This window comes from Ambystoma mexicanum, unplaced genomic scaffold (assembly GCF_040938575.1).
Source record: "Ambystoma mexicanum isolate Mex_15411 unplaced genomic scaffold, UKY_AmexF1_1 Mex_scaf57, whole genome shotgun sequence".
In the NCBI taxonomy this organism is placed as follows: domain Eukaryota; kingdom Metazoa; phylum Chordata; class Amphibia; order Caudata; family Ambystomatidae; genus Ambystoma; species Ambystoma mexicanum.
The window spans coordinates 832318-976496 of NW_027182474.1; the positions used below are offsets into that span (position 1 = coordinate 832318).

At 43.9% G+C, this 144179-nt stretch overlaps 1 protein-coding gene across 1 annotated transcript; it reads left to right on the top strand.

Moving 5' to 3' along the window:
• The first annotated feature begins 3300 nt into the window (after positions 1 to 3300).
• LOC138562529 (extracellular calcium-sensing receptor-like) lies at positions 3301 to 110317 on the top strand. Its single transcript, XM_069642775.1, has 5 exons — positions 3301 to 3558; positions 43211 to 44053; positions 67836 to 68054; positions 89074 to 89194; positions 109398 to 110317. Exons 1-5 carry the CDS (start codon positions 3301 to 3303, stop codon positions 110315 to 110317), a joined length of 2361 nt encoding a protein of 786 aa, XP_069498876.1.
• Positions 110318 to 144179: the final 33862 nt, after the last annotated feature.

Here is a 144179-nt window from a genome sequence, read left to right on the forward strand (position 1 = left end):
AGGCCTTTGTTAGTCCCGTCACCTGGGGATATTTTTCTTTAAAAGAAGGGGTCTCCCATTCCCATCTGAATTTTCTCTTGAATAAACACCTGAGGAAGAATGAATTTGGATATCATTTGGGAGAGTTGACATTTCCAAAGCCCTGATCCATTGAGGTGAGGAAGGAGCAGTCCAAGGCAGAGGCAATATCTGTCTCCCAGTTATATAAAACTGAATTATAAGCAAAGAGAATGTGTACGCCCAGTCTGAATATATCGCAGTTGAACTTGAACTTCGGCCGATCCACTTGGATAACAGATTGAAGCCTGGTTTGATGCTGTTGAACCATCAAAGACCAGCATAAAGCTACTTTTGAACCATACCTGCCCCTCTGGTTAATATCTGGCCCCTAGAGACAGGTTAGGTCACTTATGTACCGTTTTCACCTTAAGAAATATCCTTTTTAAAGAACACTGCGATTGTTGAATTGCCTTTTATCCCTGTCTTCCTACCCAGAGTGCTGCATCCTTCTATCTATTGCGTATTCTGCATTCTTTCCTCAGGTGTTGATTTGTATAGTTTTTTTTTCTATTCAGTTATTATTGCAGATGGTGTTTTTAATTAATGAATATCTATTTTTTTTAGAGCCTTGATTGGACAAGCCTTTATTTTGGACTGTTATACCTTGCTGTTTGGGCTGTGTTAGGCAGAAACCTGTGCAGTTCCCTCTGGGACCACTGCAAAAGATTTAAGACTACAGGTGTTTGGTAGTAAACCCACTTGGTAGCAGTCTGTACCACACATATTCACTTGGTAGCTGTGGCTGAGCAGTCAGACTTCCCTCAAGAAGAGTTAGGCAGTATACAGAGTATTCACAATAGGTCAAAAGAACACAATAGAACAAGTAAACCTTGACCAGGGCTTGGTGTAAAAGAGATATAATTATTTATTTAAAACCACATCTAGAAAAACACACAGGCGCTAATAATAAGCAATTCAAAAACACGGTCACTAAAAGATACACACTCCCTTAGAAGAATATTAGACAAGTCTTAAGTAAAGCCCCACTTATTTTCAGACAGCGGTGAGCACTTAACGTAGATGGCACTCTAATAATTTGTTTTTAAAAGGGAGAGAAAAACAGAATAAATTGAAACAGATCCCAACACTTTTTCACGAACACAACAAGAGAGGAAGGCAAAGTAACACCGTGAGTTTAGAGTCAGCAGGCCGGATCCACTTTAAGAGGATCAAAACGAAATGTGTCCAAGGTCACACGGTTGCAGTGCACAAGAGTCTTGCAACGGTTCAAAAAGGAGTTGGACCAAAGAAAGGGACCAGATAGAGGGTCAAGGCGGCCAGCCCAGTCCAGAAGGTTAAGGGGTTATTATTACCTTGTAGCAATCTTTAGAAAGGGAGGCCTGGCAGACACGGTACGTTAAAGTGGTGAGAATACTCCAGCGGGGGCAGTTGTTCCTGGCAGCGGATGCAAGTTGGTGCTTCATCCGGGGGAAGAGAAGCTCTCGTCGGGGAGGAAGACAGGAGTCCGTTGCACTGCCAGGGAAGAAACCAGACGCGGAATTTCTCAGGTAAAAGGAGCAGTCCTGTAATTCGCGGTCCATGGTAAGTGGCTATCCGGTTGCCGGGGTGCTTGGCATGGGCAATTCGACCACAAGCCGGTCTGGGGTGCGAAGAGAAGAAGGTAAACTGGTTGTGCCCACCAGTCAGGGGAAGAAGCCTCTCCAGCCGGGAGATCTTCTCTGTCGTCGGGAAGTGGTGAGTAGGTTCCGCAGGGCTCCACCGGTGGTGTCGTCGTGGTAGGTCGGCTCAGCTTCTCCCTCGTCGGATTCTCAGGTCCTGTGGCGACTTCTGAAGTTCCAGTCCCCAAAGCCCTGCTTTTATGCAGCATACCCCCATTCACTCAGCCTAGCTGTCTACCAAAACATGCTAAGTGATGAGCCGGCCGGCTCGCCACTTGGGCCAATCACACAAGAGTGCGACTTAAGTTACCAAGGTAACTCAGTCCAGGGTGCCTAAACCCCCTCCTACACCTCCTGTGGTACCCAGACAGAGTGGCACCACTTTTGGAGGTTTCTGTGGAGAAGCCCGCCAAAAAGTGGAACAAAGGGCTCGACTTGGGTTGGAGTCACAGAAGAGAACACAAACGCCATTTTAGAATCGAGTCCTGGCAAAAAATACCAACCGGCGAATTAATATTAAATAAATAAACCAGCGGTATGTTCGAGGCTATGAGAATTAAATAATTAAAGTTGGTAGCCTCGACCAATGGGAAAATCCCATAGGGATATATTCGCGGTCGAATATAAAAAGTAGTATCCACTGCCACCAGCCAAAACTCGATCAGGGGGGACGGAGACGTGCCCCCTCGACTAACAGACCCCGGGGCAATCGAATTGCCCCGACCAGTACGTCCACAATATGATGGTTTGTACCGGTTTCTGTTAATAATTTGGGACTAGTAAAGCAAATGGTGACTTTACATGCCCTGGGAGACAGTAGTCAGTCCCAGGGTATGGAGTCTATGGTGGGGTGTCACTATGACACCCCTGTGTCATTGCACGGAGGGTGCTGTGTAACACACATAGTAAAAACACTTGAGACCCTATGGAGTAAAGGACCCCATAGCCCATAAAACACATTACCAGTCAAAGGAATACCATAAATCATGTCCAAGAGTGGGAGAAAAAGAGTCTCACTCTTGGCAGGAGGAAAAAAACAAACTCCAGAAATCCAGAAAAGCTGCTGGGGGACTCACTAGGTTAGGAAATTCAGCCTAAAGAGAGAATTCTCCCTAACAGGCTGCTACATGGTCACATTTACACCCCTCTTAAGAGTATCGCCCTCCCTCATCCCACTTTACCACGAAAGGTGAAGGAGGTGTAGCTCTTGTCTGTATCTGTTTTTAATTTATTATCGGGATCAATGCTTTTTTTGTAAAAGCATAAGGGTTGAGTTGGCAGTTTAGCCACTGCTTATCCTAATACTTCTGCAAAGGAGAAGTTATTTATTGACTGTAGACAGATTCAGGAACCTAATGATGTGCTATTCTGTGTTAATATATGCTTGTGTGGACTTCATAGTCAGAGCATTGCTTGTATGGAAGATGTCTTGAGTGTGGTGTTTTAAAAACTTTTGGTATTCATGAATTTGTTCACATGTTTTTTTTTAATAGCAAAAGCAAGAGGTATAATATATGTATTAATTTAAACTATTTACTTCAGAGTTGCCTTCTAAAGTTACCTTGTAATGTTTTCCTTACACTGCAGGTTCCATATTCGATATTACCGGGACGTATTAGCAATGGTCTTTGCAATTAATGAAATCAACCAAAATCCAGAGCTGCTGCCAAACATCAGCCTTGGTTTCTGGATCCTGGATTCCTGCATGTCACAGAGCAGGTCTCTTCGAGGGGTCATCAGTCTTCTCTCTGGGATGCAACGTCCAGTGCCTGGATACAGCTGCCAGCCTCAGTCGATGCCAGCAGGTGTCATTGGGGAACTCATGTCATCAATATCTCTCCCTATGGCCAGGATCCTGGGCCTGTACCATTTCCCACAGGTAAACCAACAGATATATGTGCATCGTATGGAAGAATGGATAAAGTGACTGAAGGATGGAAACACGTTTGTGCAATTGAGAGCAACTGAACATTTTTAGGATGGACTCCAATGATTGTTAAGTGTAAGAAACATGCAGCACAAAGCAAGTGTGGCACAAAGATTGAGGTTGCTAAGAACCCAAGCCGTAATGTCTTGCATTGCTTCCCAAGTGCCAGCCACCTGAAGGGGCGTGCCGCAGGTTACATCTGGTTTTGTGCATACCTGTACACCTGAAGTGGCAGCAAAGGCTGTGCTTCCAGCAGCGGCTCCAACCCTCAGCATTCCCCCTGCCATCAGTTCTGCCACAATGGGGATAGTGGAGGGACCCCTTCATTTGTGAAGGAACTCCTTTTATTTTACATGGCAGCCATGTTTTTTTTATTTTCTTTCAATGACACAATTTGTTCATGGACTGAAAAGCATTCCTTCGTTAAAGCAAGCATTGGCAAAGACAGATAGGCATTTGCCAGGCACTGGCATCATATGCCCAGGTACTGACACAATTTTCCACTTGTTGTCCTCTTATGGCCAGGGATTACCATTTTATCAGTGCTGGCAAAATCCTATCTCAAGAGGTAGAAGAGGAAGTCAGACATGCACACAACAGAGGTACTCATTGAGGAGACCCTAGTCCTCAACTTGTCCACCAGAAACGTCAGCGTAAGAGAAAATTCAATCCTTCAAAAGGGTCACAACTATTTTCTAACATACAACTCTAATATCTTTGACACAGAAGTGGGAATCTTTAAGTTTACATGGAAACTCAAACCTTGATGAAGGATGGATGGTTCACAGACAACAGATGGTTGCCCCTGCCTAGAACGTAAGCCCAGGACTGATTGTATGTCCCCACTCCCTCATGGGACGATCGATGTCTACCACAAAGCTGTCCTTCACGACCTTCAGTAACTGAAATTTAAAACACCAAGGTTCAGTAATTTAAGCAAGAGTGATCTCAGAATTATCAGCACACTGTATGAAGATGCTCTATCACCATAAGACCCGCAGACAAAGGAGGGGAGCTTGTCATCCTGAACACAGATGACTATGAACAAGAGTGCAGCAACCAAATGAATGACTGAAACAGCTACGCAGTTCTTGACCACAACCCTACAAGGACTATCATGGATAATGTAAACAACCTTCTTGATCAGGCCGAAGGGTTTTACTTGATTTTTCAACAAAAAAAAAATCCTTTCTGTTCAACATATACCCGAAGTTTTGCCACTTCTATTTGTTGCCCAGAGTACATAAACCCCTCATTAAACCACCAGGTAGGCCCATCATATTGGCCACTGGTGGCCTTTTTCAACCCCTAGACACAGATGTGGACACCATTCTACAACCGCTCATCCAAAAATATGAGACACACATTAAGGACACTACTCACTTTCTGAACATTCTCAGCCGACTGAACTTCAATGTAGGAGACACTTTGGTATCAATAGACGTTAAGAGTTTATAAACATCAATACCCCATGACCTAGGGCAAGCACACGTCTAATGGATACTCCTCAGAGAAGAAGATGTAGGAGCCTCTAAGGAATTTATCATCTGTCTGCTAGATTTCATAGCCCAGAATTCATAATTCAGATAGAGGAAAACAGTTTACTTACAGACAAGTGGCACAGCCATGGGTGCCATAATAGCTATCCATACGCAAATGAGTTCATGTTGAAATTTGAAAACAACTATGTCAAACACCCGACTTGGCATAATTATATCACCAACTGGGGTCGCTCCATTGACAGCATCTTCAGGGCTTGGAAGGCGAACAAAGACAAAGTTACTGATTTCTTGCAATACTTTAATATGATTGATACAAGGGTTCAGTTCACCCATGTAATCGGACAACCCAGTCTGCAGGTCCCCGATGTACTGGCACAGACTCCAACCCTTTCCACCACGCTTTACAACAAACCCACACATCAGAACAACCTTCTACACAGGTTACCATCCAACATCTATATTGAATGGACTACCCTACAGCCAGCTTCTGAGGATCAAAAGAATTATCAATAATGATGAGAAGCATAAAACAGAGCTGGACCGGGTCTTCCACAAGTTCGCAAAGAGGGGCTATCATCAAGACAGATTACTCTCAGTGAAATCTAAGGCAGAGGTGCAAGACCGATCCTCCCTATTGTTAGCAGGGAGGAAACCAATACTTCAAGATGAAACACCACTAGTATATGTCAATAAATACAGCACACAGTTAGCACAGATCAATAAGATCATTCGCTAACACTGGCCTTTACTCACATGTGACACCAAACTTCAGTCATTATTCAATGAGAAACCGATCTTCTCCCATGGAAGAAGCAACAATTGGAGAGACCAAGTGAAGACGACACTAAAAACACCCTCTGAGCCCTCACTGAAACACAAGGGTACTTTCCCTTGCCTAAACTGCAATAGCTGTAACAGCATTACAAAGGCAGACCATGTAATGCATCCCAGATCAGATGAAAGGCTACCTCATTTTTCCACATGCAATTAAAAGAACATAATATATTCCATCAAATGTCCCTGTGGTCTCCTATATGTATGCCAGACATCCAGGAAAGCTTGCATAATGGAACCAACATAAATCTAATATCTGGACACACAACTGCAATTGATCAGTTGCCGGACATTTTGCAGAACAGGGGCACCAGTTGTCACAGATAAGGTTCCAAATTGCACACTCGATGATCAGGTAATTTCAACAGAAAAAAAAGTGATGATGAACTTCCGACTATGATTAATTTCAATAAGGCTTCCACCTTCTTCGCTGGGGATTAAAACCAGGGTGATCTCATGGCCTAAGTAGTTCACTCAGGTCTTACACCACTGTGCCTTCTGAAAGGACAGTTTTGCTCCGGCTTTCTGCAACTGGGTTAGAACATAGCAGATTTCTGCTCCATGTTCCTCCACAGTTGAGCTGTTAATCTAAACATCATCCACATAGGCCAGGTTTCCCCTTTTTCCCCAATGGGGCATGGCCTTATGTAGGAAGATGTTGAACTCATTTCCGGAGTTTATGTCTACAAAGGGAGTTTGGGTCCATGTTTACTGCTGCCCCCCAAAGGTAAAGGCAAGCTTGTAATGGTCTTCTCTACTGACGGGTACGGTCCAGTAACTTTTGGTCAGGTCAATGGCGGTGCACACCTTTGACCCTTGGATCTGGGCAAGTCCCTGATCGATGTAAGGAAGGGGCCACCTTGACATGTGGACCCATTTGTTCAACTCCCTCAGGACTGCACAAAGTCTCCATTGGCTGTTTGATTTGAGTATCCCCAGTACTGGGTTGTTCAAGGTACTGTGGATAGGATAAATTATCCCACGGGATTCTAAGTTCTTAATAATCTCTGTGAGTGACTCCATGGACACAACAGGTAACCGGTACAGTTTCACAAATACTGGAGCCATCTCAGTGTCCGTGGGAATGGTGGTTGAATGAATGGATGTGCGTCCACAACCATATGAGTCCCCTGAAAAGATATCTTGGAATTCCAGGAAGACCTGTTTTAGCTTTTTTCTTTGCTTTTTGGTCTCACAGGCATCAGCAAGTTTGTTCCTTCCCTCAACCATCTGCTTGAAACCTGGGAAGACATCAGGGTTGGCAATTTCAGCGTGATCCTCCTCAAGTTGGTTGGAGGGATCTTTTTTTATGGTTTTGACCTGGACAGGGGATTTGAGGTAGTGGTCCTTGACTCTGAACACTACCTTCTCCCTCCGGTATCATACCAAAATGTCACTGACACAATTCTTTAGAGCCATACAGAAAGTGTGACTTATTCCGGCCATCGGAATTCATTCATACATTTTGTTTTCTTGTGCCTCTTTGCAGTACACTATCGTAGTTCACTTTTTTGATAATGGGTGTCATGGAAATGCCCCTTCATTTCTTTCATGCGCTGCAGTTCAGTGAACGAATGCGCTGTGTCTTGATAATTTCATGCATTTAAGGAGACACAGGGTGGTTCGGCAATGACCATTCCTTTTTTTGACTGCCAGCGGGTGTCTCATTTACCGAAAGGAAATGTCAGCGGTGTCTGTGCTTTCACTTTCCATCTTCTTGCTATGCGGCATCACATCACAGAATTTTAAAGACAGGGCCTCATTAGGACCCAGGCGGTAAGGGGTTTACGGCGGCGTAAACAGCGCCGACCCTTACCGCCTGATTCTGAGGTCCCTTAGCGCCATGGAGGATTTAACACCTGCTTTTAGCAGGTGTTAAAATCCATGGCGCTAAGGGACCTTGTTGTTAATTACGCCACCATAATTTACGGTGGCGTAATTAACGCCTTCCCCACTCCCATTATGCCCTATGGGGCAAAAATGGGAATGGGGAAGGGTAAATGGGGATTGGGGACTTACTGCCCCGCCAACCTTGGAATGGGGCGGTAAGTCCGCCAACCACCATGGCGTAAACGTAGTTTACGCCATGGTGGTAAAGGTACGACCCAGGCGGTAACTTACCGCCTGGGTCGTAATGAGGCCCTTGTGATTACATCTCTAACTACATAATGATTCTTCAAATGCAGAAAGTATTGCGATTCAAGTTTGGACATGCAATATTTTATTTCTTAAAAATAATGGATCATTTACTTAGATTTTTTAGGTTCAGTATTCGTCTCCAAATGATTACTCCCGTGGTCGGTACATCTAGGAACAATTGGATTTTATAAATGCGTGCAGGCGCATTAAACTAAAAATTAATTATCAGGCAAATGAAGTGCAGTGCAACTTAGCGTGCCATTTGACCGAGAATTATACACACAGCTTTCAACCGGCAACAAAGCGTCTCCGCTCACCCATAACACACAATGTAAACTTAACTTCAATGTGGCTAAATATATGGATAGAATACAATTAGTATTTCAATTAAGGATCTTTTTATTAACATTTTGTGGATGCGTCATATTTTTACTTTGTGATCACTGCATCGCTGTGAATGCAGTCAGCATTTTTTAAGTCAGCATTTTTGGTAACGCAGTGAGTACATAGATCCCTCCCTCCTAATGTGACTGGTCACTTCTTCCACATCGTAGGGACAGGCAAAGTACACCAGGAAATTCCCCCCATGCCTAGTAAAATTATTTTCTGGAGAAATAATATTGCTGATGTCGAAACAGTTGTTTGGGATTGGTCCCATTATTTGATTAGCTAAATCAGTAGAATAATGTTGGTCATCAACCACCATTCCAATAAAGGAGTCTGCTCTGTGAGAAACTAGAAGCTGTCTCACCTACTAGCCCCCATGGATCTCTCTCTTTCAGGTGGCCAGGGCATGGACATCGCCATTGGATCCAGACCCTGGGGGTGGGTGAGAAACCAGCTGTCTCACCCACTAGTCCCTGGGGATATGTCATCTATGTAGCCTGGGCACGGCCATCACATTTGGATCTAGTTCCTGGGGGTGGACCAGTGCAGGAGGATCACTGGGTGAGGGGTTTTCGGGGAGTGGGACACCTGATGGCAAGACGCGGTATCCCCTTCTCTGTAACACCTTTACCCCATCCTACCCGGTAGGATATTTAGGAACTCTGCCCCCCCTTACCTACACAAACACTTTCACATGGACAGCCCGCTATGAGAGAAAAAAGGCTCACACCCGGACATGGACAGCACGCTATGGGAGAAATCAGACTCACAACCGACCATTGTACCTGAAATGTTCCACTACTATGGTCAGGCAAGATCAGGCAATTAATGATAACCACTCACACCTGACTTCCATTAAGCTTCCCCACACGAATAAAAGGTGAGCTTGAGAGCACACTTTGAGCGAGGCAAAGCACAAGAAGGAACAGTGTTTTTGAGATGGCAGCTGCAATGGGAGAAAGGCGGCAAACCAAGAGGTGCACCAGGAGGGAGATACCCCTGACCTTTCCAGAAGGACATTGCTACTTTCCAAAGCCCTTTGAATTGCAAGGCGCAAGGCCAGGAAACAAGACTGAAGAATCATGCATTGTGTGTCAGAGATACTCAGAGCCCTCCTACATGGCTGATATAGTCGGGGAGTAGTAGCAGTCACTTTGGTACCATCCTTGACTCCAAGATTAAAGCAGCGCTATTAAGATTAACTATGCCAGTGAGTTGGGGAGACCGGTGCAAGACCGGTCTGTGTTGAAATCAAGGTTGCAAGCTGCAACATTGTATAAAGAGCATAAGAAGAAAGATTTGTAAAGCGTGTGATGAAAGAAGCGAGGGAAGCTGAATTTCTGATGGCTGTTTGAACTAAGAGAAGAAAGATACAACACCTGAGACAGAGTGGTCCGGCACCACAATTGTGCTGAATCGAAGGTCTCTGTAAGGTGTTCAGCTAAAAGTGATAAAAAGTAAAAGATGATATTGAGAAGAATGAGAAATTAAGTGAATTAAAGTGGTCCTGCAACAGTTTAAGCAAAATCCATCGCACAATCGAAAGTCTTCGCTTTTGACACGGTCCAAACACGAATGAGGGAGACCAATTGAGAATATTGTGTTAAGGGTTCCAAGCCCAAATGAGGGAGATCCGTGGTCCGAGCCCGATTGCGGGAGACCAATGGTGAATATTGTGCTAAAGAGGGTCTGAACCTGAAGGAGAGAGAACCATGGTGAATAATGAACCAGAGAACTTGTAAATGTGAAAAACCCGGGAAGATGGGATCTTTAGTGCTTGTGTGTTACGTCAGTTCCTCTGCAATAAAGATACTTTGAATGGTAAAGAGACTTTGAATGGTAAAGAGACTTTGGCTTAGAAGGCCCTGTTACATATGCTTTCAACTGTATCCTCGTGGCAGAGGAGCCAGAGTTTGTGAAAAGCTCGAACGTACCACCTTGTCCCATGCTGAAAACTTGGGGTAGGGAAGCCAACTGCTCAACTATCTTGACATAGACTTCCTTGAACACTTTTATTTTGCATACATTGTTATCCCACATCATTTGTATTTAGAAGTAAGAATTGGCAATAGGATTATTAGTATTGGCCCTTTTATTTTTACAGAGACTCCACTAGGACTGCGTTATTTATTATTTGATGGTTGTAGCTTGCTCCCATCCTTAGATTTAGGGTTAGATAGGCGTTCAACCAACCCCTTGAAGTTCAATAAAAAGCATTGAACTGTGATCACTTTTGTCTGTCTTCCTTGTGTGATAGCATGCCTTCCTTACTGGTGGACCAATGCGGGAGGATCGCCTGGGTGAGGGGTCTTCGGGAAGTGGGAGTGAGGCAACCGATAATTAGAAGCAGTATTCCCTCTTTCCCGTACCTATGCCCCATCCTATTGCATAAGATTCTCCAATGTCACAACTCCCACCTCTTTCTGCAGAAACACTGGGCCAAGGAAGAGGGCGACTGAGAGTAAAGAGGCTAAATCTTTCGTATGTCTTTAGACATGTCCCGATAATCGGCTCAGGTAAAGTCAGGCACTGGACTTTAATCATATACATCTGGTACCCATTAGCTCTCCCCACACGGAAATAAAGTGGAACATAGAGACACACTCTGAGCAAGGTGGAACACGAGAAGGAGCAGATCTTTGGGCAAAGGCGAATCCCCTGGAGCAGAACGACTGATCGAGGGACGAGAGAAAAGGGTAGGGAAACCCAGAAGATCCCTGCAGGAGGTTGTTGCCTCCAAAGAGCCGTGAAATATATGCAGTTAAAGCCAAATCCCAGACCAGAAGACTGCATTGTGATTCACGGATGCCAGCGACACTCCCAGGTGAAAGACAGAGTTGGGGAGGCGAGGACAAGCCTGTGGTATTAACCTTGACTTGTGAATTAAAGCTGCAAAGACAAGAAACAAAGGCATACAGCCCGTGAGTCAGCAAACGATATGAAAGGCTGATGTGTGTGTGTGTTACGGAAAGATTGAAGTTGAAACAGTATATCTCACAATTGAAGGCGGCGCGCATGCTGATGAGACGCAAAAGAAGACAGACCTGTGGTGAACTTTAAATTACCGATAACTGTGAAGCCAGTGATACAAAGTAGTGGAATGGTCGGCGACAGGATAAAGCCACTCTAAAGTCTCTGCAAAATATGTGATATATTGTTATAAAGCATCAAAGTGAAAAAACTCTGAAATGCGCAATGGTCAAGATTAACCCTGGGGCAGAAGGGAAATTTAAAAGGTGATTACTTTAAGATAAAGATGTCTATGAACATTTGTGCTTATGATGCTGAACTACCAAGACCAAGAGACACTGGGGCAAATACCACAAGAGTGTAAGCTGAAGTGAAAGTCGAAGTGGTCCTGTGGAGGTTTATGAAAAAGCCTTGCACATTCGAAAGTCTTCGACATCAGTGAAAGGTCTGAACCCAACTGAGGGAGACCTGGAACATGAAATAAGTTAGGGGAAGGGAACCCCTAACAAATGTGAATAAAGCTTGGGGAAGGGAACCCCTGCAAGTGCTGTGATTGCGAGGTTCGAGCCCGGCTGAGGGAGATCTGCGTTGAATCAGGTACTTGTTGATTGAGAGGTCTGAGCTCGGCTGACAGAAACCTATGTGAACTGTTAAAGCTTTGAGAGGTTTGAGACCAATGGAGGGAGACCCACATGAACCGTTTGTTGAACTGTGAAATAACTTTTTTTTGTGAATTAGAATAAGTGACATTAATGTGGAAGTCCAAGCAGGTCTCGACCCACGTTTTGAACTGCCTTGTTTTTGAGAACCTGAGCCAGAGTGTGTCATCCTGTTTACAGGGGCTGCCTAACTATGCGCTGTCCAACGTGGGGAGGCGAGTTTACTCAGCCATCTTGATCCTATATGTTTCCTTTGCATACATATTCCCCATTACAAACTTTTTGTATAAGAGATAGGGCAGGCATTAGGTTTTGTTAGTATAGAACACTTTTATTTTGACAAAGACGGAATTTGATCTTGTCAAAATTTGGCAAATGGTGTGAGGGCTATTTGGTCCCATCCTGAGTTTAGTTGGCCAAAGGTCTTTATGGACAGGAGGGTGGCTTGGGATAAGTCTCCACCAGAGCTGATATTTCATACTGACCCTGCACCTTGATGGTGCATAAAATCAGCCTTCTTTCTCTTCCAAGGTGCAAAGAAAATGTGAGTTATTTTTACAGCCCAGTGGTAATTTTCTTAATATTGAACACTGTGCGATCTTGGGCAATTTTCAGTGTTGGGGTTTGGAAAAAAAAACTTTCCAACTCGCAATGGGAGTTGTTGGGGAATCCTCCACCCTGTTACCTGGAAACAGTTCTCAGAACCTGTTTGGAGAAAGGGCACAACCTCCATTTCAATTCTGTCTGGCTCACGTGTGGTCGAATAGTTTCTGGTTCTGAGTTGGTCTCCATACTTACGCTGTCCCACTCATGGTTTTTTGGTACCCATTGTTTTTGGGAGGGATCCCACGTTTTTGAAAGAGAAGGTCTGCTTACCTGAATCCTCCAGGGCTTCTTCTCTTTCAAATGGGATGATACAGAGTTCCTCCACAAAGTGGGTTCTTCTTTGGCCTCTCCTACTTACACTTTTCTCTTTTGGTTCTAACATTTTGGGGGTAGAAGAGGCTCTTTCAGGCTGAGTGGTTTTTAGGGGTTCTGGTTGGGTGAGAAAGTAAGCTTCCTCTAGTGCTTGGCATCTCCCCTCCACCCAGGCCCCATCCTCAGGTACCTGTCGTTCGTCGGAGGTTTCCTCTCATCATTTCCCCCTTGGGGCATCAGACCTGGGTGTTGGGGAATTCTGGGAATCAGGGTAAGGTTAAAAGTCAGACTGAGCCCTCAGAATGTGCCCCAGATCATCGGTCAGTCGCTGGACCTGTCACTCTAGTTGCAAAACCTTGTCTGGCTGGTAGGCAGGTCTCAAATCATACCTCTGCTGCTCCTGGAAAGGGTAACTGTCCTTTCCCCCAGAGTAGCTTTTGTACTAGACATTTTCTCCATAATTTTCCACCCTTCCCCCGGGTTCTATTGTCTTGGAACCAGGGGGAGAAAGGAGGATTGTTTTGGAAGTTCTGGTTTGGGGGAAATCAGGGGCAAAAGTACAGATTGGGAAGTTTGGAGGGAACTTTCCCGGGGCAGTACTTAACTGATTAGTTCTTCCCCCTTGGGCCGGGGGAGTGTATAGATACTCCAGGATTGGTTAAATACCTTTGTACCTAGGATTATATAGGTTACAGGATCAGAGGGATCATTGTTCTGGGACTCTGCCTGACTACAATTTGATTGGGCCAGCTGGGGGGGCGGTGTGCCTTTTGTCTTCCATGTTGCTTGTTGGCAGAAGGGTTAGTTTTAGGCCCTCTCATATCCAGAAACAATGAGGGGTATTTTTTACCTCCACCACTTTCACATCAACAATCAGTATTCTTTCTCTCAGCAGGCTTTTGGACCTCGTAGATCCTGGTGGCCCATTCAATTACCCAATCCAGGGTCCTATGCTTGTGAAAATCACCCCACCAACTGATTCATTATGTCTTTGGGGAGCACAAGAAAATATGGAGTTATGAACATCAAGCTATTGGTGTTCACCCACTGGGAAGGACTGGCCTTCTGGATCAGTCGGGCTAAACATGGGTAAGACCACCTGCCTCGTGTTCCCCTGCCCTTTGTCAGTGGCCTGCATGAGGCCAGTTCCCATTTGTACCACGGAGGTTGTAAATGATGTGCCCGAGGCTCCTGATGGGATTGGAATCTCCCCTTAATCAATGGGTCTTGTCCCATATGCTGATTGGTTAGGGTGCTTCAGAGCCTGTCTGTAATTCTCAATTTCGTCTGTGAGACTCTCACCCCTGCTTCTCTCTGTCCATATTTCCTGTTGGTATTCAGAGAGTTTGCTTTTTAATTCTGGCACTAAGGCCTGATAAATCCCATGCAGCCTGCTCTGAACTACCAACCAATCTTTTGCTTGCTGTACCTCACGCTGAAGTGATTCATTCTCCCTCTGTGAGCCTTGTATGTTGTGTACATATTCAAGGTGCTTTTCCCTCAGGAGACTAATCTCTTTCTCTTGCCCATCCCTAAAATTCACTGCCTCTGATAGTTCAGCTCCTATTTGTCTCACACAACTTTCTTGCTCATTCCTTTCTTCTCTAATTTCGGTCAGTTCCTGAGGACCTGACTGTTCCTTTTCTACCTCCATTTCCAACTGATTTATACTCTGTAATAGGATGCTGTTATCCCAATTCAAGAGGTCTTTTTCCTGAATCAGCTGTGATCTCTGTTGTTTCAGAGTACTTGTACCATGGTGCATTGCATCAAACTCCTTTGGTGAGCCCTTTTCTTTAATGGTAAACTGACTATTTTCCCTTTCTAAAGTCCTGATTTGGTGCTTTGGGGCCACAATGTCATCTAGCAACCCTCAATTATGACCAATTTGGTCATTCAATTGGCCTTGAAGGCAGATCACGGTATCTGCACCCTCAGTGCATGAATTATGCAGTGCAGCAAACTCTATCCCTCTACCTGCACTGGCTTGCTGTTGTGTTTCAGCTGATTTCTGAGTTTTTGAACAAGATCTAGGGCTTGAGACAGGTTTCCAGCCTGATTCATCCTACTAGTCTTGCTAGTTTCCCAATCCTCATCCGCTAAAAGCAAATGAAAATATAACTCAGCACTTAACTGAGCAATTTGTATTTGTTCTTCACAAGCATTTGTATTCATTTAAAAAGCCTTTCTGCAATATTCCACCTGCAAGCCAAATATCGTTGCTTACTGAGGTAACCTCCCGCACAATTTTGGTTTGCCAGTTTCCAGCCTCGCCCTCAACCCATTCTCCACCCTTGCATCTTTCTTGACTGCATTCAGTGCGCTCACTGCAGACAGCAGGACTAACGCCACTTCTCACAAATCATTTTCGTACATCAATGGCAGATATTTGGAACAGCTGCCTTTTTCAACCACTTCGGGAACCAGATACCCGTACAAAACTCACACAAGAAGTAATTATCTCCCTTTCATGGCCATTTTTGCTTTTTGGCAACCCACATGCCAGTTGTTATCCACGCAAGAGTGGACCACCAGACTTACCATAGCACAGGATAGTCTACGATAGGATTTGGATTTACCATCTACCACACGTCCGAGTTATATTTCTCTCAGGTTTTGCTTATGCAACATTGTAGTGACAAATTTAGTGATTTGAAGTTGGTGAACACACAAACGTGATGGTGTGAGTTTAAGGAGAGGGAATCTCTGTCAGAGAGTGTTGCTTGGCTAACTGTGAGAGACGCACTCAAGTGACTCTTGATTTCTTGAGGACAGTTTGAGAGAGATACATGCATGCTGGATTTCAATGGGTGGCAGAACAGAGATTTGAGGAGGTAGGTGAGCCAGTCAATGGATATCTCTGGAAGTGAGTGGAAGAGACATTTTCGAATGGGTGACACCTGGCCAGAGAAACAGGAGGAGCAAGGAATCCCATGGGGCAGAGTGTAGGTGAATCACACTCACCTGGTTTTGTTGAGAAGTTCAGCTTCCATTGAGTGGGATCTTGACACACAAGTCAATGCCTTTTGAAGGGAGAGGGCGAGACACATGCATCTGTGACACAGGGGCAGAGGAGCAGGAATTGCTGGGAATCTCTGGGCACAGATTGCAAGAGAGTCATTCTTACAGCATGTTGGTAGGAGGAAGTTTCAGAGATTTGGGGAGGTGGGTGCTGACCCAGTAAATGTCAGTCTCTTGAAGTGAGTTGATGAGACGTGTGCCGGTGAGTGATACCTGCGTAGAAGAGCAGGAGAATCAGGAAATCCCTGAGGGCTGCTTTTCTGGGACTCACACAGGCATGGTGTTTGTGCATGGAAGTAGCAGAGATTCAGGGAGTTGGGTGATACACTAGCCAGTGTGTAAACAACACATTGGGCAATATGTCATCACAATAACAATGAGCCAGAGACAGGAGCGATGTGCTGCTCAGGGTATTTCCACATCTGCAGCAGTACATTCTTAGTGCACTGTGAAAGGCAGAATTCAATATGATAAGTTGAATGTACCATGCAACTCACACTTCCTCCCACCATCAGAAGGCGCACAGGAGTGTATTATGTACATGTAAATGCACAGGTATTGCACCACAACGATGGACATCCTTGAGAGTGACAGAGGAGGTTGCACGTACAATTCTCTGGCTACTCACCAATGACTGCTGACGCTTTACCTCTCAATGCCTCAAGCTGTTTTTCCTTGTAAATACAAATATAACCTCAAATTGTAACTGATACCCTGTATGGAAATGTAAGATATTTATGTAACTGTCACACAAGAAATGTAAGATATTTATGTAACTGTAACCTAAGAATTCACAAGCGCCCAGTTGCCTAACGGCACAGTGCGCTCTACAAATAAATAAACAATACAATACAATACAATTCACACACTATGGTTGAGTCGTACATCAGGTGTTTAAGGCAAGTCTATAATTTCACACTTTACCACATTCTTCCTGGGTACTTTTTATACAGCAAGGTGCAATTGTTTGTGAATGTTTGATTTTTCAAAGATAAAGAGTATACACTATTTTGCAAACCAAATTTGTAACGTAGACAAATTATATTATACAAACACATGAAAATATTTTCCAAAACAATCAGTACAGAAACATGTTATGCAAAAGGATACTAATTGTAGCTTTATTTGCTTCATCATGAAGTTTACAAATAGCAAAATACTAACTGATGTGAGCTGGAAAGATCACATCTGGGTTTTATTGCGGTTTTCCACAGATTTAAACACACTAAACAAATGAAACTGTGTGATAAGCTCACCTGCTTATAGTTATCTTATGTGACAGACTTGCAGGTGATATGAAGCAGAATGTTTTGAACTCTCAGAAATTAGTGCATTGTTTTTGTCAAATTAGGAGACCTGAAAATTAGCTTTCCAGAGACTGTGACATTTAGTCTTCTCTTTCCTGTCTGGGACACCTTCCACTCAAATAAACAATGCCACCAACATATAATAAGGCAAACCATTTCACCCAACATAGAACAGTACTATGCGTTGATATAAGATGATCAATCCAAGATCGCAGTGTCATCCACTAGCAAAGTCATGATATGAGCTTTGACTCTCTGGGTCCACTGTCTTGAATTTTGCTACTTAATCACCTCTCCTGAATAGCACATTATGCTCTTCATTAGAGACAGCTACTCAGTTTGTACACCCCTCAAAAGAAAGAACTGAGCACATGACCTGCAAATTAATGGTGTCATGTTAAAGCTTAGAACAAGTACTTTCTTAGGCAGGTATGCTGTTTCTTAACACAGCAGGTGTCACTATCACCAAAGTTTATATACTTAATAATAATAATTTAGCATTTACATAGTGCTACAAACCCTCAGGTATCTGAGCGCTGTTGATTATTACCCACAGTGTGTGGTGCTCATTTATCGACCTCAGAAGGATGAATGGCTGAGTTTGGCCCTGCCAGGATTCGAACCTATGTCAGCAGGCTCTGCACAGATGTCAAAGCAAGTGCTCTACTCGCTGTGCTACCGGACCAGCTGCAGAACTAGCTCAAACTCTCTCCTCAGTAGACAAAACCTGATAACTCTTTTGTGCTCACATACTACCATCTACTAGAAGAAATCTCTTCATGTGTTGACATTGACAACAAATGGCTTCCGCATGTATAACATGCAAGGTTGTCACTGTCATTCTGCCATCATTAGTCGTGAAAAAAGGTGGCATGCCTAATTGAAATCACTTCATGCAATCTCCACCCTCGAATCAGGTCTCTGATTCTCTCCTACATAGTTATTAACAAAATATGTCACATATGTGTATGTCAGGCATGGATTTGAAAGCAATAACCAACCTGGCCTATTTCAGGCTTATGCCTCTCCCTCAACTGCAACTTATTTCATGTTTCAATCTCCCCCTCGTGTGAATCTTTTATCAATTCTCCTCCTTACTCTTAACTGAATCTAAATGAAGTCATATTGTATTTCTCTTCCTCTCCATTGATTGCTTATCTAACCATAGCAACCTCCCACCTCTGCCAAAAAGTTGAGCTGGCCTGAACCTCAAAGGAATTTAGTCCACCAGTAAATCAGGAGAGCCAACAAAATGTGTGTCTTTTTTGTCCAAAGTACCGGCAGAAAAACAGTAAATAATCCTGACTCCAGCCAAGAAAATAAAATATCAATTTACATTAATCAAAGATCCTGTTAAAAAACGATAATATTTTTTGCCAAAAAGATTGTCCTATTTATTGTCAACAATCCAGCATGCAATGATTGAAATACAGAAATGTTTTGGTGAATTTGATATGATACTATATTTTCAAATATAACCAACTATTATTCGAATGGAACACTGACAACAAGACATCTATTCCAAGAGATAGGTCATGTCTCAAATCAAGTGTTGAATCATGAAACAGACAGGTTTTGAAAAACAGTTTGATGAGAAGTCAGACAGATAATGTTTGAAGAGAATAGCAAAGGGTCAAATCTCTGTGTATTATTGCTAGCCCTAATGACCCATATTCCCTCAATCCCATGGTGATCATGGTCTGTCAACTTTTCTGCAGGGAAAGATTGTAACCAATAGATTATTCAGACACATATGAAAGACAGGATGCTGATCCTTCATTTAAAATCAGAGCTCTGATTACATTCATTCCGGCAGTGGGATTGAGCGATGACAACACAACAGAGACCATGGTAGCATTTCTTTCAGTAACCAATCCAGCAATTTCTGTATTATATATGTTACCAGAGATACACACAAATTTGATGGACCCTTCTAGATGACCAATCGTCTCACAATGGAACAGCATGACTGAACCCATTTCAAAGTACATTCATTTTTCTTAGCAAACATTTGTACTGAATAACCATTGCATAATGACTCAACTAGAAAGCCTAACTTTTAATCAAAGACTGTATTACCTGTTACACTACATGTGACAAAGCTTACATGTGCATATTGCTCTCAAAGAAGACATGTCAGCAGTGTGAAACATCTTAGAATGTTCCCTCATCAGTGATGGTCATGGCTGGCAGTGTTGGACTTAGTTCCCAATAACGCAACCTCTTCGGATTTCATAAACATTGTATCTTCAGAAAACAGGTGTCTAAACGAGGACACCTATTTTCCCCAGCAGAGCTAAAAATGTATTCGAATTGCAGCTGCAATGTCTGGTTTATAAGCAAGCACTATAGGAAATGGACATGGGACATTGTTGCTGTACAACATTGATATTGTCTTATTTCGCAAATAACAGAGACAACATTTGGGGAATTTCAAATGTATTCATCCATTCATGTTAAAGTATTTATTGTGTCAGCCTGGATCCACATTGCAAATGACTATAAAATGGATCTTTCTCGTTATTACTCAAAATCCATGCCTCGTTCTCTGTTGTTGAGATTAGAATGCATAACATCTAGTGATGGCACATTCTGTCTGTGGTCATATTGCCACCGGGTACCACTCCCTGGCACTTCCTCTTCTCCCAACCCCCGCACCTTGCAGTATCACGCTTGAACGATCTGAAGGACACAATGCCTAGTGAGATTGTTTGTTTTGTCTTCCCTCTGTCTTTGCTCCCTTGACTTGTCGCACCTAGAAGCTCTTGGGTACAGGCGCGTTAAAAAATGACATATCATATCATATCATAAGATGCTCAATCCAAATTGCTAAGATATCAGAGTCAAAGTCTTTACAGCACAATGTTGAAATCACAAAATGAGAACCATCTATTTAAGCAATAAACCCAGAGCAGAGGGGGCATTACCACTTCAGGAAATGCCCCGGGCCCATAGTTACTTAACCAAGCCCCCCCCCCTGTAAGGGGCTTATTGCTACTAGTACCCCAGCCCATTAGACTGGGGTACTAAAACATGTATTTTCTGTTTGGGCATTTCAGAACAGAAAATAAAAAGTTACAACAAAAATGGATGCCGGGGAAGAGAAAACAATGTCTGTTTTCTCATCCCATGGCGGCCATTGAAAACAAAAAAAAAAAGTAAACAAACACAGTGGCTATTGTGTAAAGAGACAAGGGACTGCGTGTGGTCCTTTCTCCCTTTCCATAGCAACCATTCAAACAAAAGGAAAAAATGTAAACAAAGAAATTGCCAATATGGAAATGTAGTCCCTTTTCCATGGTGGCATGTCACAGATCAGGAGCAGATGCACTGGAGACAGAAGTGTTTTTAGAGCATCCACTCTCGAAGAGGAGAAAACAAAACAGGTACGTGGAGGGAAGGGAAATCTTCCAGGGGAAGAATGGCAGCCTCCAACTGTGAAGCGACTCTGATCGGGGGATTACAGTCTGGCAATTCCCCTATCCAGAGTCTGGCCATTGGCTGAGAGGTTGCCATGCCCCCCAGCCACTCCACCCCTCCCGACCCCTAACCAGGTACTAATTTGTTTTCAAACATTCTGTTCCATCAGTAAAAACATTAAAGCAACTCATGAGAACATTTTTGCTAATATTACAGTTTGATAATGAAAAGGCAGGCATAACAAAATCCATACTAATGTTGCACAGACACGACTATGAATTCTGGTGGAAATCTTTGTGGATGCTGCCATTTTAAATGTCAACAATTGCCATGTATATCTGCCAACCCTGAAAAAGCTACATGTCCATGACTACATTGTTCCATCTGTAATATCATTAAAGGAACATGCAAAACTCTAGAAATAGTTGCACATTCCAAATTGCAAAACATGATGGTTATGCAGCAAAACATATGCTTTGAAATGTCTTGGATATTTAGGAAAGACAAGTCTGACCAAAGAACAAATGATGTTTTTTGTTTTTTTTTTTAAATGTTTTGTTAGGTTTTACAAACTTTTCATTTCTGTATTACACTACTAAAAGTAGAAAGAGAGCATCAGTAACAATCAATATTTGCTATTCATTCATTCATTTCGAATTTTCCTTAGTGATTTCCAACCAAAATTTAATTATTGTCAGAATTAGGCGTTTATCTTGTCCTCTTAGCAAATTGTCCCATCTTTCTTGAGTTGTTAATTGCTTATGCGATATCCCGAAATAATCTCTGTGCAAAGATCTTTGATCTTTCAGTGCCGGGCAGATCATAATCAAATGGAATAGAGTTTCCTTGCAGTTAGTGTCCTTACAAAAGCGGCAATCAGGAGTTATTTTATTTGATTTGTCCATCATCGACTGATATTCTCGAGTTGGTAAGATGTTAAACCTGAAACGGTGAAACAGAGCACGAATGTTACAATCCGGGAAGAGATTTAAATATGCAGGCAATTCATGAAGACCTCTTGTTTCTGTTTGACATTTTAAATATCTTTTGTATTTATTTTGATCAGCTATGGTTTGGATCCAATCATTGGTCTGTATTTTACGCTTTGCGTATTGTGGTCTGTTGATCAACATTTCCTCAGAGATATCTTCGGCTTGCATATTCATTTTGATATCAGAAGCCCATTTGGTCAGTGCTGTAATGTGTAGTGGTGATTTTTTTTCTCTCAGGATTTCCAGTGATGGAATCTTGTCTTTGGAAATTATTTTCCTGAGGAGGTCCATTTGTTTCCACAAAACTATTGATTTGATGGATTGAATAGCTAGTTCATAACGGATTCTTGCCATCGGGAAAGACTTTGGGAGAGATAGAGTTTTCCTCCAAAACAATGCTTCATACTTGGGCCAGTGTATAGTTTCTTGGTTGATCAGAGACTCGGTTGCATACGTCAGGATCGGAATTACTTTTTGTTTATACAAGGCTATTGTAGGTTTTATAGAATATGTTCCGTATTTTCTATGAAAGAAACAGCCTTGTCTGGCCAGGGATCTGGTTTTTCCCTCGATATGATTTTTCCACTCTTGTTCGTGTGCGGAAGAATTAATCATTGCACCCAAATATTTCATTTACGTGGTTGTAGCGATTTCGTTTCTTTCTAGATATATTTTTAGATTAGGTTGGGATTTATTGTTTTTTCGTGAGGCGAGTTTTATTGTCTTGGTTTTATTGCTGTTAATTACCAGGTCATTTTCAAGCATGAATTTTTGAGCTTTATCAAGAGATTTTTGTAGACCTGATACAGTTTGGTCCAAAATAATAATATCATCGGCATATATTAGTGTCTGGATACACTCGTTGTTCATTTTTGGAGGATTTGCCGCAGAATTTGGGATTTTTTGACTAAATTCATGGGTGTACATATTATAATGGCTGGCTGCCAATGGGCATCCTTGTTTCAAACCATTGGAAGTGTGAATGGGAGGGGTTACCATTCCGTCGTTGGTTAGCCGGACTTTGACAGAAGTATTTGAGTAGAGCTGCTTGATCGGATTCAAAATAGAAGCTGGACATCCCCAGGCAGTAAGCTTGGACCAAAGCTTTGGTCTGTTCACTGAATCAAAATCCATCTTTAAATCTATAAAGATGGCATATACTTGATGTTTCTTGGTTATTGCCTCGTGTTTGATCAAGTTCAATAACAGGAGATTGATGTTTGTTCCGATTTTCTTGACAAAACCAGTTTGCCTTTTTTCTTGCTTTGCATTCACCTCAGCCCAGTTGTTGAGTTTTCTTTACAAAATATCCCGCAAATAATTTCCCCAAGGGATCCAGCAGGCTTATGGGTCTGTAGTTTGAAGTGCTTTTGCGATCGCCAGCTTTGAAGATAGGGATTAAAACAGCCAATGTCCAACTACGAGGGATCTGTTTCGTTTTTTCGATGAGTTGAAGAAGAAGAATGAAGAAGGCTGCCCATTCGTTTGGACTGCTTTGAGCACAGCATTTGATAATCCATCGGGTCCCGGAGCTCGAGAGGGGTTCAGAGCCATGATGGTATTTCTTACGTCTTCTACGTCCCAATTGAGATTCCAAGAACTCTCATTTTGTATTGAGTCGGTCAATGTGTCATTAGGATTGGGGTTATGGAGTGGTGTAAAGTGCTTAGTCCATTCCTGAGCTTCTACTTCTTGGATCATGGTAGTTGCTTTGGAGGAATCGTTCAGCAACGACCATAACTGCTAGGATTGCTTCGGCATCATTCTGTTGCATTTGGGCCTTGATTGCTTTAATTGCATTTGAATATTTTTGCTTTTCTTTTTTTATTTCTATTTCAGTTTCAAAATCAGGTTTTTCCGTTTTTTTTAGCAGCCTAATTTTGCTTTTGAAGAGCTTTTTTCTTCAATGCGATTTCTGATTTAAATTGATGCCTATGTGAATTTTTAAATTTTTTTTTCTTGTACCTTGGTTGATAATATTTCTCGAGAATCCAACTGTTGTTCAGTTTTGTTTGATCCTGGAGCAGGGACTCTTTAAATGTTATTAATATGCCAGGTATTTGATGAGTTTTGATAAGGTTATTTGTGGGTATTTTGTTCTTACTGTGTTCCATGTGATTCCTATTTGGTGGTGATCACTGGTGGACTGAGGAACATTAGCAGTAGACGTGATTAGGTTTCTTATCCCTTCCGATGTAAATATGTAGTCGATGATAGATGTCGTATTTTCTCGTGACCATGTCGGCAGAGGCACTCCTTTGTTGTTCACAGTGGGTTCAATTAATGAGATATTACGGATGGATAGTTCTTTAACCCATTTTTTGGCTCTGACTGCTAATGCGTTTGACTCCAATTTTTGACCTTCTTTATCGAATAAATGGATGTTGAAATCCCCTGTTATTATAAATTCTGCTCCATGGTTAGAGGAGGCAATATTATCAATTTCGTCATATATGGAATCAAGGAACTTGTCATTCATCGCAGTCGGGTTCCAATATATATTGAAGATGGTAACACAGATGTTTTTTGTGCACTGATCTAAATCTTTGTTAGGAGTCGGTATGAGAATGGTCATGAATTGTACCCAAGGGTGAATGTTCTTCTTTGATATAATTATCCATGAAGGAGTAATTTTTATGAGGATCAACATGCCTGATGCCGGTCGGACTTGTTGTGAAGTAATTGCGGGATTTATTAGGGTTATAAAACCTTCACAGACTACCTCTTCTATTAACCAAGTTTCCTGTAGGCATATTATATCAATTTCAGTAAGCTCAATTGAGCCTTCAGTGAGAAGGTGTTTATGGCCTCTAGTATTCCAGGAGCATAAAGAGACTGAGCTCACCTGGGTTGGAGTTCCTGTTGGTTGTTATAGGTAGGTTTTCTTGTTCTGGGGCCTTTGTTCATGCCTCATATTGTATCTTGACTTGGTGTCAGAATTCCAATCTTGGTCACGCCATATCCCTCGTTTCTTCACAGCCTCATTTGTGTATGTCAAAGAGTTTTCACCACAATTATGTCTTGACATAAAGGGCAAGTCGTTACGATTTTTCTGTGCATTTTGTGCCTCTTTATGTGTATTCGTTTTGTTGTAGTAATAAGAATCGATCATCGCAAGTTTATTGCTACATTTATTCTGAGCCATTAAACTTGACACAATAATTTCTTCAGCTTCAAACCCTAGAATTTCCAATTGCTGCTTAGTGGACAATACGCGGTACATTAGTTCTTCGCAATAAAAATCAATCTGTACTGCTTCCATTCGTTCTTTGTTAGGGAAGAGAATCACATCAACGTCGCGAGAGTTGATGTCAGCTAATTGTGGGTAGCCTGTAGTAGTCGTAGAACATTTGCTCTATTTAGTGTTACAGGCTCGTCGATATTTGTCGAAATGGGGGCTAGAGATATTCTGAAAGCGTAAGATCTTTTTGTCGGGTTAAGAAAAGTTGGTCTGACTAATGGTGGATCTGGTTGGGGGTAAGGTCACATTATAGCTTGTTTTCTTTTTCGTTTCTGCATGAGGCCATGATTCGTCGTTTGACACCTCTGAGTATTCCAAAGAAATGTTTGTTGAGTCCCGAGTGGAGGAGCTCATATCTGAGTGATCGAGAGATGATTCTTTACATTCATCGAGGACAAGTAATGCATCGTCTTATGGATCCAAGGAGATGGAGTTCTCCTGATTTGAGTCCTTATGATTTGAATCCTCCTCAGTACCACTGTCACTGTCTGGGGATGGTGAGGTCACTTTAATAGAGGTGTCTTGATTGATTACCGCCAACAATGCATCTAATGGTTCAGACTGTGGCTGGTCTTCACGTTTACTTGGCGTGTTCACTCTAATATCAGTTGGAGTAGTGGTGACAGCAGCTACCGGGTTTGTGGGCTTTGCCGTTGTTTTTAGTGCATTCTTGATTGTGTTCTCTTGCAAAGATTTTTGCACGGATTGCATTTTCCTTAAGAATGCCCGTGAGCCTGTCTGGGTTTTTTTTGGGTTCTTTTTTGTATTTGATTTGGGGTGAGGTTCTTTTCCCACTAGGCCTCGTTTTGTCAGATCAAAGATATCAAACGGGGTGTATATTGCCGGTTCAGCATTAGAGATAGGCATTGTTTGAATAGTTTCTAAAGTTCCACTGTTGAATGGTTGTATTTCATATTGGGTCCACTGATCTATTTTGAGGACATCGGTTTGGACAGGACTAGTTACAGTTTGGGTTTGTTTTGTTGTCCAGATAGATTGGGGCAGCACCTGCGACTGCTTTTTGATTTTTTCGTCCAGCATTTCTTTAGTAATAAAAGATACAGTCTCCATCAAGTTTTGTTTGTCAGCATGATCGATTCTCGCAACTTCAGCCAGACGGCTTTGCCACGATCTCGATGCCTCTGCCTCATAATTTAGTTGTTCCTGAATGGTTCCAATAAAGCTTTCTAGGTGAGATTGCTTTGTCATGATCATGACTAGTAAAGTAGCTTGGTCTTTAGTCGAGTCCACCATTGCTTCTTGCAATTTTAGAAAAGAGATCATAGCTACAGATAGTACAGCTACTAGCGAGTTTTGAAGATCTAACATCGTGGTTGGAAGTCTTTCCGGTCGCTCCTGGGCATTGTTGGATACTTCAGAGATCTCATCTGAAGAAAGGAATCATTCTCCATTAATTCTTGGGTGGACTTTGAGGAATTTCTTGTGGGTACCTGAGGTCTTTTCGGTGCAATTGGTGTTGAAGTATTGACTTTTGGAATTGGAGTATGATTCAATATTTCTCCAAAAACTTCTTCTCTTTTCTCTTGTGAATCCATAATCGCATCAATCTCGGTTGTATCGAGCGAAAGACGCGCGATGCGAACTGAAAGTGGTTTGGATTTCTCGCTATTGATCGTATCAATTGGTAAATAAGTCGATTGCCATTGTTGTTTGGCTGTTTTTGCTCGTTCCCTAAGGGTTGGTGTGTAGCAAGGATCCTCTAAAATGAGTTTACAAGCTGATTCAGCCGGTTGATGAGGATGTGCTATGGTACGGCATGATTGTTTTATAAAGAGCAAAGATGTAGGATCATGGTGGGTTTTAGGTGTTGATCTATCAGCCTTGTCTTGAATAGTCGTTTCCGTTTCTGTTTGTATAAGTTCAGTAGAACTTATAGGTAAAGGCAATTTTAAATTAGAGGTTCGAATAGTGTGAGGAGGGAGTGTATAATTTGATTGAACTGGCGGTAAAAGGGAATCAGGCTCAAGGGCCTGTATCATCTGCATTGACGACAATGCGCATACAGGAGTTTGCGAAATTGCTAATGGATTTCGGGCCTGATCTTCGGGCCGGTGTGTATCCGTCATCACATCTACTTGCGGGTTTGAGTTTAATTTCAGTATTTGCTTTCCTTTTATCAAAGTTTGAATCGGGCTTTTGTTTGCCAAAGTAACCGTTTCTTCTAATTTGCTTTGAAGGCGGGTGCGTGGTTTAGTGAGTTCCATTTAGAAGTTGATCACGCACACAACAGAGTACAATAATGGTCGACTGAGTCGTGTAAGGGATTTGCTGTTAGTGAAAATAGCACTTACCGCCACACCCAGCCGCACAGCAGAAAACAGCCGTGCCCTTTACTCCACAGCGGGCTTCACGCCACAAGGGCCGCGGCTTGCAGTTTTTATGAGGATTTCCTGGGGAAGTGGCAAGAGTGGGTCATGTCACTCCAGTCACGTGACGAGTCAGGAAGCAGTTCTGGGTACCTCGCTCGCTTCAACTGCTGACGGCTCCAGCCGTCAGACTAACGCGAATCGGAGCGGAGCACAACTTCCCAGGTCAGGTAAGCAGGCAGAGACAGCAGAGTCAGTTCTCCAGCCGCACAGCAGAAAACAGCCGCGCCCTTTACTCCACAGCGGGCTTCATGATGTAACATAAACCAAACATGAGAACAAGGAATTTGACATGATAAGAAATATACTATTCTCAAAAAGGGCATGCAATGGCTTAATTGTGTTTTCATGTTAGATATTTAATGTGCAATGTATACCAAGATGCTGAAATCAGGCTGTGGGCTGAAGTTTATTTATTCTCTGAGGTTTGGAAAGAAAACCAATACAAGTTTGCCCAATATGAAACTCCTTAGTTTGGCTTCCCAATGGTGTACATGCTCTGCTTATCAAGGAAAACCTGCAGATATTTTTAGGAAGATTGAAAATTAACTGGAACCTCCATGTTGCAGTTTCACAAAGGCCTTTTGTTCCCTCCCAACCATCTTTCTACATGAACAGGATGTCTCTAGATCCTCTGCAGTAGACCACTTAAAAAACAGAAAACCCTGCAGAAGCTTGTTTTTTTTTCCACCATGCAGCAAGGAGGCCTAACTAATTTGTTCTTATTTCTTGCATCCTCCAAGACTAATTGGTAGGGAAATGTTGTTACGTTCTGTTGAAATGCTGTACTAGGCCATCTGTCTGCTGGTGATAGACAGAGGTTCGGAGGGTATATTTAAATCAGCAAGAAGTACAGACTAAAATGGGTTCTCTGGTCAGTGAGAATTACATTCCGGAACATCACCCACATGAAATACAATAGTATATGTCTCATGATATGTTCTGTAATATCAGATGTATAGGGAAAGCCTTGGAACAAAGGTTAGCATGCTTAATAGGACCAGGATACCCTGGGTCATGACCTTCAAATGACACAGAGGACTTATTACATCCATTCCAATACTGGAGAAAGGAATGTTAGGTCTCTCCCCAAAAGTACCAATGTCAGGTTTGCATTATGAAGTGCACTAGGTTCTGGGCAACTCCCCATCATTCACTGAATAAGGGTGTTCTCTCTGGGCTTCTTCCTGCTTGGCTTTGGTTGTTGGTGGCATACAGTCACGTCTGATTAATCCTATAGTTCCTCTAGATGTCTCTTCCACAAGCTATAGGTTGAACTGGAGTGTGTCTTCAAGGTAACCTCTAGTACTTTTGTGATCTTATTAGCTAAAACAGTGCTAGCCCCTTGACCACGTCCTGATATGCCAAACCAACTTCCCCAGCCCTCATGAACCATTTCTCTTTAGATAACTCCAATCAATCTCTTTTTGCTTCAATCTAACCACCTCCACGTGACTTCGACCAACCACCTTCTTCTTTAACAAAACCTCTACCAGATGGCTTCAAAGAACCTCCATATTTACTTCTCCTCACCAATCACTTCAAACCGCTTACTTACTCTCTAACTTGCTACTAACTCCCGCTGCAAGCTCATACTCCAAACACCCCCACTGCATGACTTAGATTTTGAGTACACGTAGCCCTCTGACCCCGCCCCTTGGGATGGATCCATGTGAAGTTTTGCATCTGCCAATAAAGATGATTGATGGGATGTCGTTGCCTCTGCTAGATTTAATACTTTGGGGTAGGTACAAGCCTTCAAATTGCTGACACATGATCGTAGATTTCACTTTCATTGATTGTGAGGACACTGCTGCTCCAGGATTTAGAGTGCTGCCCCTTTCTCTAAGAGACCTGGAGTCTGTACTCATGCTGTACAGGGATGTTAACTACTGATAAGACACATTTCTGGTAATAGTAAACTTAAGAGGTTGCCCTATATACCAGGAAGGCCCAAAAAGAGCACCAGAAACTGATAAACAAGTGGGATCTGGCCTTCCCATACACATTTAGTAGCACACTTCTGATTCTAGTGGGCTTCATAAAAGAAAAGGCGAGGCATTAATCAAATTAGCCTCAAAGGAAAGAGAATGTGGAACCCTATAATAGGCCTATTATAGCCCTGTGTATTCATATTAATTAACAGTGGTGGGCCAGGAGTACCAGAGGGGCAGGAGATTGATCCCTGAAGCGATGACAATAATGCTGGAAGTTCTGCACTGCAGGATCTTGCATCAAAGCAACCGGTGAGTTTCTAGACAGACACAAACCCAGTATGCGAGTGTTTGATACTGCGCGTAATGATAATTTGTTACGCGCGGAGTGGTCGCGTCGATTGAAAGACACGTTGTCGAAGGTCTCTGAATAGAACCCTTATGAACCAACACACATTAAAGACTTGTTAACTCATGAAAGCTGAATGAATACCTTGTTACAGACTGGCTGCATGCAAATGAAAGCATGTTGCCGAAAGTTTCTGAACGATGAGAACAATTTAAAGGCACATGGGAATTACAACACTTAACGAATTGAACGAGAATATTCAAGCCATAAAGTCTACACCATTTTTCAATGCTGCATTGAATAACAAATTGAATGAAAATAACCAAGTTACTTACGTTAAAACCTTTTCATGTTATGGAGGTGCCAAACAGTAGAGAAAATTCCAATAAAAAAAACTGCACCATTTTGAATACAGTATTGAAGAAAAACTTTGACTTATCAAGAAACCAAGAGAAGGAAAGCATTCTCAATATAATGAAATAAATTGGATGATAATTCCTAAAGTGAAGGACACTTCACATTGCAAGCAAATTTCAACTATGTTATTTCTACAGAACCATTGAATATAATTATAAAGAGGCCAACACATAATGAACTACCAAGTGAATGCAAAGGCCAGCCAATCGAATGTTTATTATTCCTCAAAGAGAAGTACATTTGGGGAAATTAACTTTAAAGAGGTGAACGTAAATGATCTTTCAATTTCAAATAACACCTTTTGTGAATATAAAGATCAGCAATATCCAGATGGCCCCAGTGCGGTGCAGAACATTGAAGAAATTGGGAAAAACCCTAATTTGAATTCATCTCCAAAATTGTGTCTTGGGGAAGGAATCCCTGAGGCTGGAATTGTTTATTTGTCTTGAGGACGGTACCTCCGGATCTTTTGTGTTTTGGAACTTGGAGAAGGGAACCCCCAGTATTGCTCAAACCTATGTTATTTTGGAACGCAAGGCAATCTTAAGACTTTTTTTATAGGAACTGCTTTATACTTGGCGTAGGGAGCAGAAAGAACACTGCAAGCTGAGTCAAGCTCGGAGCTTTATACACAACACTATTTTGTTGGTTTTTACATCCCTACACACATTGTATAAGATTAGTTGTGAGGGCAAGTATAGGTTTTGGACACAGACAGTTTCCTAAATGGAACTTATTTACTTTGATTTTCCTTAGTTTTGGTTTGGTAGGGAAATCCCACCATAGTATGGGGCCAGACAGGTGTTAACATTTGTTTTGAACTTTGAATCTGTCATTTGTGTCTTACTCCAAGATGCCATCACACTTCACAGAACACTTTTTGTGATACTCGGTAAAGCACTGATGGAGTCTGCCATGCACAGCCATGCACAGCATTCATTCATGTAACAACAGACATGTGTACCACTGGTCAGAAAAATAACATATCCGTGTCACTGCACCATGGGGTTCTTTTATGGAACTGCACACTGGCTGCTCAACCATCACTACCACAAATGCCATACCTCAAATACATTCACCAGCAAATAGCTGTTTCCATGGGTACCATGAAGAGGATGCACAGCTCAGCAAACAAACTGGCAGCATCCAATGGCCAGCTTTTAACTGGGCTCTGAAAACAAGGATTGGCTTTCGGTTTTGTTGTCAGTGAGAATGGTAGCAACATTATGAATGAAATGCTGGATGCCAATTACTACTATGTGCAATGCAAACGAGGTGCACGGCTAAATGCAACCAATTTCTTGTAAATGCTCCGTTTTAGAAACGCCTTGAGCCCAGAAGTACAAAAAAGTAGCAAAAAGGCATATGTCACTAAAAGTGTGCCCATTTCAACCATTTGTCAACCCTGGGAGACGCTGAAAAGTTAGGAAACAATGAATGGCACTGCAAGCTTGGCCTCATGCAGGTGGTTTCCACCTAATGCTACAACACCTCTTTAAACTCCACAAAGCTATCAATGGGTATGTGATGCAAAAGAAAGGTGAAGCAGGGTTTGTTTGTTTATTTGTTTGTTTGTTTATTTATTTAGTATAGCGCGCAAAACCCAGAGGTAACAGGGCGCAACAGAGGTCAGGAAGATAGGATTACATAAAAACTTGGTTACAGAATAAGATAGGCATGAGAAAAAGAGCATTGCATTTACAGTTACATTGTGTGGGATGTGCATATATACATATAATTGAGCGAAAGCTTACAAATTTACATATTTAGTGCTGTGCATAGGGGCAGTTCGGTTGCATTTACATATTTACATAATTAAGGCTGTGCATGGTAGTCAGGTTATAGCATTGGCATGATCAGATTAGATGGCAGGGTTAGTCGTGAGGATCATTGGCCCGCAGCCAAGTGAGGGTGTTTCGCCTGAAGCTATAGTAGGATTGGTCTGTCCTAATGTAGAGTGGGAGGGCGTTCCAGTGTTGGGCTGCCAAGACAGGGAAGCTGCTGCCGCCGGTTTTCTTTTGTCTGAAGTTGGGTACCTGCAGGCAGTAGGAATTAATCGATCTGGTGGGGCGGGTGGACGTTTTTTTCTTTATTCTGGATGCGAGATAGGGGGGGGCTGCGTTGTTTAAACATTTGTAGGTGAGTGATGCCGTTTTGAGGGAGATGCGGTCGTGGATTTTAAGCCATTTGTTTTCTCTCCTTTTGTTGGAGATGTGTTCCTTAGAGGGTAGGTTGAGGGCTGTTCTGAGAGCGTTGTTTTGTAGTGTCTGTAGTTTGTTGGTTATGCATTTGTTGGCTCCTAGGTACATGGCGTTGCAATAGTCCAGTCTGGATAGTATTAGGGCGTTGGCTATGATGATGCAGCTAGCTTGGGTGAGGAAGGCTCTACTTGCCCTAATTAGCTTGCATGTGTAGGCGGTGGAGGATGCTAGTGAGTTAACTTGTTTTTTTAGTGACATGGTTGCATCAAGGTGAAAGCCTAGTGTTTTCACTGTTTTGGCCACTGTGATGGTGTTGCCATCAATGTTGAAGGCCTTATAGTTGGAACTGAGTTTTTTGAGATTGGTATTGGATCCGAGGAGCAGGATTTCGGTTTTCTCATCATTTAGACATAGACCGTGTGTGGCCATCCATGCCTGAAGGATGAGATATATTTTGTTTACCAAGGCCGTATCTGAAGCGTAGTTGCCTGAAAGGGGTATGAGGATCTGGGTGTCATCTGCATAATTGGTATATGAGACACCCAGTCTGTCCAACTTGTCAAATAGGGGCTTGGTAAAGATGTTGTAGAGGGTGGGAGAGACGCAGGAGCCTTGGGGCACCCCACAGGTTATTTTAATGGGGTCTGCTGAGGCTAGGGTGGAGAAGACCCTCATAGTTCGGTTGTCCAAGAATGATTGGATCCAGGCTATGGCCTCTTTCGAGAAGTGGGCTGCTGAGGCCAGGTGTTCGCACAGGACTGCGTGATCTACCAGGTCAAATGCTGCCGACAGATCGAGGAGTAGTAACATGGCAGTGTTCCCTTTGTCGTTAATCTCATTGATCTGGGTTTTAAGATCGATTAAGGCTGTCTCGGTGCCGTGCTTCGGTCTGAAGCCTGATTGGTGGGTGCCTAGTAGTTTGTGAGTTTCAAGATATTGCTGAATCTGCAGGTATGCTACTCTATCTATTATCTTTAACAGGAATGGCACCGTGGTGATGGGCCTGTAATTGGTGGGAATAGCGGGGTCTAGGGTTTGCTTCTTGAGGAGAGGCAGGACCCAAGATTCTTTGAGGTTACTTGGTATGGTGTTGGAGGAGAAGGATGCGTTGATCAGCTTGGTTATAAAGGGGGCTAGATCCCTAGCAGCATCCTTGATTATCTGGGGAGGGCAATTGTCGCCTTTGCAGTTAGATGGTTTAAGTGAGGCTATAACTTTTTCTGTTTCTGGGATAGATATTTTGGTAAATATGAAGATATTCTGGCCTGGACGGTTGGCTGTTTTGTCGTGGTTGCTGGGAGATGCTTCATTGGTGGTGAGAGAGTCTTTTTTCAGAGCGATTTTGGTTTGGAGAGTTTTGATTTTATTAGTTAGGGCGTTTTGGACGCTGTTGCACCATACTTTATCTTTAATTATATTGTCTGGTGGGGGTATAGGGGATTCTAGTTCCCTTAGTATAGCAAATAGTTCTCTGGTGTTGGAGCTCGATTTTTCGATTCTTTCATTGAATAGTTTCTTTTTGGTGAGTAGAATTTCTTTTTTGTAGTTGTTTGCACAAAGTTTGAGTTGTGATTTGTTCTCTTCTGTAGGGGAGTTGCGCCATTGGCTTTCAAGTTTTCTTTTGTGCAGTCTAAGTTCTTTCAGATGTGGGGTGAACCAGGTGTTCAGGTGGGCTTGCTGTTTGCTTTTTTGCAGTTTTAGAGGGGCAATGATGTCTAGTCCTTTTTTTATGGTATTGTTATAGTTTTCTACTAGGCGTTCTGGTTTTAGATTATCGGGGAGAGCATTGAGGGTTGGCAGTAGTAGTGGTAGGAGGTTGTCAGGGGTTATGTTTTTTTTTGCTCTAGTGGGTAGTGGTGGTGCCATGATTTTTCCTTTGTTGACTTCTTTATTGAGAGATAAGGTGAAGTCAATGAGGTGATGGTCTGTCCAGTGCTGGGGAGTGGTTTTGGTAATGACGGTGTCGCAGTTTAGAGTGGCGATCCAGTCCAAGGTCCTACCTTTATTATGGGTGGGGGTGAGCACTCTTTGGATTAGGCCGTGTTCATCTAGCATGTTGGCTATAGCTTGTGCTGATTTGTCGTCAGGGTCGTTTAGTCCTAGATTCAAGTCGCCTAGCAATAATATTTGGGTGGTGTCTTTTATGTTGTTGGCTAGGAGGCTGGATAGGTCTGCTTCGAATGAGCCAATGGGGCCGGGTGGCCTATATATTAGAAGGATGGTTAAGGTGCGACAGTTGGAGATGGGTAGTTTGGCTACTAGGAGTTCGCAGGATTTGAGAGGTGCTTGAGGCAGTGGTCTTAGCTCGAGGTTTGTTTTAGCTATGATGGCTAGGCCGCCTCCTCTGTTGTTGGGCCTGTCCATTCTGATTATTTGGTAATTTTCTGGAATGGCTATTGAGAGTGCTGGGCCTGCTGCTTCGTGCAGCCATGATTCAGTGATAGCTAGGAGGTCGAGGTTGTTTGAGGATAAGGTGTCTGCTATTTCTGTGGCGTGGGCCATTATCGATCTGGCGTTGATCAAAGCTCCGGATATAGTGGTAGTGTTGGGTGTATCCTGGATTGTTATAGGGATGAGTTTGGGTTGGGTGGAGTTGTAGCAGGGTGTGATGTGGCTCGGGTGGATTTTGGTGTGTTGCAGGGTGGGTCTCTTGTTGTGGTAGATGGGCTCGTAGAGACGGGGTAGTCTGGCTCGTAGTCTAGTGTTTCTTTCTAGGGTTGGACAGGGTGCATTTTCTGCAGGGTACATGGTTATGGTGGCAATGAAGATGGTAAGGTGTGATATATGTATGAGGAGATACAGTAGGGTGGCTGTTTGGCTCTTGCTGAGGTACATTGTACGGTTTGGCATGTGTAAATAGACAGGGGGTTTACCTGAGTTCGCAACTCAGGCTAAGAATGGCATGTGCAAATAGATGCAAGTAGGCAAGGGGTTCACCTAAGAACAGTAATCACATTTGGGCTAAAGGTGGCATGTGCAAGTAGATGCAAGTAGGCAAGTAGTTCACCTAAGAACAGTAATCACATTTAGGCTAAAAATGACATGTGCAAGTAGATGCAAGTAGGCAAGGGGTTCACCTAAGAACAGTAATCACATTTAGGCTAAAAATGGCATGTGCAAGTAGATGCAAGTAGGCAAGGGGTTCACCTAAGAACAGTAATCACATTTAGGCTAAAAATGGCATGTGCAAGTAGATGCAAGTAGGCAAGGGGTTCACCTAAGAACAGTAATCACATTTAGGCTAAAAATGGCATGTGCAAGTAGATGCAAGTAGGCAAGGGGTTCACCTAAGAACAGTAATCACATTTAGGCTAAAAATGGCATGTGCAAGTAGATGCAAGTAGGCAAGGGGTTCACCTAAATTCGGTAATCACATTTGGGCTAGAAATGGCTACAGACATATAGATAACTCTGCAAGTTGGACCAGTTAGTAGAAAAAGACTACCACATGGTCGGGGGGGCGCATGATACCAAGAAGGATCTGTGGTGTTGAGGGCATTGCTGTGTATGAGTAAACATGTATTCGTGTCTACTGTACTTGCTTCTTGAGTACTATAGAATGATAGCTGTTCAGTAAGTGAGAGAGCTCCAATCACACATTAAGAAATGCGTACAATTTGTTTAACGTTAGAAAATCTCAGAATTTCCGCAGCTGGTGATTGTTACCGCTTTTGTTGTTAGAAAATCAACAATTACAAATGTGGGTGTATCGCTTCAGTTATTTCTTATAAGAACTTAGCCGTCTTATGTAGTTAAGCATTACTCACCAAAACAGTTCAGTTAAGCTGATAGGTATCATGGTGCTGTACATGGCCAATGTACCATACATGTTTAGAATCAGTATAATGCGGCTGAGGGCGTCTCCAACTTCTGATAGTGAGAGATCCTGGAGTTGAAAGGGCAGTGATCCTGGCCCCTGGCTCCTACGGCTCCGAACAGGCACCCAACAGGCCTTAGAGTGGCCTTCGAGCTGGCCGCCGGCGTGATCCGCCTGCCGGCGGTTACAGCTGATGTAAATGAGGCTCAGCCTCGGTTTCAGGCCGCGCTGCGCCCGGCATGGGCGAGTCAGGCGCCGTGTGGGGACAGGGTCAGGCAGGCCCTGTCCTGTTCCCCGCTTGTCGCGTGGTTCCTCTGCTGGGCTGGGGGTGCTGGGGGGGCTCCTGCCCTCGCCCCACGATGAGGAAGAGTGGAGTGAGGGGGTTAGCAGGCACCCAACAGGCCTTAGAGTGGCCTTCGAGCTGGCCGCCGGCGTGATCCGCCTGCCGGCGGTTACAGCTGATGTAAATGAGGCTCAGCCTCGGTTTCAGGCCGCGCTGCGCCCGGCATGGGCGAGTCAGGCGCCGTGTGGGGACAGGGTCAGGCAGGCCCTGTCCTGTTCCCCGCTTGTCGCGTGGTTCCTCTGCTGGGCTGGGGGTGCTGGGGGGGCTCCTGCCCTCGCCCCACGATGAGGAAGAGTGGAGTGAGGGGGTTAGCAGGCACCCAACAGGCCTTAGAGTGGCCTTCGAGCTGGCCGCCGGCGTGATCCGCCTGCCGGCGGTTACAGCTGATGTAAATGAGGCTCAGCCTCGGTTTCAGGCCGCGCTGCGCCCGGCATGGGCGAGTCAGGCGCCGTGTGGGGACAGGGTCAGGCAGGCCCTGTCCTGTTCCCCGCTTGTCGCGTGGTTCCTCTGCTGGGCTGGGGGTGCTGGGGGGGCTCCTGCCCTCGCCCCACGATGAGGAAGAGTGGAGTGAGGGGGTTAGCAGGCACCCAACAGGCCTTAGAGTGGCCTTCGAGCTGGCCGCCGGCGTGATCCGCCTGCCGGCGGTTACAGCTGATGTAAATGAGGCTCAGCCTCGGTTTCAGGCCGCGCTGCGCCCGGCATGGGCGAGTCAGGCGCCGCGTGGGGACAGGGTCAGGCAGGCCCTGTCCTGTTCCCCGCTTGTCGCGTGGTTCCTCTGCTGGGCTGGGGGTGCTGGGGGGGCTCCTGCCCTCGCCCCACGATGAGGAAGAGTGGAGTGAGGGGGTTAGCAGGCACCCAACAGGCCTTAGAGTGGCCTTCGAGCTGGCCGCCGGCGTGATCCGCCTGCCGGCGGTTACAGCTGATGTAAATGAGGCTCAGCCTCGGTTTCAGGCCGCGCTGCGCCCGGCATGGGCGAGTCAGGCGCCGTGTGGGGACAGGGTCAGGCAGGCCCTGTCCTGTTCCCCGCTTGTCGCGTGGTTCCTCTGCTGGGCTGGGGGTGCTGGGGGGGCTCCTGCCCTCGCCCCACGATGAGGAAGAGTGGAGTGAGGGGGTTAGCAGGCACCCAACAGGCCTTAGAGTGGCCTTCGAGCTGGCCGCCGGCGTGATCCGCCTGCCGGCGGTTACAGCTGATGTAAATGAGGCTCAGCCTCGGTTTCAGGCCGCGCTGCGCCCGGCATGGGCGAGTCAGGCGCCGTGTGGGGACAGGGTCAGGCAGGCCCTGTCCTGTTCCCCGCTTGTCGCGTGGTTCCTCTGCTGGGCTGGGGGTGCTGGGGGGGCTCCTGCCCTCGCCCCACGATGAGGAAGAGTGGAGTGAGGGGGTTAGCAGGCACCCAACAGGCCTTAGAGTGGCCTTCGAGCTGGCCGCCGGCGTGATCCGCCTAGGGTCATCTATGGATGTGACTCTAGTCTTCTGAAATGGCTCAATGAACTTCTAGTGGCTTTTGGATATGCAATGCAGGCTGTCAGCAATTATAGCACTACCGCCAGTGACATGATCTCTCTCAATCATGCGCTCAAAGACCAGATCATGACCAAGAAAGAATAGGATTTTAAAGCTTTGTGTTGGGCAAACAGCATAACAAAACTAGTGCTTAGAAACAAATGCCAGGCTCAGCTCATCTGTGCCACCATTGTGAACCCACACTGCAGATCCTGATTGCCTGCGTTCTTGTCTCTTTTGGGGGATAATAGGGAACAATATAATATGTGGATTAGGTACAGATGACGAGAGAGAGGACTCACAACTTCTCACTTCCAAACAGAGCCATCCCAGAGGCACCCCCACTACTGCTGCCAGACTCCCAGAACAGTTGAAATCTCTAGCCACTCCAATGTCTCCTCTAGTGCCGAGAGTCAAAGTCGACCTTAGAAGCACTAGTGGATGATGGTGGCGTCGTCTGAATCACCGAGCAATGTCTCCTTCGGCATCAGTGAGCTCAGTGCCGTATCTTCAAGTCTGCCTTATCTGAGTCTCCAGGAGCAATGTCTCCTTCGGCATCAGTGAGCTCAGTGCCGTATCTTCAAGTCTGCCTTATCCGAGTCTCCAGCTGCAGGAGCAATGTCTCCTTCAGCATCAGTGAGCTCAGTGTCGTATCTTCAAGTCTGCCTTATCCGAGTCTCAAGCAGCAGGAGCAATGTCTCCTTCAGCATCATTGAGCACAGTGCCGTATCTTCAAGTCTGCCTTATCCGAGTCTCCAGGTGCAGGAGCAATGTCTCCTTCAGCATCAGTGAGCTCAGTGCCGTATCTTCAAGTCTGCCTTATCCGAGTCTACAGGTGCAGGAGCAATGTCTCCTTCGGCATCAGTGAGCTCAGTGCCGTATCTTCAAGTCTGCCTTATCCGAGTCTCCAGCGGCAGGAGCAATGTCTCCTTCAGCATCAATGAGCTCAGTGCCGTATCTTCAAGTCTGCCTTATCCGAGTCTCCAGCTGCAGGAGCAATGTCTCCTTCGGCATCAGTGAGCTCAGTGCCGTATCTTCAAGTCTGCCTTATCCGAGTCTCCAGGTGCAGGAGCAATGTCTCCTTCGGCATCAGTGAGCTCAGTGCCGTATCTTCAAGTCTGCCTTATCCGAGTCTCCAGCTGCAGGAGCAATGTCTCCTTCGGCATCAGTGAGCTCAGTGCCGTATCTTCAAGTCTGCCTTATCCGAGTCTCCAGCTGCAGGAGCAATGTCTCCTTCGGCATCAGTGAGCTCAGTGCCGTATCTTCAAGTCTGCCTTATCCGAGTCTCCAGCTGCAGGAGCAATGTCTCCTTCGGCATCAGTGAGCTCAGTGCCGTATCTTCAAGTCTGCCTTATCTGAGTCTCCAGGTGCAGGAGCAATGTCTCCTTCGGCATCAGTGAGCTCAGTGCCGTATCTTCAAGTCTGCCTTATCCGAGTCTCCAGGTGCAGGAGCAATGTCTCCTTCAGCATCAGTGAGATCAGTGTTGTATCTTCAAGTCTGCCTTATCCGAGTCTCCAGCTGCAGGAGCAATGTCTCCTTCGGCATCAGTGAGCTCAGTGCCGTATCTTCAAGTCTGCCTTATCCGAGTCTCCAGGTGCAGGAGCAATGTCTCCTTCGGCATCAGTGAGCTCAGTGCCGTATCTTCAAGTCTGCCTTATCCGAGTCTCCAGGTGCAGGAGCAATGTCTCCTTCAGCATCAATGAGCACAGTGCCGTATCTTCAAGTGTGCCTTCTACTATCAGTGTTTCAAATGTTTAGACAAAAGCACAAACTCAATTTGGAAAGGGTTAGCAAACTTTGGAATTAAAAAAACACAGAATAATTATCCATGTCAAGAAGTGAAAGAGAGAAAATACTCAAGCAGTATCTTGAAGATGTGGCCAAGACAAAGCAGGCTGGCAGTCAAATGCCTATCGTCCCCTCTGCCAGCATCATCACGGAATATGTTTTTAGTAAATCAGGAGCCATAATTGTAAGCAGAAGGAAACATATGTCAGACTTAAATGTAGGAATCCAAACAATGCTTAGGGTAAACCAGCAATTCCTCCCCCCCACACATATACTGTTTCAGATTATGAGGATTTGCTGCAAGCACATCTTGGAGACTTTGAACATGCTCCTGCTGCGGGAGATTTGGATGCAGCGATGCAGAGGACGGCATCATCATCCACTAGTGCTTCTTAGATCTACTTTAACTCTCGGCACTAGTGGGACCAGATACAGATAACATGGTAGGTGTGATGACATGACTTCTCTTCTGCAGGAATACAGTGGTGAGTAGTAGTGAAACCACTTACTCAGCCCTCGCACTTCTACAAACCAATAGTGATCCCAACCTTAAAGGGAACACAAGGATATCCTTCACCTTTTGTGGTAACTTGGACCAAGGGAAGGCTTTACTCTCAAAAGGGGTGTCAATGTGATTTAGTAGCAACCCAAAGAGCAAAGTATAACAATACAAAATAAAGGGAATGATGCCCAATCACAGTTCCATTCAAAGTATGTTTACTTTAATTGAAAACACTATCTGCAAGAAAACTAAATAAGTGCAAAACTCACCCCTGTGGAAAGAACAGACAATATGCAAAGATAGAACATGCAGCACTCTGAGCAATGAAGCAGGGAGGGGAAAGGCAATTCATAACAACAGTGATTGTAACAAGGATATGTACATGAGAGAAAAAGAGATGACTAGTGACCTCGCCAGTAACTAAAGCCCAAAAATATACCTAGGGAGCAATTACCAATCAATAGAAGAATGTTGTTAGTCTTGGAGGTTCAACACCAGCAAACCAGACTTCTAGGTGCTGTTCATGTAATCCCAAATGGTTCTAGTGCAGCGGTTGCATTGTTTTATGCAGGGAGTGGTGTTGAGCATGAGTCGAACAGGAGCTTGTTGTGGCTGAAAGAGATGTGAAGGCCACCATGGTCAGATAAATGGTTCTTCACTGGAGTCACTGGAGAGCAGGCACTGCAGATCAGGAGACTGATGCAGCAGGGCACAAGCCACTATGCTTTTTACCCACATTATTGAATTAATTCATATAAATCATAAAAGTCAGGGTTTCTACAACCTTGCCAAATGACAATCCTTCACACCTTGCCACAAGGACACCACTTGATAACTGTTGCAACAAATACAAGATGGCCGTAAGCAAAATCAAACCAGCCCACTACCTCAAAAAACTCCAATCCACCACCAATTGCACACAGAAACATTTCAGCAGAAGCATTTCAGCACTGTAAAGTCTTCTCAAAACCACCTTGCACACACTCATCCACATCAGTGGACCACTTCAACTCTAAAATGTTCAATATAAGAAATGCCATCCCTTCTACTGTCCTCCCCCAGTCCTTCCCCCAAACCTGTAGACACATGGGACACACTGCACCCCATGAGCCATGGCACACTCATTACCCTCTCTGCAAAGTCTAAAATGGATGATGCCTGCCCACTCCAAGCTACATCCAACTGCACCACCATCCCTGCTCCAAATTGACTGAACATGATCAACCCCTTCCATCCACAATTATATTCCCTCCTCAAGAAACCATCATTCGATCTCATGCTCCTTGAAAGCTACTGTCCAATCACAATCCTACAATACATCACCAGAATCATAGAATGCTTTGTCATTAGCCATCTCCAACAACACATCACCAAAAATAATGTCCACAACCCCTTCCAATCTGGCTTCCAACCCAGCCCCAGAACAAAGACCATTCATTACATCCTCGATGACCTCCACAACATCACAGCCAATGGAAATACTACCCTTCTTGTACTCCTTCAACTCTGCACACCACTCTCCTAAACAACATAACCCACCAAATGGAACTCCAATGCACTGTTCTCAACTAATTCACTTAATTTATCACTGAAAGAAAACTGCTTTGTCTCCATGTCCCCTATATATCTATGATACCAAGTATATGTTTCCCAAAGGATGCTCCCTCTCACTCCTTCTCTTCAATCTATATTTAGACCTCCCAGGACAGACCCTTAGCAATTAAAGCATCTTTTTCCACCATATGCAGACAGCACACACATTTATTTAAAAATGCCATTCCCTTCACAACTCCATATACCCTCAAACGCTGTCTCTCTACCATCACATCTGATGGCCACCCACATCCTCAATCACAACCCCTACAAAACTAAATACCTCCTTATCTGCCCCCCCAGGCACAAGCCCAACCCCACACAATGTATTAAAGGACTCACCGCAGACAAACCACATATATTCCTCTCCACAACTCTGAAATCCCTCGGTTTTAGCATCAACCATTAACATACCTACACAAACCACAATGCTGACATCATCACAATGTGCAACCTACAACTAAATCTCCTATGCAAGATAAAACGTATCTTTCCACCTCATGATTCCCACACCACAGTCCAAGCACTAGTTTTGTGCTAGTTGTACTATGGGAACGTTCTAGTCACCGGTCTCCCCTGCAAACCATACAGAATCGCGCGGCAAGACTCATTGTGCAACTATCCAAACACTCATGGATAAATCCAGCACTTTCCAAACTCAACTGGAGTCTGATACCCCAGATAATTGCTTTTAAAGGACTCTGCATTGTATACAAAGTATATCCACCTGACAGCACCATCCTACCTCCACAACAAACTCAAGACTACCACCCACACAGATACGAGACAAGGTAGTCAACATCTCCTATGCATTCCAAACTAACATGCACACAAAGAATTGAATTTGCCTAATGGGCATCGATTGCCTGTAACACCTACCACTCCACATTTGTGGAATCTGTATTCAGCATTGCAATGAATGCTGTGCATCAGTTATCTCCTTAGTAAATGTTTCTGCTTCTTGTAAAGTGGTTGGAAGGTGCGAAAGAGGGAATTTCCAATAGCCCCAAACACATCTTAATTCAAATGATATTTTGCAAAAAGAATATCTCTTCACCTTCCTTGTTGGAGGGAGTGTCCCTTTGCTAGTGGTATTTTGAGCTTGTGTTAAATGCCTCTTGAATCATCAACAATTATACAATCCTGGATACTTTAAATAATTTTACGCCAATGTTCATAATATGTGGCAGGGTTTTCTGTTGTATAGAATATTTTCTGAAGGGTCAATGATATTCAGGAACAGATTACAAATGGGTGCCATTTTACCATTTTCCTGGCTCCATATTTTTCACTGTTGTCACCTACCCCTACAACTAACATTGAGAGGTATCATAAGTCAACACTATGTGCAACTTTCTCATGATTGTTTTATTTGGTACAGGTCAGCTATGGGTCCTCACTGTCAACACTAAGCAACAAGCTCCAGTTCCCGTCCTTCCTGCGCACAGTGCCTGCCAACGTTTTGCAGATCACCGCCCTGGCCCGCTTAATGAAGCACTTTGGATGGACATGGATTGGAATAATCACTTCTGATGATGATGTGGGTGTGCAGGGTGGCCAGGACATAAAGAAGGGGGTTGACAAAAATGGTGGATGTGTGGCCTTCATGGAAAAGATCCACTTGAGCTACTCCTTCGAGAAAATCCATCGAGTTGTCCGAATGATAAGCGGGTACCGTGTGAGGGTGGTCATTATTAACAGCTCTGAAGTTCATACAAAGATGTTCATCGAGGCTCTTGCCTCAGAGAATGTGACGGATAAAGTCTTGGTCTTCTCAGAATCCTTTACATTAACCCCTGGGCTCTTCCGAAAGCAGGCCTGGAAGACCTTCAATGGCTCCATAGCACTCTCGCCGCATGCCACGGACATGCCAGGGTTTATTGAGATGCTACACCAACTCCATCCATCCCGAACGCAGGATGATATTTTCATTAAAGTCTTTTGGGAAAAGGTGTTTAACTGTAAGTGGCGTGAGCTCAATGATAGTGGAGCACCAGTAGCTGGAGACCATACAGTCAAGTCTGATTCTTGTGCAGAGAACCAGACCTTGGTTAACGTGGACACACCTTTCTTCGAGATGAATGACATGAGTTATAGTTACCACACTTACCTGGCGGTGTATGCATTTGCACACGCCTTACATACTCTGATGTCGTGCAAACTGGGGCAAGGGCCTTTCATCAATGGAAGTTGCGGAAGCATCCAAGATATCCAACCATGGCAGGCAAGTAACGTCACTCTCGATTTTCTATAAAATGTGAAGACTGGCACTCATGCCTATAAAGAATAAGTTAACTTAGAAGGGGGAGATGTTTATGCAATTTTATATCCCATTTGTCCCTCTTCAGTCCTGACAGCCCTGGCTCACGATCCACCTATTCTGTTGCTGGCCGCCCCATTAGCATGGCTCAGCACATTCAATTGCTCTCTGCTTTGCGAGTTTGTCTCTATGCCTTTTTCTATACATGTTCATGACTCTACTCGTGCTCCTGTCCATCAGTCTCAGCAATCTCGTTACGCTGCTAACCTCCTCTTTCACAGACTATCTTCCTCCCTATTTCATAGAGGCCCACACAAAATGGGCCTGTGGTTTCTACAAGAGAATTTCTCTCGCTACTTACCTGCCCACCAGCTAAGAGCTTCTTCGTTGGATCTATTGCCAGTTTCATCCTTTAAGCTGACTTGGTGAGGTGGCCAATATTTTTCCTGGTAGGTGGCTGCCCTCTGGAACTCCATATGTTGGGGATCAGACTGACGTTTCACAGTCTCCAATCCAAATTCAAAGCAAATTTTTATCTCTTTTCAGGTTAAGATTTCTAAACCCCAATCCATTCACTAGATTCTTATTGTATTAGTCCATTACATTTTTTTGTTCTTAAGGGAAAATACACATGATCTCTTTTTCAGGTAGGTGACTGATCTAGAAAATCTGATAATACCATTCCATACACACAATACCACATATTATACAACAAAAGATACTATCAAGCCATCCTCAGGAGGAAAAATGGCAGAATGAGGCAGAGTGTCTTGGTGTCTTTGTGGGTGAGCGGGCATTGAAATGTGGTCCCGGTGTAGCAACGTACTTACACAACAAGCCACCTCTGGGCCAACCCGCATTTGGCAACAGTAACCTTTGTCCCTACGGACCTCATTTGCAAAATGTGGCTGTTTTAGAGCAGATCACGGCTGATGCAACTCTGGCTAGGGGGTTGACGCTTCGGACATCTTCTGCCCAGCAATAATTACCTGGGGGATTCTCCTTGTGGTCAGCAGGATAACTGTGAGTAGCGACTAACAGCTGTTTGCTGGAACAGTTAGTATTTTCATTTGTCTCATTCAGTTTCCTTATCATTTACCTGTTTTACCTCACTCCGAACATTTAACTGTTCCATTAGCCCAATCACTGCTATAGAGTAAGTCCAGTGAACCAGACAGTTATTTCGAAATTAAGAAGTGGCAGGAGGTCGGCCACCAGGGGGCGCACGGATGACCAGCTTTCCCGTGTGAGCTCCGTTCTCACAGGTCCGTAATGTGAGCTGAGCCCCCACATTACGCCCCCCCCTGAAAGCAAAGCGAAGGATTGAGCATCTGAAGACCCCCCCACCATTCCATAAGAAAACCTGATGAAAATCGGTGAAGGAAATTGGGAGAAAACCGCGAACGAAGTTTCCAGTTGGTGAAGGGGGAAGCGAGGCTAAGGAGAGAAGCACGGCCTCCACGGTTTGGCCCTGAAGCAGCGGAGCGGGCGAATCCCTCGTGCCCAGGGTGTCCTGAAGGGGTGTGCGGCAGCCTGCCCACCCGCACCCCCCCGCGCCCTCCGAGACTTCTGAACCGTGGAGCGGAGGACTCGATAACGGACGCCTGGAGGCCCCATATGTGAGTACTCCTCCCCTCCAAGCCCAGTCGGAGATTACAGCTGGCCCTCTCAACATACGGGGTGGCTCACAAGTCCCCCGCCGTTGGCATTCGCTCCGTGCAAGACAAATCAGAGTCACGTGGTGCGGAGGACCTGGCATCTGTGATCGGGTGGGAGGAGGCTGCCTGCGACCGTGGGGTGCATGTCACTGCACACACCGCCCGACGGAGCACTGTGATGAGGAGCAGAGCCGCGAACATCTAATAAAGCCAAGCCTCCGACATGCTGCACCCCCCGCCCCTCCTGGCTAAGGCGAGACACAGGGGCCTGGCTGGGGCCTGCTCATTCGAGCGTGTGGTAGATCTCCACCCGGAGCTTCCTCAGTGAACACCTCAAGGCAGAGCAGAGCAAGCCGTATCAAGGGATTGGCACTATGCCCAGCTCATGAAGCACGGAGGAGAAGGAGAAGAGGGAAGGAGGGCAGGGAGGATGGAGAGGAGAGGGAGGAGGAACTAAGGGAAAAGAAGGACTGCTCTCCCCAGCTAGCACCTGAAAGTATTGATTATAAACACTGCATTTTGAACCACTGTCTCCCCTACCCCTGGCCAGGTAGCAGTAAAAAATACAGCAGAAACCTGAAGACCTTATCTCCACGCCTTATGGTGCACCTCACTACACAGGCCCTCAGAATCAGCAAGGCAGAGCCCCTGAGTCCCACAATCCACACGCCCCCCAAATGGAATTAAGAAAAGGGGCAACCACCATTAAGGGACGTTGATCGCAGAGCACCCACTCAGAACTGTGGCCTCCCTCCCGGGTTAAATGCAGGGAAAGTACACGGATCTATTTGGGTGCTCCCACGCCTTCCATGAGGGAACATCCCACATAGTGCACCCCTATGCACCTGAGGTGGAAAAACCTCGCACAGAAGCCATCGAACCAACAAAAGGCTGCCGAAACGGAGGGTAGGGCCCTCATAACAGGGGCGTGTGCCTCCTCAGGTGACCCAGCCTAGAATAGGAATGCTATTAAGGGGATACCCCACAACCTCCCCTTTACATCAAGGACCCTCCAGGTGGCACGAAATATGCGTCATAGGGAGAACTTGACGTGTCCATTCCCTGTGATCAAACAGACCAACTTGTGCATGAAAGTGGGCAAGAGACTTGGGAGCACATGGTGTAGCCCTAGAGTGACTCCCCTGCACCTTACTCACGCTAACCCGGAATCCGAAGATACGTGACAGGCTCCCGAATATATGCTAGCAAAAGCGAAGCTAGCCACTTACGCCTACGCTCCCACCTCCCTCACAACCGCCCCCTCCAGGATGGCTACCGAAACAGCGGCACATGGTGAGACAGCTGCCACAAAAGGGGACACAGCAGCCCTGCTAGCTGAGATAAAGTATATGGGGGCCAATATAGGTGGCAAAATTGACAAGATCTCCCAATGCATAGACAAGATGGAGGACAGGTTAGAGAGAGTTGAGAATAAGCAAGCTTCAATAGACACTTTAGAGACGAACAGGAACACAGAATCACATATCTGAAGCAGCGAGAGGAAGAATACATATTAAAAATGGATGATTTTGAAAATCGAGAGAGACGAAATAATCTGTGCTTTTTTGGAATCCCAGAACAAGAAGGGGAGACTGAGGAGAGCCTAAAAACGACACTTCATGACATCATCAAGATTCTAGCAGCCGACGATGAGATTGACAAACCAAGAACTGAGAGGATCCACAGGGCGGGAGGCACGCCGGGTGGTCCAAGATCGGTCTTAGCCCGCTTCCACAGATACCAAGACAAGGCCAAGATCATTGAGAAAGCAAGGCGTGGAGGGGTGCTCTCCCTTAATGGGGCTCAGATAACCATATATCAGGACCTATCCGCCATGACACTGGCTCTAAGGAGGATGTGTGGGCCTCTGACGAAATGGTTGAAGGAGCGTGATACCCGATACAGGTGGGGATATCCCTTCTCCCTCTCTTTCGAACACAATGGCACGAGGATTAGACTATAATCAGAGAGAGAAATAAAGGCATGCATATCCGAACTCGTTGAGACAAGTGAACGAAGGACTGATGGAGAGGCACAGAGAAGCGACGGGAGAGAATGGAAACTTCAAGGCCCTAAGAGACAGAGAGTCAAAGGATCGAGAACATTTCGTAGAGGTAACGCCTCCCCGGAGGAGGGCAGCTGAACCGGGCCAATGACAATTGACTCTTCGTTAAGTAAGCAACCATGGTGGGGGTAGTTTTTCGGCTTGGCGTAAAATCCACGCTGGACGGTTGAGAGTTGAAATTGAAGGGTGGGGATGGAGTTGGGGCTCAGAGTTATGTTGTAGTTATTGTTAGCGAAAGGACCGCGTGATAATGGTCCCTGCTGGTGGTTCGTTGCTGGTTCAGTGAGGTTAACTGGACCTGCTCGGATGCCGTAATTCGACGGAGGGAGGGGGTGAAGGAGGGAGGGAGGGCGAGGGACCGCAAGACATGGAAGAGGGAATGTTTGGGATGGATTTTTTACTTACCGCTGAGAGGGAGACAATACTGATGTTGGTTGAGGGCATGAAAAACGAGGAATGGCGTCATATCATTGCGAATACTGTACTGTCACATATAGATGGCCACCCTTGAAGTTAACATACGGGGCCCCTTGAAAGTGGGGATGCTTAATATGAAGGGGCTTAACTCACAAACCAAGAGATCACTAGTACTAAGGGAGTTTCGAAGGGCCAAGCTTGACATCCTACTCCTACAGGAAACCAAATACATGAAGGGGGAAGAGAGACCCATCCTGGGGAAACGTTTTGGCATGGAATTTTGGGGCTCTGGGGCATTGCGCAAAGGGGGGTGGGTATCCTTATCAAAAAGGGAATTGAATTTCTTGTTTCCAAAACTTGGTCGGACATGGAAGGGCGAGCCTTGCTAGTAGCTGGAACCATCGGGAAGGTTGATGTAACTATTGCCACAATCTACTCCCCGAATGTGGGACAGTTCAGATTTCTCTCTAGATCCATCCCCAAAATAATGTTAGAGGCCGCTGGCCATATTGTGCTGGGTGGGGACTTTAACCTGTGGGCAGACCACAACTTAGATTGGAAAACGGGACACCCAACCGTTGATACTGGGATGAGAGGGGATCGTGATGAATATGTGAGCATGATGCAAGTATATGCGCTGGTTGATACATGGAGGGCAATGAACCCAGATGAAAGAGGATACACGTTCTACTCTCCTCCACACAATACCTTCACACGAATAGACTATATCTACCTCTCACGGGAGCTGTACGACATCACATCACACTCTGAGATCACACCAATAACATGGTCTGATCATGACATGGTCACAACTGATATACTGTGGGAACACTTGCCTACCAGAGGTGGGAAATGGAGGTGCAATGAGGCCCTATGGAAAGACCTTGTCTTTAGAGAGGAACTCAAAACAGAGATCAGAGAATATTTCAAAGCCAACGACACCGGGGAGGTCTCCAAACAGGCAGTGTGGGAAGCGGCCAAAGCGACCTAGAGGGGGATCCTTATACGGGAGGGAGCAAGGAAGAAAAGATAAAGAACCCTTATTGAAAATAAACTTCGGAGAGAAATATGTCAACTGGATAGAGAAGCTAGGGAAGGGGACATTGTAGACCCCGATAAGATCCAAGAGGCTAGAAAGAAACAGGAAGAACTTTGTCACAGAGAACATGGCCAGATAGCACGCAGGCTGCATTTATTAAAACAAAAATTCTACGAAAAAGGAGATAAGGCTGACACACTGTTAGCGGCTAGACTTAGGATGCAAAGGGTGGAATGGAAGGTTAAAGATAGGGAAAGGTTAAAGAAGGGAAAGGATAATAGATAACACCCCCGACCAAGAGCAGAATAAACCATCTATCCCCGAACTGTTCGCTGACTTTTACGAATCCCTATACTCATCAGAAATAGACTCAAACTTGCAAGAGATAGATATTTACCTTGCTGACATCGCTCTCCATAAAGTAACAGACACAGACTCAGCCCAACTCGAGTCCCCCATAACTGAGGAGGAAATACACCAAGCGATCAAAAGGCTAACATTGGGCAAATCCCCAGGAGAAGACGGATACACAGCCGGTTTCTATAAAACCTTTAGCGCCCTCCTAGCCCCATTTCTGACCGGATTATTTAATGAGGTCCTCGACACGGGAATCGCGCCCGACTCCTTCGTTCGTGCACTCATATCGGTCATCCCCAAGGAGGGAAGGGACCCTAAATGCTGCGGGTCGTACCGCCATATATCTTTACTCAATCTTGATGCCAAACTTTACACGAGGGTACTTGCAGCCAGATTAGAGATTCACATGCCACATCTAGTCCACCCCGATCAGGTTGGATTCATAATCGGGCGACAAGGAGCAGACACCATGAGACAAACTCTCCACTTGGTTGCGGCCTCCCAAGCTATGATCGGGGAAACCGCTTTACTCTCCATTGACGCTGAAAAAGCCTTTGATAGGGTGGAATGGGAATTCCTTGCTGCAGTCCTTCGTGCCGTAGGTATAGGCCCAAGATTCAGGAGAGGGATAAAAAGCAGTTTACACAGCACCTAGAGCCTCAGTATCGGTCAACGGGGTGTACTCGAGATGGTTCAAGTTAAAACACAGCACCCGGCAAGGATGCCCCCTATCGGCTATTCTCTTCGCCCTCTCTGTAGAACCCCTGGCCCAAAAAATGAGGAACGACACCCAAGTAGAGGGACTGCGATTAGGGCAGATGGAATATAAGGTAGCACCATATGCTGACGATTTACTCCTCCATCTGACGAATTCCCACACATCCATCCCCAGGGCACTGGACCTATTGGGAGAATATGGCCACATATCAGGGTTTAAAATTAACAAATCCAAGTGAATACTCTTCCCCCTACAGGGATCGACGGAAGCGAACATTGAAAGATATTCTTCCTTGGGTCTTACGATAGAACACGAGAAATTGAAATACTTAGGGATACATGTCATAAGATCGCTATGAGATCTATATGAGGCTAACTTCCCAGCGCTTCTCCAAAAATTTCAGGCAGACCTTACCTGGCAGGACAAACTAACCATATCCTGGTTGGGACACTTAAACGCAATAAAAATGACCTGTCTCCCATGATTTTTATACCCCTTTCAAATGCTTCCCATCCAGATGACACGCCAATTCTTCGCAGAAGTCAAGAAGGCGATCCTAAAGTTCCTATGGGAGGGGAAAAAACCCAGAATTGCATACTCCAACTTGACATTACCAAAAGATAAAGGTGGGGTGGGCCTCCCGGATATCCAAAAATATTACGAAGCGGCTCAATTATGAGTCCTCACTCCCCATTGCCGTGACCAGAAAACACCCCAGTGGATCACCATAGCCAATCACTACCTATCCCTGGCCACAATCTCTGAGTGGCTATGGTCCCCAAGAAGGAGGGTATTGAAGAAATCTAAAGCACACCCGATATTCGAAACCATATGGGACATATGGCGAGAAGGCAGGGAAATGAAAATATCACTACATGGCCGTCGCCACTAAATCAACTATGGTCCCCTGGCATCAATGACCAGATTCTTAACATAGAGAGATTTCAATCCTGGTATGAAGCAGGCCTGGAAAGGGTGGGACAACTCCTGAAAAAAGACTCATTCATCACACTCCCCCAGCTGGAGGAAGCACTTGGTATAGATGTACTGTCTGCATTTCACTTCTTGCAGATCAAAGGGGTCCTGACGAGACCCGAATTGAAGGACAAGTTGAAAAGGGACGTAACCCCATTTGAGACCATATTAGACGCCAGGACTGAAACAAAGGGACTGATCTTGGTCCTATATAGAACGTTAATAGAGGCAGGAAAGGGCTCAACAGAACCCCTTAGACTAAAATGGGAGAGGGACATTGGGGAAAATATTGATCCAGAGACGTGGGATAAGATATGTCGGGCTACCCCCAAAGCTTCGATCTCATGCCAATATAAATTGCACGCAATTAAACTATTGAACAGATGGCAGTACTGTAGTATGATGAACCCAAATACTACAAGTATGACCCGCACAGGCTCTCTAAAATGTATCAATCATCCAGTCCAATGTGTTGGAGGGGTTGTGTATCCACGGCAGATTATTGGCATATGTGGTGGGGTTGCCCTCGAATCAAAGTATACTGGAATGAAGTCCTAGGGTGGATTAGGGATCTAGACAGGATCCAGAGGCCAGCAGACCCCTACCTAGTACTATTTGGTTTTGAAAAAAATGAAGATGAGTGGAGGAGGGTCAGAGATATCACTGCGCTGCTGCTACTACCAACAAGGGTTCTCTTAGCCACGAAATGGAAATCCCCTATACCCCCGACCGAAAAAGAATGGGTAAATGTGGCCTCCAATATGTGCACCATGGAAAAGATTACATCATCCATACATGGGAAATCCACACAATGCAACATCTTCTGGATGGAGTTTCTTAACAAATACATGCCGGGAATGATACACTGACATGTAGAGGCCACGCAGTCCCATAGCTCCACGCTATGAAAGAACACATGTCAACAGAACACATTACCCAAGACAAAGAAACACTGATTACCTCCCAAACAAGGTGGTCCCTGAAATGTATCTAATCTTTCAAGCAACTCAGCACACATCAGAAAACACAATCCTCAGCGGAACTCAACGAAGTCTTGTAGGGCGGGGGGAGGGAGGGGTGGGAGGGGAAGAAAGAGATAAACTGTCAACTTTCTTGGACATTCTAAACGGAAGTTAAATACGGATGCAAAGTTCACAAGAGTATTGTTGTAATGCGGAATTAGATTGTATTTGTTTTTGTTTAACGACAATACCCTTTCTTTTTCTGATGATCGTTGATGTTGGATGAAAAAGATGTAACCTGTTTAACATAATCTCTAATAAAAACAAGTTTAAAAAAAAAGAAGCGGCAGGAACGTGGTAACGGTGCCTCCTACCCACATGGGTCTCCACCAGCGCCAGATAACATCACAGAATGCGCCAAACCCCAGGTTATGCGTGAGGTTGATTTGGCACAGGCTGGGATGCTCTTAAATTGGCGGGCAAGGTCACGGTCACCAACACAGAGGGTTTAACTTCTAATCTTACTCTGGGCATCAATATGGCAAGGGTGGTGGAGTCAAAAGATGCTAACTCACAAACAAAGGGGCCCAATCTGGCCAGTCTCACATGAAACCTGGGGAGGCGGCTCTCCAAACTGAAAGAAGTGAGATCACCAACCAACCCTCTCCTGTATGAGGGGGTGTCCCAGATGGATGCTGGGTACCGTGCAGCGGGGCAAGGCAATGGGTGGTTTGTGGGGAAGAAAAGGGATATCATGATAAAAGCACCCTTTGATGACTCAATGATGCTGTATTTCTGCCTCTTTGCATGAATTTGGGGGGACACACAGAAAACTAGAAGATCAAGACACAGGAGCAATGGGACATTTATGGCCGGATTCACAGAAGCACTTTACAATGGCACAATCCCATAAGAAAAAGCTCTGTGAATCAGGCCCTTTGTAACAAACGCCCGCCACAAGGGAGCGTGGGCTGCACAGAGCAACCGCTGAGTTTTGTTCCCAACAAAAGCCTGTTGGTAGATTTTGTTTGTCCTCCAATCCCCCACAGGGATACCAAAAAACACTATGGGTTGGGGCGAATCTATCACACTCCACAACGTTGACTCTTTGGGTCCTACATCCATTGCGGCCCTTCACTTGGTAATACAGTAAATTATCAGACTATATGACAATATCAAAGACAGTGTTGGGCTAACACATAACATTTGTCTGAAGTAGGCAATAATGTCAATATTGTACTGTCTACTATTGCCAATCTTGAGAGGGATGTTAGGGGCAGGGGTGTGTGCCCTGAACTACCTAGAGCTGATAGAAGTTCAGCCAGAAATATCTGAAGTAGAGCAAACTGGGAAATATAGCCAAGGCACAGAGATTGTTTCTAGCCCACTCCAACAATGGCAGATGCAAAGAGGGAGAAAAAAAGAAGGCACGCAAGGTGAAACAACCCTAAAAGCCCCAAAATACCAAAAAGCCTTGCAGCGAATCTCAACTGGCATAACTCTTCAACAAACGTCATACACAATTTATCAATGTCTGATGAATCTATGGAATTTACTCAAATAAATGCCAAGGATACCCAAGAGGGACCTTGCAAATCAAGAAGAAAAACTAACGAGGTTGGTCAGGGGCCCTTTTTAGTCCCTCGAGCACCTCCCCTTATCGCTGCACAAACACTGTGTATAACCTCCAACAAAACTCTTCGGTCCAAAATATTGTCATTTATGATGCCCAGAGAGCCTTTCAACACAATAAGGGTTTGACCTTACACAGGGATTCCGTTGTGACCAAGGTTTGGATGACAATGAATGTGAGGATCCTGGTCAGGCTACTGGGAACTCAAAGCTCCCAATCTTCAAGGAGGCGATAAGGAGGAGTGTATCTCAAGCTATGACCCCCATCAAGTCCTCTGCAATTACTACGGTCTGCTCCGACGAAGCTTTGAAACCCCTGGATGCTTTAACCACAACTTTGGCATGGGTGGCAAACCAAGAAGTTTGAGGCGATGTTGTATTGAACAGGGGGAACATTTTGGAAACCTTTTGCACAATACCTTTGCTTCACTTATTGCACACTGATGACATTGACCTTGTGGTGTACCCAGAGGTGGGTGAGGATCAATTGGCAAGTCATTTCCACTCTATTCGTGTCACACGTTTAGTATGGGAGGACGCAGAATCCATATGTTTCATGGGTTTTGATTTGTACAAATTAAAGGGAAAGGCAGAGTCCAAAGCATTTCTGAGGGTTAGCAAGTCCGGTGGTCAAACAAAAGGTCTAAATCCAGTCAATAGTAACGTGGGAGGCATGACAGGCTTGACATAAAGCCCTTCGCTCAGGAGTGGTCATGGCTGGAAGCAGAAATCAATAAGGTTAATAGGGTGAAGCAATCTTCGATCGGTCTTTAACCTAAAGCCTGCACTCACCATCTCTTCATGGAACGTCTGTGATTTCATGAATATTGCCAAAGCAACAAAGGATCAAAATCTAAATAGAATGCATTGCCTTATGTACCAGGAAACTATGGCTTGGAACAAGACAAATATTCAGGGGTTTGTTAGCTTTTCTAAAGAAGCAAGAAAAGGTCTGAGAGGGAGCCCAAGAGGATAAGAGGATAATTGCATCGAGATTGACACAGTATCATATCATATTCTGGCTATCCAAATGACTTTACAGACATCGGGAAGGGGGTCCTTTTACTCATGAATGTGTATTGGAACCCAGTCTCTACCAGACTGAAAAGCATTCTGGAAGTAGTGGGTGCTATCATTGCCAGCTGGTTGGAGTCCGGTTTACCGCACAGTATACCTTTGGGAGGGGACTTCAACTCGGATTGTTTTTGGAGGGCCTCAATAAACATGTGGAGAGGAATCAAAGGGACAATAGACTTAATCAATACTACCCCAGGGATTTGGGGGGGGGGGTTGGCACTCTACTCGGTCCCAATGGGGTTTGTCTTTTTGTTGGCCTGAGGATCCAGTGTATAGGGGAGAGGTTTAGAGTTGCTAAAGGAATGGAAAGAGATCATGGATTGATTCTATATTCGTTTCACAGGAGCTGGAATCCAATTGCTCACCTTGAAGTGTTAGAGGCATGTGCATTAGCGACCATTCACTTTTGACCATTACCTTAAACTTTCCAATGAGTGTCTATAGCCTATATCTGCCCTCTGCCATTCTGGAGCTCGGGCGGAGGGGTCTCACTATTAAATGGAACGCTTCGAACTGCTGCTCTTTCACTAGGATTGTACAAAGGGAATTCAAAGTAGAATGGACTGATGGGGAGGGAGCCATCATTGAGCACTTGAATGAATTGATGTTTCAATGACTGAGCTTGGTAGGTGTGAGAAAAAAAAGGTTTTTCTCAGGGACTCATTTAAATATCCCAGACCAAAGGATAGCCATCGCTAAGCAAGAACAAAGATAACAGTTAAAAGAATTAAGGCAGGGCACCTGCAATACTGACCTCTGTCTGAAGGCTAGGAAAAAGATACAATCCACTTATAAGAATCACTTGAAGTCTATTAAGATAAGTAAATGCAATAATGATAATTGGGGGAAGTTAGAAACTCTCAGATCAACACATTGTGCAGAATTATGGGGCATTATTAACAAAAAGATCCCCCTGAAGAGACATGGGTTGCTTTTTTCTCTGAAATATATGCGATTCCAAGCTCAAGATGTGAAAGTAAGCACTGGGAATCTAAGATCATACCGCCATGTGCTTGGATTGAAGAGGACATAGTATGGGCCATTAATAAGGCAAAAGGCTTGAGGGCCCCTGGCTATGTCGCCAATGGTCCTTAAGATCGATCCTCAATTGTGGGCTAGAATTCTTCACTCTTTGTTCAAAACAGTCTGTGAGTTGGCACGGATGCCTAACAGTTGGTTGCTTTCGCACATTGTTTAAATCCATAAGAAAGGCGACACTGGAACTCACTGCCACTCACCATCAGATCCTTGCCGTCTCCAACTCTATTCAAACAAAAAGCTAAGCTCTGGCTATCCGCCACGTTTGACTAACTGCCTTCACAGGCCACCTAATTCTTGTCGCCTTATTATTTGACAACAACCTCCTTGCCTTTTTGCACTGCTATGTACTTTACTCCGTTGTATCATTGTAACTGTAATCATTGCCATATATCTACCTGTTGTTCCAAGATACGCGCCCGGTTGCCCTCGGGTCTGGTTCGCTATACAAATAAATAAAATACAAATACAAATACAAGACATGTCGATCCTAACAACTACAGACTGGTAGCGCTTCTAGCAAAAAAATCTTTGAGACCATCCTGTTGAGAGAGGTGTTAGGGAGAATTCTCCAGAATGGCTAGTTTCCCTTACCTACTGAGTCCCTCAGCAGCTTTGCTGGATTTCTAGGATTTTTTTTTTTCACCTGGTAAGAGTGTGAGCCTTTTTTCTCACTCTTACATGTGTTTTACTGTGTGTTGTACATTGTTGAGTTCATGGATATGGAGTCTCACCAACTCCATAGGCATCATCTTTTTACTGAGTGTCACACAGCACCTTTGGTGCAGTGACACAGGGTTGTCTTTTCAGACTTCCCACTTTAAACTCCATTTTCTGGGGCTGACTACTGTCCCCCAGAACATGTAAAGTTGCCATTGACTTTACTAGTCTTTTCTAAATTTACAGACCCAGAACAAACTATGTTCCATAGAGTACTGGAAGGGTAAATAGTTATCCCTTTGTGTCTGTTTCTCATGGAACATTATTTCTTTCCCCTTTCTCTAAGATTTGGCTGGTGGCAGCGGTATCTACCCTTTTCTTTCTACCGCTAGCTATGAAAATAGCTTCGGTATAGTTAGAGGCTATGGTGGTAGCCTCAAACTCTAAACCCGCTGGATCCCTTTTATTTTTATTCGATTCTGGCTGGGTTTATTCGCTATTTCTTTTTGTAAAGGTTTTTCATGTGTTTTACTCTGCATGCCAAACCAGGTTTGGTTCCTTTGTTTGCCGTCCTTTGGCGGGCTTCTACACAGAAGCCCTCCTTAGGCGCCTGAGTGTCTGGGTGGGCTGAATGTGAGGTAGGGGTTTTAGCCCCCGTGCACAGGGTCTCCTTGGAGACCCAAGTCGCACTCTGGTTTGATTGGCTAGGTGACTGTCCGGCCAGGACAGCCACCCTGCTGTGTGATTGACAGCCAGTCTGTGTGAATGGGGGAAAACTGCTTAAAAGCAGGTCTCTGGTCCTTGGAAGGCAGAGTCGCCACTGGATCGAGAGAACCAACGAGGAGCTGAAGTTAGAGGACTGCTGCAACTACTGAACCTCCCGGTGAAGCCCTGCTGCAGGTCTGAATTGCCTGAAACTTCGACGACAGAGGAGATCCGCAAGGAGTCTTCTCCCCTTGATCCTGGTGGGACCAACCAGCTCACAAAGCCCTTGGACCTCCTCTTCAGCCTGGTCGAATTTGCTGTGCTACAGGAAACCGGATAGCCAGTCAGAAAGAGTCCCTTTGTGCTTGTAAGGAGCGCACCTTTTATTTGACGTTTTGCTCTGCTGCTGGCTTCTTCCCTGGGCAGCGCAGGACCCTCCAGTCTTCCTCCTTCTTGTCAGTCCGACAGTCGCTTCAGGAACCGTGAGCCTGCAGGAACTGCCCGGAACTACTGCCTCAGCTACAGCATTCCTCTTCATCTAAGGTACTGTTCAAATCCGGTCGTTCGTTCTGCACGACCGCGGTGAATGTGTTTTAAATCTTTCGCCTCTGCAAAGGCTTGTCCTTCTCTACTCTGTTGAATGACTTTTCCTCCGACCAACTTCGTTATGAACTCTTGGCAAAGACTTAACTGTGAACTACATTGAACTGTGTGATCCTCTGCAAAGACTCTGAACCATTAACATTGGCCCAGATCTATTGATTTGAATCCTAATTGTAGTATGCCTTTTCTAGATTGCCCTGCCTATCACTTGTTGGTGTTGTTGATTTTTGATAACCTTGTTCTTTCCCTCCCTTTTTAAATTGCTGGAGTGCTATTTTGCTCACACTTCATTTTGAGCTTATCTTGTCCAGAATTGACTGTGTGTGGTGTAGTGTATTACGATTGTGATTTTCTACTGCTTTATAATAGTGAACAGTTTTAGAACTGATGGTGTAAATAAATGTATATTCTTTTACTCTGAAACCTTGAATCAGTGTTTGTTTGAACCATAGCAATTGCTGTCCTTTGTGTAACTTCTGATACTGCTCACTTTATTCTTGAGATAGGTCTGGCTGCTCAGCCATCGCTACCACTTTACTGTGTAGTACAGGCTTGTACCAATGGTGAAATTGTACTTACACTTGTAGTCTTAATTTTGTGTGGTGTTCCCAAAGGGTACTGCATATGACTCTGCCTAACAAGAGGTACATGGGGTAAATTAGACTTTGGGGAGGCTTGGAGTACTCTCATTGTATCAAGTACAGAACTTCGCAAATGCAACTGTTATGGCTCAGCTTAGGGCCTTGTTCAAGAGAGGGGATCAGGGCTTAGTATATATGGCCTCTCTAGACGTGAGCTTGGCTTTGACAGGGTGGATCGTAATCTTTTACGGTCAGAATTATGGAAAAAGAAAGAACCGGAGCACCTGATACGATTGTTGGCCAGTTTACATAATAAGACCACCCTAAGAGTTATACTCACGAGGGAAGGGGCCTTTTCCTTCATTGTACCCTAGTAGGAGGGATGCAGGGCAGTGCGCTTGCACCAATGCTTTCTTGCTGTCTGGCTCTCAGACATTGACATACTTTGCGAAAATGACTCCACCTTTCCAGTCGGGTTCAGACATCTTAATTTGAACTGGATGGCATTTGCTGACGACTTGGTCTTCTTTGACCGTAGTCCAGTAGGCCTGCAAAGGAAATTAGACCATTTCTGCTTGCAGCCAGTAATAATCTCTTGCTAAATAGCTCTAAATCCAAGGTGGTTAATTTTTCAAACAAACTTAAACCCAAATTATGTGTTGAATGGTGGGGGATCAAAGACTCGAAAGGGTGTTATCTACTCGCTACTTGGGTTACAATTTGTTCAACATCAGCTCCTTGGCAGAGATTGGGGTGAGTTTAAAAGCAAAGGCTAATTCATTGATATCACAACTAAAGAGGGCTTGCAGTTTGTCTCTACTTCCATCAATTAAATTCTACCTAGACAAGGTAGAGCCTATTATGTTGTATGGCTTGGACTTCACACTCTTGGATGTGGGTGGTATTCTTGATACCACTCAGGTCCTGGCATGGAAAATGTCTTTGAGTTTGCCGGCGAGTTAAGCGAATGCTATCATTCAACATGAATGTGGGCTTACTTTATTGAGAACTCAATATCTATGGCAACAATTGACTTCCTATGCAAAAATTAGCAACCCTACTCCCTCCTCCCTTTATGAGAATTTGGGGATTATTTGCTGAGGAGAATCTGTTCCTTCACTATGGCCTTTAAAAAAAGCCATAGACAGTATTGTACAGGACATACATTCCTCGACGGAACAGCTAGTAAACAGACCGGCGGCCACCAAGAAGAAATTGATTGAGCTTGAATGATGGCAGACACTTGACTTGGTGGGCTCTTACTCCTCCTATAAGGAGTATGCCTGTTTCCTGAGGAAAAAAATGTGATTTGCCAAAAGATCTGTGTTTGTTTCCTACAGCCGATGCAAGATCACCATAGATGTGATTTAAATTCAATATATTGCCTACATTAGATCGTACCAGCAAATGGGGTGGCTACTCTCGGGCGAATCCTGCTTGCCGCTTTTGCAACCAGTCATCGGCTATCTAGTCACTGATACATCTTGTTCTCTTCTCTACCTTCTACATTCTATTTTCAGACATTTTTGGGCCAGCAGAGGGAGTCTACTGCTGACCTTTTTTGGGCTTGTCTCATGTAGGGGGACAATACGTCTCTTGTTTTGGCACTTCATAACTTTTTAAAGGAACTACTAGGACTGCCTAATAGTAAGCCCTAGAGGAATAACTTAGTTTATTTTCTCTCTGTATTTTATTAACTCATTAGGAATTTCGAATATTGTTCGAAAAAAGTTTTAAAATCAATCTAATATGCTTTTCTGTTGACGATGTTGGACTGGTGATGTATTGATGGCATTTGTTTGAAATATTGTGATATAATGTGTCAAAATGTTATTCTCTATGACTTTGTGAAAGGGTTGCTTTGTATTCTAGTTAGTGAAGCCATAATACAATACAAATAAAATAAAAAATAAAAACTTCATCAAAAACCGGTTTGATCATGCCAGCAACAAATCCTCTAAAATATTCAAAAATACCAAAGAGCTAAACACTCTGACAGTCTGCAGCTCCACCACTCCTACCTCATAGAATCTTGCAGATGAACCAGTCACATTTCTTTCTTTCAAGACAAGACCAAAGACATTTCCAGGCTCGTCACATTCCAAACGCCTGAGGTCCAACCAAATGCCGGGCACTACTGTGGTCTGTAATTGCACATTCAGCACTTTTAGACCTTATCAAGACCGCTGCAAGAAAGTATGCCTTCATAGAACAGACTTACCGGTGCCTCACTAACAAAAACAAAGAAATTATATCCAATCTGCGCCGCTGCCATCACTGCACTGGTTGATAGCTCCTTGGCTCACAAGACCTCCACCATCACCGACTGCTGAAACAACCTCTAGAAAAACAGACAATCCAACAGCATTTTGCATCAAAACCAATCTAAGTTCAGAGCAGCCTGCAGCAGAGAACCACTCTGCTCGGCCCTGCTCCATATGAAAGAGGTATTCTTTTCCACCATGGATGAAAGCTCCCCATAGTTTACATTTCTATTTGACCTCTTGGAAGAATTTGACACTGCCCTTTACCAAATCTTATTGCAGGGACTCCAATATTGATGTGACATCTAAGACACAGCCTTGAGATGAATCACTTCCTTTCTCCGGGACAGACAGGCCACTGTCAGATCTGCCACTTTCCATTCTCAGCCAATCAGAAATGGGATCTCACAAAGGCATGGCCATATCCAAATGGCTGTTCAACTATTATGTGAAACCCCTTGAAGAAATCCTGGAGTCCTTTCCCACTCTTTTCAAGATGTGCACCAAAGATACTCAAATTGCCTTGAAAAGGACTAGCCCTACTGAAAATTACCAAACAATATTGTCTAGTCTTGAGTTATTTGAGGATTAGATGATTAATAACCACCACATGACCACCTCTAAAACTCATCTTCATTGGGCCAAATAGCCCTACACTTCCCTATCCATCTGGTCTACCACCTTTGGCATCCCTTACGATTCTCTTCACTAAAGGCAAAAACCTATGTTTCTTCTTTGAACTTGTGATCATTGGCAAAAGGCAAATCATGGAGCTCTCTATATCATGCCATCACCATCTCCACTGACGCAATTCTTATCACGCTACCTCCTGAGCTTTCCTTCCACCCCAAGGGGAGTGTCCAAACCCCCCTTAGCAGGGGCTGTGGCAGGATTAAAGGCAGGGAAAAGAAGAAACCAGTCACTGTGCATCAGCAACGAGAGGAGCAACAACCCCCTGCAACGAGTGCCTACTCTCATTCATCAGCGCAGGAGAGGCAACAACCCCCTGCCTACTCTCATTCATCAGCACAGGAGAGGCAACAACCCCCTGCAACGAGTGCCTACTCTCATTCATCAGCGCAGGAGAGGCAACAACCCCCTGCAACGAGTGCCTACTCTCATTCATCAGCGCAGGTGAGGCAATAACCCGCTGCAACGAGTGCCTACTCTCATTCATCAGCACAGGAGAGGCAACAACCCCCTGCAACGAGTGCCTACTCTCATTCATCAGCACAGGAGAGGCAACAACCCCCTGCAACGAGTGCCTACTCTCATTCATCAGCGCAGGAGAGGCAACAACCCCCTGCAACGAGTGCCTACTCTCATTCATCAGCACAGGAGAGGCAACAACCCCCTGCAACGAGTGCCTACTCTCATTCATCAGCGCAGGAGAGGCAACAACCCCCTGCCTACTCTCATTCATCAGCGCAGGAGAGGCAACAACCCCCTGCAACGAGTGCCTACTCTCATTCATCAGCGCAGGAGAGGCATCAACCCCCTGCAACGAGTGCCTACTCTCATTCATCAGCGCAGGAGAGGCAACGACCCCCTGCAACGAGTGCCTACTCTCATTCATCAGCGCAGGAGAGGCAACGACCCCCTGCAACGAGTGCCTACTCTCATTCATCAGCACAGGAGAGGCAACGACCCCCTGCAACGAGTGCCTACTCTCATTCATCAGCACAGGAGAGGCAACGACCCCCTGCAACGAGTGCCTACTCTCATTCATCAGCACAGGAGAGGCAATGACCCCCTGCAACGAGTGCCTACTCTCATTCATCAGCACAGGAGAGGCAACGACCCCCTGCAACGAGTGCCTACTCTCATTCATCAGCACAGGAGAGGCAACGACCCCCTGCAACGAGTGCCTACTCTCATTCATCAGCACAGGAGAGGCAACGACCCCCTGCAACGAGTGCCTACTCTCATTCATCAGCACAGGAGAGGCAACGACCCCCTGCAACGAGTGCCTACTCTCATTCATCAGCACAGGAGAGGCAACAACCCCTTGCAACGAGTGCCTACACAGGAGAGGCTTGCTAATGAGACATTATTTTTCATTGATAGTCCACTGCTCATACCTTCCAGTAAGCATTTATATTTGTGTTAAAGACATGCAGTATTTATTACATATCAATACACCACACTTCTAATAGATGCCCTATGTTCAAATACTTCAGACCAAACGCTCAGTAATGCCAACTCAATGATTGCTTCTTACACTCTCATGTATATTTAAATATTTTAATTATGAGAAATAAATAATAAATAATCTTTGCTCCTATTAGGGTCCCTACACACAACACACTTAAAATGCAAACAGTAATTAATGAATAAGCAGCAATAATTGTCATTTCTCAAGACCAAGACTAATCAACCTTCTCAGAGATATCATAGCCGCCTTAAAAACAACTACCTGCCTCACCAGGTCTTGCTCGGCAACCTCATAAAGTCTTGCTAAGCAATCTTCATAGAAGCACCTGCACTTTAAATACCTCCATACCGTTCTCAATGCGATATCAATGATGGGTATAACCCCTCATAGTCACTATCTGTAGAAGGTAGGGATATGAGGGCTGGAGAAGACTAGATTCCTTTAATGGTCTGCACAATCTAAGAAACATGCCAAAAAATATTTTAAAAAACACCTAACAAATCACCCTGGTCTTTTTTATCAAAAATCAATAAAATAGGAAGAAAAGCTTCAAAAAGAGTCAATGTCAATTGGGATAAACCATGTTTGCCAGCATCAGCTGATTAAGAATGCAATCTATTCATAGGTGCTGAGCTGTTTTGCCGTGGGTGGAAATGTAAACATATTCCCCATAAAGCTCAGTCAACAATAATAGCTCTGCTCAAAAGCCAATAGCCAGAGTGCTTTACGGACTCAAATTCCTCAAAAAAGCCAGAATTCCAATGTAATGATTTTCAAAAGGTAGTTAAGATAAATGGAGGGAATTGGCCCCCTCCCTTCTTCATAGAAGATGATGGCCCCAGTGCTTCACCCACTGGACGGTCCTTCCTGCCTTCTGTCTGCCTTCTGTCTTCATCTGTTAACTTTGCACAGCTAATCGCCTTGCGGAGTCAGCCCTTTTATACTTCGAGCTGTCAACTCCCTTATTAGCATAATATCTTGCAGAAGCAAAATTCTGTTTAGATCGTCGCCCCAAAAAGCTGTTCAGATTACTAGCCCAGTATCACTGTTCAGCATCTTTTCAGAGAAGTAAAAAGATTGTTTCTGTTAAAAGCAAGGCTGAGGCAGATTGCTGAAACCTTCCATCCTGTTATCACAGGGCAGCTGCAGGCTACTCACAAAGTGCTGTAGTTCTTTCAATTATTGCTAATTCAGTTGTATTTACCACTAGCTGAAATACCCTGCGTTGCCCAGGCTTTCTATCCCTCATAGGTACAGGTAACCCTACAAAACCTGGTGCAGATTGGTGAAATAGTGTGGAATTGTATAGGGAACATACACAAAGTCGCAAACATACAAACCCAGAGACTTTTGCTGAAATCCGGGGAAAGGGGTTTGGGTGTCCAAATAATATATGGCCAGTAAAGGCCGGAGAGTCCTAACAGGTAACTGTGCACAATTCGATGCAGATTGGTGAAACAGTGTGGAATTGTATAGGGTCCTAACAGGTGACTGTGCACAATTTGGTGCAGATTGGTGAAACAGTATGGAATTGTATAGGGTCCTAACAGGTGACTGTGCACAATTTGGTGCAGATTGGTGAAACAGTGTGGAATTGTATAGGGTCCTAACAGGTGACTGTGCACAATTTGGTGCAGATTGGTGAAACAGTGTGGAATTGTATAGGGTCCTAACAGGTGACTGTGCACAATTTGGTGCAGATTGGTGAAACAGTGTGGAATTGTATAGGGTCCTAACAGGTGACTGTGCACAATTTGATGCAGATTGGTGAAACAGTGTGGAATTGTATAGGGTCCTAACAGGTGACTGTGCACAATTTGATGCAGATTGGTGAAACAGTGTGGAATTGTATAGGGTCCTAACAGGTGACTGTGCACAATTTGATGCAGATTGGTGAAAACGTGTGGAATTGTATAGGGAACATTTGCTTTGCCACACACACACACACATTTTCACTCTTATATATATAGGTAACCGATGCACTTGGAACACTTGCCAGACAGTCTAGAATACAGTCAGTGACTTGGTTTACGTGATGTACCCTATTCAGCATAAGGTGCGTTTCACCAAAGCTCTTGTGTTAGGCAGCAACACGTTTTCCTGAAACTCCATAGGTACCTTGTCCACACTCTGTAAAATATCCAAAAAAAGACCACTTAAAATCATGCAATCAACTCTGCCCAGCAGTGAAGGCTGTGCATTGGCTCCCTATAAAGGAAAGGATCAACTTCAAGGTTCTGTGTATCATTCACAAAGCAATCAGTGGTGGCTCCCTGTACACCCAGCCCATGTTCTGAGATCCACCACAGCTAAGAAGTCTTGTAAAGAATCAGCTAATGAGAAGGGCCCCCTGGAACAGTCTACATATAAGCATAATGTTGAAGCCGGCCACATGACATTTAGACACTCACCCCTTCAAACAGGAGTAGCGGTACCTTAACAGACTACCCTGCAAGGTGAGGCCGACATTCGTTTAAGGCAATTTAACGTTCCAGTTCCATGGCGCTGCCAGATCTCACCTACACAGCTAATTCTGCATGTTATCTGTACAGTAGAAGACACAAGGAAATCAACATCTGGGCCAATGATCTCCACTAACTATTCATGACCTGTGCTTATCAGTCTTTTGCATGTGTGTATGCATGGGTCGAGCATGGAATATTTTTTACCTCGAAGCAGCAGAGCACAATACAACATATGTTATTAAGGTACACTACAAGTGTCATACTTAGGGGGAAAGACTATAGAGAGGAATGTTGAAAGTACTTAAAGAGAGAGGATACAGAGAGTTAGCAGAGTGGCAGGGGGAACAGGTTAGGGGGCAAGGCAGACACTTTCCTGAATATTCTGATTGTGGGTAAAGGGCTTTTGACAAATGCTTGAGATCACTATGCGATTTGCCTGCTTTATGCATAAGCATAACACAGGCAGACCCATAGGGATCCATTGTACATGCTCCCTGCCATGTGAGTATGGTAGGCAGCATTTACTTTTCATTGAGAGCTCCCCATGCCATGTTCGCATGGCAAGAGGCGCTCACAATTACAATGAAACCATCCCTGACATGCTGGCATGCCAGGCAGGCTTTATTTATAATTGTACACTCTGGCAGATAGGATGTACTATGGAACCCTGTGAGTCTGCCTGCTTTATGCTGGTGCATCAGTCAGGCAGATGCCGTAGTGATCTCCAGCAGTTGCACCGTCATGAATATCCATGCCGGTGTAGATGCTGGAGCACTTGTGTGGCATTCCGCCTCTCCGCTCCAGCATACACATCCTGGAAAAGCCTTACTCAATGCTTTAACTCCTTGCTTTCAAGCTACGGCTTTATTGCACATGAGCCCCTTACTATATTAAGGGGATCACAACTTCAATAAATAGGTGCCACAAAGCTAAAAGGGCAATTAAAAGCCTGTCTGGGGTAGATGTGTGGACTTAACAACTAGTATATATGCAATGGAATAGTAGGAATAACTGTTGATGCAACAGTCTTTCATCTTTTATTCTTTTGCCTTTGTGCATTTGCCTCTCTTTTGCAGTTGTGACTATGCTATGGATATCCCCCTCCCCCTCTGTGTCTTTGGAGTGTTTATCCTTCCCTATATTTGTTTATTTGTCATCTCTCACACTTTGCTCTGCCTTTTTCTCATTCTGTGCTTATTTGTGGCTTCCCCCATGCCTCTCTGCCTTTGCAGAAGGGGTTCGCTCTGCCACCATTGTGCTTTGACAGTGGCTCTCCCTGAACAGGTTCTCTCATCATACCTTCCACCCTCTAACTCCAAACCACCAAGAAGAAAGGGCTAATTATAGACCCTCCCAACCACCCCATTTCCATCTCTCATTGTTTACATTCACAGTTCATGTTTCTGACATGGTCAGTGAGTGGCTAGACAGGGGGATAGGTAGGGCTTTCAGATTGCTGAGGTGTACTTTGAAGTTGATATGATGAAACCCAGATAATGACATGGGGTCCAACCGAGGGTGTGAAAGTTATGGTTCTGGGTTCTTCTGCTCTGTGAGCCCGGGTGCCCTCCTTTTCAATTCAGTTTCTTGCTGATGATTCTATAGTTTTGGGGAACAGTGTCATCCAGCAATTACATGATGTTCTCAACTAGGCAGAACAGATGTTTGATTATCCATTGGAAATATGTGTACCTATCTAGCTGCTAAGTCGGGATTCTCCTATCGGGGGAGTGATAACGGTTTCTTGATGGGTGGAGAACCTACAAAGGTTTATGTATATGTATGTATGGAGCCATTTCCTTGAGAATACTGCCTTAACTTTGCCCTGGAGGCAGCATCTCATCTTAAACAGGGGGGGGGGGGTTGGGAAGGTGATTGGGAAATCTAGATTTAGTGCTTAAGTTATTCTGCAGTCACCTCAAACCTAGTTCTCTACTCTGTCGCTTTCTTTGAAGAAATGTTGTCATTTCGTGATGTTTACATGGTGTTTCATGATTTTGCTTCTTGTCTACCTGCTCATCTCCCTTTAGGATATTATTCTATCAGGTATTATTAACTTATGATCTCATCTTCTAAAATTCTGCTTCCTATTGCTTATAATGGTAAAGCTAGCGATCCCTGGCCACAATGCTCACACCAGTTTTAAATTATACACTGTTTCTAATTACATTGATGACATAAGGTCTAATGCTGAATCAATCACTTATGGAGTCTTTATCCTAGATGTACGCAACTGGTCTCCACAAAGCAAATGCTTTGCTCATTCCCTTTGATATGTATAGATAATCGTATTACCAATGTTTGCCAAATCATAGATTTGCACCCTTGAAACAACATGTGTTCCATAAAGTCTTGTCTGTGTATCAAATTCCCAGGTCTTCAGTTATCTGAAACATATCAACTTTAAGATAAAGAACGGAGAAAACATATTTTTCGATGCCAACGGGGATGCACCAGGTGCCTATGACATCCGCAACGCACAAATGTTCACTGATGACGAGATCCGACTTGTGAAAGTCGGCCATTTTGATCCCAGGCAAGGGGAAGATATCCACATCAACACGAGTGCCATCTTATGGAGTGGAAGCTCTCAGGTGAGAATCAGAAAGTACTTACATCTCCAAATAATCCTTCAGCCTTAAGTGACCATTTCCATAGAATGTTTTTTAGGCGGCACTGATGGCTGTGTGGTGCTTCTTGTACATACCGAGTGCCAGAATGTGGTTGGAGTTTGTATACCACCTATGGATGTCAAGCAGCCTGAAATTAAATGCTTGAATCATTAAGTGTTTGAGAAAAACATAAATGTTGGGGAATTATCACTTAAAGGTTTATACACATCTTTGTCAACATATTCTTTGAATTTTGAACATCAAAACAGAGCAGGGATTTACGGCTAATTTCCCCAACTACAATATTGATTTCTGTCGAGACACTATTGGCAGCAATATAACCTGTATGTTGCCATTCAAATGAGCGGTGAATGCAATGAGAGAGGCACAGCAGATCTACTCTGTAGCAGTGGACACATAAGCTAGACCTCATACATTTTCTATAAGGCCACAGTTATATTTTAATGATTTGTAGGACTTATCTCTATGCTCATGTATATTTGTGAGTAATACTATTTCTGAGACTTAAACAAACATTATGCTATTCAACCCCTTGTTGCTTAATTCCCTAGCTGCTGCTTACTGACAAAAGTCAACCCCCTGCACACAGAAGACTTGTGCAGTTGTTCATGGATCGTGGTGGTTCAGTTAGCATTGGCGTTACTTAATATGTGCTTGTGAGTTTAGCAGGGGATTAGCGGTATCCAATACAGCTAATATAATTTGTGGCCCAGAAGCTTTCAAGTTAACGCCCGACTCACGTAAGAGCTTTGAGCGTGGGCCGACATGAAAAATGTTTCTTGCGCTTCAACATGGAGGCCACTTGAGAGCAAACATGCTTGTCATGCTCGTAGCGGGTGAGTGGGGAAAACCAGGGAATTTCATTGGTAGTGGGTGGGAGGGGCGGGTGGAGGTTGGAGTACAGTGGGAAAAAGGGTGTCGGGCACCCCCCCTGAAAGTGACAGGGAGAGGGGGTAAGAGAGAAAGTGCAACATTGCGGTGGTGACAGCAATAGATGGTAGAATAAAAGAACAATAACTGTTTAGCTACAAGAATATTTAGAACAGTCTACATGACGTAATGTTTATTTGTGTCATCAGCACATGCAAAAATAAATTAAACAATCAAACACGTATTGCATAAGGAGACCGAATCAGTGAGACGAGAAACAAAACATAAGTGTGAACATGCGATGGGCAAGGTAGATAAGAGGAAATAGATATGAAAGTGGAAGAACAGTAACTCTGAAATAAACAATTGAACTCAGACTAATAACATATTTCACAAAATGAGAGTGAAAAGGGTTATAAACACCAGTATTATACTCTCACTAGGATGTCTGTACAGGGAAAGAGGAATAGATAACAACATCCCCAATTTTTAAAATACATCAGATAAATATATGTTTTCTAAATTCTTCCCAAACATCAAAGAGACATTGTATTCTGTACAGGTTAGTATGTATAATGTGTAGCACTCAATCAGTCATTCTAACAAGTACATTAGTCCTTGCTTAGCTGAAGATCAGGACTTCACTTTAGAAGAGCATGCCCTTTGACAAGATAATATTTGGAAGTCCTAAAAAATGAACTTGGATCATTAAAAAATACCTAGCAGAAATGACCCAGCTGTATAAGCACCCTGTGTTATCTGGAGTAGGCCAGCTGTTGATAACATGACCACCTTTGCCAATATATCTATGATCCATTGGAGCACAAGTGGCTGAGTGGACAAATAAACAAGATATAAATGAGTACATATTTTATTAATTGAACATTATTCATATGTACTGAAAACACTATTCATAACATGAGAAATCCTTCCTTTCCGTTTTTTATTGCGATTGTAACCACTCATCACAAATCTAGATTTCATACCTGTACAGCCCACTTACTCGTCCCAGTACATTATTGGATCGCAAAATTCAATATAGACCCAACACATACTTTCTCAGCACATCCTAATTACCTACACAATTTAAAATATTGCCTCTTTTAATTAGTCACTCATCTCAAACCAAATGTGCATGAGTTGATCTGTTTGAGTACTGAGATTTAACAAAAAATATTAGATATGAAGAAACTCTGTGAATTGAGAACCAGACAAAATAATGGTATTAAAGTGGACCTTGTAGAGTGTATGATGTTATGAATGAAGCAGATGATACTGAAATGAGGAAGTGTAGACTAAGCAACAATGCTATGAAATTCTCAAATCAAAATGCTCCACCGCTGCTGTGATTCAAGAACCACGTGCATGCCTATTGAAACAAAAACTGCATCTTAATCTTCCAATAACTGTATTTTGTGTTAAGGGGGAATGTAAACACTACAAAAACATAGATAATCTCAAGCTCTTTTGGGAAAAGTTCAATAACTATGGAGAAAAGAAACACACTATTCTGCTCAACTGCACGATTCAAACCACAATGTGGACAGCATTAAATACATCATTCGATTCTGAAATCGACATTCCTCAGAATATTCATATAATAAAACAACACATTCTTAAAAATAAGTATTTGTCACACCTTATCTATTCAACAAGCTATTAAAATTGACCAATTTATTTTCATATAGAGAATCACGTGTACAAAAAATCTGTAGCTGGTTTGGCCTAAGGGCACGTGTACGATATGAAATTCGAGAGCTGATTGGTTCATAGACACACAGATTCAGAATCATATTTATATATATTCAGTGAAAAAACTTAGTTAAAGGGACGTTATGGTTCAAAGTAAAACCGAAAAACCCCTGAAATTCGGCAGTTATGGCAAGATAAGCAACCATAACTCGCGCCACCGTGCACTGCTAACACTAACACCCAGGACATCAAAGATGACATCACAAATGTCATTGATGACATCACTGATGACATCACATGTGTATGTACTTTTCATGAAAACTCTGTACAAGGGATTCTTATAATGCTGACCAAAAACTGTCAAGGATCAATGGGATAAATATCATGAGCTACTTAGTGCATTAAGCAATGCATTGATATAAATAGCATTCTATTATGAAGTTCTATCCAGTATAGTAAGCTACTCATGCAGAAACATAGGCAGTGTGTGCAGCATACCTGAATTTCATAGGTTTTTAGTAGCGCAACTTAACCATAACGTCCCTTTAACAAAGTTTTTTCACTGAATTTTATAGGTTTTTAGTAGCACAACTTAACCATAATATCCCTGACTTCATATACATGTAACATAGAACATACTAACCCCCTCGTAGTGATTTTCATGTCCGCGGACTACCGCCATGTCCGCGGACATATAGAAAATCTGAGCGTGGTGAATGTAAATTTAAATAGTGTGCCCCATTTCCCCTTTGAAGTTGTTTTTTGTTTTTTTTTTACAGATGCTTGACAGACACCTGTTATTTTGTATTTTTTTTCTTGGTTTTTTTCTTACTTTACTCCTAAAATGTTCACATAGCCTTCTCCAAAGCAACCCTTACATTCAAAATAGAAAGGCATTTCCCGTAAAAGATAAAGAGATGCCATCTTCTTTAAAATTAACAGCATTACTGACATCAATATTCTCATTATTACAGAACATACCAGCTCTAAGCATGAAGGCACACATGCCTCGGTTGATGACACACCTAGCAATGTTTTGCTGAGGACAAAAAACTGAACTATTATCACATATTGCCCTAGGTAGTAATCCCGAAAAAATTACTTTCGCATTTGGAAGGATCTTCATTACGGCTTGAACCAAGCGTTCCAAATCAGCCAACAAAGTAGGGGCACTGACGTTGCCCAAATGGAAAGCGCCATAGTGCAAAACTACCACATCCGGACTGTCATCGTGGCCATATCCTCACAAACTTGTACAATTCCCTGTACATTGCAATCAGGCACAGTGCTCCACACCACCTCCACTCCTTTCACATCAAAGTTCTTTGCAACATGCCTGCATTGAGCGTACTGTTGTAAACCATGCACAAACATATCTCCAAGCACCAACACCCTGACTTTTTCTACTTCTGCCATCTTCACCACACACAGTGTCTTTCAACACAAATCCACAACCTCGACATCTGATTGGCTGATCCGTACAGTCTTCTTTCCATGTTGGATTTCCTGGAAAAACCCGGATGTAGCACGCCCTGTCCACAAACAGCCGCGGTGTCTGCGGACGGCGTCCACTTTACTCTCTGTGCCATTCCCTCATTGCATACAGCTAAACAATCACACAATACGAATTACGGCCTCAGAATACCCCTATTTTGTGAATTTTCGAACATTTCAGGACAATTATCATTTCATTATTCAACATATTAACATTACAAATATTATACTTTCATCTTGTACTCTGCACACAATGCTATGTTTCTCCATTAATAGCTCAGTATACTAGATAGAATCCCATAATACAATGCTATTTATATCAATGCATCGTTCAAAGCACTAATAACGGTATGATATTTATTGCAATATCCTTGACACTTTTTTCGCAACATTATACTAAAAATCCCTAGTACACAAATTCCATGAAAAGTACATAAACATGTGATGTCATCAGTGATTTCATCAATGACATTTGCGATGTCATCTTTGATATCCTGGGTGTTAGTCTTAGCAGTGCACGGTGGTGGCGTGAGTTATTTTTCATAGCTTACCATAACTTGCGATTTTCAGGGGTCTTTCGGCTGTACTTAGAACCATAACGTCCCTTAAACAAACTTTTTTTAATATCACGCAAACAATATACAAACATGGCGTACAAAAACCAACTTCTCACAGATGGCTTTACACAGAATGTTGCAAAGTAAGAATTTATGCTCGTTCACAGTGAAGGTCAGCTGCTTCCATTTTTTTCTCGGGCCCCGGAGAGGCTCACGAAGCGGACTATAAGGTTGTATTGTGTTTTGACCTTGACAGACAGAGATTGTGATGAAAGACTTCTCTTGAAGGAGTGTTGCTAAAATGTAAGAGAAGATAAGGATGAAATTTCTGAAACGAAACCACTTTTATATATTATATCACTATGCGAAATATTGTTCGCACACACAGAGTCGTATTTTGGGACTGCACTACTCGTAGACAATGGAAATTGCAATTGTACTGTAAATAACCCTTTAGATTATTTTATACCAAATATAATTACAATAGCGTAGCATTAAAGACCGCTCAAGTTGAACTTGTTCGTTCAAAGTGGCATAATGTTTTCTACCGTGCACTATCACTGCCAAATTGATCCCCTTTCGTTTAGAGGGCTCAGAAAAAGGCAGACGACACAGGGTGGGTTAATAGAAATAATTTAACCGGTCTGTAGGCGGTCAAGCGCTCTACTCGCTGTGCCACTTCACTGTAGCCTGTCAAGTGGCACAGCGAGTACAACGCTTGCTTTGACATCCGTGCACAGCTTGCTAACACAAGTTTGAATCCCGGCAAGGCCAAACTCAGCCTTTAATCCTTCCGTGGTCGATAAATGAGCACCACACACCGTGGGTAATAATAAGCACCGCTTAGATACCTCACGGTTCTTAGCGCTATATGAATGGGAAAATATTATTATTTTATTATTAACATACTCCGTTGCACTATCTTCGATAGCAAATAGTTTCACGCCCTAACAAATAAAATGATGATGTTTAATGAAGATCGGCTGGTGAGACTAATTTATGTTTTTTAAAACAGGTATGTCGCCCCATTTTGCCTATGTCACGATTTACAGACTCCAGCGGATGGGGTCTTCAACTGCCAGATGCAGGTCCAAATATGCAACTTCATGACCCTCACCATTTTATGGGACAATCGCCAAGGACCAATATGCCCTTACGCAGTACTAGCGGATACAAACAACATTCCAACCAATAGGGTGGTCTAATGGCTCTTTGTTGGAGCAACCTTCCGATTATCGGAGCGACCATTTACTGCTTTTATCATAAACCAACAGCCTATCTACCGCAAAGGAGCAACGCGTGGCTCAAAATAAACTTTTGCTGATCGACAGCAGAGACAATAGCAAATCGCTGAATATTCACTAAACATTTCATGTGAAATAAATGTACTTTACCAACTGTACAATCCTGCTGTTTACTTTTAAACCACAGTTTCATATTCTGAATTGTGGCGCACTGAGTTGTAAGCTGATCTAACACCCTCTGTACCGCAAAAAAACATTGCGTGCCTCAACATGAACTTTTGCGGATCGACAACAAAGACAAATGCAAATTGCTGAATATTCTCTAAACATTTGATGTCAAATAAATGTACTTTACAAAATTTACAATCTTGCTGTTTGCTTTTAAATCACTGTTTCATATTCCGAATTGTGGCGCGCTGTGTTGTGACATAATATGTGTTGTCTTCCGGGTTCTGTGTAAAGTCACTTAGGACTGGAGAGTACTGGGCGCGTTTGATGATGCACCCTGTAACGTCACGGAGAGAGGCGGGGAATATGAATGCTTTGATAATATCAGGCTTAGGGGCGGGAGATATGATTTAGTGTCACAAAAGCAAGTCAGCCATGTCAATAGCGCCAGTCATAGGATTCTCACATAATGTCGGCGCACACCAGCCGGATTTATCGTTTCTTTAGTGGACAAAAAGTCGGTTGACGCCCATAGGAAATTGTACTATTAGCGGACAAAAGGAGTGGTCTTAAAACACTTTCACCCTGACAACGAACAATACAAACAACGTTCTCAGAACACCCCCATTTTGTGTAATTGCAACCATTTCGGGACACCGCGAGTGTTCTTAGAACACATTCAACTAGACAGATTACAATACGGACAGTGTCCTGAGGACACCCCCAGTTTGTGTATTTACGAACAATTAAGTACACCGCGAGTGTTGATAGCTCATTTTTACCTTCCTTGTGAACAAAAATGACACATACTCCGTTCTCTAAACACCCCACCATTTAGTTTATTTACAAAATGTCCGAACAGTCGTGTTCTCCGCGGACAAATCGAACACAACAAAAACGTCTAGCACATAAAAAACAAAACATTGAACCTATCTCATACTCCCCCACCCTCCCCAAACACTCTTACACACCAACACACGGCACTAAATACAATTTTTTATCCACGTTTCACCGCGCTGTCCACGGTCGTCTGCGAATGCAAGATGGCGGGCGCCACAGAAAATCTGACGTGCTCCACGCCCCTCGCCGTCCAATCAGCAAACACGTTGCCTGTCCGCGGACATGACGCAAGCCGCTGGGCCAATCGGGGTGCTGTCCGCGGAGCGAACAGGGAAGTCCGTCCGCGAAGCGAACACAGATATCACTAATTTTTTTGCCTTACATTTTGGTCATTTTTAAAAAAACTACTGAACGGATTTACACCAAATTTGCAAAAGCACACTTTCGGGACCAGGCCGCCGCTCCTGCCACAAATTTGGTGTAAATCCGTCAAGCGGTTCGGGCTGTAGCCATGCGCAAAGTTTTTTCCCATTCAGTCTATGGGAAAAAACAAAAGTTTTGGGATCCCCCCTATAACTTTTCACCCCCTTGACGAATCCTCTCCAAACTTTGTAAACAAATTTAGAGTGGGCCATATACCTTTTTTGCAAAGTTTGGTGAGGATTCGTCCAGGGGGAGCGAAGTTATAAGCCACCCAAAAAGTGCTCTTCCTATGGAAACACCAACTTAACCATAACTACATGGACGCTACCGCGTCCATGTAATACTCCAGCAGACCTTACACTTGCTTTTGAGTCAAATGTGTTTTTCTTTCCTTTGATTTAAATTTTTTCGGGAGATGGAGACAAACAATCCTGAGGCCCCCTCCAGCGATGAAGAGATTGAGTTTGTCACTGTCGCTGAAGACCCAAAAGACATGTAGGAAGAAGACGTTGAATGGGTAGAGCATCCAGCACCTCTCAAGATGTACCGCTGCAGGTGTTTACACCTTCCCTTTGCTGACAGTACTTGAATGTCCCAAATGCACTCGACTTTCTGATGTTGAAAAGGGACAGCACATTTTGTGGTGAGGTGCAGAGAGAATTCTCTATGGTTCCTGCACAGAGCATGAGCCCACAGCGTTCAACAACCACCTGATTCGTTACCACTGCCAGTACTCGGGTAAAGTTTCAAGAGCATGTTTCATCAACAGGCAATCCAGCTTGGCTGCAGTGACCTTCAACCCACAGCTGGACCTGCAACACCACAGGCTAGAGGAAGCAGGACTACTACCACCAACTGCATCATCCTCTGGAGCTCTCCTGTGCACTTCATCTGCTGCGAATGATGGGGGCATCTCCTATGACGCCCCTGCATTGGAACCTCCACACCAAAACAGGTCTTGAGAAGTTGGTATTTCCATCTGCATGAAGCGCTATCTGCCCCTAGCACTGAATGCAACCAGTTTTGAGGCAATTGAGGATGCCTGGATGAAGCATGAGACTTTGTTTTACTCCCTATATAAGGTTTGTTTTTATCTAACTGTTAATTAAAAAAAACTAAAAAATATAAAATGTGTCATAAAAATAATTCTCTACTTTCCACCTATCATTCCTACATCCACTCCTTACCCCTCCCATCCCAGCCATAATCCCACAACATTTCTTGTCAGAACCACATACAAGTTTCAAAAACAATCTAAACTGTAGGAAGGTGGGGTTAACATTAAGCCCCAGGGCAACGGACTAACCGGACCGATAAATGCTCGACAGCTAAGTTAAAGGCCTAAATAAAATAAGGGTCCCTTAACTCAGGCAGTGGTACTATTAACAGCAGTTCCGGCCCACCACCACGTTGTATATCTCCAATAGTACTGTGTAGTTTCCTACGCACATTCTAATTGTGTTAAAAAAAAAATTATAGACACTTACTTGGTGGCACACCGCGTCACCATGCCCTAGTTCCTAAAATCCGTTTTCTCTGTTGATGACAATGATGTCATTAACAGGGAAACAGATTTCTGAAGGCACCGTGTCACACCACAAGATCATTTCTTTTTTAAGTTAGCACCCTTGGCACCAGCCTAGGAAACTATGCAGGTGCTAAGAGATGAAGAGGGAGTGGTGCAGCGAAGGATGTGCAGGGAAGGGGTGCTAGCCAACAGCCCTCTGGCTGCTTGTAATGATATGACATGATATGATATAGCATTTGTAAAGTGCCTATACACAAGTGTTACAAGTCTGCGAATGTAGACTTATACTGGAGATTACAGCCATGTTCCAAGCATCTTGATGGGGTAGCGCCCGTTTCCAGGGACCTAATGAAAAACATGCCTTTAACTTATAGTTTATCATTGCCCAATCCTCCTGAACTATTTTTCGTATAAATATCCAATCTTTTAATATAATAGTTATAAAACAGATCGCGATATCAATTTTTAATTTTAATTTGATAATTCACATTTTTTTACATTGTTAGTCACGTTTTAAAAATCGAGAAATCATGTGAATGAGTCCTGATCTATCTCTGTGCCTACTCCTCTTTCCCAAAATTGACAACACTTATCTACCTACTTTATACCCCTCACATCCTCCCTTGAAACACATTAAAAATTAAACATTCCTTACATTTATTTTTAAAATTCTATAAAAAATCCTGAATTCGAGAACCGCATGAAGTAAACACTGAATCGAGTTGTGTCCCTTCAGATCATGTGAAAACATCATCCAATCAAAACAAACCACTATTTTTATTTATTTATTGTCTTTATATAGTGAAAACTAGATTGAACTATATGAATGATTGAACTTATGCTTGCATTGTGTTTTCGTTTTGTATAGTGTGATTAGCTTATTTGTTGTATATTTCATCTATTTGATAATTTATGTAATGTGTTAAAAAGTTTGATCATGAACTAATATACACTGTAAAAAAAACAAATAATAAAAATAAAAATAAATAGAAATAGTGCAAACCAGACACATCCAGGTATCAGAGTGCTTTACAATTAATCTCAACAACATCATTCAACAATCAAAAAATTACAATAACAATCACCTATAAAACCCCAGACACCTCTAAATAAATCTCTTTCAAATAAAAATACAATTATAAAATGTAATTAAAGTAATTCTAATGGATTTCATTTAGAAAATATTTCAGTTAACAATTATCAGTAAAAACAAGTTAAAAGCTATTTCCCAGAACCATGTTTTAACAGTAGACGTAGAGACTGCTTCCCCTTGGGCTGGTCTTCTGCTGGTGACACAAATAATTCACTAATAATTCACTAATATTCTTGTGTTGTTAACAATAGTTGTTGTAGATAGGATTTACAACATGAACCACCATAGTATGCACAAAAATGGAAAGAACTCCAGAAGACTTGCACCAAATTAAAGGTAATTTGCAGGTTTTAATTGTAACAAATATCCAACCGCCCTTGCTGATGACATGTGTTTCGGCTGGTTAGCCTTTGTCAAATCAGAGCAAGGTAACAATCTTATGCCAAAAATGGGTACAGGTGCAATTTCGTCAAAGGAAACACAGAATATGTACATGGAAATGAAATAATATGATTCATAATGAAATATCACAGAGACAAATGCATAGTGATCAAACATTTGTGTTTTGTAGATTGTATGCATGGTCATCGGAAAACAATTTAAATCATAAACCACATAATCATGTTAGGATAGAAAATAGGGATGGGGTCGTGGGGAAGATAGTCAGGAGAGGGAAAAGAAATTTGAGAGAGAAACAGAAAAAAATCATCAGTTCTGTTGTACCCAAATTGTAACAGCGGTGTCATAAAATAGCTTGGTACTCCGATGGTAATAACCATCTCATTGTATGCTTACCATCCATAATTGGTTGCATATTAGGGCTCATTTATTCATATCATGGGTTCAGTCCCCGAGCGACTACAATTGAGAGTTGAGAGCCATAATTGTTAGGCTTCCTAATAGTTGTAAAGTGTTTAGCAACTTAAGTTTGCTAGCGTCTCTGTTGTCCTAAAGTGGTTGTCGCTATCATCTGCCCACCATTTAGTCAAATTGATTGATCAGTTAGTTGTATGTCTCATGTTCTCATATTTAGATAAAGAAAATATGTCTGCAGTGCCAGTACTAAAATTATTCTTCATTGTTATTCTTGTTATGTTCTGCTTAAAGCCTGAATTTAAATCACCAGAGAAAGCGTGCTCGTAATCCCGTGCTCATACAGGTGCTGGGAGCATAAGCCAAAATGTTCATAAGTAGAAGTACTGTGTCAGCAATAATAATGAGCGATGCTGTTTGAAAAATGAGTCTGAAAAGGCACTGAATGTGCGTTCGTAATCCCGTGCACATAAAAGTGCCGAGCGTGTGGTACAAACTAGTCTGGAATTAGTAACTGCATACGTGATATTAAAAGCATTTGCGGAACATTGCAAGTATTGGATAATCACAAGTAAGCTCTTACCGCAATAACAGGAATAATCCCTCTACCGCATTGCTCCTCTCATAGCGAGGTGCCGGCACCATGTTCGTGTCTTGTTATACACGTTGCCATGACAACCTGTCAAGTTGACAGCCATTGTCATGGCAACGTCACGCTCCCTCGGCAGCGTCTGCTGTGAATTTTCACGGAGGCTGCCATGATGGAAAGGCGCGCATCGCTCATTTTCATGCTTAGAAAAGTTATTGAGATGCTAGTGTGTTAATGTTTTGGGGTTCTGCCTGAACTTGTTAAAACACTTATTAGTGTGATACATTTCTATAATAATTATAGAAAATTATCAAAATATTGTAGCTTCATCATATCGTGCATAATATTGAGGTTAAAGTAAGTGTGTTGTCACTAGTGTAACCTATAATTGCTCATTTATGTACTGTATACAGTGTAGACAGGGTTCTATCCTTGGTTCTATCCAGTTATTATCATATCTGTACTGGAAATATGCGCATTACATTTCGAGGTATTTACGTCACTATGTGGCGGCAGATGTCTCAAAACCATGTTGGTGTAGCATATTTTTTTTTTTTTTTTAATTTGTTTATAATTCATAGAATTGATTTTTTACAAAAGGTTGAAGACAACAACAACAACAAGTGTGATGCACCTCGAGCTTTCATGTCGTTGTGTCAGATTCCGGTAAGATCAGGACTGCCCCTTTCAGTTCAGTAGAGTGTGTAAGAGATGTAAGTGTAGACTCGGATGGGCCTAGGTGTCCGGGCGGGGAACAGTTGCCGATGGAAGCTAAATCTTCTTTGTTCAACATTTTTGTAGAGGGATGGATCCTTCGGGAACTGTACTCTCACTCGTGGTTTGTGAGCTAGAACTGATCATTTCAAGGGCAGTTTCCAGGATTTTGACAGTCGCAGTTGTCCATCTGGTTTTTTCCCCCGACATTAGCCTGTTCCACCAGATAAGTTTATCTTCCTCTCCGAAAGACGAGGGTTCACAGATTAGTGTCGACAAATAGGTTGCTCGAATTTTTCTCACGTTGGGGCATTCAAGTAAGAGATGTTTGATTGATTCTGTCGTGGCAGGGTTATGGCAGAGGCGACAGATAATGTCAGGCGAACTGGATCTGATTGCTAAGATTTCTCTCGTTGGCAGGAGGTTGAAACGAGCTCTCATGAAGAGTTTTCTTAGCTGTTGGCTTGGAAACTTGGAGCAGTATGGTAAGGGTACCTTGAGTCTGTTAAAGGTGGGTGGGAGATCTTTGGTCAGTTTGTTTGATTGAGCTTTTGACAGGGTCAATATCCAATCCTGATCCTTTAACTTTCTTTTTACTCTTTCAGGATTTTGCTTAAGATCTTCCACTGAGCATGCGATATCAGCTAGCTTCCCTTTTAAATTTTCTGACCATGCATTTAGATTTGTTGTTCGCTGCTTTAAGATTTCATCAGCGACGATTTTGTACATTAATGGGCTGTCTGGTATTAAGGTGTTTCTGAAGAGGGTGAGAGCGTGTTGCGTCACCGTTGCTTCGAGCGACTGTAGGCCCAAGTCTCGTCTGATGAGGTCCATCGAGATGGAATTTGGTAGTCCTAAGACTGCTTTCCAAATCAGACTTTCTAATCTGCGCCAGATGCTGTTTGGTATGGTCAAGGATGCCCCCATACCGTATGTGAGTGTAGGCACCACTTTTCCTTTGTAGAATTCAATAGCTGGCTTAAGTGAGAATTTACCAAATCTGTTGTTAACTGTTTTCATTTGGGCTACAAGGTTGCGCGCTTTGTCCCATAAGACTTGTTGCATCGTGGCCTCCCTGGCTGAGTGGTCGATGTGTACCCCTAGGTACTTGATGCTGGTAACCACCTCGATAGGAATTGTGTCCATGGTCCAAGTGAAGTGGGGTTTGATCTTTTTTACACTTTTTCCGATTATCACGATTTCTGATTTCTCTTTGTTGATTTTCATGTTGTTCTTTCCCATGGGCAGGGCCAGGTTGGATAGTTGGCGTTGAAGTCCGATCCGGGTCTGATCTAATAAAATTAGATCGTCGGCGTACATGAGACGTGATATGTGCTCGTTACCCAGCTTCGGTGGTACCATCTTGATGCCAGCTTCTGTATCGTTCATGTCTCCTAAGAAGGCGATGAAGAGTTGAGGGGCCATCGGGCAACCTTGTTTTACCCCTCGCTCTACAGATATCTCCCTTGACAGAAGACCTTGGTTGTTTAGACGGATTCTTAATTTGGTGTTGGTGTGTAGAGCCTTCACTGGATCCAATATTTCCGGAGGGCATTGCCATTTTTCCAATTTGTCCCAGAGCTTTTGCCTGTCGACTCTGTCAAAAGCCTGGGACAGGTCCACAAAGGCCAAGAAGAGAGTTGGTGCGCCCTGTTTGACCCTAGCTTTTAAGATGTTGAGAAGAAGAATATTGACAGACGTGCCCCCCCTTTTAAAAAACCCATTTGGAAGGGGTCATACGCCGGCGATTGATTGACCCAGTTCCTAAAATGGGTCAGAAGCAAGGAGGCGAAGATTTTTCCAATTATATCAAGAAGAGCGATTGGTCGGTAATTTCCTGGATCTTCTCTGTTCCCTCGTTTAAAGATCGGGACAACCACCGCGTTGGTCCATGAGGGTGGAATGGTCCTTGTCCTGACGCATTGAGTAAAAATGGCGCTGATCAAGATTGACCATTGCTCAGGGTTTTGTTTAAGATCGATGTTAGAGAAGCCGTCAGGTCCTGGAGCTCTTGATTCTTTCAGTTTAGGAATAATCTCCTTTATGTCATCTTTAGAGGATAGGTTGATCCAGGTCTGCGATGTGCTCCTGTTTCTGTCCGGCAAGACTTGGCCTGGAGTTCCAAACAGGTTTCCAAAATGGTTGGCCCACAGGTTTTCAGAAACTGTGTTGGCCATGTGTAGGGGTGTTTTGTTTGCAGATTTTTTGATGAGAGCCCAGAAGTCCGCAGTCTTTTTTGAGCCTAGGACCCGGAGCATTTCTTCGGCGTCTCTTTGGAACATTTCGTGTCTGTGAGATCTTAGCCATGCTTTGTACACACTGATTTCCTTCCTCCATCTGTACCAAGTATTTGATGAGTTTTCATTTTTTGCTTGTCTCTTCAGCTTTCTCAGCAGTTTTTTCTTTTCTGCGACCTTTACGTCGAATACGTGGAGATTTTTTTTCTTTTGTAGGCTGGTTCCTGATTTGGACTTCCGGTATTGTAGAAGGAACGGCAAGTAGTCTGGATTTTGATTCAAGGCTTCTTTGCTCCCAAAGCGCACTGTGTATTCATCAGTGATTCTTACCAGGTTTGTCGCTGTCAGATGGACACGTGTTTGTTGATTGTTGGATGCGATTTGGTAAAAATAATCATCGTTTGCTGGGCTTTGTGTCTTCCATTTAATTTCCAGTAAGTTATGGTCACTGTATTTGGTCTGGACCACTGAATAGTCTGCAATACGATCCGCCAGACTGTGTGACACAAAGAAGTAGTCGATGTTTGCACTGGATTTACCCTGCTCCCAAGTGGGGATACCTATCTTCCAGGAATTGAGCTTTGAAACATCGGGAAAGTTTCGCGATTTCATCAGCGACAACCATGAGCGTCCTCTTTTTTCAGCTGGAGTTTTGGACGTTGAGACCTGATGTTCAAGCTTATAATTGCAGTTTGCGTTTAGGTCACCACATAATATTATGTGGGAATCTGGAGCATCTGATGTAATGTCGTCAATTGTGTTAGCAACTTGTTTACAGAAATCCTCTGTGGAAGTTTTCGCCGGGTTCCAGTAGACCGTGATAAGCACCAGGTTTTCTCTTACGGTTGAGTTTGGATGGTCACTCGCTTCTTCCCATTCGGTTTGTATAGCTAAGATGTCTCGAGGCGTATTCAGTGTTTTCTTTAAGGAGATTCCAGACCTAGCTTTTACTGCAATTAATAAGCCAGAAGACGGTCGTCCCAGGATGCCTTTTGACGCAGGGGAGAACGCTATTTTGAACCCGTCTAGCAGTGGTTTTTCCATTAGCCAGTGCTCTTGGAGGCATACCATATCGTACGCCCCCAGGTCTTGGTTATCAGGGTTTGCCAGGTGTGAATGCCCTCTAGTATTCCATGAAGCCATCGAAATCACGTTGGTCAAGTTCTTATAGTTAGAGTCGTTAGGTGAAGTTGGGGTCGGCCGATGGCTACTTTCTAGTTGCTATTTCTCGTTATGCCTTTTGAGCGTACTTTTTAGCCACGACCATGGGCCCTTTTGACGGTTGACTGAATGGGATTCACCGTCCTTCTTCTCGTAATTTGTATTCGTGGTGTTTCTTTCTTCCGGGCGTTCATTGATGGGTCGTCTAGTTTTGAAGTAACGCCGCGCGTCTGCATCGTGGCGTTCCGTTTTCGGTCTGGAACGTGACTAGCTTCTGGGACGAGTGTATGGAGCATGACTTCTCTCTCCATTAGTCCAACGACTCTGTTTCCCGTCTTTCTCTATTAGTGATTTCCTGTTGTAGCGATCAGTCCATCGGACTCCTTGAGGCCGTGTCCCATCTTGTTCGCTCAGTCTGCCAACATTTGTCTTTTCGTGCCTCGATCTGTTTACTTCTGTTAAGGTAAAACCAGCTTTCCTTAATTCCACATAGGCCGCTTCAGGCACCTCTTTTAATGAAGAGGTGAAGATGTGTATGAAGCTCTTTGCTTTCTGTTCGCGATGATATGGTTCAATTAATGGAAAGTCATCCGATTTCAGATGTTCAAGACATCTGATCTTGCACAGGATTTGAAGAACCGTTTTTCTGTTCAGAATCATAAATTTGGATTGACTTGAGGTCTGTTCTATTTTGAACACTCTGGCCTCTTTTTTGAAATTTTTTCCATTTCCTGAGCTCTCCAAATTTCGGGGAATTTGATTTGACCTGAGTTCGTCTTTTGGCGTTACTCGAGGGGTAACATCGGCGTCTCCATTGGAAAATTGCTTTCGGAGCTGAGGTGTCACCGGACCAGGACAACTTCGAACGCTTCGTGTCAGTGTCCCCCTCCGTTTGTTCCCCTCCTCTTTTTGCGTCCGTTTTTCCATCTGGCATTGCTGTCAGGGGATGCACGGGATCGCTTGCATGAGACTCACGACTCTTGTTTCCACCATCATTACCTTCCAGATCTTCGTATGTAGAAAGGTCCATTAGAGGGCTCGATCTAACGAACTCGTCTATAGTTCTAGGAGATTTTGGGGATTGTGCACGTGAGTCCAAGACCTCAATGACATCGTGGTTTGTGTTTGCCAAGCTGCGAGGTGATTTTGTTCTTTCAGCTTCTGTCGTCAGCCGTATGTTTGCTTCAGCCGGGCCTGTTTTAACAATTGATTGATTGCCAGTCGCGGTCACGTTGAAAGTCTGCAGAACCGCTTTTTTCTTTGTGGTTACCTTTCCACGTTTGTTCAGTATTTTTGCTTCTCGTACTTCGTTTGAGTTTACATAGGGGCATTTGTTGAAAATTGGTTCAAGTTCACCTGCGTCAGATATTGACATTGTTTGTGATGCTGTTTCTTTTGGTTTTTTCAACGTCTTTTCCGGCCCTTGTCTTGCTAGTTTATCCTTTACTGAGTTTAGATGGGTCCTTTCCTGTTCTTCCCATCTCTTGTTATGTCTTTCTTCGGTCGCGGTGATGTAACCTTCCAAGAAGTCAATCTTGGATTGCATTCTGCATAGAATGGCCGTGTTGTCCTTTAACGCGTTATTTAATGATTCGTACAGTTTGCAAAATGGTGCGAGGGCTATAGTTAAGGCTGACATGATCGTCGTCAGATCTTGTTTTTTTGTTGGAGATGGTCTTTGGGTGTCCATCAAAATTTCATTGTGCCTTCTGTGTTTTGCCGGAGTCTTCTGGGGATCTCGGCTGGAGCTTGGCTCAACAGGTGTGGATGTAGGGTTTCTGCTCAGTGGGTCGATTAGGCTAGGTTCCTCCTCTTCACGATCTGGCTCCTGAGTCGAAGACTTGAGCTCCGACGTGGTTCGTTCTCTGACGTGTTTAGTAATTTGACCTCTTTTTTTCTGCAATTGGATATTATTGTTTGCCCACAATTGGTCTCTCATGTTGGACGTTCGGTTTGTTTTTAACTCGTTGCCTCTTGATCTGTCCGTTTCTTTTCCTTCGGTTTGGTGAGGCTCTTCGAGTTGACTTTTGTCGGTATCAGTTGCGCTGTTTTCGTGAAGTTTCTGGTTTCTACTCATCTTATCCCGTGGGGATCGGATGAGAGGGGGTTCCTGATTTGTTTGGGACGATGAGGCTTCAGATCCAGCTGCACCCCACCTTTGAGGAGTAGAAGGGTTGTAGTGATCACCGGTAAGATCGATGGAATTTGCAGGTTCCTGTCCGTCAGTTTGATCCATTTTTGAGGAGTTAGCATCTTTGATCTTTATGTTGACGTTACGTTGAGTTTTGTTTGGATCACAGTTTATCGGGCTGAGTGTCTCGAGATCTGATTTGAACAGTTCCTTGTTTGCACTTGTTATATAATGTTCCTGGCCTGCAGAAGTTCGTCTGGATTTAAAGGCCGGCAAAGATCCTTCGATCACCTCTAGGATCTCTGCGTCCGTAATTTCGTCGTTTTGATTGTTGCTTCCTAAAGTATGTGTGGAATGCATTTGATTTAGCGTATGATAGACTCTTTTCTTGTGTCTCAAAACCTTTTTTTTTTGGTCCCATGTTAAATTTGGTAGAATCTTTTCCGGCTGCCCTTTTTTGTTTCTGTGATGGGGGACTTGCTTCCAAATTTTTGGGTTTTTCTAACCTCTGTGTCTGGATATTTTTTCTTTTTAGAGGTTTTATGTACTTTCAAAAGATGCTTCCTTGCTTGTAGACCTTTTTTAACTCTGGTGTCCCTATCTGACCTGAGGAATTCAGGTCGAGCCAGTCGCCTCTGTCATTAGTAAGATCTGTGAAAGGTTCGGCTGGCCGGGTCGGACTTTTCCCCTTGACTTTTAAGTTATCTGTGGCTGATCGCTCCACAACTCGTGTAAAGGTACTGTTTGTGTCACAACTCGGGTTAGGCTTCCCTGTAGGTAGGGCATCTATGACTGCCGTCGTATACGTTATTGAGTTATTATGGGAACAGGCAGACGTTGTGTGGTCTTATGGCTGACCATCATCTGTTCTTGTAGAAGGACCCCCTTCCGTTATAATTCAAGGGTAAAGACACGTTGCCGGCGGGGATCTCTCAATCTCTGTAGCTGACTGTTTCCGTACGGAAGGCCCACCGGTGTCAAGGCACGGGGACAGAGCAAGGTCCGTTGCGACACCCTTCGGTGTCTCTCATTGGGAAACCTCTCGCCAAGGCGGAGCTCTGACCCGGTGTTTTGTTTAGGTTCGTCCTCGGCGGCGGCGGTGTTTGTGGGACAGAGACCAGCCTCTGGGGGGGTAGGATTCGTCCCTCCACCAAGTGAGTTCCGCCCACGCTCCTCGGGCCGGCGTCTCCGCCCTTCGTTTCACCTTTTTTAAGGCTACGAGCCACCACCGGAGGAGAGAGCTTTGTCGAAGACGGGTCTCCTTGAAGAAGGCCCTTTGCTTTACTTCGCAAAGTTCTGTGTGACTCGGTGAGGATTGGGTTAACCCCCCCCCCGCCGCGTCGGCCCCTACCTCCAGGGTTTGCAGCGCCAAGTCAGGGTTGGCAAGGGAACGGGTTGGGAGAATCTTCAGCATATCAGATGACGTGTCCATTTTCATATGTTGCGGATTAAACGTTTGAGGACGATGTTTTACAGTCTTGCGCGTCAGCAGAGGACCGATTCGCCGGGACCGCAGAGGAACACCGGGGAACACGGGAAACACTCGCCACGCTCCGCTACACTCCGCTACGCTCCGCTCCGCGTAGCTGGGAGTTTTTGTAGGAGGGCTCCTCCTCTTCCTTCAAGATCCACGTTTAGCAAAACAACAGAGTCTCCACACGGGAAACACTCGCCACACTATATTTTCTATATGCCGGTTAGGAAGTTAGTTGTGCTAAGAATTGAGATGTTAATACAGTAATTCTGACCTTTATATTCCCTCCAAGTATGCCCAAGTGAATGTCCTGTATGCAAATGTGTTTGCAGTTAAGGTTGTCAAATGTAAGCACTATTTATGGTCCTGTGGTACTAAGAGTATTGGTATAAATAAGTGTATGTTGAAAATGCATGTACAATGCTCTATCATGCGGGAAGTGAACCAATGTTTGGAAAATATTTGACAAATGTGTCACATTATCGATAGCAGTTTATCAGAGGAAGGAAACCATTTCATTATCAGAATTCAAACCCATGACTGTTGTATTGAAATAACAAATAAGTCTGGATTCCTCAAGCATGCGAGCAGCTGTCACTACAGACCTATTATTGACAACATACCTTATGGAGAATATATTAGAGCCAGAATAAATTGTCAGAAACAAGGAAGATTTGAAAGTGAATGCCAACTATTAGAACAACGCTTTCACTGAGGGGGGTATTCTACTACAAGTACTAGAATAGCATATAAGAAGGCCAGCAAGATGAATAGATAACAAACATTCCTTACCAGAAACAAAGATGATCCATTGGGACCACAACAAGTATGTTTCATCACCAAATATAGTAGCAACCATTCTACTTTAAGGAAATTACTCACTAAACGCTGGCATCTATTAAGAGTGGATGATCATATCAAACAACACGTTGCGGATAAAGCAACTATCATTTTCAAACGTGCAGAAACATTGAGTTCAAAGGTCAGCCCATCACTATTACCAAACATTAATGCCACAAAAGAGAACACATGGCTTTCTACAGAACAAACAGGATTCAGAAAATGTGGTACCTGTACCATTTGCAGGTATGTACATGACAAAACTAAAGAATTTCAACACATGACTGGCAAGACTATAAAGATCAAAATAGGCATCAATTGCAGGACAAAGTTTGTCATGTATGGCATCATCTACATATGCAATAAACTGTACATTGGTAGCACCAAAAGAGATTTACGAATAATGATTCGAGAACGCCTGGCAAAAATTGGCAGCCAAGATCCACTCTTTCCACTGTCACACTACTGGCAAACAATGCACCAGATGGGGGACAAATCGAATATCAAATGCTTAGTTTTACAACACGTGAGGAGGTTAGTAAGCATGCATGATTTGATGCATGATCTTGATTTACCGGATTGTTAAAGCCTATGATAAAACAACCCAAATTCACACACCTCCAGGTTCTAGTGGTACTGGAAATGATAGCAGTAGCATAATGGGTGGAATGAAAGTCATTAAGCAAAAAACAGCCCATTCCTCCTCTATCCTGCCATATCTTTTTGGGCAGTGTTTGTTGATCTAAAGCACTTTGGAACGGAGATAGTTGCAAAATAACTTAGTGGGGAGAATGAAATCCCCAATGCCATAGTGAAGGTTCATGTGGGAAGGAGAATCAAGCAAGTCACAATCATCCTGACCCTTCTTAGACATATCTGAAAACATCTCGCATCATTTTCAAGTTATTAATGGGTTGTTCGAGACCATCAGTGTGTCCTTTTCCATGAATTGCAGGTGAGTCAAATGACCCATAGGACAAGTAAAGGCAGCACTTTACAATTATTCAAAGCATTCAGAATAGCCTCCCTTTGATGGTCAAAATGCCTCTTCTGTTCCCAGCATGTGTCTTTGAGTCTTTCAATGGTGCCCTCTTCGTCTTTCCCACCTGCAGGTCCCGCGCTCTGTCTGCAGTGACCCCTGTCCTCCTGGGTCCAGAAAGGCTGCCAGAGAGGGAGAACCTGCGTGCTGCTATGACTGCTTACCTTGCTCACAGGGGGAAATTGCAGACAATGGTAGGTTTGATAACTAAATAATATGAAAGGATCATCATACATACATTGAAAAATCATTTTTCATTTTATGACAATGCACACTTAATTATAATATGGCATCCTGGCCATGCTCTGACAGTGTGACTTACATGTATGAATACTAAAAAGGTAGCAAGCACCTCTCTCTAGAAAGAACATGGGATGAGAATCTGTTCTGTGTTTTTTTTCCCTCTTTGAGAGTCTGCAGCCATCACTTTTTGCTAACTGTAACTTTCACAAAGGAGGAATACCCATTTGCATATCAGTCCTTGTTCCGCCGACAAGGGCAGTCCAGCACTGAAATGCCAGGCAAACCACCTTTGAACTAGAGTACCAACAGCAACCCCACCCACGTCCTTCAGCCTTTTAGGACTCATCAGTGAGGTGGAGCTGTGTCTCTCTGAGCACAGTTAGCACGGGTTCCACGTCTGGGTTCCCCCAGGTAATTTAGGATGACCAATCCCAAGTTCCTTGCAAAAATACAAAAAAGGTAGCATTGCCTAGCCCCAGTATATTGTTGCAATGAATGGGTAGATTCAATTGATTTAACTCTACGTCTGTCTATTCTTGTCCGTTAAATATTTTACTTTACTGCACAGTTATCTCAATTATTTCCTGTTTCAACAGTGTCCCAGGCCTGTATATAACCAGTCATTAAAGGCAGATGGATAACAAAACCTCCCTTATCTCATTCCCATGGGAGGCAAATGGGTAGGTTCCTGCTGTGCACTTTACAATGAAGGGGGATTGGGACAGAGAGGCTAACACCAGATCAAGAGTGAACAAATGTTAGGAAGTGCTATTTGGTGATTGGACACTAATATATAAACCACCTTGCATTCAGAAACCGTGAACAGGATATATAGATTTCTTTATTGAATTGTTTTATAAACACCTTAAACGAAAAACTCTAAAACAATAGAAAAATAAGGTACATACTCATAAAACATGATCATAACACATGATCACAATAACAATTAAGACCAAGAAATAGACTCCTACCTCACAATAAATAATCCACAAGCTACAATCACTATTAACTGCTTGCACACATATCAATTCCTCTAAAAATCATCAATTAATTTCCACTACACTATATGCTTTACTGCTGCAATCAATGAAGCAGTATTATTTTCCACTAAACATCCTATGCCAACTTTCCTGCTTATGAAGCTAAACCTCATCATGAGCAAATCTGGAGAACCCTACTAGCCCGGCAGATTGGAGTACCGAGCGTTCAATATGTCCACATTACAGAATCTATAGTTATTGTCCGCACAAAGTGTTCTCAAACATAACATCTCACGTGTGTGAATCAGGTTGAATCTAAGTCTCATACCGGCTGTCTGGACATTTACTGACATAGACTGGTATAGTCCATATCTCTTATTTTCTAAACCTAATTCCTGCTATCATGCGTGCTGATCCAATGTTGATCATATCATTTATTTTGTACCCCTTCCGGTTTATTCACAAGATCCTGCAAGTGCAGTGAAAAGAAAAAGAAAAGAGGGAGGGTGGAGGTAAGTGCAATCAGGGTCCCCCATGTAAGGAAGTGCCAGCGGTGCCCAATGGGGAGGCTACAGGCAAGTGCATGTGTGGAAACTTCCAGGGTGAAGAGGAAGGTCTACCGCCCAAGAGGTAAGTGCAGAGCAGAGGAAAAACACCCCTGACAGGTGGGTATGGTCCTCGAGGATAGTGCAGGGGGGAGCTGGTGGCAATTCAGCCGAAGGCCAGGGCCTATTGGACTATTGAGGGACCAGGACGCCAATTTCAGTGACAGGGGGGTTGGTTAGCACAGGAGGGGGAGAGGGAAGGAGGATGAGAAGAGAAAGATCTTGAGAGTTGTTTGCGGTACTTGAGGTGGTCTGGTTAAAGGCGGAGAGAGGAAGGGAGACTGTTCTATAGGAGGAAGCCAGCTGAGGAAAGAGATCTGCCCTCAGCCATTTGCTTCAAGAAACGTTTCCTCAGCAGAGAGTAGGATATAGAAAATCAAAGGGGTCTGGATGAGAGTATTTAGTGAGAGAAAGCTGCAGATAGTGGGGTCTCAGGCCACAGAAAGCCTTGTGTATGAAGTAGAGGGTCTTGAATTTGATCATTGCAGCCACCAGGAACCAGTAGAGAGATTTTAGGGCTGGAGAGATATATGGTCCCAGGGCTTGAGGCCAAGGATAAGTGTTGCAGTGCTATTCTGGATAAGTTGAAAGGGCAAAGGGAGGAAAGGGGCAGGCTAAGGAAGGAAGATACTGTTGCATTAATCCAGCCTGGAGAGGACCAGAGCTCTAGAGACAGCAAGCTTCTGGAGCAAGGTGAGTGAAGGCAGAATGCCTTTGGGGAGGTGAAGCTGAAAGTGGGAACTTCTTGGTGAGGTCCAAGATGTGAGGAAAAAAGGAGAAAGAGTAGTCGAAAATGACCCCCAGGTTTTGAGCCTCCGTAGAAGGAGATGGAGGAGAACCCATAGAGAGCAGCCAGAGGGCAGGATGGAAGTGGGGGAACAGGTGTCCCGATAGGAAGAATCTCTGTCTTACTGGTGTTAAGACAGAGATCATTGGAAGAACACCAATACTGAAAAGCAGACAGGCAATCTGGAATGATGGAGGAGAAAGAGGAGGAGAAGAAGGAAGAGGGGAGCTTGAACAAGAGTTGTGGGTTCAATGTGTTAAAACCGAGGCAAAAATGGCTGTTTACACAAAAAAACGCAGCTAAAAAGGCTGTGGGTTTGCCGCCGCAATGTATGTAAAGGATGCAGGGGACACCCCCGCAACCCCCATACCCATTATACCATTTAATGGGAGCGGGGGACACCCTGCTCCCCTTAAATGATATAATAGGGTACACCTTTACCGGGTCAAACCACAGCATTGTGCCGCAAAGGTTTGTACAGGCGACATTTTTTTGCAGCAATTTTATTACTGCATACTGAGTTGTGTGTCATCCACAAAACACTGGAAATGGGGAGAGGCGGCAGAGATCAAGTTAGCGAGAGGTGCAAGGTAGATGTTGAAGAGTCAAGGCGAGAGGATAGAGCCCTGGGGAACACCACATGCAGAGAGAGTGGTGGGGGAGGAGAAAGAACCCAGGAGCACCTGGGAGGAACAGTCAGTGAGGAAGCCAATCTAGTGCCTGGTCCGAGATAGCAGGAAGCCATTTTGTGAGGATAGAGAGGTTGACCGTGTCAAAGGCAGAATAGACGTGAAGGAGAATGAGAACAGCAGGCGAGTGAGAATGTAGGTTTCTGAGCAGTTCTTCACAGGTGTTCAGTAGAGCAGATTCCGTGCCTCTGGATGCTCGAAATCCAGATTGATGGTCATGGAGAAAACCAGCAAGTTTAGTGTGATTGGTCAGTTGGTGGAAGACCAAATTCTCCAGAAGTTTCCCAAGAAAGGGAGTAGTAGAGATAGGGGAGTAGTTGGCCAGACAGGAAGGGTCGGCTGAAGGCTTTTTTAGGAGGGGGTGCAGAAGGGAATGTCTGAGAGAAGGAGGGAAAGATCCAGAGGCTAAGGAGCGGTTACAGAAGTCAGCTAAGCTGAAGTGAGAGAGGAGATTTGGTCCTTGATGGTTCTGGAAGCGCAGGGAGATACCTGATTGGATGAGACCTTCATAGTGCGGACTACCTGAAGACCTCCTCCATTTTGATAGGTGAAAAGGAGTAGAGTGAGTGGGGGTGGAAGAGAAACAAAGGGAGGCTTTACGCATTTGACAAGGGGGACCAAAGTAAACCTACAATACTGTCTGGCCATACATTGCATTTCGGTGCCAAACTGGGTACCGTTCTCATACATGTATGCATAAAGGATAGCAAGCTGAGACACATTTGTTAGGACAAATCCCAAGTATCTCAGATCTTGGACAACCTCCAGTTTGACATCTCCTATCATTCAACAGAAGCTGCCTGACTTAATTATAGGTCATTTGAAGCACATTACATTTGTCTTTGCAAAATTGATTTTGGCAATTGTGTAATCGTTGAAACAAGTAATCAGCCTCTGCCACAGAATTTGGGTGTGATCCAATAGCAAGATGTCATCGGCATAGCTTAGCTATGCTATCCGATCCCCCCCACCTCTCATTGTTGACGGCACAAAGCCACTGGATGAAATTAGGAGTGTTGGAAATCAACTGACCAATACACACACATTTAGGAAGTGTGGAGGGTATTCTTACGGGGGCCGTGCCAAATGAATTCACCTGAAAGCAATTTAGGTGGGATTTTGGCTCAGGTTTTACATACGTACTGAATGTATCCTTTGATAAACAAAAATACAAAAAAACAAATCTTAAACAAAGTAGTGAAAGAAAGAGTCTGGCAGCTTGCTAGTCCAGTTTTCAAATCAAGCACCATCCACGTTTGCATAACTTTTATTAGACTAACAGAAAGTATTATGCTAGTATGGTAGTTCCACAAGACCTATTAATCATATGGTGGTTGCATGATAAATTATCAACAAAGGATAATACACACAATCTATTTATCATGTGACCACCATATGATTACGAGGTTTCTGGAACTTTGTAAGCTTATGGAATGACCATCTTAGAATAATAATTTCATTTAGTCTAATAAAAGGTATGAATGGTTGGAGTTTGCTTAAATAAAAAAGTGATTATTAAGGTAATTTATTTATTCTTACAAAAATGCACTTATAACAAACAACAATAATTCTTGGTGAAAACATCTATTCATTGCAAACCAAAATAATTGCTTAGCAAAAATTCAAAGAGTGCCCAATATGCACTGGTTATTCAAGGAAAATTGCACTTTTGTTAAAATAACAAATTCTTTCTTATTTAAGTAAATCTACATCCATCAAAAATAGCCTCAAATTAGCTTTTGGTAAAACGCTATATTTGTTAGATTTTCAACCCGGTTTGTGATCCACTATTCAAGTAAACATTTTTTTTCAATCAATCTTAATGCTATGTGGCTGAAATAAACCTTGGTAGACATGGAGGTACCAGGAAATTCAGGGGTAAAGTTGAGCTAGTGTGAGCTGCACAAGCAAATGACCTGCATAAACCCACTTCAGGAGTAATTCAGTAGCCCATGAATTTTGCAAAGTTGAGTATTTCCTTCAGGGGAGGCAAAGGAACAGATATGGATGGCCAGAGGTATGCTAGAATGGTACCAAGGGTATCATGGAGCCGTTTTATGAAGCTCGAGTGGTTGAACGTATCGATAGTGGAGGAGAGAACGAGTAGAATGAGAACAGTGGGTGAGTTTGAGTCAAGAGATGCGAGCAATTCTTCACGCGTGTTCAGGAGAGCAGTTTCTGTGCCTCTGGATGCTCGGAATCCAGATTTATGGTCATGTAGGTAACCAGCAAGATCAGTATGCTGGGTTAGTTGGGGGAAGACCATCTTCTCCAGAGGTTTCCCAAGGAAGGGAGTGATATAGATGGGGTGGTAGTTATCCGGACACAAAGGTTGGTTGAAGGATTTTTAAGAAGGGGTTGCACAAGGGAGTGCTTAAGGGAAGAGGGGAAAGACCCGGTATAAGAGAGTGATTGCACAAATCCGTAAGTTCAGGGGCAAGAGAGCCACCATTGTCCTTAATATTTCTGCAAGAACAGGGGGAGATCTGTTTCAAAGAGACCTGCATAAAGCAGACAAGGAGAGGAGGAGGCTAGTATTGATGAGGAAAATTGAGAGGCCGGGCATTGCCGGGGGATGGGAGGAGGAGAGGGGCAAGGGGAGGAAGAAAGAGTACTCAGGGTGTCATGGGTTTTTGCAGTGAAGTGGGTGGCTAGTGCAATGTAGAGGGCCTAGGAGGGAAGAGGCAAGGTGGAAACTGCAACAGTTCCAACTGTAATGGATTTGTTAGGTTTAGCAATGGCAGCTATGGCAGTATGAGTGATGCATTTGTTGAAACTTTAGTTTGCTGTCAAAGAGAAATGAAGATTTTTTGCCTTGAGCAAAGTGGTGAGGGGATCAGGGGCAAATGGTAATGTGGAAAGTAAGAGGGGTGGAGCATTGGGAGCTTGTAGATAGATACATTTATATGGGATGTCCATATGTCATCAGAGTACCAGCCATTGTGAAATGGCTAAGAGACAAATAGATACACTGGTGAATAGTTCAAGTATAAAAGATGGTAAGAGGAGAAGATTTGGGTATGAACTTTGAAAAGGTGGTGGGAAAATCCACACGAGGGGGCTAGTTTGCTCATATAAGGTGTAAAAACAAAGTGAATTGGACCAAGTACAGATCCCTGGGAATCTCCAGAGCAATCAGGGTGGGTTATGCATTGCCTTTTCTACATTAGATGGATAAAGACAAGTCTCATTTGTAGCAAGAATCCAGTCCAGAGCAGCGTCGTGGATGCTAGTCCAAGGAGGGTGTCAAGGACACAGATGTGATCAAGAAGGATCAGAATTGATTAGACTTAAGAGTGGTGGGCAGAGCTAATTCTGTTAGAGAAGAGAGAGAGTGTCTAATGAATTCCTGTTGTGGAAAAATATTGCAAGAAGTCACAGAGTTGGGTGGTTTCCTGCTAAGTGGTGATACGTTTAAATATGGGTGGGGAGTTAGGCAGGTCAATGGTTGTCAAGGAAAAGGTGGTGAACACACATTCTCTTTAGAATGGGTAGAAAGCTCGTTATTTTGTGACAGACAGGGAAGGTTCCAGTGGCAAGAGAGTGGATGTACAGAGAAGAGAGCTAGGAAAAGGTAAGAGATTATTGGTCCTTGGTAGTCTGCAGCGAGACAAGATTAATTGGAGCACAGGATGCATTGGGAGCTGAAGGGGTGGTTGCCAGATTGGCCTGAGTAGAATACGGAATAATGTTGATGGGGCAGATGGGCCAGAGATAAGAACACATCAAGAGTGGATCGCTTATCTCTAATTTTCAAACCTTTGTAGCGGTAAGTGGTAGAGTTGTTGGCTGAGAGAGAAGGAGATGGAGTAGATATGTGATAGAGTGTACAATGCCTGCAGGGCAGACTAGAGTTTGCAGGAGTGGGAAGGACGAGAGGTCATTGCTAGTATTGTAACATACATTAGCAGTGGACAGAGTTAGAAGGTATTCATTGATGGAGGCAAAGAGAGCAGGAGAGTGGACGTTGTGCCATTTACACAGATGGCAATCATGGCTATATTAAGATGGCATAGGTGTGGGTGACCCAAGGCTGAGGTGAGGGTGAGAGGGTGTGAAAGTTGTAATCCTGAATAATCCATAGTCATGTTTCCCTAGTCGCATGAGATCTCAATCAATCATATATTTATATAGCGCAGTCTTCACCATTGGAATCAGAGTGCTAGATTACAGACGTAATGAGTTTTCAAAAGAGTTAGGCATAGAGATACGTTTTCAGTTGTTTCCTAAAAAGGTCAAAATCCTGGATCGTGCGAAGGAAAAGGGGTAGTGAGTTCCACAATTTAGGAGAAAAGACCTTCCGCCATAATATTCTAGCCGGTAAGTAGGAACTTTTAGCAGGGGTGTTGCTAGGTCTGGAAAAGACCCGGGGCTACTCTGATGTGGGAACTGTTGAGACTGGGGGCTAGCTAGCCTTTTGGCTGTAGCTCCTGAGATTCTATCCGGGGCTACAACCAAACGACCAGGGGCTATAGCCCCCTTAGCCCCCCCCTAGCAACGCCGCTGACTTTTAGAAAGCACAAAACGGCAGATCATAAGTGGCGACCAGGACAATAAGGAACTCGTTTTTCCAGCAGTGCTTACCAGCCACTGCCCTACTAAGCACGATGAATGGCTCAAAGTGCCTTCAAATGCATGCGAGCCTAGACTGGAAGCCAGTGTAGCTCACGTTGAGCTTAAGACACAGGAAAACCACAAGGAATGCTCTTAGCAAGATGCAGAATGTTGCAACACTTGCAGTGCAGCCAATTGAGTAGATACGCTGGATGAACAGTCAATCAAGGCTGATGTTAAGCCACATTGACCGAAGCATGGAAACAAACAGGGACAGTCTGAAAAAAACGGAACTACAAATAGAACTGACAAATGGGATTGGGTTTACGAGGTCTATGGGCGCTGCATCAAGAGTGCTGAGGTTTATTATCTATGAAGGTGTCTGTTGCAGAAGGTGACTCACCAGGCTACCCCTGCCTAGCACATGGATAATGGATATGAAGCGAGCGAACCATCATACATGCGCTGACATGTATCAATAAGGAGAAGGTCAGTTAAAGTGCCTGTGGAATACCATTCTGAGATGAGAGAAGTTCATTCCGAGACTCTTTGCCTAGTAGGATTGCTTGGAAAAGTTCGATAACAACCTGGCACGGATAGATGTCTATGTTCCATCGATACATCATCTTTTCTATTCAGAATCATTAGGTTGCCACCTTCTTCAGCTTCTCTTATTACAATATCAGAATCTTGAGCTAGATTATTCAGAGAGTCTCTTTCTGCTTTCGTGAGATTTGGTTTAAGGCTCTTGAAGCCTCTTTTAGAGTGCTCAATATGATTATGAATATCTGTGGTGACAGCTTTGTAAAATGTATCAATTACATTTTCTGACCCCAATGGGGGACTACATTTGGATTTAAGTTTCAATTCTTGGATGTCCAAGTTGCTTTGGTGTAAACCCAATTCTCTTCAGATTTGTTCCTTAGAACTGGTAGCCCAGCAGTACAGCGAGGCTTATTTTGGGGTCACATGAGTCATTGAGCCAGGTTTCTGTAAGACAGAAAATATCAAGGTTGTTTTCGACCATATAGACACGGAAGTCTCTGGAGAATAGCTCAGCCACAACCTACTCGCCTTGGAAGCAAGACAACACGGAGCAACACAGGTTCGATCCCCGGGTCCGCAATAACATATCATATCATGTCCGTGGCATGTTTTGGTAGCAACCGTGTCTTTAGTAAGGCCATCTTGATGGTATGGAGGGTTGTAGCAGAGCAGACAGGGGGTGGTGGCTTGTTTGTCGAACTCAGGGCACCCAAAACAGGGGCTTCCCCCTTAGCGCCATTTATTTGAATACCATCTACATTGCGTGGGTCAAACATATCTGCAGGCCAGAGGTGCATGTTACTGTTGGCCAATGCTGAGTTTCCTAGTTCGATTGAGGTCAAGAGAGGGTTTGCCTCTTGGGGCTGTCCCCTAGGGTCCAATAAGGAGAAACCTAATATTATGAGAGACAGGTCCTGTCTAGGGTGGATGGTCGAGTTATTAATGACAGTATTTTTCTCCTCAGCCGGAGTTTCCATCGTCTGTCCTCTATGGGCCAAGAAATTAACAACTGCGCGTTCCCGCAGGAGTTTCTGCGCATTACAGAGCAACATACATTCAGAAAGACATCCCATGATAGACACGGTTGCCTACCAGACAGCACTGGGTACGGTCTTTAGAGCGCTGAGGCTCCGCACACCCGGCGCTGACCGGTGAAGACCGGGCTTGGCTCACGTGCACCGGCGCTGGCGCACCTGGTGACCTGATTTGTAAGAAGCTAGGGCTTCTGGGGGATGTACCGTTTGCAGTCAGAAATATCCTCAATTTACCCGGAAAGGGATGTAGGGTCCAGTGGTTTGCTATATGTTTAATTGCTTCTATGGGTATTTCAGCCCAAAATAAACTATTTATGATGATGATAATGTGCAGTTAACAACTCCGACTGAAGATGCTGTGCACCCACTGGACTGCTTGCCCTTAACCAATATAAAAATGAACTGGAGCAAATCTAGTAAGATCATAGCCATTGTCTGCAATTTAATTATTTGTTCCATGCTACTGACAAAAGCATGATTTCGAAACTGTTAAAAAGGGGGGAATGCCCTGCCTTTAATTATTGGTGATACAATCCTACCTGCTGAACTCAATCACTTCTAAATGACAGGTAAGTTTAGACAGATACAAGACTTTAATCCATTTGAGGTATAAAAAACACCCAAACAACTTGATCCCAAGATTATTTAGAATGGGTTTTATGGTATGCATACCCCACTCAATCCAAATGAATGCAAGCAATGAAACGACACAGAGAGCAAGTGGGAAAGAGCTGTGGGTATTCGTATTAAACCATCAGCCTGACATAGCATACCCGACAACTGGAACCTGAGCCTGTGTATGTCACTTCTGGCACAGACTGCCTCTCTAAACCGATTCTGGAGTCATGAGCCTGCGTGCATTGAATGACAGTGCGCAGAGGGGGTGAGTGCGCAGAGGGGATGAGTGCGTAAACTTCAGAGAAGTGAGTAGAACGCAAGAATGCGCAAACCGGATGAATGTGCAGAACGGATGAGCGAAAACAGGATGAGTGTGTAGAACAGATGAGTATGTGGAGAGGATGAGTATGGAGAGCCATCGAGTCTGGATAGCTGATGAATGCGGAAGTGCGGAGAGTGTGATTATCGCCGGAGCGGACGATTGTACAGACCTGGTGAATGTATGGAGTGAATGAGTGTAGGAAGCGGATGAGGGTATGGACTGGACGAGTGTAGGGAGTGGACGAGTGTAGGGAGTAGATGAGTGTAGGGGGAATGGATCAGTGTATAGAGCAGATGAGTATGGAGCGGACGAGTGTATGGAGCGGATGAATGCATGGAGCGGATGAGTGTATGGAGCGGATGAGTGTATGGAGCGAATGAATGTATGGAGTCGATGGCTGTATGGAGCGGATGGATGTATGGAGCGGATGGCCGTATGGAGCGGTTGGGTGTATGCAGCGGATGGGTGTATGGTGCGGATGGGTGTATGGAACTGATGGGTGTATGGAGCAGATGGGTGTATGGAGCGGTTAGGTGTATGCAGCAGATGCGTGTATGGAGAGGTTGAGTGTATGGAGCGGTTGAGTGTATGAAGCCGATGGGTGTATGGAGCGAATAGGCATATGGAATGGATGAATATATGAAATGGATGAATATTCAGAATAAATGAAGGTATAGGACAGGTGAGTGTAGAGATGAATATATAGAACAAGATATTACTGCTGGATGCATGAAATCACGAGTGATTAAAACGGATGAGTGCAGAGAGGATGAGTGCGTGGAGCCGATTAATGCATAGAGAGGATGAATGCATAGAGAGGATGAGTACGTAGAGGGGGTGAGTGCGTAGAGGGGGTGAGTGTGTAGAGGTGGTGAGTGCGTAGAGGGGGTGAGTGCGTAAAACAGATGAATGCATAGCATGCGTGAGGGCATAAAGCAGATGAGTACCTGGAGCGAACAAGTGCCTGAAGCGATCGAGTGCCCAGAGTGAACTGACGCGTCGCGTAGAGCCAACGCTTACGTAGAATGAACAAGCACTGACACATCCAGTACTGATGAGTGCGTAGAATGGATGAGTACGTTGAGCTACTGAATGCGTAGAGCATGAAGCAGTCAGGAGTACATGCCTGGGGCAATGAAGAGTGCATGCCTGGGGCAGTCAAGAGTGCATGCGTGAGGCAGACAAGAAGGCATGCGTGGGGCGGACAAATGGACAGTCATGAGGTGGACAAGAGCGCATGCGCGGTGATGACTAGACCCCGCAGGGCGGACCAGAGTGTATTGGACCAGACTGGGGTGCATAGAATGGATCGGTGTGCACGGTACGGACGGGAACGCATAGAATTGCATGACGTATATAGTATTGTTTAGAATGCAGAGAACGTTTGAAAGCATATAACTCATCATATCACACCACCATGCTTACTCTCTCCTTTACATCACCACTCAACTAGAACACAGAGATACTATGACACCATTCGGTATAACTGTTCTCATACCAACATCCGCCACTCAATCCACATCACTCTATGTTCAAACTGCTGGTCACACACCGCCCAGTCAGGTGTTCTCCTCAGGCCTAACAGAGCCGCAGCCGTTCTGGACAAAACCTGCCTGAACTAACACATTCTCCTGATCTCTCAACCACCACACCTACCGCTAAGAAGCAGCTACTACACAGATATCGCACATGCTGCACACATACTCGGTGCTCACACGCACCTTTTGACTCTCTCTACTCTCTCTACTGATCTGAACTTCGGTTCCCAAAGGCGTTCAACCTACCAGCGCCTTCAGACCCTACCAATGGTATATAACGCACTATATAAATGCAAAATAACATAACATAACATAACAGTGCTGTCTACTAATTCTACATCCCCTTCGTCCTCAATAAAAGCTTCTCTGGCAAGAAATAGGGAACTAAATTAAAACCATTTTTCTTTACTGAAAAATATCTTACTTAGTAGAGATCTTTCAACCAATTGCTGACACCTACAGCAATGATTAGTTCCTGCAGGCTGTGGCTATGCATGTGAAGCTTTATATGTTCCTTCCCATGATATAGCAGGCACAATCTCAATTAGGGCGCCCCTAATCTTAGAACCAGAACGATGTTACCACTGAACTTATCAATAGGGATATGTTAACTCATGAAAATTTATCTATGACAATGGCACGTTTCATTGTCGATGCCTGAATGCAGCTGTACCTGAACCTCTTTTGCAAGCAGTCAATAGGCCTTTAACTGCAGCCCTGGAATTCAGCTCCAAGGGAACAGGCCACCCAACATCCTGACTGCGCATGTACACATTCATATGGCTGGCCTGGCCAATAAGCAGGAACCACCCAGCATTCTGACTGTGCATGTACACATTCCTATGGATGGCCTGGCCACTGAGCAGGAACCACCCAACATCCTGACTGCGCATGTACACATTCCTATGGCTGGCCTGGCCACTGAGCAGGAACCACCCAACATTCTGACTGCGCATGTACACATTCCTATGGATGGCCTGGCCACTGAGCAGGAACCACCCAACATTCTGAATGCGCATGTACACATTCCTATGGCTGGCCTGGCCACTGAGCAGTAATAATGATCAGTGTCCATGCTGCACTGGAATGCCAGCATTCGTGGAGCCATGTTCTGTGAGCCTGTCCCCACTGCAAAGTGTCCACTCTACTTCCTCGGTGGCCAATGTCCTGTCCAGATGTCTGGGGACTGACAAAGGTGCTACAGAAGTGGAAAATCAAGGATGGTTTGGAAAAAACTGATATGTAGAAGGGTTCCTAATGTTAAGGCAGGGAACGTTTCTATTGTTATTACTGTGCATGTAGTTTATAACAACCTTTACACAATATAAACAGAACATCACAATGCAATCATTTCATATCTGAATTTCATATAAAATCCACATACTAAGTGTGAATGTTGCTCAAAGTTCAACATGTTCAAACGGGCGCTAAAATAGTAACCAATATAGAAATAAACACACATGAAAGGTCCAATATTTCCAATTGCTGTATACATAAGCCTGTAGAGACAATAACTAAAAGGAAGAAAGAGTTGTATACATTCTCACCCAGGAAAGAATGAATAGTTAATAGGCAATGCACCAATGCAATAATCAGTGATGTCTGGTAACCATTCACTAATTGTACCCAGACATGTTCCCCTAATCGGGACCCTTCAGAATGAACGGAACACCTAAACATATTCAGTCGCACTTTCTACGTGGCCATGCAATTGATCAAAAGATGCTTCTGATCTTCCAATGCAGACTTATCGTTACAAAGCCTACAGAACCTGTTAACAGGTCTGATGCTTCTAATGTGATCCCATCTCTTGAACGTTCATAACAGGTTGAAACCGAACCACATGAAGAAATCCATGTGGACTGTTTCTGGGATTTCAGGGGAAGAGAATTCCTTGCAAGTGGAGCAAGAAAAAAGAGAAAGCAAAAGAGAGAGGAAGCACAGGCGCACTGAGGTGGCACAAGGATAGTCTAGGAGGCAGAGTGGAGATTACGAGACGGCTTGTCGAGTTGGATAGAAGAGGATAGATACAGTGATGCCTTACTGTGGATAGAGTTGTGAACCAGGAGAAGGCATTTAAATCTGGCCCTGTTTTGAATCGTCAGCCATACAGCCTAGTGACAGTACAAAGGAATAGGTGTGAAGTGAGGGAGTTCAAAGAGAACTCTGGTAGAAAACGTAATGATCTTGTTGAGAGGAGAGAACACATAGTTGGGGAGACCAAAGACAATACTGGCACAGTAGTCCAGTAAGAGAAGACAAGAGTGGTTAAGAGATGCTTGAAACGAATGAGGTGCCTGATTTTCCTAATATTAATGAGGTTGAGGTGAGCCGCCATTGCCGTTTTGGAGATGCAAGTAGGGAAGTTGTCAGAAGGGTCATAGATGACACAGAGGTGTCTAGCTTGAAGAAGAGTAGGGGAGATGATGTCAGATGGGAACTGGATAGGCAGGGGAAGACATGAGAGACACTATTTGGCAGGGAAGAACAACACCTCTATTTTGGTACACTTTAACATTAGAGAGTCCAAAGCGATCCAACATTTAATGGCAGATGACGGTGGGAAACTTGGATGGAGAGATTAGAGAAGAGTTCAGGAGAAGAGAAGATGATTTGAGAGTCATCTGCAAAGAGCTGGCCGAGAACCCAAAGGACAAAATTAGTGCTGCAAGAGCACAGGTGTAAATGGGTCTTTTTTTATTTTTATTAGCTGAAAAGTGTGTAATGACTTTGAATCTGTTTGTATTACTTAATTGTGTGTTCATCTTGGTAACATTTATTTTATAACTGTATAACAATAAAAAGAGGTTGGATGATGTAGCAGGGCTTGTGGGGGTCAGTGGCTTTCTCTCATGTAAATCAGGACATAAGAGTAACATGGTTAAAGGACTTACTTGTAACTTACCGTGAGGTGTTTGTGTATCATCTTCATTATACAATGGTGTGATCAGATAAGGATGGTGTGACAGTAGTATTAGTGGCTGAAAGAGAAGTGCGGATGAATCTGAGATCCTAAGAGTAACCCCCAGTGTGAGCATGTAGGTTATGGTCAGAGGTGAGAGCGTGGTCACTTAAAGAAGAAGAAAGTTCAGATTTCAGAGAAGTGGTTGGAAAAGGAAGGTTAAAGTCACCTAAGAGAATTAGGTGATGTTTAGTGGAAAGAGAATCAACAGCTGTCCGAGTTCATCCAAGTATGTTCCAGTGGGATGTAAGAGGATTCAATTCAACACTACAGCTAAGTCAATGGCTAGTGTGGGATACTGAATGGAAACCCTTTTTGATATATCTTTATGTCCAGTTCATGAGTTCTGGATGACTACCCCTATATAACACCCCTCTCTTGGAATCCCCCTGGCCCCACTGAGCCAAGAAGTAGTTCTGTTTTGCAAGTTTAAAAGGGTTATTTGAGAATTTAAACAATATATATATCACACTTCATAATAAATTCATATCTGATAGTACACTTAAACATATGATGTTGATCAACAATGGGTAATCTGGCACTAGCACACTTCTTTACAATCAATGAGGAGTTAGTATAGGATGGATCAAGTAGCAAAAATACTTTTATGATTTCAGATGGATGCAATGTTGAATGAAAATGCAGCACAGAACTAACTAATATGGTTTCACAAGATATCATATGTTCACTTTTCCCCTGGTGGCGATTCACCCCCCTCCCCTATGCAATGTAAGACATGGAAGTAGATGGAAAGAGGAGCACACAGTTCTCAGGAATGCAATCAAATACAATACGAAATTCAGTTGCCCCCCCAGCAAGCTTAGAGGAAACAGGTAGGAGTTTGAAACACAGGCCCAAAATGCTTTTAAAAGGTGATGGCAATGAAATGAGAAATATGCTGAAAATGGTTTTAATTCCCTTTAGGAGGTTCAGGGGGAGTGGTAGCTACTTGGGATGAGTTCAGGCTCACTTTAGCAATGATTCAGGGATGGTTCTTAAGATACAAACGAATTTTAGCAGTTCAGGCAAAAGCAGCTATCTTTTTACAAGTAAAGAAATCGGGCCAAATCGCAAATCGCGGCAAAATTTGCGAATGCGTGAATCATGAATCTACGAGGCAGTTCTGGTTAGATTAAAATAGATTGAATTATATTATTTTACACTAAGAGCTTATTCCTGTCACAATCTGATCTAAGTACTCACAAAATGTTTTGGAAGATTTGGACCTCATCACGGATCTTTCAGGTTAGCGGCAATGGTCTCGCCCCGGACGGTCTCTGCGCACAGCACTTCACAATCTGGTCTCTGGTTCCGGGTACACGGTCTGGTCTGCTGGCTCCTGGATCTTTTGCTCTGCTTTCTGGATGTCTCTACTACCGGGTACAGCACTGCTTTCTGGCAAAAGTTCTGCTGAGAGGAGTTCTCAGTTGGTGGGTTCAGGCCCTTGCTTTAAGTTCTAAAGTATAAGTTCTAGATTCTAGAGTATGTAGCTGGAATCAGTCTGGATGTGGTGTGGTCCGGCAAAGCGTGTTGCAGCAACTGGATCTGAATGTCTCTACCTGTCCCAGCAGTCTCTTTTTATGTGTTTTGAAAATGGGTGTGTGTCTGGGCCTAGCTAAGCCTGCCCCTCTCTACTTATCATTGGCCCAATTCTCCCCTCTCCCATGATTGGGGGAAGGAAATGTGAGTCAGAGTGATGCTGTAGGTTTTATGGGTCAGAGGATCCTCCCCTGGTCAGTTTGCCCACAAATCTATATTTTATTCAAATACATATTGCACAGATACACAGTTGTTTAAAATTACATGCACCCATCACATATCACATGAGGTATACTCTGTTCAAACTCTGCTCTTCCTGGGGACTTGCATTCAGAAATGGCAACATTTTGCACTTTTTAACTGGTTTTGCAATATCGGACCTTTACCCAAATTTACACACATGTGGCAAGGAGTGTGGACATTAATTGATGAAGTGTCAGATTTTTAACATGCAGACATTTGGAGTGAAACCCTATTTTCCGCTAGCAAACCCCCAGATCATCCCACCGGGTCCTAAAACCTCTTAAAATGTGGGCAGAAAAATCACAAGAATTATGGTATCATTTAAATAATTTTGACAAGTCTGCACTGTGAGTTATACATCTTTCTTAGAATCATATTCTGGCCAACAGGGGTGTGTCTTTTCAGGTCACATGGTGTAGAAACCAGTCTATCCACTTTCTTTAAGGTCAGCCTGTCCTCAGAGGGGCTGCCCCTCCCCGTTTCTGCCAAGAGGAAGCCACTTTACGACCTCCCCAATATAACTTTTGCCTGAGTCAAGGAAGGGCTTTGTTCAAAAGGAAGCCATTTACGACCCCCCCTAATAAACCATCTGCCTGGGCCCAGAACAGGCCTTTGTTCAACTCCCAGTAGCTGCTCCACCCCTAATCTAATCAGAGAGGTGACAACTCCTTTTGGCAAGGGGAAGAGTGGCTGAGCAGGTTTTAACTCCTGTGGGGGTAGATGTCAGGCAGAATTCAGTTTCATTAAGCCAGGTTTCAGCTAAATGTCACTTTTTGTCCCCCAGTTTAAGTCTATTACGATTTTTACATACACATTAAATAATTACTTCCTTCAAGTCATTTCAGAGTAAAGTTTTACATTGTATCCACCTCTTAGCAAGTCTTTCCTTGGTCTGGTTTTGTTTCATTTGTTCAGTTTTACACACAAGTCTGGTGGTTTTAAAACGCCGGCTTTCTGATAGTGGTGAGTACTGGTAATGCAACCATTTTTGGGATTTAATAAAATGAATTCCCCACAGTTCTAGGTTGCTTTTGGCAATCGGCATTGCCATTCAAAATGGTTTCAGGCTACTGTGTGGGTAGCCCAATGGTGGTTTTAGGCAGTGCCCTCCTGTGCTCACAACCTAGGCAAAAATGGGTGGCAGCCTATTCTTCATGCATTTCCCTGTGCATTTTCTGGGAAGTTCTGGCCATCATGATGTTTTCCATGCCAGTACTGCACAGTTTTCCTATTCTGGCGTACATGTGGGCTTCTTGGCCATCTTGGATTTCTAAGCCCACAGCACTAAATGTTGCAGCATGTTAGCTCAAACGTGGGTCAGGACACCAAACAGGGACCAAGAATGAAAATAGATGGATATGATGTGAACTGAATGAGCTAAAGCAATGGAAGTGTTCCAGTGGGACCAAGAGGGCAATAGATGGATATGATATGAACTGAATGAGCCAGAGCAATAGAAGTGTTCCAGTGGGACCAAGATGGCAATAGATGGATATGATATGAACTGAATGAGCCAGAGCAATAGAAGTGTTCCAGTGGGACCAAGATGGTAATAGATGGATATGATGTGAACTGAATGATGCCTAGCCATAGAAGCAAAGATGGTGAATTTGCCAGTTATCGCAATAGAAACAATATGATTTAAATCAGAAGTTCAGCAAGATGAAACTAGGGATCCTTTGTTAAATTATCACACAGATTGAGGTGAATTTTGAAAATTGGATCATGGTAGCGCCACCCATTGCTATTGAGGCAGACCGTCCTGCAAAAGAGACATTTATCAAGAGCCAGCCAGGTACATGGGAATAGAAACCCACCGAGGATTGGGTATCATAAATTGTGAAATGGAAACATTAATATGGATTAGAAAATACTGATGATTCCTTTCTGTTTATTCTCCAGATTGTTGAATCATACAGAAGAGGAACAATATTGAAATGTGTTTCTGATGAAGGGAAATCCTGAAATGCAACGAGCCTTTTTGTTTATTGATTTATGTATATACTTTGATTATTAACCTTGTTCAATTACACATATTTTCATATAAGTGCAACATTTATTTGATTGCATGATTTCAGAATTATGAAGATTTCATTCCAGAAATTAGATTACTTTTGATTGATTATTCATCTACATTTATGATAGGACAGGAGTGACCATGACTTGAGGACACTGAGTTTGCATTTGTTGCTAGGTAAGGAACTACCATAAAAAGGATGTCTTTTGAAAATAGGACTGAACATGACCCAACCAGTCTCTAGGAGCAGTTCCAAGTCAACAGTACCAGTTCTTGGTGGGCTGACGCAGTCATACACGGGATTGGACATAGATGCTGGCTGACCAGGCTCAGTTTGGGCATGTAGGAGCATAGGGGGCCTGGCAGCAAGAGGGTGTCGAGTAAGAGTGAATAAGAGGGCTCTGTGCAGTGACATGCTGGCTCCTTAAATGTGCATGTAGGGGCTGTCCCAGGAACGCTTAGCGGGCGACGGTCATCAAAGTGGTCATTTTGGGTACATCAATGTGTGATCGATGTGTCAGCAGGTCTAGGGCTAGCTTGGCCGAGCCATGGTTGTAACCCCTGGCTAGAGTCACTGAGTGGCTCTGCAGTGATTCAGTTCAGGTCCTGGTGTTGAGTAGTTGGTTCGGGCTAGCAGGTGACATTTTTCACTAGGATACGATCCAGTGTCAAGCTGGTTGAGAAACAAGCATTAGTATGGCTGGTTCGAGGAATGCAGACACCAGGGCCAGTGCCTCCTTCTTATTCAAGAAATATGCCTGTACTCAGGCAAAGCTTATTTTTAAGATTTTCCTGCCACCAGCATGGGGTACTCATGATCATTTTAGTTTTGGTATAGGAGGCATATCTTAAATGCCGCCTCTGTGCCGCATTGACTTGCCTGGTGATGCAGTGGTCCAGTGGGCATCTTGTAACCTTTGAAACTGCTCTGCGTCTTGAGCAGAGGAGGTGCTGTGGATCAGGCTACTGATGCAGCCGGGCACACGTGCACTATGCTATTGGCATGGAATTGGCGAGGGTCCGGTTATCATCTTAACTTTTGGAGAAGAAATCACCTGCATCATTTTACGTATTAATAAAAACCAAAGAAGCCAGGGCTTTGAACCTTTGCCAGATGTCAATTCCTCATTGTTGCAAAGTGTGAGTTGTCACATTCACATTTGAGATTGCTGGTGTTGAAGTCATGGAATGCTGAGTAGAAGTCAGGGAAAGGGTGTCGAGTGGGGTAGAGGACACATTGAAGTGTGAGGGTTCTAGGTTTGCATTCATGGATGCAGGGAATGCTGAAGTAGAGGCTGAGATCAGGGTGGTCTGAGCACAATGTACAATTCCCCTGATTATAAATACCCCTTATTTCTTATGCCATCTCATTGTTTGCCCAGTGACTGTTCTTCATTTAGCAGTTTTGACCAAAAGAAGTAATTAAGTTTGCTCTGCTGGTCTACAAGGGAACACCTGTGCATATATTTTCTTAGGTTTAGCAACCATTGGTCTTGTTTTAGCATTCTCTTTTTCATTTCATACTTTTGAATGAATTCATTCTATCTAATTTATTGTAACGTAATGCAGGGCTGGCCTAATGCTTTTGACTACACACTGCTTGTCACATGGAGCACATTTGCAATGAAAGCGTTTCACAGACACACCTGATTTTGTCATTGTATCATTATTCACAAAGATGTTGCATAAAAGTCACAAAATAATATGATTTCTATTTCAGAGTCCCTAACATGCATACAGTGTCCTGATGATCAGTGGTCCAATCAGAAGCATGACCAGTGCATCCCAAAGGGCATTGATGTCCTCTCCTACGAAGGGATTCTCGGTAGAATACTTGCTGTCTCTGCCATGCTCCTAACACTGCTGACATCTTCTGTCCTGTGTGTCTTCATCAAGTACCGAGACACTCCCATCGTCAAAGCCAACAACCGTGGGCTCAGTTACCTTCTTCTTCTTGCCCTCATGCTCTGCTTCCTCTGCTCCTTTGTATTCATTGGTCATCCGAGGAATGTCACTTGCATGCTGCGGCAGGTTGTCTTTGGGATTGTTTTTTCCATCTGTGTTTCCACTGTTCTGGCTAAAACTATCATAGTTGTCATAGCATTTAAGGCAACAAATCCCAACAGTCCTGCAAGGAAATGGCTGGGATCCAAGACACCCTGGTCTATAGTATGTTCTGGCTCATTGATTCAAGTTCTCGTTTGCATTATTTGGTTATTGAAGTCTCCTCCATTTCCAGAACTGAACAAGTCCAGCAGCGAGAAGATCATCTTTGAGTGTAATGAAGGAGCCGCCATCTTCTTCTACTGCATGATGGGATACATGGGCCTCCTCGCCACCATCAGCTTCATCGTGGCCTTTCTCTCCAGGAATCTCCCTGGAAGCTTCAACGAGGCCAAGCTGATCACCTTCAGTATGCTGGTGTTTGTCAGTGTGTGGATCTCCTTCATCCCAGCGTACCTGAGCACACGCGGGAAGTACATGGTGGCCGTGGAGGTGTTTGCCATCTTGTGCTCCAGCGCTGGGCTGCTTTGCTGCATATTCCTTCCTAAATGCTATATTATGTTATTGAAGCCCCAAAACAACACAAAGGGGCATCTTGTTGGAAAAGTGCATTTAGTCAATGATATCAGAAAATGAAAACAACAGGGTCTGCTATGTAAATGCAATTTAAAGTGTGAATTCATTTAAACCTATGTTTTGGAATGAGAAAATGGATCATGAATGCACAATTTAAAACTGCTGAATATATCCCTCACAAATAAGAATCATTGTCAGATCAATATGTGCACATGTAACTTTACAAAGGTAAACCAAGACGGTACTCAGCATGCTGATGTTTATGAATTCCGCCAGTGGTAACGCAACACCCCGTATAACCCAAAACTAATGACATGGGTAAGAAGGGGAGGAACTCATTCTCAAATGGATACATTTTTATACGTGCTTTTGCTATTCTCACTCTCCTCACACTTTCTCCAAGCAGCTGGCAAGGTTAGACCATGTCACAACAGGACATGCTGTATCTTCGTTCATGCTGCCTTTCAGGCTCAGCAACTGCAAAGTGTGTTAGAAACGAGCAGAAGTTGAGTTCCAGCAACTGGGTGATCTCACGACTGACTAATTACCTTGATTTGCATCATAATAATGGTCTGTAGAATTGTTACAACTTGAGGTTTCTGGGAGATCATGTGTACCTTTGTATATCGTCCTTGTATGTTATGTTAGGTTATGTGAATTGGCTTTTATACTGTGCACATCACCACCACAGAGGTCCTAGGGTGCTGAGACCATGTCCATTTGGGTGAACTGTGACCCCATCCCAAGTGAATCCCAGACCGTGGTCTATAGAGTGAAAAGTAAACAGGGCAAAGGTAAGAGGGGGACGAGCAGAGTCTGAGTGAAAAACCAACAAACGTAGATCACAACAAAAGGGAACGTAACGTGAGGTAAAGTAGGATGCATGAATAGTTGTGTAATATGTCCATAGTGGGCAAATAACTTATTTGGACAGTAAGCCCTACAGTATGTGTAGGTATTACTAAAACTGAGTTCTGGATGTGTGATGGCCTTGAGATGTGCTCAAGAGTTCGTATGAGTTGCTGATGCTTGCAAAATGGATATACATAACGAGTTCCCTTTTGAGGAGTACTCGAGATACCTGGCAATGCTGTGCCCACTGACGGAGGTGTCAGACTTGTCAGAGACAAGAACTTCCTGTGTGCTGTGTGCTGAATGAATGTTGGGGGAGACAGAAGGATAATATGACAGAGAAATCCCCCCAGCCCGAGCGGCACTAGAATAGCATCCAGGGAAGAAGGAGAGAGTGATTATATAATCAATGGTCTGCCATTTTCCTATGTTCTCGGTGACCCTACAAACATTACGGTGGGCATGGTGCCTTACTGTGCAGTATTCTGGCTGTATGAGGTGGATGGAAACCTGAGAAAAGCCTGATATACTCCACAGGCAGAAGAGAGAAGACTGCTTTGCCGAAGAGAAGAACGCCAGTTCTGGAAATTTCCGGTGGCATGACGAGATCCCTTAGAAGGTAACGGGAGGTGAGAGAGACCCAGAGGGGACCCGGGGGTGTACGTTAGATGGTTGGGGCAACTTTTTTGTTAGATTATCCTTTAGTTGTAGTGTGAGGGATAGAAGTAGGTTATGACGCAGGATGGTGGTATTTGAGTTGACAGACATTCTGAGCGACCCTCGAGTATTAGTTTTGAGGCAGGGAAAACCCCTCATAGCAATTGGGATAGTAAGGGATAATCTAATACAAATAAAAGTCTACGACCACAACTATGGCACCTTTGTTTCACCTTCCTTCTTCGACACTCTTACATAGGGTAATAATAACTGCCAGCATTTATATCGCAGTGAAGCTAGAGGCTCACACTTTGATGCAGTGAAGTTTGCTCCTTGTACACGGAGCCTCTCGGCTGGTAGCACCCTAAGCATAAAGGGCATTTGGCAGGGCTCCACTGTGGCTGAATGTGGCTAACCTTTCAAAAAGGCATAAACAATGCAATTGCCAAAGGCAATACCAATCATAGACAGAGTAAAGACTTTATAGACCACCTTGAACAGGTCTTTTTAATAATCTCTATTACTAATTTTTCATCTTCGAGCTGTAACCTGCTGCCATTTAATTACTTAGTATCTTGTAAGGCACACAGTTTAGTGCATTCATGCCTGTGAATGTAAGAGGCAATAACGAACTGTCTCTGCCAATGCTTGTTGAGCATCTGCACCTATGGGAGCACATGTGGCCCCTCCCTCTCTCCTGTAACGCCTGATGATGTTTCTAGACACGTCTGATCTATGAACGTCTCATCAGATTTGTTTCTGTGCTGCTCCTCATTAAAGATCCAACATGGGGGAGCAGGTGATCATGCACGGTTAGAATTGGTTCTCTCTGATAGGACAATGACACCAATGGCTAGACAGAGTCAAATGTTAACATCTAGGAAAGAGAAAACTAGGCTGCTTAAATATAAAAAAGAAGGGATCCGCCTAAATTATAATTTATCTCACTTTGACAATAAGGCAGTAGAGGAAAACTATCAGCCTTCAAAATGTATAGAATGTATCTGGGTCACCGATGGACCGAGCCCGGTAACAACAGGGAAGCAAGTCTCCCATCGCCATGTATTTTACAAGGAAACTTGGGAGAAAAAGAGGGCTTTAAGAAGAGGCCTTAGAGAACTGTGGAAGACACCCATGAATAGTGAACTCCTGGAGTAAGAGAGGAGGAGATTAAGAAATGAGTTTAGGCACTGGTCGAAGGGACAAGAGATGCTGCGCCTACTCAAGGATGGTGAGGTGATGCTGAGGTTAGTTTCTGAGAATAATGTGGGACATCTCTGGCCAATCATCAACCAGTTGGAGGTGCAGCATAGCAACTCTCAGTGCAACTTGGTTGCAGAATCTAAGTGGTTGGAATATTTGTCACAACATTTCGAGAATCCCTACATTAGAACTCTGATTAGTTGTACTGATGGTCCATGGTTAATGAATTTTGATGAGCATGAAATAGCAGAGCATCTCTAAATCATTTGTGTCTAGGGCAGCTGGACCTAATGGGCTGACTTATCAAGTCCTAAAAAATAATGTGCACCTCTGGGCTAGATCACTTAACTGACTATTTAGGGATATCCTAAAAAGAAGGATGTTTCCTTCCTCTTTGAATACAGCCATAGTTATTCCCTTCTTCAAGGGGGCTGATCGAGTGAATCTGGCGAGCTATCTCCCTATCGCCCTCCTTGATGTGGAGAGTAAGTTGTTTATGAATCTGTTGTTACGAGAACTGGAAAGCTGGGTATAAGAGGCACATATTCTTGCCAAGCTCCAGAAAGGATATAGGAAGGGTATCTTTCCACGTCATTAAATGGGTTAGCACCGAATATTGTCAGTGAACAAGCCAGGGCGAAGGGAGATTCACCAATGCATGGAGCTTGGATAGATCTCTCCAAAGCTTTTGACCAGGTTAATAGAGATAATTTATGGAACAAACATGCAAGTTGGGGGATTCCAAAACATATTATGGCAATGTTGGTAGAACTTCATAGGAACACCTTTATGAGAGTAAGACTCAATGAGCAAGGACATCTCATTAGGGTAGAAAGAGCTGTTAGACAGGGTTGTTTGGGCGCCCCTTTGTTCTTTAATCTGCATTTGGAAGACATGGGTACATCATTAGAGTCATCGTCATTGGCCAGCCCTAAAATTAATGACATAACATCTGTTGGCTGATCTATGCCGACGATATTGTTCTGCTAGATAGGACAGCAATCAGTCTGCAACATTTACTGGAAAAAATGGGGATTACACTAAAGTCAATGGTCTTTCCATCAATCCAGAGGAATCCAAGATACTGGTATTTAGACAAGTAAGGAAAAAGGTGTCATCATTGGTTACTGGATAACAAAATAATTCCAAGAGTGGAGTGATTTATTTGGGGTATGTAATATACGCAGCATCATCAATAGAAAAAGTGGAATTAGAATTAGATGGTAAGATCTTGCGACTGGTTTCCCAAATGAAAGAAAATGTATACAACATATTGTACATTCTCAATAACCCCTCTAACAAAATTTTATCTGGCCAAAGTTGTACCAGTGATTTTCTATAGTCTGGAAGCTAAACCACTACCTTGGAAAACAAACAACAAACTGGTGAAAATGGGAGGGTTTATTTTGGAAGAGGGTCTTTGGACTTCCACAGGGTCTTCCTATAGTATGTTTAAGATATGAACTAGGTCTTAAATCATTGGCTTCTCTGGCGGATTGGAAGCTGGTTTCCCTCTTTCGATTAATTATGACCTCTAAACCCCACACTCTGTATGCAGATATCAAAGACCACCTCGCACATTCTAAATCAGCGCTGCCAACTGATTTGAACCGGAGAGTTGGAGAGATCCTGGCAAGATCTGATACAGATTTGGAGACCCTGATTACCAATCCTCTGAAGTCAAAGAAAGCAATTGCACAGATGGTTTGGACTATTACAATGGAAGCCATGCGGGGTGCTACCCGAGCACACTCGTGAACATTATCAGAAAAGACATTTGGCTGCTTTCCTAGATATCTGGAGAAGTTCCCCAATTGGAGAGCCAGATAAAACGTTCTCAGACTCCGCTTAAACATTGCGCATACTAGAGAAGTTCTTTCGAAATGGGGGCGGGGGAGGCTTCCCATAAACTGTGTACAGTATGTGAAACTGCTGAAAAGCAGACAGTGAAACATCTGTTCATTGAATGTAAGGACTCTTGGCCTTTTAGAGCAACCTTATTCCAAAGACATGTGGACAAACTGGAGGGTATCCTCACAGATATGTTTTGGGCGAGGTTGATGTCAGGACAAGAATATAGTTTGGCGATAAAGGTGATACACGTGTTAGAAAAGATACAAATCTTCATCTAAAGTTCAACTACTGTCCCTCTCTAGTTACTCTGGCTTCACCATCCATTTCCTTTTGCTCTATGTGTAACTGGGGCTCAGGCAGATGATTAGATGAGTAAATAACTGTAATTGAATTTTTTTGTGCACTTTGGCTTTTTTGTTTTCTTTTTTCTCCTTTCGTTCTTCTTTTACTTTCTTATTCGAGGAAATGAAGTTGATATGAATTTTTTCTTTCTCTTCTTTTGTACTTTATCTCTTCTTTTAATGATGATACGAAATAGTATTTGTTGTTCCTTAATTGTGTACATAGGAAAATTGTATTTAGTACCAACTAATTTTGAAGTATTATCGAAATAACCTTTTTATTCTTTTATGTTTTTCATTGCCTTTTTGTAAAGGATCTCTGCAACCACATACAAATTAAAAAAAGAAAGTCTCATCCAAACAGGTGCTCCCCTGCTCCTCCAGAGCCAATAAGGACAACATTGCTTCCCTCGCTCCAGTCTTGGCTAATTTCTGTAATCATTCCTTTGTCACTGGATCTTCCCCCTCGCTCCTCAAGCACTCTCTTGAAGAAGCCTTCTTCCAATCCCTCTTGTCCATCTAGCTATCACCTGGTCTCTATCACTCCTTTCCTGGGCAAACTCCTTGAGAAGCTGGCCATCACGCAGCTAAACATTCACACTGAATCTGCTGGTTTTCTCCATGACCATTAGTTTGGCTTCAGAGCAGCCAGAGGAATGGACACTCTCTCCTCAACACCCATGAAGATCTGCCCTCCAACCTTGACTCCAGCTCTCAACACTTTCCTGATCCTTCTTGACCTTTCCTCTGCATTTGACACGGGCAATTACGCCACCCTGACCAATCGTCTCAGCGTGAAACTTGGCATCACGGGTTAGGCTCTGGCATGGCTGACCTCCTCCGTCTTGGACCGACCCTCCCAATTTCAACTAGGGTCCTTTCTCTCCACCACCTCTCTTTCCACATGTGATTTTCCCCAGGGCTCTATCCACTCTCTCTCTGGATCTTCAATGTCTATCTGGCCCCTTTGGCCTGCCTGACTTCCACTTTCACCTCTATCTTCCAGTGCTATGCAGATGACAAACAGCTCTCCTTCAGGCTACCCTCAATATCCTCTCCTTCCTCGCTCATTCCTGACTGTCCAACCGCTATTGAGGAATGGTACACCTCCAATGACCTCTGCCTTAATGCCAGTAAGACTGAGATTCGTCTCATTGGGACCCCTGCTCCGACTTTCTCTCTCTCTCTGGCCGTCCTCCTTGAGCCCCCTCCCCTCACCCACCTGTGAGTAAAAAAACCTTGGTGTCATTTAGACTCCACTCTCTTCTTCTCTCCTCACATCACAGACCTTGCCAAGAAAGCCCCTTCCAGCTGCACCTCCTCAGAGGTATTCTACTTTTCCTCACCTTCCCCAGAAGCTCACTGTCTCCAGAGCTCTGGTTCTCAGCAGACTGGACTATTGCAGCAGAGTCTTTCTGAACCTACCTACCTCTACTCTTCGCCCTCTTCAATAATCCAGAACAGGACTGTCAGACCTATCCTTGCTCTCAAGCCCAGGAACCGCATCTCTCCAGCTCTGAAATCTCTCCAATGGCTCACGGTGGCCACAAGGATCAAGTTCCACACCCTCGGTGTCACCCACAAGGCTTTATGGGGCCGTGGTCTTCACAATATCCAATCCAATACCTTCCTTCCAGAGCCCCCCGCTAAGCTACTGCCATCTCCTTGAAGACCTTCCTTTTCTCCTCTGTCTTCTCTCTCCCTCTTTCCTGCTAATCTATCTGTCTGCTCGTCCTGACTGGCTGTGTTGTGCCCTCAGAGTCACACAGGGCACCATGCCCCTCCAACCAGTTCCCCTGTACTGTGTCCTGGCCTACCTGGCACTTCCGATCTGGGTCTATTCCTATGCAGTGCCTCACCACCCTTGCACTTATTCAGGGACCTGCTGCCCTGACTGCACTTCTCCTACACCTCTCCCCTGCACTTCCTGCTTGCACTTCTGCGATTTGAATGTCTCAAGGCCTAGTAAGATCATTTGTCTTGTCTCCCCTCTGTTCCCCTCCCTTTACTTTTGGTGCGGTACAACTACCATATCATATCATTATATCATGGCTTATATGCCATTGGTTCTGTTTAAGCCCTCTGTTGGGGCCCTAGGATGAGTGTATCACCCTACATTGGTTTTTGGGATAATACTGTGGCAGCTGTACTTTAATGTTGGCTTCACCAGAGATGAAAGATTTACTGCAATAAAAGTCCAATTACCTTTTAGTAGCCGTTGCAAACTAATGTAAGTTTCTAAGTCCTGCTCTCGGCCACTTTGTTTCTAAGGATTTGCTTTGCTTAGTGTAACCACGACATGGCTTAAAATGCCCATTGGGCACACATGGGCTCCTCACTTTGAGCGTAGTCCTGCACCCTCTACAGTGGTTTGAACTTCTTTTTTTTTTTTTTTTAAAGATTTATTTATTATTTTCTGTTACAACATTGGGAACCCCTGGCCGTTCCCCAACTCCCCCCAACTCCCACCCCCCTCCCACCCCGGAAGATTTCCCGTTAGTTCTTTCGTGACTGTGAATGTCTATGTTCTCAATATGTCCGATATTCTTATATTATGTGGGCACCATTGTTCCATATAATCTGATTGCAAGTATTCCAGTATCTCTCCCCATTCCTTTGAAAAGGTCTCTTTCGTTCCTTGTATTGTATGTGTTAACTTTTCCATGGTCAGTTGTGTCCATACTTTCTGGAGCCATGTGAACATCTGAGGGGGTTCTTGTTTTTTCCAGTTTTGGGTAATTGTCGCCCAAGCTGGTATGAGTAGACCCATGAAGCCTCTCCATTGTGGTTTCCTGAATTTCTTAGCTGCCTGATCTTTGATTCCGCATAGCCATACTTTTTCGCCTAAATGTTCCGCGTCTGGAAATATTTTTATGATTTCCACCTTTAGTTCTGACCAGAAAGCTTTGATGCCCCGGCAGTCCCACCAGATGTGTTTCCACGTGCCCACCTCCATGCAGCCTCTCCAGCACGTGTTTGTTGTTTGTGGGTACATATCGTGCAGCCTTTCCGGAGTGTAGTGCCATTGGGTTACGATTTTTAGCCACATTTCTCTTTTTTGGACTGATCGGGTCATTTTCGGTATGGTGTTCCACAGGTCTTCCCACTGGCGTTTGTGGATTTCCTCCCCCAATGTTTTCGTCCACCTGACCATGTATGCCCATTTGAGTTCTTCCCCTTTGGAGTTGATAAATGTGTAGAGCGAGGAGACTAATTTTCGAGATCCTGAGTTGGTTATTAGAAACTTCTCGAATGGCTTGAGTTCCCTTGTGGCTGCTGTTTTGATGTCTGGGGTTGCGATCCAATGCCTTAGCTGTCCATATTTGTATTTGTCTGCTTCCGTTAGTTTTAGAATTTCTTTGCATTCTTACAAGGATCTTATTTCTTCGTTTTGGAACATTTCGCCTATTTTGGTGTATCCTGCTGCCTCCCATTTCTCATATGCTCCCTGTGCCATTCCCGGTGGGAACTGAGGGTTACGGCAGATGGGTGTGAATGGCCCCTCCACTGTGGTCATGATGCCCTTCCGTGTCTGTTCATCCCATGCTTCTAAGGTGGTTTTCATGATTTCGCTTATGCGGAGGGTGGGGTGCCTATGTTGTTTTGCTTTCCACAGAGTTTCCTCTAAGGGGGATCTGGCGACCGCCCGGTCCTGTGACACCCATATTGTTTGTTGATTGTCTCCCAGCCATTCTCTCAGGACCCAGAGTTGTGCTGCCATGTAATATTTGCGAAAGTGTGGCAGGGCCATTCCCCCTTCCCTTGTTGGGGCAGTGAGGGTCGCTCTGGCGATCCTCAGGGGCTTTTTGTTCCATATATAGGACGAGATTGCTTTGGTCAATGCTCTGAAGAATGATTTGGGCACCCTGATTGGGAGAGCCTGAAAGTGGTATAGCATTTTGGGGAGGATGGGTTTGAACTTCTTTTAACCAGCACTTTGCCTTAAGCCAGCTATTACATATCCTGTCGGAGTGTACTTATGCCTTTTCAGGTTTTTCGAGGTCGCATGATTGGTTGGCTGCCAAAGCCTTTGTTTAGGGGATCTGGTGTGTGCTGTTGGACTGGCTTTGGCTAGCCCACTAGTGTAAGGATACATCTGGAGGACTCCTTAACCCTGCCACAATTCTGCTGATTTACTGCTGGGGGATTTTGCCACTATGTTGCTGCTGCATTGTAATTTAAGGACAAGATCTGCCCATACTGGCTTGGCCCTGCGTGCTTCTCAGGCCACAGTTTTGATTCTGGCTGCTGGATATCCTTCAGCTCTCCTTGTCCTTTCCCTGGTCTTCCAAGTTGGATGGATTGGCAACTCCTCACTGGAACCGTCTCTGGGTCATTTTAACAACTTGGTTGTGTGCCTTGGGTAAGGCAGCTGAGGCTTTCCAGAAAGGGGTTAGGACATCAGACCCACACCTCTGATGTTTGTAAAATGATGATCCATGTTTGTGGTAAAATTAGGTAACAAGCTTTATTCATGGCACCCCAAAGTCAACTGAAACTCTGAACCTCACGTTGTTCCAGTTCGACCTGGCAATGATTTCACAAGGCCACTACAATTGTACCTAGAATGCATATATGATGCTGTGTATATACAGAACTACTGATGGCAAGCAACTGATGACAAATGTATGTAATCAGTCATAACAGTTTGTTTGTGGTTCTGCTTGGTCGGTTCCTCCGCCTTCCTCCAGCCATCCATGGCATTGTTTTCACTCAATGCTGCTGAGTCCTGCGAAAGTATATTGTTCTTTGTTTGGGCAGCTATGGCAGTCTTGTGTCTGAGGTGTAAGTTCCTGGGTCACATGCAAAGGAAGACTTTGTGCCACATTCCTAGAAGTGTTCTTTGTGAACTGCCACTGTAAGTACCTACCTTTGGCCTCAGGGTTGGTGGGTTATTCTCAGTACTTAACCTAACTGGTCCCTGTTGGGTTCAGGAGGGCCCCACCTCAACTGCATTTCTCCATTGACTTGCAATGTCTGAATCCTGCTATGGTTCCTTCCTTCCTGGGGCTGCTGGATCTCTGCTTAAGGGTCTCCACCAACATCTGATGCAGATCGATGCCTTCTCTGTAGCTGTTCAGTAGAACTGGGACATGCCAAGATTTTCACCATAGCTGATTGTCTGCCTATAGATTTTCCCTTTTTTCCTATGGGGCACGTTTACCAACACAAAGCACTTCAACAAGTGAGATTCTTTGATACTTGCTTGGTGGCATTTATCCTGGGTTCCTCTAGGGTTTCTGGATTTTTCTGCAAAAACTTTCCCCATTTCTACTGCACATGTGTTAGTCTTTGTTTGAAACCCTTGCCTCTTGCATTACAGTGAGTCATTCCTTACTGCATGAACCTTCTTTCCTTAGAGTGCAATATGAACTTAGGGGTCTGGTTAGTGTGAGCCTCAACATTATACTGAACTATGGGAGCCCACCTGGCTTTATTGGACATTGTGTACTGTTCTTTATACAAGCTATACAACTGTGCAGAGTATCATTTCTCTTCCTTCACACTAGATTTTGGAAGCAATCCTTTGATAGATTCTGCGTGGCATCTTGGGTTATGATTATAACACTATAACTTTCTATTGCGTAGGGTTCCTTTCTCTTCCTGTCTCTCAAAGTCTTCTTGCATAGTGTAGCACCAGTTTGGGGTTTGCATTTTAGTTTCAAGGGTGGGCTGAGTCTTAACTATTTCGTTTTTATCATTATACTATTTAAAACAATGTTTTAGATTCAACACGAAATTGGTTTCATCCAAGTAATTGCTATGGGGGCTTTCAAACCTTAAATACGATGGATTAGTATCTCCATAAGGGCTCGCAGCCATAAAGCCACTAAAACAAGGCTAACTAGGATTGAGGCACAAATACAAGATCTACAGCAATGATTAAGTCAAGGGGTGGTAGTGATATACTGGCAAATATACAAGATAGTTTGACACAATTCACCGACAATGAAGTTTCCGAAAGCAAGCATCTATGCAGACCAACAGGTGGGAGTAAATATGGAGAAGCCTGGCTATCTATTGAACAGAGAGATGGGGAAGAAGGCTGTATGAGCATCAGAAGACTATGGGGGAACCAGAGTCACAGATGTTACGGAAATAAACCCAGTTGTCAGGAACTTCTATACAGATAAATAGGATACAAGCCAGCACACCCTGCTGCGGAGATGGTACAGTACTGAGAAAAGATAGATACATCCACACTAACCCCTGTCAGGGTAGATCAGATTGAAGTACCAATGACCCTAGCAGAAGTATGAAAAGCAATAAGTGACTTGTCGAGAAGGACATTCCCTGGCCGCAACGACTACATTTTATGAGACTAATATTGATCTTCTAGGGCAAGCATTGCTAGATATGTACAATGAAGCTTACACTGATGGAGCTCGACCACCCTTGCAAAACACAGCCCACATAGTCTTATTTCCAAAACAGGATAAACAAGTGGAGAAGTGTGACTCCTACTGCCAGCTCTTATGTTATGTTAAGGTGATTTATACTGCGCACCACCACCGTTTACATGGTCTACAGGTCCTCATGCGGCTCTATGAGAAAGTGGGTTTGATAGGTTAGTGAGGAAAGAGGGATTGGATAGAGGTTGTGCTCTTCTGTTGGTGCTTTCAGAACCAGGAGAAACTGGGGTCTGTGCATGGCAGCTTTCTGAGTGTGATTGGATTGTGCACACAGGGGTTATTGTGTTTGGGGGGGGCAACGCCCAGTGTCTGGGTTCTTTGTTTGTGCCAGTTTATTGTTTTGGCGGATGTGTGGGTTGAGTGTTTTGTGTGTGATAGGGCTGGCTCGTTAGGTTGTGTCAGGTAATTGTGGAGCATGCTAGAGAGAATACAAGAGATGGGTGGTTATTGGTTACTAAGGTGTGATTGTTTTATTGTTCGTACCAAAATCCGTACTGTCCCTTGATTGTCTTGGGTCTGCGGTGAAAGTTGTGGGAGATGCCGGTTATTATGATAATCTCTGCGAGTTGAATAGCCAGGTTTTCAGTAGTTTTCTGAAATTAAGGTGATCTGCTGTCATTCTTATATCCTTCAGGATTGAGTTGCATAGATTGTCTATTAGATGGGAGAATGCGGTTCCTCTGAATTTCCTTTTTTCAGAGAATTTCATTTCGATTTGGAGGCCATTGCTTAATCTTAGGTTTCTTCCTGTTTGCTAGCAGTTGATTTTGGCTTGGAGGAATTCGGCAGCCTGTCCGTGCAGTTACGTGTGAGCAATGCATAGGGCTTTGAAGTAAATGTGTTATTTTACTGTGAGCCAGTGCAGGCTTCTTAGGACAGGTGTGATGTTGTCTCTTCTGTTTAATCTCAGGAGCATACTTGCTAGAGTATTTTGGATGCCTTGGAGTTTTTTAGAGAACCATTGTGGGATTGCAAGGTAGAGACTGTTTGCGTAGTAAATTATTGATAATGCTAAGGAGATGATTACAAGGGTTCTGTGTGGAAGGAGAGGTATGGGAGGATCCCTCTAATTAGCCACAGGAGGTAGAAGCACTTCTTTGCTAATGCATTGACTTGTGATGCTAGTGAGAGTCTGGTGTCCATGGTTTTTCATCATGGCAGATGCTTCCTGTTGGGTTCCCGTGTCTGGAGGCCAGTTCAGTTGTGTGTCTGATGCAACATCCTCTGGGGGGAGATCCTTATTTCTTTTTGGGTCAGGTTAGTTTGACATTGATGGTTGTCATCCAGGTGTATATGTCCGAGAGGCATTTGTTGAGGGTTTAGTTTGGGTCTTGGGTTGAGATTATCCTGAAGATTAAATGTGTATCATCTACATAATTGTAGGCATTCAGTCTGTGGGTTTGAACGAGATTCATTAGGGAGGGTATGTATATATTGAATTGGAGTGGGGAGTGGCTAGAACCTGTGGTACAGCGCTGGAAATGTGTTTGGTGTTAGAAGTAAATGGCAGTAGGTAAGTCTGTTCGGTTTGTGAGAAAGGATTTTAGCCATTATAGAGCTGTATCTTTGAGGCCGCTTTCCTCCAGTCTCTAGATTAATGCTGTGTGTCTGTTAGTGTTGAAGGCGCTGATATATCCAGAACTATGAGGGCTGATTGGGTGGTGTTGTCGTCCTTTATTTTTAGGTCGTCCCATATGGATAGAAGTGCTGATTCCGTTCCTCTCATGGGTCTGAAGGTGACTTGGGGGTGGTCAAGAATTCCGTTGGTTTATACGTGGTTGAGTAGGATTTTGTAAATGTGGTTCTCCAATAGTTTTGCTGGGTAGGGTAGGTTCGATATGGGTCTGCAAGTGGTGGGACCTTCTGCCCTTCCTATTTCGTTTTTTCGGAGGGGCTTGATGCTTGCTGATTTGAAGTTTTTAAGTACTATTCATGTATTTAGCGATAGGTTCATCATTATTATTAAATCTCAATAGCAGAACCTAGGCCAAAAGCATCACACATTCCATTCTTCTGTATATCCTAGGATTAAGAAAACCCGATCAGTCAGTTTACACACCCAGTCGATCAACACAACTCAATCTCAGAAGAATGTCCTCTACAATCGTAAACACCAACTCTAAGTCAGACACAATTGCTACATTTCTGGGTGCTAAGAAAGCATTTAATTCCATTGAGTGGGAGTACTTATGGGCGGTATTAAGGAAGATGTCCTTCGCCCAGAATATCATTTGGTGTATGTGGTGCCTATACTCCATACTGTGGGCTGCATTATCACCAACTCGATCATAACTGACTCCTGTGAGAAACCAAAGGGTGTCTCACATACTAGTCCCCAGGGACCCCTATCTCAGGTGCCCCGGGCACGGCCATCGTCTTTGGATCCAGACCCTGGGGGGTGGACCAGTGCGGGGGGATCACCTGGGTGAGTGATCTTCAGGGAGTGGGGCAAGTCAACCGATGGTGATAGATGATATTGTATAGGATTCTACGATGTCCCAACCCCCCCCCCTTTCTATACAAACACTGGGCCGAGGAAGACGGTGACACAGAGTAAATAGGTTAACCGTTACATATTGCATTGGACATGTCCCGCAATTCGGGTCAGGCAAAGTCAGGCACATGACTTTAAGTGCATACACCGGATACCAATTAGCTCTCCTCACACAAATAAAAGGCGGAACATAGAGACACACTCTGAGCAAGGTGGAACCCAAGTAAGTGCAGAACTTCCGGGGGGAAGGTGACCCTACTGGAGCAGAGGAGCGGACCGAGTGACGAGAGAAACAGGTAAAGAACCCCAGAACTTCACTGCAGGAGGTTGTTGCCTCCACAAGGCCGCAAAAGACATGTGGAGAAGGCCAAATCCCAGACAAGAAGACTGCATTATGTTTCAAGGATGCCAGCGACCCTCCTGGGTGAACTTTAGAGTTGGGGAGGCCAGGCCAAGCCTGTGGTATTGACTTGTGAAAAGCTGCTAAAACAAGAAAGAAACACACACAGCCGGTGAGTTGGTAAGCGACATGAAAAACCGGTGTGTGTTAAGAAAAGATTGAAGTGGCAACAATATATCATACAAATTGAAGGCTGCACGCATGTGGATACGACGCAAAGAAATGTAGGCCTGTGAATGAACTTTGAAGTCCCGACAGCTATGAAACCAGCAATACTGAGTAACGGAGTGGTCCCGTGAAAGGAAGTAGCCCATTCAAGAGTCTCTGTGAAAGGTGAAATGTTTGTAGCAATACAGCGAATGAACTGTAAAAGTGAAGTGATCAAACTTAACCCAGAGAAAAGGGGAGAGGACAGGTGAACGTTGAACTTTGTGTCATGATTCCTGCCCCTCATGTCCCCAAGATGTCAGGCTGGAGCCAGGCCACAATCACCTACATGGCCCTCAAGGGCCTCTCCATCCCTCCAAAGACCCACTTGGAGTCACACTTGGCGCTTGTGGCACCAGACTCACTCACTCCCATAGGATAACATTGGGGATTGGACTTGTAGTGCATTGATGGGGACAAGATGGATGCCCCCACATATTTCGGTTCCCAGAACTGTATGTGCAATCTAGTCTGTTGGGTTTGGTTCAGCCCAGAGACACCTGGGATACCCAGAGATGATTTAAGCCACGCCCAGGCTGAGAAACATGTTTTGTGTTTTCTGCACCTGCAGTGTGACACTCACCGTGTTCGGATCGGTCTCCAGTAGGCCTGCATCTTTCTTCTGCGCTCAGCTCCTGCAAGAACAAGAACACCGTTAGGAACAGCCTTACCTTGTAGCGCTTCTGCCCATCATTCATCGCTCCTTCTGTTCTGCGGGCATCTTCGGCGGTGTCATTCCCATCCCGGCACGCCGCTTCCTAAGGAAAAGGGAAAAGAACAGAAAAAAAGGCATTAGTAAGGATTCAGCAAATCTTCGCTTATTTTTTAAAGACTACAAGCTTTAAACGCTTACCTGAATCCCAGCCGCTCTGGTGGAACTCTGTCTCTGGAACTTCTCATCCATCTGCAAGAGGGAAAAGACACTCCAGGTTAGCGTGGAAACATCTAGAGACGCTGCATACCGCGCTTACTCACCGCATTTCTCCTTCATAACCGGCATTCATGCTGAAAACGTTGCAGCACCTAAAAGACACAGAAAAATAACTCAGTTCAATACAAATACGAAAGGGTCGCATCACGCATCGCGCTCTCACTCACCTTCAGTGCTACTCATTTCAGCAGCACGTCGCTATCCCAGAACACCAGCTATCATCTAAGGAAGGAAAGGAACGAAGTTAGAGAACGGTTCAAAAGACTCATTATACTTACCTGTCGGACTCTTGCCAGTGAAGTAACTAGGCAGCAACGAGCCCGCATCAATCAACGTGCCCCTGCGCTGAAAGCAGGACGGAGAGCACACTATCCAAGAAAACAAGGTGAGCTGTGGATCAAAGGGAGGGGTTGGACCCCGGGGAAGAAGGGGTTCAAGCACACAGAGACAATAGGGAGTTAAACTACCAATCCTGTGTTCCAGGCCCAGTCTCCAGTCGAGTATACTCCAGGGAAGGGTTTGAGGTCGTAAGAGGTCAGAACAGGCTGAGTGACTTCCCCGACGATACCAGGTGAGCGTTACACTTTGGTGCTTATGAGTTTGAACTACCCAGACCAAGAGACACTGGGGAAAATAACGCAAGAGTATGATTTAAAGGGAAAAGTGGTCCTTTGGAGGTCTATTGTAAAAAGACACGCACATTCGAAAAGGTCTGAGTCTGACTGAGGGAGACCAAAAGGGTGGTAAGTTAGGGAAGGATGTAAATTAAGCTTGGGAAGGGAATCCCTGTAATTGTTGTACTTTGAAAGGCCTGAGCCTGACAGAGGGGGAACTGTTGCTTTAAGAGGTCTGAGCCCTACAGCGGGAGACCAGTGTGAACTTTTTGTTGAAACTGTGTTTGGAAGTTGAAAAGAGAGATTTTAATGTGGAAGGCCAGGTGGGCCTCGATCCACATTTTGAACTGCCTTTGTTTTAAGGACCTGAGTCAGAGTGTGTCATCCTGCCTATGGGGACTGCCTTACTCTGTGCTGTCTAATGTGGGGAGGAGAGCTGACTCAGCCACCTTTATTCTTTATATCTGAAGACTGACTTTTCTTTGCATACATATACTCCTTTCAATACTTTTTGTACAAGAGCTAGGGCAGGCCTTACGTTTCATTAGAATGGGCCATTTTGATTTGACAGACTCAACTAGGACTGTTTTATTTATCATTTGATGGTAGAGACTACTCCCATTCGGCCGAATACTAAATATGCTATTTGGTACAGCCTTAATGTAAAGCTGCAATGCTTCATTTGTGACTATTAATCTTTGCCAACTACAGTATTTAAAGTATAATAACATGCTATGGTGCTGTGTCTTCCATTTACGTAACTTCCCGACTTGTGATTCAAAAAGCACCAACCAAGTGGCCATAAATTCCCGCTGCATACGCGGCTGATGCAGCCTCCTCCATGCGGGCACCAGGCAGCCTGTGTAAGCAAACACAGGGCCCTGGGCCACCCGCCACCACACCAACTCCAGGAAAACAAACACACGGCATCCAGCAGCCCGCACGCTCCAGCATGCGATGCCCAGACCAGCCCTCTTCGCCATTGTTGTGGCCCACCGAATGCTACACGTGGGCTGGGGGCACCCAGCTCACCGCAGCCCTGGCTCTGGGGGCACCCAGTGCGGGGTTGCACAGACAGCCGTGCTCACACCGCCATGTCCTTCAGGTGGGATGGTGTTGCCCGGCAGGGGCACTGTCCACGTGCAGGGCCCCGTCATTGGGCCTGCTGCACTCGGTGTGGCACTAGCACAGTGCTCGAAGTAATCACACCAGAGTCAGTTAGTTGTTAGACTGACGAGCCAGAAGCCATTTATTAGGTGTGTGTGACCCAAGCACAAGTCCTGGGAGCTACAATGCTCTCAGGATGGATGACATGCAACACCTGTGTGAACCCAGTGCCAGGATGCTCGGGTAACCGTACCCTGTGTAGTGAAAGACAGAGACGAAAGAAATCCTGTCCTGTGCCCTCCCCCCACTCATCACTGCTGTGGCTCTGACTAGTTCTGATGTTTTGTGTAACTTATTTCAACTTAGTAATTTACATTTCATTCAAATAGACCAAATCAAATCATCCAATTAGAACAACTACAGCACTTCATGACTATTGTGTGCAATTAGTAAACTTTCCACCAGTGGCCCAAGCTCCCTTCCATATTCAAACCTTTGAGAGACTAGAGGGAATATTTATCTGGACCTCTTTAAAGCAACCCTCAACGAGTCAAGAGACTAAACATACCACACTAATGCCTAAAGGGTCCCTTGCTTCTCCAGTACCTTATTTTGACCCAGTCATGTACAACATAGTCTTTTCAACAAGTTTTTTTAATAAAAAAAATCATTTTATTTACTTTCCATAAAAACATCAATAAAAATACATTCATCATTATCTCTAATACAAAATATTGCCGTTATTGCACATTTATCACTACTATTTGCACTGTTGACCCCAGAACAACATCCATAACACTCTGTTGCCTAATTCCTAGATTCACTGTTAATTAGTTCAGCAGTAGTTCCCCTGTTCTTCAAAGGGCATTACTAACACATTTAGTTTCTCAAAACCCATACTGCTATGGAGGTACACTAGCTCCTCGCTCTTGTATGCAAGTCGTTTATTATCATCCATCCAGGTGTCTGTCTCTGGACGCTCCTTTATTCATGGTACTTGTGTATTATCTTTCTGTATTCACCCATTTCAAAAACATAGAAATACAAGGATATGTCTTACACCCAATCACAACCGGACTGATCATTCTTATCCTTTGTGTGACATGCACAACACAACTGTTTCTATAACCAAAGGAAATATACCTTAGTTATGTGCTCCTATTTTCCAGTCAACCGTGTTGGCGGTGTCCAGCTAGTCCTAGCTCCTCAAGGAATTTAGCTCGAGGTAGGTTCTTTCTTCTGTTCTAACAAAATCAGGGTAAAAATGGACACAATAATGCATATTACATCCTGCGTCCTTGACTATAAATTTTCAAGAGGACTCTCATTCCTTTTACTACTTGAAATTTGTCACTTACTTTGAGATTGCAACTTTAAATGCCCCAGGTTCCCATGGTATCTTTAGTCAGCTTCTGGGTTTTCTATCCCAAACAAGCACCTACTGAGGCAAAACAAAGGCATTTTTAATTTTTAAATGCCCCGCTTTGTTTTGTAGCTCTCCTATAGCCTACCGTTAATATTCTCCCATTATTTTACTTACCTTCCATTTCGAGAGCTGGATCGCTCCATCTCGAGGGTCGCTAATGACGTTCTATCGCCTCTGTCGACAAGTGTCCGTTGATTCTTTTTTCATCCGGAAGCACTAATCTGCATCTCAGCTGATTCCTCTTTCCTGTGTATTGCTATTTCCATATTGTTTTCAGCATTTCTGTTGCTACGCGCGGCTCCATTTAGCCAATCATGCACCGTCACATCATCATTCAAAAATCATAGGTCCTTTTTTCATATCTTCAAAACTCTCCATATTTGCTTAACCTGTTACTACCGACTATGCACAAATGGAAGAGCTCCTGTTTCCTGATCCCGCAATGCCACACTCGACATGCGTTTGCCCATACATTTTCCCAGATTTCGCATGCTGCATCCGAAAGTGAGGCCAAGAAAATGGATTCCGAAGGCATTTTGTTGTGAGCCGCTTTTAGGGCAAAACTTCATTTTATTATTATTAGACATCAGGAATATGATTATAACATGTTGCATCATGGACCCTACATTTCTTAGTTCTTACTGTTCTATAGCCACATTGGGATCACGTGGTTCTTGTTATTTCACTATGCTTTATTATGGTATTTTCTCATCATTGTATCTAATGCTTCATTATACACCTAATCGATGTGAAACAAGACTCAATGTGGTACAGATTGTAGCATCCATTACCATTGATCCATATGACCTCACTCAACTCTTTCATTGCGACCCGTCTCGCAACATTTTATTAAAAAGATCAGTTCTTTTTCTTTTGTCAATAATTTCTTCCAGTCGATGTTGATGTCATGTCTCAATTTCACCTGATATACCACAGAGCACTTTAATTCATCAGCCTTATGGATCATTTCAATGAAATGTCCTACCATAGGTGCAGAATGAATCCTGTTCCTTATGGAACTCTTATGTTCCGTTATCCTGGTTTTTATTTTTATTTCAGTCTTCCCTATGTAGATTTTTCTACAGGGGCACCATACCACATAGACCACAAATTTAGAGTTACCATTCGTTAATGTTTTCTGTTTCCACTCATTTCTAAGTCCTAGATCTATTTGGGTTGATTTCTTTGTTTGCGGACAGCAAGTACAGCTGCCACATTGAACGTGGCCCTCTGGTGCTCTCATTCCCCAGCTCTCTGTAAGTGTTGGTTGGATTTTATGCTGCTTTGTGATATCATTACGCATTATTTGGTCCTTCACGGGCCTACTTCTTCGGAAAGCTATTAGTGGTTTTTCCAATGGGCTTTTTCCTTTTTCCATAATCGTCCAATTTCGTTATATGATTTTTCTAATCCAATTTGACAAATTACTGTACGTGTTTACAAAGACCAATTTATCATTCTTTTTTTCTTTGGATACCGGTTGTTGTTCTAGTATCGCTTCCCAATGGTTGTTATCTGCTCTCTTCATCACTAGGTTTATACATTTTCTAGGGTAGCCTCTTTCATATAAATTTGTTCTCAATTTATTGGCCCCTTCTCTGTAGTCTTCTCTGTTAGTGCTGTTCTTCTTCAAACGCAAAAACTGTCAGAAAGGTAAATTGTCCTGCGTGTGGTTTGGCTGGAAACTGGTATAATGCAATAATGCATTACGATCAGTTGGCTTCTTATATGGTTTGACATAAAGTTCTCCTTTGTTGGTGTCAACTTTTATTGTTATGTCCAGAAAATTCACTTCTTCTCTGCTGTAGTTTTCGGTGAATACTAAATATGCTATTCGGTACATCCATTTGAAGAAAGAGATTGCTTCACTCTCTTCGCCCTTCCAAATGAGCAAAATATCATCTATGTACCTCTTCCAGACCTGGATGTTATTTCTGAAAGGGTTGTTGTCGCCATAGATCATACTTATCTCAAATGCCTCCATGTAGAGGTTTGCGATACTTGGAGCTAGTGTAGCCCCCATAGCCATTCCCTGTGTCTGCTTATAATAGCATCCATTAAAATGGAAATAATTTTCCATTAGTGCTACTTCGGCACACCAAAGGATAAACTAAGCCGGGTTTTTGGTATTTCTGTTCCCCATAAGTAATCTTTCTTCCAAGACCTCAAGTGAGGCTCTCTGCGGTATACTAGTATACCGTGATACCAATCAAGGCATATCAGGATTTCTTAAATGGGTTGAATGGTCTCCCTTATACTTCCTTTATAATTTGTGTGGTATCTTTTACAAAGGAGGACATCTCTTTGACCATTGGTTGCATAAAATGGTCCGCGAACCTAGATAAGGGTTCTAACACCGAATCGCAACCAGACACTATCGGTCTCCCTGGTGGTCTAGTTAGGGTTTTGTGAATATTCGGGAGAATGTAAAATTGCGTTATCCTCTGTTTTTCTGCTTGTATGAATTCAGCTTCTTTCTTTGTAATCCATCTCCTTTCCTCTGCTTTTGTTACTTTCAGATGGATCATTGCTTCCAATTTCTGTGTGGGATTATCTTCTAATTGCTGATAGCTTTTGTCATCTCGTAGTTGTCTCATACATTCTTCGATATAATCTTTTCTATTAAGGACAACAGTGGCTCGTCCCTTGTCAGCTTTGCGTATTATAATAGACTCATTGAATAGCAGTCCCTTTAATGTGGTTTTCTCTTTCTAGCTTAAATTTTGGAAGGTTTTCTCTTTTTCTGTGTCTTTCTCTAATGCAGCAAGCTCTTGTAATACCGTATTTTCAAATACTTGGGCTTCCGCAGTCTGTGAGTGTATTGGGGGGCAGAAGTTTGATTTATTGTGTAGTCCGCTATCTGGTTCAATGAAATCCACTTTGTCTTCAAAAATTGTTTTAGGTGTATTTTCCTCATGAATTCCGTTAGCTCTTCTCTAAACTTAAAACGATTATGTTTGTTGGTGGTCACAAAACCAAGTCCCTTTTCCAATGTTTGGGTCTCAATTTGACTCAGATGGTAGTCAGCGAGGTTTACCACAGTGCTTTCATACTGCGGGTGACTCTTTGGCCCGGGTCCCATTCCTGTTGGTCCTGTCCTAAAAAATGTTGTTGTGTATTGGGATTTCCTCTGTTACCATTCCTCCTTGCACCGCCCTGTGGTCCTCTATATCCACGTCTGCCTGCATTGAAGTCGGAATTACGTCCTCTTCTTCCTGTACTAGTTCCTTCTCCTGTGCTGTCTTCGCTTGAGCTGTACGATGTTCCTCTAAACCTTACTCTTCTTTCGCACTTACTTTGATTTCGAGATGCTCCTAAGTCATCCTTTTCTTTTGTAAAGTAGTTTTCTTGCGTATATGCAAAGGCTTTTTCATGTGTGAAATGTTGAATGTCATTTTTCAACCTTCTGATTCGTTCTTTTGTAAGATCTTCTTTGAATGTTTTCATTTCATTCATCAGTTCATCTAGTCTCTTTTTATATTGTTCAATGGGGACTATCTTTTTGATTTCTTCTTCCAATTTCTGCAGGTCTATCGCTATCTTCTCTGTTGTCTGGCGTGCAGGGTCTATTATGAGGATTACCCAATCCCTAAAGTATAATAACATGCTATGGTGCTGTGTCTTCCATTTACGTAACTCCCCGACTTGTGATTCAAAAAGCACCTACCAAGTTGCCATAAATTCCCTCTGCATACGCGGCCGACACAGCCTCCTCCATGCGGGCACCAGGGAACCCGTGTAAGCAAACACAGGGCCCTGGGCCACCCGCCACCACACCAACCCCAGGAAAACAAACACACGGGCATCCAGCAGCTCGCACGTTCCAGCATGCGATGCCCAGACCAGCCCTCGTCGCCATTGTTGTGGCCCGCTCCTGGATCCCCGGAGTGGGCCACAGATGATGTTGCGTGGACAGTTGGGCTGCATTCACGCAGCAGACAATGCACAGCGGTCACCCTGCAGGCTCTGGGTCACCCAAATGCTACATGTGGGCTGGGGGCAACCAGCTCATGGCAGTCCTGGCTCTGGGGGCACCCAGTCTGGTGTTGCACAGACAGCCGTGCTCACACAGCCACGACCTTGTATGGCAGACGTGAAATGGAATGTTGGCGATTGATGGTAGGTCATGCACTGTTATGATAAGCCATATGTCATCACACAGGGGGAGAAGTACATATCAGTGTGTGTTAACAATTTGTGTACTGTTGACTTTTAAAATGTATAATGAATGTATTTATTATGTTTTTACATCAATGAGCTTTATCATATTTTACATAACAAAACATTACAATAATACAACACTCAATTCTTAAAACCTAAGGATAACGTACATTGTTACATTTCATTTAATTTACATTTCATTCAAATAGACCAAATCAAATCATCCAATTAGAACAACTACAGCACTTCATGAGTATTGTGTGCAATTAGTAAATGTTCCACCAGTGGCCCATGCTCCCTTCCAAACATCATAACCTGCGACGTGCAAAGTCCTGAGTTCTGAATTCACACAATACTTTCTAAAAGAGTCGCTCTTTATGTTGTGTGAGAACCCACTAGTCCCCAGGGATCTGTCATCCAGGTGGCCAGGACACGGCCATTGCTTTTGGATCTAGTTCCTGGCGGTGAACCAGTGCGGGAGGATCACCTGGGTGGGGGTGTTCGGAGAGTGGGACACTGAATGTGAGTCGCGGTATCCCCTTCCCTGCAACAACTTTACCCCATCCTACCATTCACCCCTTTTACAGCACAAACACTTTCTCATGGACAGCCTGCTATGAGAGAAAACAGACTAACACCAGAGCCGTATACCTGATGTGTCCCAATACTATGGTCAATGACCACCCTTGAACTGTGATCACTTGTGTCTGTTTTACTGTTTGTTTCCATGCCTTCCTTGTCAAGAGACGGCACAAAGGGGCCCAGCCTCACCGTGTATGAAGAGCCTTGAAACACTTGTGTATAGGCGCGTTACAAATGCCATATCATATCTGTAAGAATGTGTTGCGCAGTTTCAGGTACTTGATTCAAGCCACATAGGTGGCAAGACCTTTCTTCCTTCGCTATACCAAGCTCAGGGCCTATAACAGCGAGCACATGCTGTTTATTTATACGTTGGCATAAAATAAATTACCTTAAGTCTGGCGAGGGGCATAGCTTCAGATATGTTTCTGGGGTCTGAAATTTAGGAAGCAAATTCGTAATAATGGGCCTGTGGCTTACACACCAATCCCACTGTTCAAGTTTCTTTACCATGCCCTTCTTAAGCGTATAGAGATTGTTCTCCCACTTTCGTCTCCAACCAATCATGTCAAATGTTTTTATGGCCAACGACGAAGTGTGAGATCGTCGGAGCCATCTTGGTGGATCCCCAACAATCCAAACAATGGGCAAAAAGGGGTTTTCTTGGATTTCAGATGTAGGACGCATCTTCTTTTAAGAGCCATGGTGCTAAGTGATGTAAGGCCCAGTTCAAGGCGTATGATTTCCATTGGGGTACGAGGCCCATAGTTTAATATTCTACCCCAGAATCTGCCCTCTATAACCCTAAGCCAGGCTAGATCCTCAATGCAAAGTGTGTCTAATCCGTATGATATGGTTGCACAAAGACTCTGCTTAAACATAGTCATTATACCGCTTAAGCTAAAGCCGGACACAGCACCAACACATCTATGTATTGCATTCATTAGGGCGATTGCCTTTAGTTTCTTCTCCGCAGTCAGGGTCTGATAGCATAACTGAGATGACATCTCCATTCCCAGGCATTTGAAAGAAATTACACGTTCAATGTGTTTACCACTGATATTCACATCAGGGACCGGGATCTTCTTGCTACCATAGTGCATGATCGTGGTCTTTTCGTAGTTCACGATACGATCATGATCTTCTGCATATCTCTGCAAAGCTGACAATGATCTCTTGATCACAGAGTACAACATTGTCGGCATAAGTTATACAGTGTATTTTCTCTCTAGCTATCTTCAGGGGGCAACTGTCTACCTGGCCCAACCTCTCTGGGAGGTCGGCAATATAGATGTTAAAGAGCAAGGGTGCCAATGTGCACCCGCTTTACCCCATGACTTGTTTACTATGGGCTGAGAAACCAAAGCCTTACTATCCAGTCTGATCTGCACTGACGTTCCATCGTACAGACCTTGTATGGCCAGTAATAGATCCTGTGGGCATCTATAACTTCTTCTGTTCAGCTGATTTACCCGACCCTTCCTGATCCTATGGGGGGAGCAAAGTGTGAATCACAAAAGTCAGCCTTTGGCATGGAATCATTATTCATGATCGGCAAAAGTAAGGAATCAGATGGCTGATCAATTTTGGCATTAGCAGGGTGTTGTGCCATCTCAATAGTTAAGCTCTTGCCTTCCAGCAACCAGCTTGTTAAAGTACCTTCACTCTTGGCAGCCTTCATACGCTTTCGAGTGGGCTTCTTTTAATGGCTATTAACCATAACCATTACATCATTATTCAGTAGGTCATGCAGGACTTCCTGCCCCCTCCTGAGTGAGGTCAGGCCTTGATATTCGTGTTTCCTGGATAAGAGTATGGTCGAGATGCCACTTATTAAATCAACGCTTTCCGCGTGATCTTGAACCTCTACGTTAATTGCCCCCAATTGTTCTCACCTTAGTTGCTGCTTGGTGTTTCCTTTCTGTATGGTGCAATTTTTTGCAGATTGTAATTATTCGCCCTGTGCCTTAGTTTGCCAGGTATTGTCAAATCCACAACTTGAGCGTGTCTCGTTATCCAAGTCTTATCAGGATCTCCTCCTGATGCTAGTCACAGCTGCTGCACACGCACACCGAGGAACACCCTAGTACGTTGCGCCAATTCAGTAGTTTTGGTCAATGGCAATCGATAGACAGAAAAGGGAAGCAGAAACACTCGCTCCACACTCAGTGAGGTATAATGAGAAAGCATAAACACTCCCCCCACACTCAGTGAGGTATAATGAGAAAGCATAAACACTCCCCCCACACTCTGTGAGGTATAATGAGAAAGCATAAACACTCCCCCCACACTCAGTGAGGTATAGTGAGAAAGCATAAACACTCCCTCCACACTCAGTGAGGTATAATGAGAAAGCATAAACACTCCCTCCACACTCAGTGAGGTATAATGAGAAAGCATAAACACTCCCTCCACACTCAGTGAAGTATAATGAGAAAGCAAAAACACTCGCTCCACACTCAGTGAGGTATAATGAGAAAGCATAAACACTCCCTCCACACTCAGTGAGGTATAATGAGAAAGCATAAACACTCCCCCCACACTCAGTGAGGTATAATGAGAAAGCATAAACACTCCCTCCACACTCAGTGAGGTATAATGAGAAAGCATAAACACTCCCCCCACACTCAGTGAGGTATAATGAGAAAGCATAAACACTCCCTCCACCCTCAGTGAGGTATAATGAGAAAGCATAAACACTCCCTCCACACTCAGTGAGGTATGAGAAAGCATAAACACTCCCTCCACACTCAGTGAGGTATAATGAGGAAAGCATAAACACTACCACCTGCTTGGATTTTGTCACATACATGATTCAGATGGGACCCTAAGTACCAGCTCTAAGTGGGTATCACTATCTATTTTAAACCAAAATGGGAAGCGGCGAGAACTTAGTATGTTTTTTCTCCCACAATAATTCTTTCTGTTTAAATACCAAAGCAATGCCCTACTCCATCTACTCAACACATGTTATTGCATAAGGTCCGTAAGTTGTTAAGGTGAATGTCACACATGTATAATGAATTATGTATAAGCTATGTATGCTAAAGACATATTTGTCAAATAAAGAACCTATAAAGAAGGGTAACAAAAATCTCAAACATAGGTATTATTGTTTGTTTCTTTATTCATTTGTATTGCGCGCCAGACACAAAGGTATCAGGGCACAGAAAGGTTACAGGAAAGTTCACAGCTTGGTTCCAGAGGCACAATACAGTACAGTAATGGCAAAAATACAATACAAATAAAGATCAAAACAGAAGTGCAAGTTGAAGAGTGAGGATGTAGTTTACAAGTCATACATATTGGTAAGAGGCAATCGAGGTTAAAGAGTGTGGGGCAAGTGTCCAGCCTTACTGGTCATGGGCTTTAAACCAGTTGACAAGATTCTGCCTGAATTTCAAGAAATGGCTGGTCTGCTCGTAAGGAGGGGGGCAAAGAGTTCCATAACTGAGCCACTTTCACTGGAAAGCTACAACCTCCCACCTCGGAAAGTTTGGCTCTTGGGACAGTGAGGCAGTTCTCATTCGCTACTCTAGTGGGCCTAGAAAACAACACAATAAAATCCTATATTCTAGAACCATCTGAATGATGCCTGAAATAATAGCAGTTTTCAGATATTGTGTTTTTGAGTCCTGCAAGGGGTGGATTCGCACTCTAGACAAAATGATAGAGACAATTATGCAGCATCCCTCGATGCAGGGAATGAATTCCCTCTCCAATCAAAAGCACCACACACATATTCCTTTTTCTTCAATCTAGCCCTGTCTGTGGCCTATACGTAGAAAGGTAGAAACACAAATGTACACTCATTTTCATTGTCATACATTAAACTTTAACATAAAAATGATACCTAAGGATTAACATGGGAACACATTCATGCCTCTCTAAAACAAGGCTATGGAAACACATTCATGCCTCTCTAAAACAAGGCTATGGGAACACATTCATGCCTCTCTAAAACAAGGCTATGGGAACACATTCATGCCTCTCTAAAACAAGGCTATGGGAACACATTCATACCTCTCTAAAACAAGGCTATGGGAACACATTCATACCTCTCTAAAACAAGGCTATGGAATACCTCTCTAAAACAAGGCTATGGGAACACATTCATACCTCTCTAAAACAAGGCTATGGGAACACATTCATGCCTCTCTAAAACAAGGCTATGGAATCACATTCATGCCTCTCTAAAACAAGGCTATGGAAACACATTCATGCCTCTCTAAAACAAGGCTATGGGAACACATTCATACCTCTCTAAACAAGGCTATGGGAACACATTCATACCTCTCTAAAACAAGGCTATGGGAACACATTCATACCTCTCTAAAACAAGGCTATGGGAACACATTCATGCCTCTCTAAAACAAGGCTATGGGAACACATTCATGCCTCTCTAAAACAAGGCTATGGAAACACATTCATGCCTCTCTAAAACAAGGCTATGGAAACACATTCATGCCTCTCTAAAACAAGGCTATGGGAACACATTCATACCTCTATGGGAACACATTCATACCTCTCTAAAACAAGGCTATGGGAACACATTCATACCTCTCTAAAACAAGGCTATGGGAACACATTCATGCCTCTCTAAAACAAAGCTATGGGAACACATTCATGCCTCTCTAAAACAAGGCTATGGAAACACATTCATGCCTCTCTAAAACAAGGCTATGGAAACACATTCATACCTCTCTAAAACAAGGCTATGGGAACACATTCATGCCTCTCTAAAACAAGGCTATGGGAACACATTCATGCCTCTCTAAAACAAGGCTATGGGAACACATTCATGCCTCTCTAAAACAAGGCTATGGGAACACATTCATACCTCTCTAAAACAAGGCTATGGGAACACATTCATGCCTCTCTAAAACAAGGCTATGGAAACACATTCATGCCTCTCTAAAACAAGGCTATGGAAACACATTCATGCCTCTCTAAAACAAGGCTATGGAAACACATTCATGCCTCTCTAAAACAAGGCTATGGGAACACATTCATGCCTCTCTAAAACAAGGCTATGGGAACACATTCATGCCTCTCTAAAACAAGGCTATGGGAACACATTCATGCCTCTCTAAAACAAGGCTATGGGAACACATTCATGCCTCTCTAAAACAAGGCTATGGGAACACATTCATGCCTCTCTAAAACAAGGCTATGGGAACACATTCATGCCTCTCTAAAACAAGGCTATGGGAACACATTCATACCTCTCTAAAACAAGGCTATGGGAACACATTCATGCCTCTCTAAAACAAGGCTATGGAAACACATTCATACCTCTCTAAAACAAGGCTATGGGAACACATTCATGCTTCTCTAAAACAAGGCTATGGGAACACATTCATACCTCTTTAAAACAAGGCTATGGGAACACATTCATGCCTCTCTAAAACAAGGCTATGGGAACACATTCATACCTCTCTAAAACAAGGCTATGGAAACACATTCATGCCTCTCTAAAACAAGGCTATGGGAACACATTCATGCCTCTCTAAAACAAGGCTATGCAAACACATTCATACCTCTCTAAAACAAGGCTACACATCAATCATCTTTAAAACTTTTTTTTTACTAGCATGTAGCACCTTGAAACTTGACAAGATCTTAAGCTCAACACCCTATTTTAGATTACGTTTCATTTACCTAACATGCAAAACGTTCCTATTGACAAAAATTATTTCACACATGTAGCCCTTTGTATTTTAAATGTCCCTGTGCGCTTGAAAATGCTAGCAGTTTTTTTGTAACGTAAACACATGTCTAAAGAATTTTGACTGGCGCTGCGCTCTTAGCAATGTTGGCAGTTTTATACCACAACAAGCTTTTCAGAACAAACCCTTTTGATTTATATGTGCAACCCTTTTTCTTTTACCATTATGCAAGGCACAACAATGTCCCTTCTTTTTGGAGCCACTTTCTCACTCCAATAGGAGATGTGCTTTTAAATCAGTGACTACACTCTGTTTAACTTTGAGGTGAAACGGTCCTGTCCCACCATACAAACCCAGGTATTCAATTGATCATTTCGAGGCCTGATGTAGCCAACAAATAAATAGATACAACAAGTTCCTTTCCACAGTTCACGACGCCCGACCCCTCACGTATCGTATTCAAACAATCAATTAAACAATTCCTTTCTCAATGACCTGGGTGATAGTTTTCCACCCCTAAATCTCCCTAGTTCGGGCTCAGACCCCTGACAAGGGGGTGGGCACTTCCTTTCCCCTTGTCTTGCAATGCTTCTTGTTGAGTGAATGACAGGCAGCGCAGGCCCTCTTCCTTCTTCTTCGCTGGGGTCTCAACTAAAATCCTCGTCACCAATGTTGAGTCAATGACTCCGGGAAGTGTGATGAGACTTCAACATATTTATTATAGGTATAAAGCAACAAGAGACCCCCAGCATAACAGGTGAAGCACCAACAAGTCTTGTTGCCCATCAACAGACACAGCATAGAATCCCCAGTAAAAGTAAACAACAAACATCTTAGAATACAGAGCACAGTAATGATGTTATCTGCTGACATCATTACATTCCAAAAGAGACTAGAAAGCACATATTTACACAGTTAGGCAAGCTAACACTATAACACATCTTGCTTTCACAAATCTTAATGTCTTCTTCTACAAGTTTTCAGGCTTTGCTCCTCGCTTCAGATTTCCCTCTCCCTGGTTCACTCTCACCGGCCTTTGGTTGTCGGTTTCCCTCTGCCGGGTTCACTCTCGCTGACGGTTATAGACCGTTCATCATGGGACTTTAGAATTTGGTCCCTCTCATTAGCATCCCTCCACAGGGTTCTCTCTTGCTAATCTTAATGAGATATAGTTCATGTATTAATGTTCACCATACACTTCCCTTCGCTTTCTCAATCATCTGCCGGTCAAAGAATTTCGACGGTACAGAGAATTTTCTAGACCTCTGTATGACCACTTTGACCTCATTTTGCCTCTTCCCAAGTGTTGGGCAGAATTATATGCAGTACCCTTTGGGAACACCGCACACAATTAGGACTACAAGTGACAGTACAAATTCACCTTTGGTGCAAGCCTGTACTACACAGTAAAGTGGTAGCAATGGCTGAGCTGCCAGACTTATCTCAAGAGTAAGTGAGCAGTATCAGATAGTTACACAAAGGACAGCAATTACTATGATTCAAACAAACACTGACTCAAGGTTTCTGAGTAAAAGAATATACATTTATTTACACATCAGTTATTAAACATTTTACTATTATTAAGCGGTTAAAAAATCACGATTCTAATACACTACACCACACCCAATAGATTCTGGACAAGTTAGGTTCACAATGAAGTGTGAGCAAAATGGCATTCCAGTAAGAAAAAGGGAGGGAAAGACAAAGTTAGACAAAAGTTGAGCAGCACCAACCAGTAAGTAAGCAGGGCAATCTAGAAAAAGGAACTACAATGAGAGCATCAAATCAAGAGGCCAGTGCCAAAGTCAATGAACCAAAGTCTTTGCAGACGATCACACAGTTCAGAGTAGTTTGCGGTTAAGTCTTTGCCAAGAGTTCAGAACGATGTTGGTCGGATGAAACGTTACTTTAAAGAATAGAGAAGGACAAGCCCTCGGATTGGCGAAAGATTTCACACACTTTCACCGCAGTCGGACGAAACGAACAACCGGGTTAGCACAGTACCTTTAGAGCAGAAGAATGCTGTAGCTGAGGCAGACGTTCCTGGCAGGTCCTGCAGGCTCACGGTTCCTGAAGCGACTGTCGGACTAACAAGAAGGAGAAAGACTGGAGGGTCCTGCACTGCCCAGGGAAGAAATCAGCAGCGGACCAAAGCGACAAATAAAAGATGCGCTCCTTAAAACCCAAGCAGGGTCCATTCCTCCTGGCTATCCGGTTCACTGTAGCTGCGCACAGCAAATCCGACCAGAGGAGGGTGGCCTGGCTTGCAGTTTGGCAAACTGGTTGTTCCCAGCAGCTCAAGGGGAGACGATTCCTTGTAGATCTTCCCTGTCATCAAAGTTTGGAGATTCGGACCCGCAGCAGGGCTTCACCGGGAGGTTCAGTGATGGTAGAGGTCCTTTTCTGTCAGCTTCTCTTCGGTTCTCTCTATCCAGTGGCGACAATGCCTTCTCAGTCCCAGAGACCTGCTTTTTATGCAGTTTTCCCCCATTAACACAGCTTAGCTGTCAATCACACAGCAGGGTGGCTGTCCCGCTGGGACAGTCACCACAGCCAATCATACCAGAGGGCGACATAGGTCTGCAAGGACCCCTGTGCAGGGAGTCCCAAACCCCTCCCTCACATCCTGTCCCCCTCAGACATTCAGGCGCCTAAGGAGGGCTTAGAAGCCCGCTAAAGGATGGCAAACAAAGGAACCAAACCTGGTTTAGCGCGCAGAGCAAAACACAAGAAAGACTTTTACAAAAAGAAATGGCGAATAAACCCAGCCGGAACTGTATAAAAACGTATATGGTCCAGCAGGTCGCAGTTCGAGGCTACTAAGATAACCTAAAACAATACCAAGGTTATTTAAGATAACCGCGGTAGGAAGAATAGGGTAGTTACCACTGCCACCAGCCAAATCTTAATGAAAAGGGAACGAAACAATGTTCCATGAGAAACAGACAAAAAGGGATAAATATGAACCCTTTCCAGAACTCTATGTATGATAGTTTGTACTGGGTCTGTGAGTTTAAAATAAAGTCAATGGCAATTTTACATGTTCTGGGAGACAGTAGTCAGTCCCAGAAAATGGAGTCTGAGTTGGGAAGTCTGAAAAAGACATCCCTGTGTCACTGCACTAAGGTGCTGTGTAACACACAGTAAAAAGGTGATGCCTATGGAGTAGGTGAGGCTCCACAGTCTAGAAACACAAAAATGTTAAACACACACAGCAAAACACATGTAGGAGTGGGAAAAAAGGCTCACACTCTTTCCAGGTGAAAAAATAAATCCTAGAAATCCAGCAAAGCTGCTGAGGGACTCAGTAGGTAGGGGAAATTAGCCATTCTGATAATTCTCCCTAACACCAAGGGCTTCTAGTTACGGTAGTGGTGTCTACCCTTGGGTAATCACCCAGAGTTTCCTGACTGAGCACCCACGTGGTGCCGGCCTCCTCTGTTTCTTGTTTACCTCCCTTCTTCCTCAATCGTAGCTTTAATTCTTTCAAAGTTCCCAAAGTTTAAACCAGCCATTACCCACATTTCGTTCAACACAGTTTGGTTTCTTAGCGATTCTCCCCTCGACTCACCGGCTGTAATGAACTGCTTGCCTTTCTTTATCCCTGGAGTCAAGGTTGGCACCTCCGAGACCAGTGTCCTTACCTGGCTTGGTTATCAGCGAGGAGGGTCTTGCATACTGTAGACATCTGCTACAACACACGTTGGCTATTGTTCGCAGTCTTACTTTCTGTGGTGGTTCCATGTGCCTTGGTTAGAAAGAGCAAGGTTGCTTCTATCCTTGTCACCCTCTCTGTCTGCCCCATCTTTCGCCTCCTTTTGGACTGCCATGCTGTGTTAGCTCTCTTGTCGTGCGGTCTGCATGCATGTCCTGTGCTCCATATTTGGAAATGGCTGTCAGGTGTGTGAGTGTGTGATTCTGGTCAATTGCCTGATGTTGCCTGATCCTTGTAGTTGGACATTTGGGGTAAATGGCTCTGTTGTTAGGCCATTGCCTTTCATGTTGTGCGAAAGCGTTCGTGTGAGAAAAGGGGGGGCAGTGTTTTAGAATATCCTATATGGTAGAATAGGGAAAAGGTGTCGAAGAAGGGGAATACTGTGTCTCACCCATCTGTGTCCCACTCCCCGAGGACCCCCCATCCAGGTGCTCCTCCCTCACTGGTCCACCCCCATGTACTGGATCCCCAACTCTCTCAGCACATCATTACCTACTATCCCATTTCCCATAATTCAGCCTATTTATGCTTATCAGTCATAGTCAGCATTTGCCCTACTTGTATAACGCAGCCCTTGAACCTACCCTCAATTTGTAGTAAAACTATACTTGGCACCCAGCCAAGTGTGTTAGTTGTCCACAATTGGCATTTAGGTCAGTTTGAAGGGGAAAGAATTGTGTAGATTAGCATGTGTGACACGCAGATATAATTGTGGCGATTAACATACGTCACATTTAGATATAATTATGGGTTAAGATGCATCACATCTAGGTAGAATTGTGGATATTAGCATGCGTCACATCTAGATAGAACTGTGGAGATTAGCATGCTTCACAGCTAGATATAATTATGGATATTATCATGCATCACATCTAGGTAGAATTGTGGAGGTTATCATGCGTCACATCTAGATAGAATTGTGGAGATTAGCATGCGTCACATGTAGAAAGAATTGTGGAGATTAGCATGCGTCACATGTAGATAGAATTGTGGGGATTAAAATGAATCACATCTAGGTAAAATTCTTGAGATTCACCTGCATCATCAAGATACAATTGAGTAGATTAGCACGCGTCACATCTAGATAGAAATGTGGAGATTAGCATGTGTCGCATGCAGATAGAATTGCAGAGATTAGCATGTGTCACATTTACATAGAATTGTGGAGGTTAGCATGCATCACATCTAGGTAGAATTGGGGAGATCAGCGTGTGTCACAGCTAGATAGAATTGTGGAGATTACCATGCAGCACATCTAGGTAGAATTGGGGAGATTAGCGTGTGTCACAGCTAGAT

Excerpts from the sequence above, each read along its gene's own strand:
- LOC138562529 (XM_069642775.1), top strand. The coding sequence starts at position 3,301 with ATGGTCTTTGCAATTAATGAAATCAACCAAAATCCAGAGCTGCTGCCA. Across the intron at positions 44,054-67,835 it reads AAGATATCCAACCATGGCAG|GTCTTCAGTTATCTGAAACA; the intron begins GCAAGTAACGTC and ends TCAAATTCCCAG. Across the intron at positions 89,195-109,397 it reads GGGGGAAATTGCAGACAATG|AGTCCCTAACATGCATACAG; the intron begins GTAGGTTTGATA and ends TTTCTATTTCAG.